The sequence below is a fragment of the Mytilus edulis genome, chromosome 4 (genome assembly GCF_963676685.1).
Source record: "Mytilus edulis chromosome 4, xbMytEdul2.2, whole genome shotgun sequence".
In the NCBI taxonomy this organism is placed as follows: domain Eukaryota; kingdom Metazoa; phylum Mollusca; class Bivalvia; order Mytilida; family Mytilidae; genus Mytilus; species Mytilus edulis.
The window spans coordinates 25,460,004-25,592,706 of NC_092347.1; the positions used below are offsets into that span (position 1 = coordinate 25,460,004).

At 31.6% G+C, this 132,703-nt stretch overlaps 4 protein-coding genes across 9 annotated transcripts; 3 read left to right on the forward strand and 1 right to left on the reverse strand.

Moving 5' to 3' along the window:
• The first annotated feature begins 435 nt into the window (after positions 1-435).
• LOC139519291 (uncharacterized) lies at positions 436-69,277 on the forward strand. 4 transcript variants are annotated; one of them, XM_071311260.1, is made up of 4 exons: positions 436-620; positions 29,812-29,875; positions 64,745-64,797; positions 65,415-69,277. In XM_071311260.1, exon 4 carries the CDS (start codon positions 65,442-65,444, stop codon positions 66,735-66,737), a length of 1,296 nt encoding a protein of 431 aa, XP_071167361.1. In that variant the 5' UTR covers positions 436-620; positions 29,812-29,875; positions 64,745-64,797; positions 65,415-65,441; the 3' UTR covers positions 66,738-69,277. The 4 variants fall into 4 exon arrangements, with proteins under 4 accessions (XP_071167361.1, XP_071167360.1, XP_071167362.1 ...); XM_071311259.1 differs by lacking the exon at positions 436-620 and adding an exon at positions 29,470-29,600; XM_071311261.1 differs by lacking the exons at positions 436-620; positions 29,812-29,875 and adding an exon at positions 64,307-64,595.
• LOC139521306 (toll-like receptor 4) lies at positions 5,831-6,280 on the forward strand. Its single transcript, XM_071314784.1, has one exon. The coding sequence runs from the start codon at positions 5,831-5,833 to the stop codon at positions 6,278-6,280; it is 450 nt and encodes a 149-aa protein (XP_071170885.1).
• Positions 12,352-13,179, forward strand: LOC139521307 (toll-like receptor 4). The gene has a single exon (XM_071314785.1). The coding sequence runs from the start codon at positions 12,352-12,354 to the stop codon at positions 13,177-13,179; it is 828 nt and encodes a 275-aa protein (XP_071170886.1).
• A 32,825-nt stretch (positions 69,278-102,102) lies between the features above and the next one.
• LOC139519293 (uncharacterized) lies at positions 102,103-127,581 on the reverse strand. 3 transcript variants are annotated; one of them, XM_071311264.1, is made up of 3 exons: positions 127,468-127,578; positions 104,951-105,035; positions 102,103-103,568 (listed from the first exon to the last, which is right to left on the reverse strand). In XM_071311264.1, exon 3 carries the CDS (start codon positions 103,480-103,482, stop codon positions 102,193-102,195), a length of 1,290 nt encoding a protein of 429 aa, XP_071167365.1. In that variant the 5' UTR covers positions 103,483-103,568; positions 104,951-105,035; positions 127,468-127,578; the 3' UTR covers positions 102,103-102,192. The 3 variants fall into 3 exon arrangements, with proteins under 3 accessions (XP_071167365.1, XP_071167364.1, XP_071167366.1); XM_071311263.1 differs by lacking the exon at positions 104,951-105,035 and having other exon boundaries at positions 127,468-127,581; XM_071311265.1 differs by lacking the exons at positions 104,951-105,035; positions 127,468-127,578 and adding an exon at positions 112,741-112,872.
• Positions 127,582-132,703: the final 5,122 nt, after the last annotated feature.

Consider the following 132,703-nt stretch of genomic DNA (forward strand, 5'->3'; position numbering starts at 1 on the left):
TAACCATGATAATTATCATTTTTGTTAGAAGTTCGTGATTTTGAAAAATAAAATGTTATACAGAATTTTAAAACACTATATGCATATGAACAATAGAAGAAAACGAAAAATTATTGTCAAAATTCTGCATTTGCATTTAACTGTCTTTATCATTGACAAAATTGAATATTTTCATGAGGTAATATGATTTGCAAAAGGGTGTTTAGGTCAAATTAGATTTAAAGTGGGAAAACCAATGATCGTCGAAACTATTATGTTCTTTTTGATCCACGGAAATGAAAATTTCCATGCCTTTTTAGTATCATAACACTTAAAACACAAGTGCAAGTCAACAATTTCCGATTTTAAAATAATAGGTCAATGAATTATGCAAAAAAACATATTTAAAAAAGATGTTCATCAGACCGAAATTCCCGTACCAGTAAAACAAGGAAGTTTACATAAAATTCTGGATATAAAAGCGGGACTTTCCTAATATTTGGGGATTTATATTTACGATACCTTGGCAACTGTTACGATATGATAGTTACATAGCAGCTTTCCCTGAAAAAGGAGCATAAAGATTGAAACGGTCAACATAGACACCTTTGGAAGCCGGCAATGATATCTGTATGCAGTTAGTAAGTTTAAGCTTTGTAAATTAATTAGTTTTAACGGGAAAGATTTATATTTGGGAGGTCAAGAGCTGAAAATCCCATGCTACTTGATTGTTGGTTGCTCAACTTCCAAGTGGCAAATATTTTATTCATGTCCAGGACGATAATAAATTAACAATACATACAGTACGGAGAAAGAAAGGCTAATAATCTAGATTGCCATTTGAAAATTAGTGTAAATTGATATATAGCAACGGCCATCTGTACAAACCACTCAAAGAGTTGCTGCAAAGGTTCCTCAACGTGTAAAGACGTGGCACTTTGTTTACAGGAGGCATCGGCATTAACGAGGCTGCACATGTATACATCCCGCACAACCGAACGGACGCCCAACTTTGGCAAGGGTTTTCCTTTCTGTCGGAAGAGACAAAAGAGTTACCATTTTTCTATTTCCGAGTCACCCTTAGGGTTTACTAAGATAAATCAAGCAGAATTATACACATATGAGAAAAATTGAGTGCATATATTGTTTCAGTACTGCTTATTTATTTTTTTATTCATTTCCAGTCAAATTAACCTCGTTTATGTTCAACTTATTGAATGTTGAAAACTGGGATGTTAGCTAATAGTTAATCCTCTGGAAGGAGAGATAACTATGTGTTATATTTTTGAAATGATTTTTTTCTATTTTCTATGAATTTGTGCTTGAATATAGTGTAATTTAGTGTTATCATTTTTCGAATATTAAATATCAATAAATATTTTCTTTATATTCAAACCTAAAATACTCAATTCAACCAATAAATACCATTTTTTTTTATATCGAACTGACCAGTCTAAAAACTTTTCTAAATTTCTGTGCTATTTTGGTTTCTTGTGGAGAGTTGTCTCATTGACAATCATCCCGCATCTTCTTTTTTATAAGCATTGAAATTTGTGAGAATCTAATGCGAAATTTTTTTTTTTAAATGCCAGAAAATTACGAGTGATTTTTGAACAGATATATCATGTTAAGGAGTAGTATTTGCGAAAAATACCAGTCGAGAGAATGTTAAATTTCGCGAGCCGTAAGGCGAGGGAAATTCATTCTCAAGACTGGTATTTTTCGCAAATACCTCTCAAAAACATGCTATATCTGTTTAATTACACCGAATGTTAACGTTCAAAAACGCATTGGTGATCGTGACGTTACAAGCGTCCAGTCGGATAGAGTATTTTTTGGCAAATACCACGACAGAGAGGGTAAAAAAGGCATATCCTCTTTGCATATACCCCGGCGGCGTTAAAAATGAACGATATTCATTTGATAATAGTAAATTGGTGAAAAATAGACTAGGTATCAACCAATCAAAACCCAGGATTCTTAAATAAGGTGTAATTAAGTTATCAATCTACGATAAGAATGATGAATTAAAGAAATCAGAAGTTTGTAAATAAACTCATCATAGATACCAGGACTAAATTTTGTATATACGCCAGACGCACGTTTCGTCTACAAAAGACTCACCAGTGACGCTCGAATCCAAAAAAGTTAAAAAGGCCAAATAAAGAACGAAGCTGAAGAGCATTGAGGACCAAAATTCCTAAACGTTTTGCCAAATACAGCTACGGTAATCTATGCATATACAATAGAGGCAGAAGATACCAATTGGATACTCAAACAAAATGACCAAAAGACAAAACACAATCATCAAAAGACAACATAGACAACTGGAGATATAGCAACACAAACCCCACTTAAATCCAGGATGATCTCGGGTGATATGAAGGGTAGGCACTTTGAAAGAAAGAACCAATGCTGCTTCTTATAGCAACAATTTTAAGAACTTTAAAACAAAATGAAGATTTCTTAACAAAGTACCTTACAGGTTTCCTTTTAACTAGGATTTCCCAAATAAATCACACGGTTATTTTTATTTTTTGTTTTTAAAGGTAATACGATAATTCATTATCTTTAGTCTTTAGTTATAAAACAAACCACAAATGTATTGTCCTTTCCAAAAGTTTATTTTCTGGTTGGTTTTCTTTTTACATTTAGTTATGCCTGTTATACCTTTTGTAAACAATATTGTGTTTTTTAATACATTTGTTGTCAACTACAGAATGTTATCTGTAGTGATCTGAACCGAAATAGTATTTTACTCGTGTTTTAAACATTTGAATTTTTATTTTAAGATGAAATAGCATAGCCATAAACTCTTAATTTTCAACTTTTTTTGTAATTTATTTTTATTTCATCTGAAAACACACCAAGTATTGTGATACATAATTATATAGTTAATTCATAATACATGTATTGATATTAAATTTTCAACTGTTTATAAACTTTTTTTTTGCACGAGCGTCAGTAATAGGGAAACAAATTAATTCAATATCAAAACAACTGACAATGATATTTAGTTCGTCCAATGAACAGATTTTAAATTTTTCAAGGTTACAATGTAATGTGTTTTATTCTAAACTTTTAGATTTTTTTATTGTTTGCTTTTAAACATTTAAAAAAATACACTTTCTTCTAATCTAAACATTTTTTTTCTCACTTTTTCCTTTTGCATTGACATTATAAATTTAAATGGTTAATAAGTTAAAACCCACCAGACATGAAGATTTTACAAAAACCATAAACACGACAGCATTTTTGTTATCTCTTCCAATGGCATTGTGTGTGTGATTGCACCATTCGTTGCATTTACACTCAATTTCTCTGTTCATGTTTTCAAATATGTCTTGCGCGGAATTCTTTGTAAAAAAGTATTCGAATGCCTGTTAATTTAATCGAAATTGACTTTAAATTTCACATGATTAAGGGCACACGCTACAGTTTCAGGGGAGGTACTGACTTTTCTAAAATTAAACACAAATAAAATACTCTGGGTAAACAAATGTTTCTTTTTTTTTTTGAAATATTACTTTCAAGAAGGAATCGTAACATTTCAATGTTGAAAAAAGTTAACTTGCAGCAACTCTGAATTATCTGTAATGGTGACCGTACCGAAACGTTTAATGGTAAAAGTTATAACCGAATATACAACCAAAGAGGTAGTTAAATTTATTATGACCAAACTGTATAGGCAGTTTTCGAAATAGAGAAATGATTCAAAGATTTCTATTTTTCTTTTAGAAACCTGTTGATGACAAGATGAAAGATGTCATCTCTGACTTTATTCTTAGTTATTGTATTTGGAGGTTTAGCCTATTCAAAGCCTTCGGTAAAAGATACATTCAGCACCAGCAAACACATTGCATCTCAATGCAAGATTATAAATAGTACAGAAAACAATGTTGAAGTTGACTGTACAGACAGAAACCTGACATACATCCCGATACTGTCGATGTTTGCGACTTCTTTAAATCTTTCAAATAATAACATAGAATCAATAACGGATGAAACAGTATTTCGGAACCTCTCATCGCTACATACGTTAGATTTATCGGACAATCCATTAGAACTACTGCCTCATAACAATATATTCGAGGAATTAACCAATCTTTCGAAACTTTACATACGGAACACATACTTATATAAACAGAAAGATCTTGTGTTAGATATACTGTTACAAGGATTAAACAATTTGAAACATTTGAGTTTGACATTCATGTTAGAACCAAGTAATCTAAAAGCTACTCCGAAGTCATGCTCACATAAATTCAACAGTCAGCCGTTTGGTAATATTGACCGTTTACATTCAATTGAATCGTTAGAAATAGATTCTGCCTTGTTGAAATTTGAAACAAATGCGTCTATAATATATCAAACTAAATCCCTCCGTGTGATAAATGGCTTTGTATGCTATTACAACATGTTCGCGAAGGAACAGTTCGACTATATGCCTTTCATTGAACACATTTTCATTGAAAGTCCGTTTTTCATTGATGAAATCAGTGACGATTTTATATCAGCACAGAATGGTTTAACTGAACTTGTTATTGATGGACCGGACTTAACTTCTACAAATGCTGTAGATTTGATACAAAATGTAACTACTTCGGTTTCAAGATCATACAATTTAACAAGTCTAATGCTTAATGATGTATATAACCACAAGAAACTGGAGGTAAAACGCTTCTATAGTATATATAATTTGGTCAGCTTGACTTCATTGGAGATGTTAGGTCTGGTGGGAAATGGTCTTTGCTTTAAAGGTAAAAATTCCGGGGATAGATTTCCACAGTCTTTGAAACATTTGGTCATTCAAGAAAATTGTATGACTAGTTATGGAATAAATAATCATATTCTAAAAGTTAATTTGCAGTTAGAAACTGTAGACGCTAGTAGTCAAAACAATTGTGTACTAAAAAAGAAGAAAAAGAGGAAAACCCAATTGCATGCAAATAGAGTTAATGAAACTGATAGAGTATATAGTTTACAAAAGCTGATCTTAACTAGATCCATTGATGAACTGAATTTTGGTAATGAACAGGACTTTTTTCCGAATCTTACCTACCTAGATTTGTCTATTAATAACAAAGTCCCAAACAATACAATTCCCAATTTCTTTTGTTCAAGACGACACAATCTAAGGTTTCTGAATCTGTCTAACAGTCATATCACGAGAATAGAGAAAATGGCGTTCGTCAACTGCAGTAATTTAGAAGTATTAGATCTATCACTTAACCTACTTGGGTGCATTGACTGTCATATATGCGACAAACTCGTGAATCTTGTATCACTAAAAGCATTAAATTTGAGTAGCAACCATATAAAATGTTCAAATCTTCACATGTTAAACTCAATGATAAAGATTGAACGTATAGATATGAGCAATAATGTATTGCAAAGTTGGGATATCTCAATTCTAAATGCAAAAAATCTTACTCATATAAATTTGTCAAGAAACCGAATACAGACACTTTCAAAGGCAAACATGGAGGAGCTCGACACAATTGTCATGTCAAATTCAATTGAAATAGATCTGTCTGAAAACACGTTGCTTTGCACGTGCGAAACAAAAGATTTTCTCCAATGGATGGTGATAACGCGAGTATTAATTCTAAGAAGAGACGAGTATTTTTGTACATTCAGCAATGGTAGTGTCACTTCATTAAATAACCTGAAATTCATTGTGGAAAGCTTGAAATCGCAGTGTGTACCATCAAAGACTGCCTTAATTGTAGGTATGAATGTACTAGGTTTATGCTTTCTTACATCAATGGTGCTAGTTTATAAATTCCGTTGGCGAATCCAACATTGGTACTATAAAAGACGTTTTATTCTAACACTCAATTATGTTGAAATGGTTCAAATGTTTACATATGATGTTTTCATTTCCTATTCTTCGGATGATTTTGAAATAGCCAGAAATGAGACGATCGAAGAGTTGGAATCAAGACGAGACATTAAAGCTTGTATTCATGAAAGAGACTTTCAACCCGGTGAATATATAGCTGAAAATATTTCAAGAGCGATTCATAGTAGCAAGAAAATTATCCTCTTTATATCAAAGAATTTCCTTGGGAGTGAATGGTGCGCGTACGAACTAGATATTGCTTTGATGGAAGAAATGCATAGTGGGCGAAGAGTTATCATGGTTATCATGGTTGAGGATGTTCCTAATGCGAATCTTCCACGTGCACTTCGACACATTGTTGATACCTATACGTACTTGGAGTATCCTAAAAATAGAACAGAATATGACATAAACGCCTTTTGGAACAAGTGTGCAGAGTTTATTCAAGAAAATTGATTTTTTTTATACGTAAAAGATTGCATATCACATGAATTTTCCACAAAAAGAAACAAAATATATCAATTTGTGATCTTTAAAATTTCAAAGCATATGAATTCAAAGAAATCGAATTCAATCGATCGAATTGCCATTCTCAAATACTGAAAGTAAACTATTTTTAAATTTTAAAATTTTTATTGGGAATTTCCTTATTAAGCATTGAGTTTGCCATAATTACAATGTATATCAATAACTACTTCTGAACTATCAATATTATACGTACTTAAAGTATCCTAAAAATAGAACAGCATATGCCATAAACGCGTTTTGGAACAAATGTGCAGAATTTATTCAAGTAAATTGATTAATTTATACGTAAAAGATCGGCCTATCACCTGAGTGTTTTCCAAAAAGAAAAAAATATATCAATTTCTGTTCTATAAAATCTCAAAGCATATGAAATCTAAGACATCGAATGCAATAGATCGAATTGACATTCTAAAATACTGAAGAGCGACTGACTAAGAAAAGTCAACTAATTTTTCCCAAATGTTTATTGGGAATTTCCTTATGAAGCATTGAGTTTGATATACTTACAATGTATATCAACAACTATTTCTGAACTATCAACAATAACAACATTTAATTTAAGTCAATTTTATTTTATACTATCTCTTTCAGGAGACAACTGTACCCTCCCTTTTTATTTTCATCTGAGTCGTTTTTGTGATTTCCTTAAGGATTGTTTTAATTCTAAGAATTTTTGTCGTGTCATTTAGTCATCTGGTGCAGGAAAATTAGTACCGTTAATGTTATTACTACCACTGGGTCGATGCCTCTGCTGGTGGACTGTTAGTCCCCGAGGGTATCACCAGCCCAGTAGCCAGTACTTCGGTACTGGCATGAAAATACGTTTTTTTGTTTTTGTTTTATTAAACTTTGCTGTTACAAAATGTTAGAAATTATTATAAAATAAGGAATGCATCACCCTCATGCAAAGCTCTGATTCCTTTCACGGATTTGGCTATACTTTTTGGACCTTTTGGATTATAGCTCTTCATCTTTTATATAAGCTTTGGATTTCAAATATTTTGGACACGAGCAACACTGAAGAGACATGTATTGTCGAAATGCGCATCTGGTGCAGGAAAATTAGTACCGCTAATGTTATTACTACCACTGGGTCGATGCCTCTGCTGGTGGACTGTTAGTCCCCGAGGGTATCACCAGCCCAGTAGCCAGTACATCGGTACTGGCATGAAAATACGTTTTTTTTTTGTTTTATTAAACTTTGCTGTTACAAAATGTTAGAAATTATTATAAAATAAGGAATGCATCTCCCTCATGCAAAGCTCTGATTCCTTTCACGGATTTGGCTATACTTTTTGGACCTTTTGGATTATAGCTCTTCATCTTTTATATAAGCTTTGGATTTCAAATATTTTGGCCACGAGCAACACTGAAGAGACATGTATTGTCGAAATGCGCATCTGGTGCAGGAAAATTAGTACCGTTAATGTTATTAGTAAATAATTTGACTTTTTCTGTATCTACAAAACAGGTATGCATAAGAAACAACTATAAAGGGTTTGCATTTGTCCCCAAAAGACCAAGATCAGTGTTTACCCTTCTGAAACATTTAGTTTACCACTATGTGGATTTTGTATTGCTCATTCTTTACTTATTTGGGTGTGTTTTTCTTTTCGACTATGTTTTAAATTGGCAACTATAATTCGTCTAACGAGTTACTTTATTAAGTCTGTAATTTCTGTTTTCGTAGTAACTGATGGATTGCTAACTTCGTATTTCAACATGTTATCATAAATATTTATAGGAAAACATAGATTTTATTAAGATCATAAAGAGGCTACGCTGTCATTTTAATCCATTGATCATTTATGAAAATCATAGATGAGATTTCTAAAACTTTCAAAGTTAACTTTCCCATAAGTGTAAAGAAAATAAAACTACTAATTTTGGCATTGCATAAGGTCATGTGGTTTTCAGACCGTTTATAACGTCTTTACACTAGATCATTTAAAATGGAATGATTGATACTTTAGGTTTTGATAACAAGATTTATGTATTAATTGTAATTGGTTTTGAACTGGCTTTCAGTAACTGAGAGTACTCTTATGATGCATTTTAGTGTCAACCATTTCAATTGCAACTGATATTTACAATCTGTTCTTGTGTTGTGCTATAACACCACTTTCCCAGGTTAGGGGAGGTATGAGTACTAACAAATATGTTGAACCCCGCCACATTCTTTATGTACCTATCCCAAGCCAGGAACTCTTATTTCAGTGGTTTTCGTTTGTTCATGTTTGTAATATTTGTTTTTGTTATAAAATAGGCCATTTTTTTCTCAATTGAATTATTTCATATTTTTCATGTCGGAGCATTTAAAAGCCTCCTTCACGGTATGGGGTTTTCTCATTGCTAGACATTACAATTTTCTATAAATGATGATATTCACTTCATTTCAACTTTTGTAAATAGTTGTCTCATTGTTACTGAACAGATAATATAGACACAATATATTATACGACTGTGGTTTCAAAATTAATACTAATCAATATAGTTAACGACGAGCAATTTTTTGTCAATTTTGTCATAAATAGTTTTTAAGCTCTTTTGTTCTCGCATTGTAAGTTTTTTATACTGAAAATGCGGAAGTATAATTTGAAAAAACCGATTGTATTCCTCTACATGTGTCATATATTTTACTAAATTGTTAAACTCTAACCTAAATATGGACTTGTAACTTTGACCAGATTTTCGTTCTATTATGTAAATTTATCATTATATACTAGAGATGTATAAAACCAATTGGATAATTTTAGCTTCATATTGATAATTATCTGTGGTATGTGACTTTTTCGTAAGAATACTATTTAGCATATTTTAGTCTTAAACATTGTGGTTTTGAAATGTACTGCAGACAATCTTATCAAATTCATATTGTAAATATTTTTATATATTCGACAGTTCCCTTTACGATGAACTTCTGAAGCAAATGATATACATTTCTAGATTAACATAGGGATATTGTAAAATTGAAACATGTATTTGATATGCAGAATATTGATAGGTATTTTATTATAATTGATTGTCATGGTGTTGGCTTATGATATTATATGTATACAATTTGTACATACAATATTCAAATGGTATTTTTTGCAAAAGTAATATAACACCAATGAATAACAAATTCAGTGCAATATTTAAAAACATCATATGTTTTAAGTGTTTGATTTGTTTGCATGTAATCCAATGTGTTCATATGAGCTTATTGAGGCATTCAAGTGTGATTTAAAGAATATAATAATATTTACCAACTCAATAAGGATTAATAAACTTACAATTGAAAGTTTTAGTATGAGCAGCACGATGGGTGACACATGTGGAACAGTATCTGCTTACCTTACGGGAGTGCCTGAGATCACCCCTAGTTTTTAGTTTGGTTTATGTTGCTTATACCTTTGTTTTGTTTGTTGTGACTTGTGTGCTATTTCTTGTTTGTCTTTTCTTTTTTAGCCATGGTGTCGTCAGTTTATTTTTTATCTATGAGTTTGAATTTCTCTCTGGTATCTTTCGTCCCTCTTTTAGTCATCTTTCGGCAAATGATGTGCAACTGTGCTGTTTTTCTGATTTTTATAGAATTTTGTATCCAGTTAGATCTTGTTAAGTTGCAATTGGGTAAATTTAGGACCAAACATAAGACATATTATCTTAGGAGACTTTCGATAACCTGCACAGGTGTCCTATGATGATATTTATGCTTTCGATAACCTCATTAACCTCATTAAGGTCCGAGAGGTGTTATAGTACCTCCCAAGACTAGTCCTAGTACCAAGAGAGCTCCATTGACACAGATCTAGTTCAATAAATGGTTAGTTTGTAGGTAAACTTCAAAAAGACAAAATGAACGCAAATAGTGCTACACATCTCTGAAACTTATAAACTATCTCATTGATACATATCCTGTATCTCTTTTTATTCAAGGTTATGCAAATCTGAACCTAATTATCATACATATTATAAGACTTTAAAATGTTTATATAGTAAATAAAGTCCTGCAGTCGTGAAGATAAATGCAGGATTGTAAGAAGAACTTTTGTATTGTCCTTGTAGTATGAACAACAAGGACTTGACTGTGGATCTTATTTAGTGGTTTTGGTAAAAAGTCTGATAAGTTTAATGTCTTGAAACCAACAATTAGGTCCTTAGATTTCACTAGGTTTCAATAATAAGAGTGATACACTTAGTCAAGTCCCATAAGATATTTATTTGATAAAAAAAAATACGAGAAAAAAAAGTTTAGATGAACCATTAATTGTTTAATCAACTGGCACTTTTTACTTTTAGACATATTTTCAGAAGCGAAAAACAAATTGAGAAACGATGTTATTCTACATTCTTATCTTAAACCTGGAACTAGCAGTTGGATTTACTGTATTATCTTCAGATGCTTTTGTCGAGAAGAGCAATAACACAGAACATTTTAGAACTGAATGCAAAGTAATAGACACGAGAAAAGAAGTGTTTGTTGACTGTTCAGGCAGAAACTTAACTTATATTCCATCCTTTCCTAAGTTTACAACATCTTTGGATCTTTCAAATAATGCTATCGTGGAAATTTTGAATTCGTCGGTCTTCAATGGAATGTCATTATTGCAAAGAATAGATTTGTCAGACAATCCCTTAGAAGAAATAGCCGTTCAAATTTTCAGTGGACTGCAAAATCTTACCGAACTTATCATTCGAAATTCAATGCTTCATAAACAAGATAGATCTCTGATAATGGACGATTTAATTGCAGATTTAGGAAAACTAAGATATTTCAGTTTTACATTCAAGTTGCCAATTTCTATAAGTTTCACCCCGGTTATTTGTGAACTTCTTTATCGTACTCAGCCATTTGGTAAAATAAACAAACTTCATTCAGTTGAAAAACTAGAAATTGATTCAGCCTTGTTGAAATTTGAAACTAATGCAGCTTCAACGGTCATTTTCAATACCACATCACTTCACGTTATAAATGGATTTGTATGCTTCTACGATGTACTCAACAAAAAAATGTTTGACTATTTTCCTTTTCTCAAAGAACTTATCATACAATGTCCATTTTTTGTGAAATTCATTAACGACGATTTTGTATCTGCTCAGTCTCTTTTGCTTGAATTTTCTATTTATGGAGCAAATTTACCACACCCATTAGGAGTTGATATGATATACAATGTAACAAAGTCTGTTTCTAAAGCAAACGATCTGTCGAGTTTAACGATTAACGGTATCTCAAATCACAATCGACAGAAATTCGTCTGTGGTTACCACTTCTATGATCTCACAGCTTTGCATTCATTAACAACTTTAAATCTTGAGGCAAATTCTCTTTTTTTGCAATATCCTCACATGCTTCCGTGCGACAAATTCCCGTCTTCACTTACATATATGAATATTGACGACAATTGCATAGACTCTATCAATATAAATATAAATATTCTTCAATATAACAAGCAATTAGAAATTATATCCGCCAAAAGACAAAACAATTGTGCTTTTGTACGTATACCTGTCAGAGAAGCACACAATCCACGCAATATTTCTGAAGAAAAACGAGTGTTTAGTTTAAAAGTGATAGTTTTAACAAATTCAATAGACAAACTAGATTTTGGCGAGGAAAATGACTTCTACCCGAATCTAACTTATGTAGATTTATCTCTGAACAGCAATACGATGAATAATGTAATACCTAGATTCTTTTGTTCCCGCCGTCCCCATCTAAGATTTCTAAATATTTCTTATAGTAGAATATCTTACATAGAGAAATCATCTTTTTCGAACTGCAGTCATCTAGAATTGTTAGATCTATCAAAAAACAGTATCGGAAACGTTGGTTGTGACTTATCTGATAGGTTTATTCCGCTTATTTCGTTGACAGATTTCATTCTAAAAAGAAATAGCATTAAGTGTATTAAACAAGACTTACTCAACAGACTGTCAATATTTCCATCCAGCACACAAAAGATCTTCAGTTTTTAAACTTTTCACACAATCGAATACAAAAATTATCGGAAAATAACATGCACGACTTGGATGCAGTTACGTCGTCAAGGGAAATTAAAATAGATCTTAGTGGGAATTTAATGTTATGTACATGTGAAACGCTTCATTTTTTGCAATGGATGACAAAAACAAATGTAATCTTACTGAATGTTGATAACTACAAATGCTCCTATGGAAATGGAAGTGTTACAACCTTACACCAGCTGTCATTTATTGTAAAACATTTACAGTTACAATGTAGTTCAGAAACGGTTCTGATTGCAAGCGTCAGTGTATTAATTGTTTGTAGCTTGACAGTTATTGGATTGGCAATGTTATATCGGTACCGATGGAGAATTCGATACTGGTACTATAAACGAAAATTCAAAGCAGCATATACGACGACGGATCAAGGATATGAACAAATGTTTGAGTATGATGTGTTTATCTCATACTCGTCTGACGATTATGAAATAGCTAGGCATAGAACAATGGAAGAGCTAGAATCAAAACGAGGGTTAAGAGCCTGCATCCATGAAAGAGATTTTCAACCAGGAGAATACATTGCACAAAATATTTCAAGAGCGATTAATAGTAGCAGGAGAACTATTCTTTTTGTTTCAAATAATTTCCTAGGAAGTGAATGGTGTCAGTTTGAGTTGAATATTGCCTTAATGGAAGAAATGAATAGTGAACGAAAGGTTGTCATGGCGGTTATGATAGACGATATCCCGAACAAATCTTTGCCAGTTGACCTACGGCATATTATTCATGCTTACACTTACTTGGAATACCCTAAACATACGACAGATTCAAATTTAAACGTGTTCTGGAATAAGTGTGCAGACTTCATCAAGGAAGGATGATTTTGTTTCCATCTTAAATTGGTTACTGTTCTATAAGTTCTGACAACACTTGGATTGGACCATAAATTAGCTTATGATACTGCCTTTTAATAAAAATCATCTTAATATTCTTACGATTTAGTTCATCCGTCGTGCCGACCGAGTTTGTCGACTGATTCAAAAGTCGATTAGCGAATAGCAAATTTCCTTTATTCTGATCATGGTTTTTCCATAAAAGTTAAAAACAAAAATAAAAATAATTTGTAAACGCCGTGAGTTTAAAGAAATATCCTTTATTCTGGTTTAAATGATAAATTCAAAATCGACACAGTTTTCTTTTATTTATACGTTCTCACTATTTATAAAGGTAATTTTTTTGACGTTCAGGATGTAATTAGGTGGGGTTCAGGAATTTGTGTCTGATGATCGGACTCCTTAGTTTTTTCCCTGCGATACAAGGTAAATATTTTGCCCCATAACACCCACGTATCTTTTCATTTAAGACTTAATAACTCATAAAAGGTCATTTAAAAAAATTAAAGCAGATTCTAGATTCCTTTTCTTTGATTTGCAACCAAAGTAATATCCATGCAAATATAAGGTTAAAGTCTTTTCCCGTCATCCTTTTAAAATCAATTACAATGCATTTCAAAAAGGAACTACATAACCCATCAATATTTTTAGCTTATTTTGTAACTTAGCTTATGCTCTTCTGACTTAAAGGGGCACTTGCTACGAGATATGAAAAAAAAAAGATTATAATTTTGTTTGGTTCAATCATAATGATTAATAAAAAAAAATTATGAAATAATTAAAAACAATTGTTCAGAGAACAGTTGAAGGTCTTTCCACTAAAAACAATGTATTTTAATATGAAAATTGTAAAATTAAGTTTAAAATGTCATTTCAATCGTCAAATAATAGCTCATTGTACGCTGATTCCAAAAATATATGGTTTCTATACAATATTTTTAAAATAAGGAAATAATTTGTTACTTCCGGTTTGAAAAATGTTACTTCCGATAATATTTGAATATTTACTTGACACTAATTCCAACTTTCTGGTTCTACAGTGAAACCTGGGTAAACCGAACCCTGATAAAACCGAATTTCAGTTTAAACCGAACAATTTTCAAAGTCCCACAAAATTTGCCTATCAATTAATGTTAACCTAACCTGAAAAAAACGAACCCTGTCAACACCGAATTCCGAACGCTTTTTGAAGGCTTGTTAGTAAATTTGTATCTAAAAATTACCTGTCAAAATCGATCAAAACAATAAAATGTAATTAATTATTTGTATGATTTAATTAAACAAACACAGGATGGCAGAGTATCCCCGAAGGTATTTGAGGTTTAATGAGCTTGTGAGTTGTTATTACAAACTAATTAGCATGTCTGTGTCCATGTATAAAGTGATCTTTTTGTAAAGAAACGTTAAACTGGTCAGCTACCCCCATCGCCGATATTGACAAGAAAGGAACTTTCCCTTAGATCAATTAAATGCACCTTTCTCAAATAATTACGGCCACAAAATCGAAACTGCCATTCTGTAGCTAAACTGTTTAATTAAATAATAGTTTTAAAGCCTTTCACCAGATTAAGGAGTGCAACACAACAAGGTCAATGGATTTCGATTGCTGGATTCCCTTTAGAGGCCCTATCTATTTGATCCGAATGCTCCCGAAGACTTCCGTTAGCTATTTAGCAACGATAAAGTCCGAGAATAAACTGGACCCCTGCTGCTGTTTCACTGTAACCGTGTGCCGAAGTATCAATCAGCGGGTGACCAGTTTAGTCCGAGAACTCGTGTGTACAATGACGTTCCCGATTCAACTACGGAATCGTTATTTGACAGTGACAGTGTGTATCTGAATTGGTCAGTGAATTAACGGAGAAAATAATTATAAAAAGCAAAATCGCTCCACGTAGGACATCTCCCAACGACGAGCGTGATTGACGGAGTGGCGTTTGATTTATAAACGAAAATGTAGCAAAACGTCTTTCTTTTATCTTTTTTTATTTTTACATTTACATCTAAATCAACACAAAAATAAACTGTCGTCTGTTGTGTCACCTATTATTCCTGCCAAAATTATTTTGGTGTCGACTTCCGTCTACCTCTACAATCCGAACACCTGTGAAAACCGAACAAAACGCAAAGTCCCGTGGGTGTTCGGTTTGGACAGGTTTCACTGTATATACTTTATATTAATAAAGTAAAAAAATAGCTACTTCCGGTTTACACAAGGTCACTTCCGGTTGTTTTTTTCAAGGTTAAATGGTTTGATACCTTTTTCAAAAGTCTCATGGCTTTATCATGTATACATATGAGGTAAAAGCAAAGGTCAAAATCTAAAACGTCAAATTAAGCTATGACCTTGAGATCAATTTCAAGGTCATAAACCAAGGACCTCGATTCAAAAGACCATAGGTCTTAATTATATTTGGTTAATGAGTTATATCACCATACGCATACTTTTAAATACAAGAGGGGGGAAAACTCCCTTTTACGTTCAACGTACCCTTTCAGTCAAAATTAACATATAACACCATGTATCAATTAACAATCTAGTAAAAATAATTTGTTGATATCTTATACGGTTTTTTGGAATAAGTGAAAATAAGCCAAATTCAAAAATAAGAATATGACCTTGACCTTTGACCTTGACCTAATTTTCATTTTTTTGGACCAAGGACCTAAAATCAAAAGATCCTAGGTCTCTATCACTTATGGTTTACAAGATAGAAAAGCATATCACTTATATCAAATGTATAAGGGGAAATAACTCTCATATGAAGCGTTCATATTGTTTCCTTCAAAAAAGGACAAATGCTGCGAAGGATGAAACGAGCAATTATATAAAATAAATTTGTCGTAATCTCTTACGGTTGCGAAGGAGTAGTGGACACAAGGAAAACAGTGTTTGTGAAGATAACTCCTACAAAGAAAAGTATTCGCTTACGCAGGGTAAATTTAAAAAGCGCATAAACTGTTCGATATCATATACCAAATATCTAAGCGACATATTGCGAAACAAATATTTATCGCAAGAAAAAAATTAGACGGATGAAAAAAAAAAAAAAAATAATCAGAAGAAAAACAATAGGTTTTTCCACAGAAAAGTGGAAAGACCTAATAATTCGTTTTCAGCAGGTAATTGGGTTCAATTTTGTCAAAATAAGCAATTAAATATCGTTTGAAAGCCTTATTTATGTAAACTTAGGGGCCAGCTGAAGGACGCCTCCGGGTGCCGGAATTTTTCGCTACATTGAAGACCTGTTGGTGACCCTCTGCTGTTGTTTTTTTTATTTGGTCAAGTTGTTGTTTCTTTGACACATTCCCCATTTCCATTCTCAATTTTATTATTCAATTCAAACCATTAGCAGGTGATTGGTAACGCATCAGAAGTCGTGTTCAGTCATTTAAAGGAAATAATGTCAACATTGAAAGCGAAACAAAGGTGAATCACTTTGTTGATTGATTTGATCATACCAAAAAAAAAATCATTCTTATAAAGGTAAAAGCGTTAATTATCTTTTTTTTTTAAAACCTATAACATGAAATCAAACAGACCATTACAAATCTCAATTACACGAGGGTTGCAATATATTTATATTTATGTTTATGTGTATATCGGGTTATGTGATCGTCGGTAGTATTCGGAGGACATCTCGATTGTTAATTAAATGGCGTCTGCACTAAAATACACATGAAAATCTAAATATATATTATCAAGTACATGCTTTGTTAATTGTTCATTTCAGACTTTTTATCTTTTGTGTGTTTTTGGGATCGTGAAAGATAAAGCAGACTTTAAACTATACGAATTATTCGCAATACTCATTTATGAAAACGTCAAATGGTCGAAATCATCAGTCCACTGATAACAGGCGTTATTGCCATTCAAAGTTATAACTTACTCAATGCTGTGTTTTGGTAAAAACTAAAGTATAAAGAAAAAGACTTACTTTAAACAGACTTAGAAAGAAGGGATATAGTTACGATACTGTTGTCAGGTCATTAAAGATTGCATATTTTGGCTTTAATATTGAATCACTTATAGGGTCTTTGCATCGGAACTAAACACATTTATATTTTTTTTTTAAACAGTTATTGGCATGACACGGGCTATGTTCTTCTCATATATTTTATGATAGTATGATACTAAACCCCTAACGGGAGGGATTGTGCCTGATATTCATATGATGAAGACATAATCTTTCAATCAGTTTAATTGAGGTCTGGAGCTGGCATGTCAGCTAACTGCTAGTAGTCTGTTGTTATTTATGTATTATTGTCATTTTATTTATTTTCTTTTGTTAAATCTTTTGACATCGGACTCGGACTTCTCTTGAACTGAATTTTAATGTGCGTATTGTTATGCGTTTACTTTTCTACATTGGCTAGAGGTATAGGGGGAGGGTTGAAATCTCATAAACATGTTTAACCCTCCGAAATTTTGCGCCTGTCCCAAGTCAGGAGCCTCTGGCCTTTGTTAGTCTTGTATGATTTTTAATTTTAGTTTCTTGTGTATAATTCGGAGTTTAGTATGACGTCCATTATCACTGTACTAGTATACATATTTTTAGGGGCCAGCTGAAGGACACCTACGGGTGCGGGAATTCTCGCTACATTGAAGACCCATTGGTGGCCTTCGGCTGTTGTCTGTTCTATGGTCGGGTTGTTGTCGCTTTGACACATTCCCCATTTCCTTTCTCAATTTTATTAAAATAGCAAAAGTGACCAGCGAGACAAGATATGAAAATAAGTAAAATAGCAGAAATCATCATTTTTTCAATTATGTTTGTTTACCAAACCTAGTTTTTCACAAAATATCTTTAATCTTATCTCTGAATCATAAATGTTAATGTGTTTTTTCATGTGTGCATATAACCTTGAAACTTTAATGGATAGACCCTTATTAATTTAAATAAGATTAATAATGGTCTTCTTTACATTAAGAAAATTCTTGTTGCATTGCAACAATTTTGTGCACACATAGGGGAGCAATACAGGTTCATTTAAGCTTCTAGTTTGACTTTAGCGCCATTCCTTATTGGTAAGTTTTTTTTTTAAATATATTCAAACTATAATATGTTTCATCATTGAGTCGTTGTGATTTCAAATATCGAGTTTCTAGAAAGTAAGATATTTCCACTTTAGCATTGTTTGCTTTGCAGGCAACATTTTTTTTGCAATTCTGTTGCTCAGTCTTTAGTTTTCTATGTTTTGTTTTGTGTACTATTGTTTGTCTTTTCGTCTTTTTCTTTTTTTAAGCCATGACATTGTCATTTTATTTTCGACTTATAAGTTTGAATGTCCGTCTGTTATCTTTCGCTTCTCTTTTGCACCAATGCAACAATCTTCGATGATGAAGGAACAGGGAACAAGTTAACGTGATTAATACATTTTTAGGAATATGACCTAAATAATTACACGTAGATATATTTGAAACGATTGCTGTATAAGTGTAGGAAGATAACTCTGCAGGTGACAAGATAAGCATTTAAGGTAACAACTACATTTATTGTGATCTAAATAACTGAATGGGATCAAAGTTATTGTCGTTGTTCGTGTTTTTTTTATTCTTTGCTTTTCATTTGTTATTGCGACAATGGAACCGGCGAACGAGTGTCAATATTGGAAGATCTGCTTACTAGGCAAACCAGACAGATAGATGAATTGACAAACCATGTTGCAACTAAAAGTGAAACAATTTCAAAACTCCAAGGTTACATCGAAAAATAAATAGAAGAACTACGGCAAACGAAAGGGATACATCAATCTTAAAGTCATTACTGAAACGAACGTCTATGAAACCATCCTTTACAGAAGATATTGACAGTCATATAATACATAACAACTTTGAGGATACTCAGGCAGGGAAAAACGAAATTGTTATTGATACATCTGGAAATACAGGTACTGGTTTAATAGATACCATATTTCAGTGATAAAGGTTAAGCTATTTTGACAATATAATGTATCAGGCATTGAGAAGGCTTCTGTTGTTCCGTTGTTTTCCTCCTATAGTTGATGTGTTCCCTCGGTTGTAGGTGTCAGACTACCAATTATCCCTCCAATTCAGCCCTACTCTGACACAAAATAGTGCTTTTGATGTCATTGTTTACTTTAACTAACCAACAAAGCAGAAATGAGCCAACATTCACTTGTCTATGAGTTTGCAATAAACATTCAGGCTTAATACGTTACAGTCTACTAAGATTTCCAGAAAACCAGGGGTTATTTTTGGAGTAGTTATCTTCCCAAAGCAATTCTTTCCTAGAAGATTTTAAACATGGGTTGAAAATTGGCATGTAGAAAGGTGATACATATACTATTCAGGATATACTTGGTTTCTATGAAGTTAAACTTAAGGTAAAATATTCAGATAGCTGTAAAAATTGCAACGTTTGGTTGAACAGATAGGGATATTTAATTGGTGGTCTGACACCATTAATATGTAACCCGGATTTGTTTTTTCTTAATCGAATTAAGACTTTTGATCAGCGGTATACTCCTGTTGCCTTTATTGTTCAATAATTAGCGCTATGATGTTTCTCCGTGTACATGTCGTCGTTATTATTTGTGGCATTCACTTCGTTACACAAATTATACTTGGCAAAATCAGCCTCCGTTGACAAGACAAATATGATATCTGCTCCTTGGTAATTTTTTTGTCTCTTTGACACATTCCCCGCTTCAATTCTAAGTTTTATTTGTTTAAGTTCTGTAGTTTCTATCATCGTCCGACAGTCAAAAATGAAATGATGTGGTGTGGTTGCCAATGAAACAACAACCCATTAAGATAAAAGGACAAACATTCAAACAATAACAGATCGCGGTTAGCCTTTAGCCTATCGAATAGTAAGCTATAAAAAATAATAAATAAATCCTTCAGATATAAGCCAAAGTTTATCAAAATAGCAGCTAAAACAAGACCAATATCCGATCTGGATCTGTGATGCTGCATTAAATTGATTGAGGTACAACGTATGCTGAAACATAACTTATCATTGTCTTTCATTAAACCAAATAAAAAATTTGACGATAAACTTTCCTTATTTAAAGAGTGTTGTAAAACTCCAACTATCGGAAAACAGGGCATGGTTCTACTGTAGATGATAGAATGGATTTCCCGCTCCAACTGAAGATATTAAGCAACAGAACAAATATAAAATCATTCCTTTCCATAGATACAAAGAAAAGCTTGACAAAACTTTTCCTACCACAAAAAAAGTATTTTGAAATCGGAGCGGGCTGCACGGCATATGTTAGAATTAATTTCGCGCTACAACTCAACATTATGAAGATGCAGATCAATACAAAATCATTTCAATTTTTTAAGAAAATATTAACGAAAGTTTTACTTGAACAATGAGTGTTGTAAATTACAAACTATCGACAAAAAGGAAGTGGTCGCACTGCGGATGTTTAATTTTTTTTTTATAATTCTTTATTTGGTATTTCTTCATCTCATACAATATCTATATGCATTTTTTTTTATAAAGAAGAATACAATACAAGTTTATTCATTTTGACCTGTCAGTGTCAGTGCTTATAAACATCCCCCTCCCTATACCAAATAAACCCCCCCAAAAAAAACAAAAAAACAAAAAACAAAAAACTAAACTAAAAACAAACAAAAAAAAGAACAATACAAAAACAAAAGGTACAAAAAACAAACAAACAAAAAATAAATAAAATAAAATAAATATAAAAAATCATTGACTTATATTCATAAATGATTTAATTGGTATTAAACGATTATAATTATTATTTATGCAATCTAATTATTCTATTCATACATGTACTCATATCGTAATATATATAGTGGCATACTCTAACAATATCTGGAAATCACATAACAAAAACCAACCAGTATTTCAACTCCTATTATCATAACATAGTAACACATATTTAATTCTTCCATACATACATATATATAATATCTATATGATGCACACTAACCACTGTCCAATTGTGATGTGCATCAAGTTGTGTCACACATTTATTTTCAGTTAAGTATGAGTTATCTTTCTTGTATCATAAAATTAGTTGTTGAAATGGTTCCCATTTTTTTTCTATTTTTTCACCTATTGCAGGAGAACTGTGAAAAGTGGAAGATAGTTTTTCAACAATGTAATAATTTTTCAATTTCTTTAGTGCAATCTTAACACAAGGTAACAGTGAGTTCAATCTACAAGAATAAATATAGTACTTCATGAGAACAGTGAAAAAATTTCCTGAGATATCTATAATATCTAATCCCAAGAGAATGTTTTGTTTTGATATCAGAAGCTCATAATTGCAATTTGAATGTAGTGTATCAACTAGTTGAAACCAAAAGTTTTTGACAATGTAACATTCCCAAAAAATATGTTCTATTGTTTCTTTTGTCTCATTGCAAAAACTGCATAGTTGTGTTTCTTTAAGTTTACACTTATATAGCAGATTATTTGTGCTTAAAGTTCTTTGCAGAATTTTGTATTGAAAAATGATCATTTAATTACTCAAAGAACACTTGAAAGAAAAGATCCCAGTGAGCTATTTCCATATGCAAAATTTCTTTCCATTTATTTTGTGATTTTGTGGGGTTTTTATGATAAGTAGCCAAAAATAATTTATAAAAATATGGGCATGATTTCTGATTTGTTTTCAAAAAGTCTAAATTATCGCAAGTAATGTTGATTTTCCTTTCACAGTTTTTGATCTGGTCCTTCCAACTACTTGGGATCATATGATATATACCATAGAATTGAAGAAAATTTGTATCGATATCATATGTTTCTTTAAATTGATTAAAAGAATGAAATTCATTGTTCTCATTCAGTAAATCATTGACAAAAAATATTCCTGCCTCACACCATTTTTTATAAAAAATAGTTTTATTATCAATTTTTAAAAGTTTATTAAACCAAATAGGTTGGCCCATTAAATCATTATGGTCACGGGAAGCATTCCTCAGTTTAGCCCAATTTAGAAGGATGTCCTTCCAAAATCTATTAAAATATATTGAAATTTGTTCAATACTATCCTTATTCATCATCCATATTTTATCTGCCCCATATTTTCTATACTTATCATTAAAAAGAACTTTCCAAGGAGAAAGATTGAAAGGGTCTAATAATTTATAGATCCATGTCATTTTTAATGAATAACAGAAGGATTCAATATGAGGCATCTTAAGTCCTCCAGTATCATATGATCCAATTAGTACATTTCTTTTGATTTTATCTGGTTTGCCATTCCATAGAAACTTAAAAAAAATATTTTCAATTTTCTTAAAATTTTCAAAAGAGGGATTTGGCAATATTGTTAATGACTGAATGAGAATTGGCAATGCTAAAGACTTTATGACTGTTATTTTTCCTAGGTATGTAAGATCTTGGTAAATCCAAGTATTTAATAATGAGTTTATCTTTTCAATTTTCTCTCGGATGTTTAAATTGCTTTCACGATATAACAGAAGTTTTTAAGCTACAGATCAGTTTAAAATCATTCCCTACCATATGAATCAAAATAAGTTTGACTAAAGTGGGTTTTTTCAATTGGAAGAAGCGTTATGAATGTTAAGACTATCGGCAGACGGAAATCATGGAATCTAGTGGCTACCAGATATGTTTCCACCTTTAGCGACACAGTTGAAAAAAGTCCTATCTAGTCCTTTGCTGACTATTCATTGAATTTTACCCTTTTTAATGGCAAATGTTCTTAGTGACCTTTGAGGTGAATTGTTTATTGGAAAAAAAATTAAAATTAAAATTGAAAGTGTTAAAAAAGTAAAACATTATAGTGTGGAGCTTTCCGATGATCATATAACGTGATAACAAACAATTCGGAATTTGATATTTACGTTCTCAAAAGTGATTAGATAATGTTTCGATAGTTTAAAACAAAGAAATAAAAAAATGGATTGTCAAATTTTTTATCTGGTTATTTAAAGGAATTATAAGTCGGTTACTATAAAAACGTACATTTCAGTTTCAAAATAATCTATTATATTACATTCATGTTCGTAATATTTATATAGTTTCAGATGGTTATAGTGAGAAGATGGTAAAAGTGGTCAGGGAATCTGATAGCAGTGTTCCATTCGATCCTCAAATGTCTAAATAATTTATCCAAAGTAAGCATCACTTGTTGGTGTCACTAAATAGGTAACGCATACAAACAGCATACTGGTGTCCCTGTTGTCACCGACAACGGCGTTCAAAACAACCTTGGTTTAAGTGATGATGTTATCTTAGTAAAATGCAAACACATGTGTTGGTCGACGTATACAACAAATACTAGTAGTTCATACTAATCACTGTGAGCAACACTACACAAACACGATTCATACTATTAACTATCTTGCAATCAGACGGGTTTGTTACTCCGAATGGTTTATTAAATGTAAAAATGTCCACATTAGAATTTATTTCAAGTAAGCATCTCACGTTGGTATTGATACAAAATAAAAAAAATATTATGAATATATACAAGATTTTTTTGCACGATTCCACAACGCTGTTTCGTTTCAATTAATATACTGATTGTAGTATACGTTTATTTAAAGAAACATTAGATTTTTTTATCTTTTTGTGGACTGGTAGTTTATATTTTTGGTTCATCTCTCGTATCGTGAATTTCTGCCATTCATAACATTAAGGTTTTGAAGCAAAGACATAGTAAAACTCCGGCAATGTCCCTGAGCCACTTTCAGTATTGAAGTGGTTGAACAATTTTTTTTAATGTAATCTTCGTTAGAAAAAGGTAGATATGAAGGCCCTTAGATTTGAATCCTCAGTTTTGAGTAATATGGTTTTATGCTTTATTCCTAGTCAAACAAGACAGCATTGTGCCTAGTTTCTTACTGAAAAAAAAAACAACAACCAAAAATAACTTCCGTATGCATAGTTTACTACGATGCATTTATTACTACGTTAAGACCTAATGATTCTATTAACTTTCTTCTGTAACAAATTTTCTTGTATGAAGGGGGCAAGCTGCTGATGACTTAGATTTTTTAAACTTTCAATTTCAATAAATGTGAGTGATCGATAATATAAAAGTATGTTCAACTTGAACAGACTATGTTGAAATTAAATTTACATTTCAGGAAAGCAAGTAAAGAGAATACTTGACCAGTCACCAGTAGCGTTTTATGCTTATTTGACAACTTCAGTGACAAGCCTTGGAAGACACCACACAATTATATTCGACCATGTGGTCACAAATGTTGGCAATGGGTATAACAAGCATGCAGGTGATTTTATAGTTCCAGTTTCCGGTGTGTATGCCATGTCTGTTACAATCACCAGTGCGTATCGATCATGTATCTTAACGGAACTTGTTGTAAATGGAAATCCTGTTATTCCTTCAACGGTTTGTAGCAGATCAATTGACTTAGATCTATCGTCTACAAACACCGTTGTTCTTTCACTGTCACAAGGAGATACATGCTTCGTAAGAACCCATAAAGACTATGATTCATCAGGGACACTTTTATCTGAAAACTATAACAGGTCGTCATTTTCAGGCTGGAAAATATCAGAATAATTGGTCAATAAAGTTCAGTATCAAATTGTATTTTGATGTTGCTCAATATTTTTATGTATGTGAGGCTAGTTTTCCTTTCTTGTTTCATGGTACTTTGTAAGATTTTTCATTTTCAAATCCTTTCAAAATTATTTGTTAAATATAAGGAAGTTTATAAAAGCTAACAGTATTATTTAGAATAAATTATTTCTAAAAGAACCCCGAAAAGCCTGTCTTTTTCCCTATACCAAAAAGGATATTAAAACTCATCAGTCGAAAATGAACTGACAACGCCATTGCAAAAAATGAAAAAAAGATAACTAGACAAACTACAGTATACAAAACTAAAAATAGGATTGAACAGAGGTGCCTCAGAAGAGTAAGTAGATCTTGCTCCACATGTGGAACCAGTCGTGTTGCTTATATAAGTACAAACCCGGTGATAAGTCTAATTCGGGGGAAAGAGTGCAGGATTGTGGTAACGAGGATTGGAACATATCCGTCGTTATCTGCAAAATAAATATTCCGTACTGGTCAATCAACTTTTTTCCAAAGAAGATTTCATTTTCAACTCTTGAAACTCGTGGTCTAATAACTTTCTTGTGAGCAGCAATCCTCTATCAAGAAATCATGATCGACAACACAAGCCTTGGACTATCGTTACAACTGGGAGATATGTATTTAATGGCTAATATGCAGGCGCTACATAAAAATTGAAAATTCGCAATTTGAAAGCTGAAATCATTTCTTCTGACGTAACATTTTGTTCTCAGTCGACCCTCATTGTCAATTTCTAGTCAAGATATGAGACAGTCTTTTCATTATTTGTTGCATCCTTTATTTTACGTTCGATTGCATAGATGCGTTCAAAATAGTCACCGAACTTTGAATTATTTTATCTACTAGTATCTATCGGAAGTTAAGTTCAAGACTAATGACAGTCTCTTATCATTCTTCACAAGAAGCACATGTATGAAGTCAGCCTCATATGAATATATGAAAATGTAAAAATTCAAAAAATATATACAACACGGAGTAAAAAAAATTAGACGACCCTTTCAATCGGTTTCAGTGTGTGTTTTACTTTTGAAAACTTACAATTACGGTACATTGTAAATTGAAGAACCATGAAGTAATTTCAATATTATAAATCTGGCAAAGAAATCAAACATTTGCTATCAAAATTTAGTCCGACAATCACAATAAATCGTGCAAAAACAAACAAACACTTAGAATTGAATATGCTTTTGGAATTATCACTTGATAATTTGTAAGTGACATACGGATAATACCAAAGGAATGGTCATTCTCATACAAGCGGATATGAAATAAAAATCCTGTTAAAAAAATAATTGACTATCATTTAGTTTTGAAACAATGTGAACACATGCTTAAAATGCAAAATGTTTTTTTTTTAAATGTATGAGTAATTAAAAATAACAATGATTAAGCGTATAATTGAAATAATTGAAAAACCTTAAAGAAAAACTTCGTTATAACAGAATACACTTGAGTTATATAAGTAAAAATATTATAGACGACGAGATAATAATCTAGATGTGTAACAATATCTTTACATTATAGAAAAAAATAAATAACAAAAATATCGAACTCCGTGAAAATTCAAAACGGAAAGTCCGTAATCAAATGTTAAAATCAAAAGCTTTAACACATCAAACGAATGGATAAAACAACTGTCATATTCCTGACTTGGTACAGACTTTTTTGTTTTTAATTTTCATTTTGTATTGAAATCTGTACATTTGATAGTAAAGGACTTGGTACAGACATGTAGTAGATACATCATCATAAGCAAATTATCTTCCTTAATCAAATGTCTGTAGGAGAAGTGTTCACTTTAAGTGATTAATGAACATCTGAACACTAAAACTGTAACTTATCTGTTAGAATCAACTTTTGTGATGATAATGTCCTTTATCAGTCAGAGTGATAGCGATAAAAATAAAAAGTAAATATAAATAATCCGAACTCAGAAGAAAATTCATAACGGAAAGTCACTAATCAAACGACAAAATTATATATCAGAACACATCAGACGAAGGGTAACCAACTGTTATATTCTTGACTTGGTACAGGCATTTTATTATGTAGAAAATAGTATTAAACCTGGTTTTTAGATAGGTAAACCTTTCAATTTTATGATTGTTGCATATAATCCATTATATAAGCAATTGTTTGGTCGAATTTCAAAGACGTACGAAGCGATTTCGGTGAATATAGATGACTAGTGCATGCTTGGATGTTTATTGTTGATGACATTCTACCAACTCTTGAGTCTAAGAAGATTAATAAATCACTTTGTTCCTGTGATAAATGTGAATTTGGGGTATTTTTGTGACTTTTGGTTTATATAAATTCTCCCAGTGTTGATTATTTTACAACGATTGCAAAGTTTAAACACTTTTGTATACAACGGGAGATAACACAGATAATTTTGTTGATCACCTTAAAATGTCATGAATAAGTCAAGAAAAGAAGTACGGCAGCTTATTTCATCCTTTTTTTTATAATTATTTGATCGGGGCGCGTATAGTATCGTTTAGGTTTATTTTCGAGTCATATAAATAAAATCGGCATAGATACAAAATAACAAATGTGTACGCCAAACACGCGTTTCGTCCAATTTAAAGAGCAAAGAGCACTCCTTTTTGAATTTTGGTCCTCAGTGCTCTTCAACTTCGTACTTTATTTGGCCTTTTTAACTTTTTGAATTCGAGCGTCACTCATGAGTCTTTTGTAGACGAAACGCGCGTCTGGCGTATATACAAAATTTAGTCCTGGTATCTATGATGAGTTTATTTACAATCACTTGGTCGATGCCACTGCTGGTGGAGATTTATTTCCCCGATGGAATCACCAGCCCAGTAGTCAGCCCTTTTTGTGCTGACATGAATTATCATTGATATGTTTATATTTATAAATTAACTATTTACAAAATTTACAATTTTTGAAATACTAAGGCTTTTCTACCTCAGGCATAGATTACCTTAGCTGGATTTGGCAAAACGTTTTGGAATTTTGGTCCTCAATGCTCTTCAACTTCGTACTTTATTTGGCCTTTTTACCTTTTTGGATTCGAGCGTCACTGATGAGTCTTTTGTAGACGAAACGCGCGTCTGGCGTATATACAAAATTTAGTCCTGGTATCTATGATGAGTTTATTCCTAATTCCGCAAGGTTTCGCCAAAAAAAATAAAAAGATTATGTTATCTTCTCCTGGGGTAGAAATTCTTAAGTTTTTCGAAAAAAAATCGGAGTTTTATAAATGGGCGTTTCTTTATTATAATTCAAGCAATATTTTTGAAATCTCATATGCCTGTACTCATATGGTAGTAAATAGGATGACAAGATCCTTGTTTTAAGTTTGGAAATTATACGATATAAAGTATACATTTTGACAAGTATGAAAGAACTGTCTCAACTTTTAAATTGTATTCCCGTACTACTTTAACATCCCTAAAATATAATAGGAATGCCTATGCCCCTTGCTCATATGCATCTTTTGGATTCGAGCGTCACTGATGAGTCTTTTGTAGACGAAACGCGCATCTGGCGTATATACTAAATTTAGTCCTGGTATCTATGATAAGTTTATTGTAAAGGTTAGATATTTTGGAATTATGAAATTGATGAATAGGTCATTCAACAGACATTAGGATTTTTTTTTCAGTATATTTTTGTAGTCAGTTAGGTTCTTGAGAAATACAATTTGTGTCTTCATAAAACCTAATGATATATGCATAACGTACAAATACAGAAACTATAATTTTGAGATTTAAAACATTCAATTCAACCTTTAGATTTTTGAAAACCCACACTGGAATCACTACACCATATTTTTTTTAAAATTAAGATATATCATAGTTCATGTTATCTACCCCTTTGCTAGTCCAAAAAACAAATTCTTATTTCCAAAATGAAAAACAAAATAATAACTATTTACGATCGCATAAAACACGAACAGAAAATAGGGTAATAGTATTCACGAATCGACAGTGACTCTTAGATACATGTTTTCTTCTCACAAAAATATATCATTTAAAGGTCAAATTTGAGCTGTCAAACACAGGTATTAATTGCGAAACTTTTCCACTTAATGTAATTTATAAACTTTTAGTCGTATGTCGATGTGCTCAGCGTGACATTTTGTTGAAATTGCTTTCGTCGCTTTAAAATATATAATCAACCAGACTTAGCGCTCAAAAGCATATATAAGATACCAAGGAAAAGTCACTGAGATAACCCACGAAAATCTTCAATTATTTATCCTTAACTTATATCAACACAATCAATTCAATTACCAAAAATGATTGAAAATTAAAGTCATCACAGTTTGAAAGCCGAATTGAGATCAATCTTAAAATTCAATATTACCTGAATTACAGGTTTTCGATTTTCTTACCCCTATATATAAAGAAGCAATTTCGACTTTTTCTTACATCCAACATATTAGCGATTAGAATATAAATTTTAATGTACATTTTGACAAAAAAGTCAATCAGTGAGACTTAATTTGAGTGAGAAAATGCAATTTTGACACCTCAGAGCCTTTATGGAGGTATGTAATTATACAGTGTATTGTAATTTATTTTCTTCGTGTGACTTATGACTACGACAACTAGTTGTTGAAATTTAACAACTTAAAAAGTGTATAGAAACTTTGTAAAATAAATGATCCCAGGGTTACGTTGCTGTGCTCCATTTAAGTAGCAACTGATCAAGATAAACAAATACATCATATAGTATCATCATTCAGATTATGAATATATTTTATAACGGTCGTAAAAGCATACATGGAACTATATAAACCATTACGAATTGACGACAAAAGACTTTAAATGTGCAACAAAAGTTTTAAGTAAATAATTGATACCTATCTTCTAACTTCAGAAGAGGTAACACAAATACTTATTGTTTCCTGATTGACAAAAAAGTATTTCATTACATACTTGAATTGGGTTTGCTGGATCTTTAAAAGACACTTTTTAGAAGTTATTTCAAACAAGAACCCAATAGATCATTATTATATAAGTAATACTGTGTCTTTTATTTACGTATGGATAATGATGCATCATGTTTTTACTACTTTTTTACCATATGTTGTAGAACTCTGATGAGAAGATAACGTAAACTTATTTCAACATAACAAGAAATCAGTCAAGATGGAAAGGTAGGCTTATTTAATATAGAGTTTGTGTCTTACTGTAGAAAAATGGTTATATATGATGAAACAGTTGATGTTACTGATAATAAATTAATAAGTAAATGAATGAAAAAAGTAAATGGGCATTCTTAATAATTATAACATAGGTTTCTTGTGATAAGCAAATTACGAATAAAAAGATTTTTCAGAAAGGATTACTAGTAATGATTTTTCTATTTTTCACGTTTTATCTGATTTGTTGAATTATTGCATAACATTCTTCAATAAATAGGCAGAAAACACCAGGCGGACAATAACAAAATCTTACCTCAAGGATGACTAGGTTATTCAACCACCAAAGACAAAAACGACGAGAAGAAAAACAATCTAAAATAGACTACAAATTATTTATTAGGAGCGAACCAACTTAATTTTAAATACGTATGGGATAAAAAAAATTAATAAACATTTCGTGTATTTGTAATAAAAGTAAAATTTCAAAATATCAAAACTCCGAGGAAATCCGAAAACGTTTGCCTTCCTCTTTCTCTTGGAAACACATTATACGCGAGCAATCAATTCACAGTGAGCTTTCAGTGTTTTTATATGATACACAGATGCTGATAGTGTTAATTGTTGCATGAGTTTTTCTACTGAAGGAACTTATAAAATTGGGACTAGTTTGAGTTTTGTGTAATATTGATTTACTGTATTCGGGTTGGCATGTAATTATTTGATTTACTTGGGACACCTGCCTGGGTTTATTGTTTATTTTCAATTTCTGTTCAAATGTGTGATAGTTGTTTCTAGCTTATTTTTTTTAAATGTTAAGGTTAAAATAGTAAATAAGAATATGTCAAACATGAATGGTTGTCTGTTGTTTTATGAAACCAATTTTAAATTGTAAAGCTTTATTGTGCTGATTTCATGTTATACATAGACGGTATTCGCATTGTACTCATTCACTTTAAAACGAAGAAAGCAAATACAGTATCTATTAGTTTTAAATCTTCAAGCGTTTGATGTACAATAATGGACCTTTCTCACATGTTAATGTAATTTTTGATAACTGCCATTCGTACAATAAGTAATACAGACAGCCTTTCAGTTCTCTCTGGTTTTTGTTAGTTTTTTATAAACCCATTCATATTGTATAGAAACTCTAAATATTCTGTATATACATATAAATCAATGCCGTTGCTTCTACCAAATTAGGCTAAAATTAGTTTTATGCTTATTGTCTACAAATTGAAATAAAAAAAAAGCTCACAGGGTCTCGTTTTTTTACAACAATTCTTTTCAGTAAGGAAACTAGTTCCTGTCGACAATTGTGCAGATAAACAACCAGTATATATCGCGATGATTTTAAATAAAATGATGCAATAAGATGAAATTGGCATTATTTAAGAGATCAAAACATATTTTGATCAAACCTTTCAACAATCCATTGCCAACCCGTATTACTGTTTTATTTTTTTGTTTGTTTTGTATCTTCGATTTTTGTATGGCTGTTTTATCGTCTGTTTCACTTCATTCAAAGAAAATGGCTGCTCTTATCCATTACAATTTTGTATTTGTTCATTTCCAAAGGCTTATTGCATGTAAAAGCTACCAGTTAGACCTGATTTGTAATTGTAAACTTGACAATCTGATACATATTTGGTCATTGATTGATGGAGAGTTTAGATAATGAACAGGTGTTTGAATACCCGGTAATACAAAACACAATTTATTTTACCCACAAGCACAGATTGAACGTGCCGCATTTGGCTACAAGTTATCGAAATTTTCAGGTTTAAATGATCGTCAACTCCGTTTTTTGTTGAAACTTCCAACTACATTTTGTATTTTGATTCGAGCACCATTGATGAGTCTTGTATAGCCAAAACTGAAACGCGCGTCTGGTGTACCAAATTATAAGCATGTGTCTTTTGTAAGTTTCAAAAGCCGCTTTCTACGTCAGTAAAATATCATGTAGCTCCGTTTCAATTCGCGGAAGGCAGGTGGAATGCAAGGAGCGAAATATAAAACTTATGCAGTTATATAAATAGGAATTTACCAATATTAAAACCCCGGAGATCATTTCTTGAATATAAATATCAAATAACAGGAACAGAGGGAATTTCATAAACGCCAAATGAGTAAGAACCATCGGTATGCCATCTTTTGCTATGCATGCATCACCAACCATGCAAATCAATACCCCTTCAAAATTTAAGACAGGGAAAATAAAAGTCCTGACACAATCAATTGAAAATTGACTGCTTAAGCGATGATAGACTATAGACGCAATGATATACTATGGTCATTTGTCAGGTAAACCCACTAAATCAAACCTTTCGGCAAACAGTTCGCTGCTCGCAATGGAATCAACTAAAACCCGTTGCTGATACTGATTATTCGCAAGAATGCATTGAAGAATTACGATAGTAAAATGTAAAATAACAAAAATACCAAACTCCTGAGAAAAATTCAAAACTGAAAGTCCTTTATCGAATGATAAAATTAAAAGCTAGAACACATTAAACGAATAGAAAACAACTGTATTATTCCTCACTGGGTACAGGCATTGCATTATGTACAAGATTAAATATTTAATCTAGTTTTATAGCTAACTAAATCGTATGACGGTTGTATAAAATTTCATCATATTGGAAATGATTGGGGACTTAAATTTATATTTTCATCAAACATTAGTTTCGTTTTTTTTTTTAATTTGTCTTTGAATATTTGAAACAATTATTTGGTTTTTATTTAAATCTTACGAATTTAGTATTTAGATGGTAAGGATATAGAAAGAAAATCTGTATATTTCAGCACATTTTAAAATGTCTTTAATGAATTCAATTTAGATTTAAAGGCTTTATTGTGGGGACTTCAATAGCCATACTTTATTTTTGTAAGACTTATGTTATTTTATTATTTTCACATCTTTAAAGCATTTGTAGACAGTATTGAAGGTATTTACAAATTTAAACTATTTTTATTAACTGTCATTCATACAATGAACAGCATGTACAAATATCTTTCATTCGTTGACAGTTAGTTATACAGTAGATTGATAATAAACAAATGTAAATATTAGTTATAATATATCCAAGTAAACATAATATTGTATATATACTGTTATGAAACGAATTTGAAATTATCTTTTAATTTATATAGAAAAAAAGGAAAACAAGACCAAAGTATCAAAAACAAATTTTTGGGATTTTAAAATTATTTTAACATTTCCTTTAATAGAAATTTAATGTATACCGTGGTAATGTAAGTAAAAGCAAAGCATTATTGTAATTTAATTTGGCATATGCGAATGATAGTATATAAGAGGCAAAATCTCCAACAAAGCAATTAAACACATCCAATGCAATTTAATTAAAAATTTCTAAAATTATTTTGAAACAAAGTGGTAAGAAATGGAAATTGAAAAGCTAAATATCAGAGTTAGATTATCCTTAATAAGGGACAAAGAACACTTTCCGACATATATGATCCGAGAGGATAAGCATATAATTTTAAATAAATGTTAAATCTTTTCAAATTAAACTTAAAAGTTTCGGCTATTCACAAGTTCTTAATTTATAATTTGTTAATTGTTCATCATTGAATATAAAACGCAAATCTTCTTGCGTTGTTATGGCACATATCATTTCGCAATCTTAACTGAAATATACTTTTTCGACTTTTAGGAGATTAGTACCGATTAACAGTTTACGTATAAGTATTGTAAGATATCAGATGCAAGTAACAATAGGAAGCTTTTTGGGAAGTGGGCAGCGAACGAGATCATAAAGGCATCATTATGTATTATACAGCTAACATTGTCGATAAAAAACAAATCTGATAATAGATTTATCTGATTATATTCATGTAATTTTCATCACATGATAACTATTTTCCTTTACTGAACCAGCAAACCCGAAAGCAATTGAAAGGTAAGGATCAAACTTGAAAACGTCAGGTCAAACATTATGACGTCGGTGATGACTCCGGGTTAAGTATATTTGTCGTCACATTATCTTAATTTCGAAACTTTATGAAGAACGAAGCAGATTTGTCCAGGTACAAGGAAGATAATTATATTATTTAACTTTTCTTTCGTATAGAAATTTGAGTGTATAATATCGATAATCGTGGGAATTTAATTTTGTTTTGTGATGACATCAAATATGTAATTTGACTTGATCTTTCAATATCTTACGAAGAGTTATTCGCATGGCTGATCATATGCACAAATTATATAAAAATAAAAAAACACTTTTCTAAATGATATGTAATTCGATATCAGTTGGTGGGACTTCTTTTAATTGGAATACAGATTTAGATTCAGCCTAAAGTTTGTAACTATTAAAATCAAAGCCCATTACATACCTTCATATTGAACTTACGTCGGTAATACAGTTTTTGACAAATTGCTTGCTTTATGCCATTTTTCTTGAGTTTTGATTAATAAAATAATATACAAAGTATGTTTCTGACAAATTCTGATCAATTCACTTAGTTTTATGACACAACTGCATTGCAGTAAAAATCATGTGCCCATCAGATTACCGACAATGTCAAAAAGCCGCCGATAATTAAACAAGTAAAATATCACACTGGATATGATATCATTTAGTTTAAATATATTTATTTATAGATGATTGAGAAACAAGTAATTGCAACTTATATTAAACCCTTTCCACTTTGCGGACGAAGTGCTGCTTTGTAGCGGCATTAGCCTACTCTTTTTCGAAATCTACAACGGTGTCTTTTACGTGCAAGAGATACTGCTCTCTTTTAACACGAGTCAGTCATGTATCGTCCCCTTCCGACGGACTATCATCGTTTTTCCAAACCATACTCGCAAATGCTGTCAAGGGAGAGTTGAAAATTCAGTCCATGAAATTTTCTCCCCAGAGCGGCGATCGAACCATGATCCTTTGTGTTAGTAGTCTAATGCACTAACCACTACACCACGGCTCTCCGTTTAAACATTAATTGCAACCTGATATTTTGTTTTAGAAAACAAGATCTTCAAAATTAATTCAAAAGGACATGAACAGTTTTAACCATTAATTTGTAATATCGATAGACTAATATTGTAAAGGCTGTACGATGACTTATGATGGCTAGGTACATCCTCATCCTTTGTCTCTGATGCCCATATCTTTTTATCTTTATACCGTTGGAAAGTTTGGTGCTCTATTAAAACAACTTTTGAGTTCTGCTCTCCTTTTCCTTTTGCCATTTACATTTTTTTCTTTCTAACTTTAAATTGCCCTGCATGTACCGAATACAATCAGTCCAGAAAATCACAAATTAGAACCAGGGTCCTACAGTATACCTATCAATGCAGTAAACATTAAGTTATCTTAGACATTTAAATATGAGAACCTTAAGTAGTAAACAAGTGATAGATTCAAAAAGCATATATTCGATGCACAATTAAAATTTGTAACCTTATTGCAATATATTGAACAATTACTCTAAGATGCCTGATTATTGTGTAATCATATGACCTAAGATTCAGCAGAGGGAGGTAACGTTGCAAGAACTTATTTATAATGGACTTTCCATTGAGAATCTTCCTTTAAGTTCGGTATTTTTGTTGTTTTCTTTTTTTTCAATTTATATTTTATTGAAATAAAATTTATTTGTTAAACTAGTTTACTTCATATTCCTTTATATTTTTTTTAATATCTCTACGTTTAACGTTTCTTTCGGAAAATGTTCAATATTGAATTATTCAATAGGTTTTTATTTAAGTGTCTATTAACCTTCAGTTTTTTGAACTGTGTTGACAAAAGTTCTGTATACATTTAAAATACTCCAATCATGAATCAAATCGTAAGAACTGTTGCACTTGTATACATTAAATAAAGTAGATATAAGTATATGCATATCGAGTTGAATGACATAGTTTTTACGTGTAGGTGGTCGGAAATACCATAGAATTTTTAAAATAAAGAATACTTTTGTATATACTATCAAAGTAATACTAAAGGACAAAAACACTTGCATATGGTAAATGGAATCATAATAGTAAGTAAATGCATACATAGCACTTAATTTATATACTTAAAAGAAGTGTATCTATACATTATACATTTCCCCTTCTCCCAAATGTTACCTACCGAATGAGACTATTAACGGGTTTGTGCTAACATAAGGAACACGACGGATGTCACATGTGGAGAAGAATCTGCTTACCCTCCGGAGCACCTGAGATCATCCAAGTTTTGGTGGGGGAATTTTCCTGTTGCTACGTCTTTAATATTCTTTGTGTATTTTGCTTGTTTTTCTGTCTGTCTGTCTGTCTGTTTGTTTGTTTTCCTTTTTAGTTTTCGACTTGTTCCTCTGGTATCTTTCGCCTCTCTTTTTCAAATATTTCTTCTTTGATATATCATCATTTTTATACACATGAAAATATTGCCTTTATTGAATTTAACAATACCTTTCGGAATTTTAAGTCTTTAGTCAGCCTGTCGATGTTATTTCAACATACAAATGGTGTGCACATTTCGCGTAAGCTCATATAAACATTATCGCCCGCATGTTTTTATAATCTGTTATTGCCGTTTACACGTTCACGAAGCGGGGAAAAGTATTGAATACATCTATATGGCAATAAGTGAGAAGGCTTGCTAAGATACCTTTTGGCTCGTTGAATTTCAAAATCAAAAAGTATTATTAATCTACCTTTTAACAGTACAATGTTACACCTTGAAAACACTTTAATTTACCGATCTCGATTTGATTTTGTATCAACCATTTCACAGCACTCAATATGTAGCTTAGGTTTAGAGGACGTATGTGCCAAAGTGTTTGAAAGGAGTGGTTCAATAACTAGTACTTTTATGACTCTATTTTGTAAGTCATACGTCAATACGTGTTCACAATTCTACTTTTTGCAGCAATGCTTAAAATATTGTTTGTTGTTGAGCCACTTACTATTATGATTTTGTAATAAAAGACTAACAGCGAAATTAGCTTTCTTTAAATATTCATGAATATTTAAAACAATTATCGTAGGATGTAAACTTAAACTTGAGAAATAAAGAAATTTAAAAATAATTTGTAACAATTGTATACATTTCACATTTTTGGGAAGACGGTCTTTTCTATTAACCTACAGTTAAATCTAAAATTTACGTTGAACGAAATACTGAATGACAGCTGGTTCGTAATAGGAAGATTGAATGTGCAATTGTAATGTAATAGTTTAATGCACACTTAATGATGGAGATGTATTATAACTTTTTGCACTGCGAGGATTGACAAGTAAGAAAACTTGTATAATGGGCCCAATTAAATTCTTTACGGTCCATAAAACGTAAAGGATAGGTCCCACTCACTGTCTTACGACATTTCCATATAGTTAAAGACCACTGTGTATCTTTGGATGATAATGCTATACAAAACAAACTTCAAATGGCATAAAACTAGGTGCGTCGATAGTGTATAATGCATCTTCAGTCATGCGAATTCTGAAGCAATCACTAGCAATTCTACCAAGACACGACACGTGCACTGGTTTACATTATAAAACTAGATTTGACTAGTTTTTAAAATGGAGGTGGTCGGAAATCCCATTTTTTTCAAAATCACATGACGTATTTTCAAGCTTTCATAAATGTTAATCATATTTAGAATTTTTTTCAAAGCTATGACCATAGAATTTCGTTTTTATCTATATTATATGGGAGGGTTGAGATCTCATAAACCGCATTTTTGCGCCTGTCCCAAGTCAGGAGCTTCTGGCCTTTGTTAGTCTTGTATTATTTTTATTTTAATTTCTTGTGTACAATTTGGAGTTTATTATGGCGTTCATTATCACTGAACTAGTGTATATAATTGTTTATGAGGTGAAGGACGCCTCCGGATGCGGGAATTTCTCGCTGCATTGAAGACCTGTTGATGACCTTCTGTTGTTGTCTGTTCTATGGTCGGGTTGTTGTCTCTTTGACACATTCAGCATTTCCATTCTCAATTTTATAGTATATATTCATATGTAAACTTTAATGTCAAGGGTAATTCGTTGTTGTGTATGGAGATGCAGTATGCCGAACTGTGCAGTATGTTTAGCAAAATATTTTTTGTTATCCTTTTTAACAATCATTGCATATCAATCTTCAAGTTTAAATATTTTAAATTCTTTTAGACCGAACACTTAAATACTTTAATGGATAAATGCTTGAATTGATGATTAACATAGAAACATTCACCCCCTCCTCAATAATTAAAGGGAAATAAAAAAAAACAAATTAATTACCCTAGATCTTCAAAATTTTTCTATGAAAACCTGATGAAGTCGTTTCTTACAAGTGTTGCTTATACGAAACCGCCTCAACAGTATGTCTCAAACTGAAATGCAGTTGTCTATAGCCATGTTTAAATTTTTGTTGTGTTTTATATAATTTAATACAAAAGACATATTTCCTGATTGTTTTAATGTATAATGAAGTGACAGAATCGAGTCTTGCAAGTTAAATTATTTGAAAAATGTAAAAGAAATTAAAGAGAGCACGATAGCCTGCAAAAGAAGTATTTGAAATATAAATAATTCAATAATTGCTTGAAATTTCATAATGCAGAAAAATATTTGTGGTTGCTACCGTATAATCTTTAACATTTATATTTAGGTCTTATGCTGCTAATTATTAATTTCTATACTATTTAAACTTCTGTAAACGTGTTACAATTTGAAAACGAAACGTGCATTTACGTCAACTAAATGTAATCATTAAATTATATATTCTTTGAGATCTAATCAATTGTGATAATCTTTGAAGTGTCAAGACTGTTCTAGATAACAAAAATACTTTGATCATACATGTTCTTCAACTTCGTACATTATTTGGCCTTTTTAACTTTTTGGATTTGAGCGTCACTGATGAGTCTTTTGTAGACGAAACGCGCGTCTGGCGTAAATACAAAATGATGAGTTTACTGTGGATTCATAATTATTCGTTGAATACCAATTTTCGTTGGTTTCGTGGGTACAAGTGAACCACGAATTCAAATGTTCAACGAATAACATATTTTCAATAGGCTTCGTATACAGAGATTGGCAAAACCACGAAATTAAGTATCCACGAATATGCAAGTTTTTAGCAATCCACGAAAATAAATACCAACGATAATAAATGAATCCACAGTATTTGTTCCTGTCTCATTAGCGTATACCCTACATTTCTGTATACCAATTTAGATCTATTATAACGAAATGCATAATATCTAATGATTTGAATGTACTCAATCATTACATATTTAGTAATTTTCATTAATATTATCAAAGGAAACATGCAACTATATATATTTTTTTTTTATCTAAATAATAGTTATAGAACCTTCAAAATTATACCAAACATTTCTTTCCCTTCATATTTGTCCTACATTTATCAATTGAATGTTTTCATAAATATGTGCCGCTCACAAGCTGAAATTCTACATTTGATTAAAAAGTTTATTTCTACAAATGATATCTTCAATCTGTTTAGACTTTATCAGTTTTCATATACTTTTATGCATTAACACTATCAAAATGTATATCATTCCCAATCCCATTAATGTTTAACAACGAAGTTTTGCAAAATCTGACCAATGTAAAAAAAAAACAGCATCAAAGGCTTATAACTTATAACGTCAGACACGCGTTTCGTCTACATAATCTGAAAATAAGGCAGAAAAAAACAGTTGAGATTCGATTTATTTTTAACAATTTCTAAAGAGAAGGTCCACAGGAAAGTACTACAGAGATAATATTTTAGTATCCAAATACGCATTTCATCTACAAATATTTTAAGAATCATTTGTGTCAAATTAAAAAAGTTAAAAGGTCAAAGCAATGACAAAGTATACCAGTTCATTCGTTCCCAAATTACATAACAGGTTTATAAACATAAAAAAAAATGGGGGAATTGTTTTTTAAACCAACTGTCGACATCCGTATGCAAACCAATCGTATCCCTCGTCTAGCCAATGTGTGCGAGTGTTTGTTCGATGAAGTCTTATTAAACAAGAGCTCCTGAATTACAAAAGCAATAACTTGCAAAAGACTTCAACATAACGATTCGCCATAAAGACAGTGTCTTCTCACTGAAATGTTTCAGATAAAGTGCTTGCCTTAATTTTTACTTCCATCAAGAAATTGACAGCGAGGGTCGGTTGAGAACTAAAGTCGGCAACCTGTGGCCTTTTTGGTCTTGTATGGGTTTTTTTAAATTAATAAGTAGTCCGTTCGTATTGTATATTGTTAATCTATTGGTCATAAAAGTAGCTTAAATTGAAATGATCGAGAAATATGTTTTTGTTGATAATAAATAGAGTTTTGTTTTTCATCATTGTTTTACGCACCCCTGTTCCATATTGTTAATTCCCATTGAGAACAGAAAACTCTAAGAACTTTCATATAAATTATATATAACTTACTCAAGGCTTTGTGGTATGAAGTGACACGTGGAAGGAAAATTGTTTCCGATTTAGTTGTTTCTATGTTTAAAAGCACCTTTATAACCTTTGCCTATAATACGTGTGATGTTTGTAAAAAAAATAGTGGTTAAAATCCTTAATTGTCATTACATATAAAAAAGATTTAAACTGATATTAGTTGGAGATATAGATTTACAAAATAAACTTATATCGGCGATGACATTCTTTTCTAGTACGCTGATATAGTAATATGACTAAGGCATGCGATTTGTACTTTATAAAAAAACAAATGATCAGTTCACGGTAACTTTTACACAACCAAACCAGGGTTCAATTATAAAATGTGATTGTTTTAATGGTAGTTCGACAACCAGATTACGCAATCACCTTTTTATTATTGATCTGTTAAGTTAGTCCAGTACTCCAATAAAAATCAATAATAAAACAAAACCAACGACTTTATTATCCCTATGGATACATATATAAAAACTATACAATTTTCATGCCAAACAACACATGTGTACTAGTACAAATTAAATAAGATCACAGATAAACCTGCAGTCTATTATTATATAAAAAAGATTATGTATGCTAATTTTCATTCATTCTTTATTCGAAAATATTTTTTACTTAAGCCCTGTCTCAATTAGCTCACCTGTATTTACTTTTCGATGTAAAGGTATTTAAGAAATCTTTTGTTTAGGGGCAGGGGTTGAATCCATTTCTCTAGATGGAATTTGCAAAATATAATAGCATATTGTTAGTAACTTAACATCCAGAGGCGAATGTTGCATGCATTTGCGAGGAATAAATCAACTAATTGATCGAAAAAGTAGTAAGTAAGAAAGTTTAAGATTATAACACAATGCTGACTGCTGTATTGCTATTTTTGACATTTTTACCTATTATGTCTGTTTGGTTTTTCCACACACCGTTGTCAATATAATGGAAGTTGGTGCAACTGTCATACAAGTGCGGGTTTAGCTAGCTATAAGAACTGGTTAAGTCCACTATTTTCTACATAAGAAAATGTCGGTTTCCAGTTAGGAATATGACATTTGTTATCCATTCGTTTGATGAGTTTGAGCTTTTGAATTTGACAGTCGATCAGGGACTTTCTGTTCTGAGTTTTCCTCGAAGTTCAGTATATTTGTGATTTTACTTTTTTCTAACAAAACTAGTTTAATACCTCTATATGTTAAGGAGTTGTCCCAGGTCGTTAATCACATCAATGTTTTTCTTCTTCATGAATGTTTACAAAATGAAAATGCTGACTGATATATAGAACTTATTTTATTCCAAACGTATCAAGATCGGGGATAATGTTGATCAAAAACAGTTATAAAACCAAACAGGTACAAAGTTGAAGAGCATTGAGGACCCAAAATTCCAAAAACTTGCCAAATACGGCTGATGTAATATATTCTTTGGATAAGAAAATCCTTAGTTTTTCGAAAAATTCAATGTTTTGTAAACAGGAAATTTATAAAAATGACCATATAATTGAAATTCATGTCAACACCGAAGTGCTGACTACTGGGCTGGTGATACCCTCGGGGACGAAACGTCTACAAGCAGTGGCATCGACCCAGTGGTTGAAATAGTTATCAAAGGTACCATGATTATTATTTAATACGCCAGACGCGCGTTTCGTCTACAAAACTTGTCATTATAAATGATGACCGTATGTTTTAGTCTCGGTTAATGTCTTCTTTTTGGCAATCCTACTTGCATTTCTCTTTATTCGTAGATAAAAACTGAAACATCGAATAAATCACGTATCTAGACAGCATTGATTTACACAGATATGTCAAATAGGTCGTTGTCTTTTTCTGGAGTTCAGTATCCATTTAATGCTTTAAAAAAGAGTCATTCATGTATCTTATCTCATCAATAGAAGATTTGTTGTTATTACTAGATACTCATTTATTTGGTCAGTGTAATTATACTAAAGTTTTTTTTTTTTTTTTGTAAATAAAACATTTTACCCCGAATCAATTGACACAGTGTGGTTTTATTTTTCATATATCTTTCAAATATTTTATACTGAACAGAGAAATAAACACAATTATTTCCATAAAATGGACTTTGATATTTTTTATGAATGTTAAATGCGTTTTAACAGTGAGTGAAGTTAACTCGATATTACCGATTTATGTAAATCGTTCCAAAATCAACGACATAAAATATCTTCATATGAACAATAGATAAAGAAAGATATTTGGCAAAAATGGATGACTTTGCATGAGTGTAAATCCAGAAAAGCACTTTGGACCGGCACCAAATTTAGACATCTTTATTTGCTTGCACTAGATAGATACCGCTGATGAAGACTGTGTGTCAACGATGGTAGTGCGGCGGGATTAATTCCCTAGAAAATATGGTAGATCCTTGTCAGCCGTAAGCGGTTGAGCTAAAGAAGTACTTCTATAGCTCAGTCGGTAAACGCGCTGCCTTGTAACACAGAGGTTCCGGATTCGAGTCTCGGTGTAGACAAGCAATATTGTAATGAAATTCATTGAAGGCCATACATTGACCTATAATGGTTTACTTTTATAAACTGTTATTTGGATGGAGAGTTTTCTCATTGGCACTCATACCACATCTTCCTATATCTATCTCCGGTTACAGTTCCATCAACTCAACAGTCAGTGCTTCGGTATTGACATTATCTTTAACTATCAAACTTGCTTGTCTAAATTTATCCGTTTATAACTTAAAACTCCCAGCCCTCATGTTAAGTTGACCTTTGGATGGATTTGAAACTTTAAAACAAAATTGAACCAACAAATTAGTCGGTGATCTAAGATCAAGAAATTTAAATCTGTAAACATTTCTTTCTCAATTAAACAAAAGTTCCATAAGTATTAAATCTGTATTCACTTTATGATCAATATTTTAATAGTCATTTAGGCCAGGTTAAATTTAAGTGATTTGAACGAGATTATCCCTTTACGGTTACCATGAAAATTATATCTAGGAAACAATGAAGTTGACAACTTTGTGATGTCTTTGTTTTTCTTCGGAGTTCAATATTATCCGTACGCTTAAAATTCATCCACATTTTATCTTTTCAATCTTTGTCTATATTATATCTAAATACCAGTCACTATGAAATAGTTGTTGTTGTTTACAAGTTGAACTTTTCATTCTGATTTATCTACATGTAAAAATAGTGTTTATCTCGATTCTAATTCTTAACCGAGTTTCGGTCTTCAACAAATATTGAAAAGTACAGTGAATTCGCCTGTTCATTATGCGATGGTGTACTTTTAAATCTTCACTTTTATAGCTGCATTTATGTGACTAGATTACAGCTTTGAAATGGTGTAAACAAAAAACAAAGACCGACCATAATCATAGTGTGTAGCTTGTTTCAAGTCATATGAAACAAGTTGCTGGTAATTGTAATGTCCTCTGTGCACGTTTTTATGACATTTAATACGAATCCATACTGTATTATCGAAAACAATTAAGTCATTCGTTAATTTATGATCGAATACTTTGACTGTTGAAAAAACTTTCGGATATTGAAGTTGGCTTTTACTTTCGTCGTTGTTTTTCGCCGAACATTTAACGATATATGTCGTGTTTTAAAATACTGCTGCACACGGAAACGTTATCGGCGAAGTAAGGGAAGACAATATTTCAATACCAATATATTTTCTGAAGATTTTGAAAAATTAAGGCATGTTTATCGTTAAAAGAAAATATAATATGTACACATTCTTATGATGAAAATTATTGATTGAGTTATATAAAACATATCTATCTTTATTGTTAGATTTGAAGGATCATATGACTATGATTACATGTTCATTCGTTTGCAAATTTTATGAATAACTCTTTTTTAAATCCAATTTCCTGTTTCATAGACATTTCTCGGTAGTAATTTGTGATTTCCGTGTGAATCTTTTATAAATTTACATCGTTCCAATGTATGCTTTGTAAAGAAAATGATACAGAAACACTTTAACAGACAATACAGATACTGACCTAATTTTTCATCCGACATCTTGGGATGACCGTGAATACAGTTACGGTCATCAGCTTTACCCCAGTGATTATGGCACATAAACAATTTGCAAGCTTTACTGATCGAGAAATACTTTTCGACTTGTATAAGATTAGTACCGATATCATCAGCTCAGTAGTCAGTATTTCGGTACTGACATGATTTAACAAACTACTAAAAGTGTCCGTTTATAAATTTTGAAATTATTGAGAAAAAAAGGTTTCAACCCCCTGAGGCAAAGTTGGCTTGAGATGAATTTGGCTATTTATTTTAGGTATTTTGGACATATAGCTCTTCAACGGTTTCGGTACTTATACATCTTCGGATTTCAAATGCTTGGCTTTGAGCGTTCCTGATGAAGGTAAATCCAGAAAAGCGCTACGGACGCAAGAAATTAATAAACGATGAAGGTAAATCCAGAAAAGCGCTACGGACGCAAGAAATTAATAAACGTGTTGTTTTCAAAATTGTAACAGTTCATATGCATATTGATATTGTAAAATATCAGATACAGACAACAATAGGGAGCTTTTTGGGGAGTGGACAGCGAGCGAGTTCATAAATGCATCATTATGTATTATACAGCTAACATTGTACAATATGATGAAAATCTGATATTAGATTTATTTGATTATATTCATGTGATTTTCATCACATAAAAACTGTTTTTTTTATTGAACCATCAAACCCGACATCAATTGAAAAGTAAGGGTCAAACTTGTCAACGTCAGGTCAAACATTATGACGTCGGTGATAACTCCGGTCAAGTTTATTTAACGTCACAATGTTGTGATAAGCAATTTTGTTACGAGCTGTGCAGATTTATTTAGATACAAAGAAGATGATATTATTTAATTTTTCTTTCGTATAGAAATTTAAGAGTACACAACAAGAATACCTGTAATCGTGGAAATCTAATTCTGCTTTGTGATGACATCAAATATGATATTTGCCTTGATCTTACAATATATTAGGAAGAGTTATTCGCATGAACGATCATATGCTCGAATTATGTAAAACTTACAAAACTTTTCTGAATGATATGTAATTACAGATATCAGTTGCTGGGACTTCTTTTAATTGAAATACAGATTTATAATTAGCCTAAAGCTAGTGATTATTTAAAAGCATAGGCCATGACATACCTTTATAATGAACTTAAGTCGATAATACAGCTTGAGACAAACTGCTTGCTTTATGCTTTTTTTCTAACTGCTTGCTTTATGCTAAATTTTTAAAATTGTTTGTATAAACATTGAACGACAAAAATATGTGACGTATAAAATTTTCTGACGTCAGACACGCGAATCGATGAATGTGTTTGTAGAATGATGTTTTTGTGTTCTGTTAAATTGTTCCTTTTAAAATTGTTACACGATGATGACTGTTGTACCCTTATTTGACTATTTTATTTATTATGTCTGTTTAGTTCACGCATCATTGTAAATATAACGGAATTTTATGAGACTGTCAACAAAGTGAGAGGGTTAGCGCTATAAAAATAGGTTTAATCCACCATTTTCTACATTTGAAAATGCCTGTACCAAGTCCGGAATATGACAGTTCTTGTCCATTCGTTATTGATGGGCTTAGTCATTTAAGTATAAATTAATCAAATATTACATGTTTCTGACAAACTCTGATCAAGAAACTTTTAATTTCATGATACTACTGTATTCCACTAAAAAGCATGTGCCCATCAGCTTACCAACAATGTCACAAAGCCACTAATGACACAATTCACATTTTGTTTCTTTCTAGCACAATACAAAGATTTTTCATCCCAAATCAGACAACTTTAAACTGATGTAATTCCAGTCATCCTTCTTTATATTTTATAAATGAGGTACCAAAAGAAAGAAGAAAGATTAATCTTTCAAATTGTGATAATTTCATTATGACATAATTATTATATAATTAATTATTATGTAGTTAGTTGCTATATTGTGATGTCTACACTTGAATGAATTTAGCTTCTTTGTTCTTCATAGCATCCCAAAATATTTTATAGATTCTTGTACAACACAGCTTGACCTCCAAAACTGTGTCTCAGATTTCCAAAAACATCAATAGAACAAATTTGATACCCCATTGAATTTAGTGGTCTCTTATGAATTGATGTTGCAAACTTCATTGAAGATTTATGAGAGAATGAAATACAATAGGAAAAATCTGAGACACAGTTTTGGAGGTCAAACTGTGTTGTGCAAGAATCTATAAAATATTTCGGGATGCTATGAATAACAAAGAAGCTAAATTCATTCAAGTGTAGACATCACAATATAGCAACTAATTACATAATAATTAATTATATAATAATTATGTCATAATGAAATTATCACAATTTGAAAGATTAATCTTTCTTCTTTCTTTTGGTACCTCATTTATAAAATATAAAGAAGGATGACTGGAATTACATCAGTTTAAAGTTGTCTGATTGGGGATGAAAAATCTTTGTATTGTGCTACCATAAATGCCCTGCATGAACCTAATAAAATCAGTCCGAAAACAATCACAAAATGCAACCAAATGACGACAGTTTATATGTCAATGAAGTAAACAATTAGTTATCTTAGACATTTAGATATGAATACCTTAAGTAGCAAACAAGTGATAGCTCTAAAAAGCATATATTCAATGCACCATTAAAATTTGTAACCTTATTCCAACATATCTATACTATTAAACGAGAAGACCTCATTTTGGGTGTCGCTTCTCTTCTTTCCACAACAAATTAATCAACACGCCTCTGTGTCCTATAGGTACAGTGCATAGTCGCATTTTTCATCCATTCATATGATTATTCAGATTGAGTTATTTTGGGATAAAATCGAGAAAAAGGGCATCCGGATATTGTCCCGTCATTGGACAAAATTTTAAGTCAGATTGCACTTCCGGTTTGCGTTTTTCTGTATACTTTGAACATACATATACTACGAATAAAGTGTATTTTCAGAACTCTATCTGCTATCACTTTCAAGTTTACTATCCACGGTGGTCACAGAGTTTATTAAATAGAGAGGGTCTGTATACTATATCAATGACCACCATGGATATATTAGAAAACTTAGAATTGAAAGTAAATACACTTTATTTATATAGTGAATGTTCATAATATACAGATAAGCGCTAAAATTATTCATGTGCACTTTTGATACCTTTTCTGAAATTCTCCAGTCATTAAATCTTTTACAAAATTCATTGATTACAAAAAAAAGAAGATGTGGTATGACTGCCATGTTGACAACTCTCCGGGCCACAAGAGACCAAAATGACACAGAAATTAACAACTATAGGTCATCGTACGGCCTTCAACAACGAGCAAAGACCATACCGCATACTCAGCTTTAAAAGGCACCGAAATGAAAATGTAAAACAATTCAAACGAGAAAACTAGCGGCCTTATTTATGTACAAAAAATGAACGAAAAACAAATGTGTAACGCATAAACAAACGACAACCACTGAAGTACAGGCTCCTTACTTAAATGTTCATTTATGTACAAAAAATGAACGAAAAACAAATATGTAACGCATAAACAAACGACAACCACTGAAGTACAGGCTCCTTACTTAAATGTTCATAACATACTAAATGTATATTCATATTGAAATTGGTAGAAAACCACACATTTGGGAATTTTGAAAATAAAGGAGGAGGGATTAAAAAAAACATTTTCCTGTCCCCAATAACCTATGATTTATGATAATTTTGCTGAAATTCTCCAGTCATTCAATATTTCACAAAATTCTTCCAACAACACTTTACATACTTTAAACTACGCTCTGAATGCCCGCGATTTCGCGGGTGTGTTCTAGTATACTTAATAATTACACTAAGAAGCCTGACTAATGTGTAATCATTGACTCTGAGAATCTGCAAAGAAGGTTACGTTGCAAGAACTTATTGATAAGGAACTTTCCGTTGAAAATCTTCCTTAAAGTTTGGTATTTTTGTTGTTTTCCTTTTTTCAATTTATACTTCATTTAAATAACATTTGACTGTTAAATTAATTTACTTTATATTCCTATATAATAACGTGTTTTTGATTGTCTCTACGTTTAACGTTTCTTCGCGAAAATGTACAAAATTGTATTATATATAGGTTTTTATTTAAGTTACTATCAACCTTCAGTTTTATAAACTATGTTGTCAAAAGTTCTCTATATATTTAAAATACTCTAATCGCTGATTATATAATATGAATCAAATCATTAGAACTGTTCCACTTGTATACAATAAATAAAGTAGACATAACTTTATACATATTGAGTTGAATGACATAGTTTTTACGTGTAGGTGGTCGGAAATACCATAGAATTTTTAAAATAATGAAACCTTTTGTATATACTATTAAAGTAATATTGAAGGACTAAAGCACTTTTATATGCTAAACAGTATCAAAATAGTCATTAAATGCATACATAGCACTTTATTTATGTATTTAAAAGTAGTATACCTTGTGGATACATTATTATTCGTTGAATACCAATTTTTGTGGATTTCGTGGGTACAGGTGAACCACGAATTCAAATGTTCAACGAATAACATATTCTAAATAGGCTTTGGAATTTCTCGCTACATTGAAGACCTGTTGGTGACCTTCTGCTGTTGTCTTTTCTATAGTCTGGTTGTTGTCTCTTTGACACATTCCCCATTTCCATTCTCAATTTTATTTCTATACATAGATTGTCAAAACCACGAAATCAAATATCAACAAATATTCAAGTATTCGTCAATCCACGAAAATTGATACCCAAGAAAATAAATTAATCCACAGTATCTATTAATAAACATTTCCCATTTTCACAAATGTAATTCACCGAATTAGACGTATTACCGGGTGTGTGCTATCGTGAACAACACGACGGGTTTCACATGTGGAGAAGAATCTGCTTACTCTCCGGAGCACCTGAGATAACCACAGTTTTTTGTGGGGTTCCTGTTGCTTCATATTTCTTATTCTTTGTTGTGTTTTGTGCACTGTTGTTTGTCTTATTGTCTTTTTTTTAGCCATGGCGTAGTCAGTTTTTTTTCTACTAGTATATTTCGTCAATCTTTTTTTTAAATGTGTCTTAATTTATGGATCATCTTTTTTAGAGTTATAACCCAAGGCATAGATGACTTTTATTGTATTTGGCAATTATTTTCGGAATTTTTGTTCTAAAATCATCCTTTCATCCTTTGAAGTTTTTATACTCCATACAACATACATTATCGCCCAGATGTTTTTATCATTTTAACTGTCGTTACACATTTTAACGGAGTGGGTTGTAGGCGTTCAGTGCATCTATATGGCAATAACTGAGAAGCCCTTTTGGACCCTGGAATTCAAAAATTAAAAAGTATTATTAATCTGCCGTATAACATCCTTCAGATGATAACAAGACTTTAGTCTGTCGAACATCAATATATATGAACAGTACTAATCTACAGTTTGGAGTTTATCTTTTATAATGGTATAAGAGCTTAAAATGTCTTTAAATAAGGATGGTGAAATTTGGACCATGCGCGAAATGGTTATTTTATGTCAAATTCGTATATTTCAACATATCTATTACACAAAAGTGACATCGCAAGAATTCTTGCTGCACTAAAATTTGAAATGAAAGCAACTGGGTTTGGATAACTTTACTATTTTTCAAAAAGTTCGAGGGCCAAATGTTGGCACACGGGAAACTTATGTTGAAAATTATAATTCTATGTTAACATGTTAAGCTGGAAAAGATTTTATATCATCAATTTAACACTACTGGGATTTAGAAAGGGTCTGTGAAAAAATGGTTGGCAGGAGTGGTTCAATCACTTTCATGACTCTATCTTGTAAGACATACATGTGGACAACTCTACTTTTTGTGCTCACATCAGCAAAGAGTCTGTTGAGACACTTACTATTATGAATTTTGTTATAAGAGACTAACAACGATATTAGCTTTCTTTATAAGTTTCTGAATACTAGTATTAGCGTAGGATTGTGGAATAAAGAAATTATAGAACAGTTGGTACAATTGTATTCAAATCAGAATCATATGAAGACAGTCTGTTTATTTGGCTATAATCAATGCTATAGTCCAATGAACATTTTGATGATTGATATATATTACAATAACTTCTTGCGCTGAGATGATTGACAAGTAACAAAATTTGTGTAATTGGACAGAAAAGATTCGTTACTACCCACAAACAAAGTAAGCGATAGGGTCCTCTCACTGCCTTACGAAAATACCTTTTTTCATAGTTAATGACCTCTGTGTGACTTTTGGTGGTAATACTTTACCAGACAAACTTCAAATAGGATTATACTAGGTGTGTCGATAGTGTATAATGCATCTCCCGTCATGCGATTCCAATGTAATCACTAGCAATAATATCAAGAGACAAGTGCACTGGTATACATCATAAAATATGATTTGAATAGTTTTAATAATGGAGGTGGTCGGAAATCCCAGGTTTTTTTATCCAAATCACAAGACGTGTTTTCAGGCTTTCATAAATATTAATTATATTTTGAAATTTCAAAGCATTATCCTTACATTTTTATTTATATTATATACATAGTATATATACACTTTATATCTAAACTTTATTGCGCGTCTTGCACGAATACATAATTTCAATCCTGGTATATATGATGAGTTTAATGACATTGTCATTTGTATTTTTTTTGTGTGAAGATGCAGTCTGAATAATTAAAGGAAAATAAAAACCCAAATAAAATAGATGTTTTAATTAACTCTGAATGCCCCATGAAGTCGTTCCTTCCAAATATTTTTTTTTTTAAACAATGTGTGTTGATTGCCACAGTATATTATTATATGAAACCTCCTCAACAGTATGTCTCATCCTGAAATGCAGTTCAAGCCAGTTGTCTATGTTTGAATTTGGTTGTGTTATATATCATTTAATACATAAGACATATTTCCCGATTGTTTTAATGTATAATAAAGTAAAAGAATCGAGTCTTGGAGTTAAATTATTTGAAAAATGTAAAAGAAATAAAAGTAACCATGATAGCATGCAAAAGCAGTATTTGAAATATAAATAAAATTCAATAATTGCTTTACATTTCATAATGCAAAAAAATATTTGTGGTTGCTAGCGCATAATCATTAACATTTAGGTCCAAGTCTTGTAATTACTAACCTCTATATTATTTAAACTTCTATAAACGTGTTACAATTTGAAAAAGAAACGTGCACTTACGTTAATTAAATGCAATCATTAATATATTCTTGGAGATCTAATCAACTGGAATAATCTTTGATGTGTCAAGACTGTTAGATAATAAAAATACTTTGATCATACATTTTGTTAAGTTGATATCTCATTGGCGTATACCCTACATTTTTGTATATGAATTTAGATCTGAACCTAAGGCAGAAAAAAACATTTCAAATTTGATTGATTTTTTACTATTTCTGAAGAGAAGGTTCACAAAAAATGACTGCAGGGATAATATTTTAGTACTCCGAACCCGCATTTTGTCCACAACTATTTTAAGAATCATTTGTGACGCTTAAATTAAAACAGTTGAAAGGTAAAGCCAATGACAAAGTATACCAGTTCATTCGTTTGCAAATTACATAACAGGTTAGTAACATAAAACGTTTGGTGGAAGTGTTTTAAAACCAACTGTCAACATCTTTATGGAAACCAATCGTATCAGTCTTATAGCCACTGTGTGCGTTTTTTTGTTTTTGTTCGAGGGTGTCTTAAACAAGAGCTCATGAATAAGAAGAGCAAGAAATTAGCAAAAGTCTTGAACATAACGTTTCGCCATAAAGACAATATCTTCTCATGTAATAATTCAATGTTAAAGATAAAGTGTTGATCTGCTACATTTTTTTTACTTCTAACAAGACATTGACAGTACGGGTAAATCGACAACTAAATTTCCCCCCTTTGGAACTTTTTATTTTTCATTAACAGAACATTCATATAGAAACCTGCATATTGACGTATATTTATAATTCAGTAGACCGTATTCAAAGGAACCATTGAACTATATTGCAGTGATTTCTTCCAAACTGTTACCTTCACCACCAACGTCTAATCGGTTTATGGGTAGGGATTATCTGTATCACCGATGACCATACATTTCATCAAGTCAGTAACATATGGCCTTTGTTGGTCTTGTTCATTTTTTTTTATCGTTAATCTACTTGTCATAAAAATTAGCCTAAATTAAAATTAGCGGCAAATAGGGTTTTTGTTAATAATATAACAAGTCTTTTTCATCATTGTTAATTGCACCTCTGTTTAAGGACAGAAAACTCTAAAAGCTTTCATATACATCATATATAACTTACCCAAGGCTTTGTGGTATGAAGTGACACGTGGCACGAACGTTGTTTCCAATTTAGATGTTTCTATGTTTGAAAGCACCTTTATAACCTTTGCTAATAATACGTGTGATATGAGATAAAAAAATAGTGGTTAGAATCCTTAATTGTTATTACATATTAAAAAGATTTCAACTGATATTAGTTTGAGATATAGATCAACCAATAAACCCTTATATCGGCGATGACATTTTTTCTAGTACGCTGGTTATATAACTGAGGCATGCGATTTTTGCTTTATGAAAAAACCAATAACCAGTTCACGGTAAACTTTTAAACAACCAAACGTGAATTCAATTATAAAATATGATTGTTTTCAAGGGGTACTAGCTACGAGATATATGAAAAATATAAAATATGATTTTTTGGTTCAATCAGTAATGAAAGTGAAAAAGTGAAATAATATGTTGCATTTAGCAGCCAGTATATATGTTTTAATTTTGTCAAAATAAGCTAAGAAACATTGATGATGACTTATTAACTTGCAACTGAATAATTAGACCTCATGGAATCCGTATTCATGTGAACTTCAATTTAAACGCTTAGCTAGAGATGGATAGCGCATGCATTGTGCGTGTTCAATTAAGGATAATAATGTCAACATTGAAAGTGAAACAAAGGTTAATCCTTTGATTGACTGTTTCGATTCACAAACAAAATCATTGTTATACAGGTAAAAACGATAATTTATATATATTTCTTATCTTAAATAAGAAATTAAACAGACATGGAAAAAACCAAATGAACGAGTCTGATATCTATTTATGTCTATATTTTTATTTATATCGCTTATATGGCAGTCGGAGGTATTTGGAGATCAACTCGATAATAAATTAGATGGCGTCTAGACTAAAATGCACACAAAAAAGCTTCATATTTTCGATCCCATGTCCGGTATATTGTTTATTTTAGACTTTTTTTTTATAATTTTGATAAATGTTTTACATTGTTATAAATCTAATATTAGAATTTGAGTCAAATCGGTGAACATCAATTTGACATCTAACGCCACTTTGAACGCCACTTTTAAGCGTCACTTTTGGGCTATGTCGTGGCGGCCAGTTTTTATCGCTGGAGGAAGACGGAGTAGAGTGCCCGGAGAAAACCACCAACTTTCTACACTATGAATGTTTACAAAATGAAAATGCTGACTGACTAATAGAATTTATTTAAATCCAAACGTATGAACATTCGTCTAAACAGTTGAAATATTGGTCTAAACATGCCATTATAAATGATGTCCTTATGTTTTAGTCTCGGTTAATGTCTTCCTTTTGACGATCCTACTTGCATTTCTCTTTATTCGTAGATAAAAAAAACTAAAACATAGAACAAATCTCGTATCTAGACGACATCGATTTACACGGAAATATCAAAAAGGTCGTTGTCATTTCGGGAGTTCAGTATCCATTTAATGCTTAAAAAGGGTCATCGATTTATCTTATCTTATCAATATGAATTTTGTTGTTATTACTAGAAACAGTCAACTTTTTATACTTAAGCTGTTTTGGTAAATAGAAAATTTTACCACGAATCAATTGACACAATATGGTTTTATTTTTCCTATATCGTTCAACTATTTTATATTTAACAGAAACATAAACAAAATTATTTTCATAAAGTGGACTTTGATATTTTTTATAACAGTTAAATACTTTATAAATGTTAGTGAAGTTAACTTTGTAAGTATTGACATTACCCATTGATTTTAATCTTTCCAAAATCAACGACATAAAAAATCTTAATATCAACAATAGTTTGTTAAAAATTGGAAATTTGGCAAATGTTACAACTTCGCATGGGTGTAAATCCAGAAAAGCATTTTGAACCGGCACCAAATTTAGACATTTTTTTTTTACTTGCACTAGATAGATACCGCTGCTTAAGGACTGTATGTCTACGATGGTATTGTGACGGGATTGCTTCTATCTTCTGGCCCTCATTTTAAGTTGACCGTTTATGGATTTGAGACTTTAAGACAACATTGGGCCAATACATTTGTGGGTGATCTAAGATCAATCAGTTTAAATCCACAAACATTTCTTTCTCAATTAAACAAAAGTTCCATAAGTATTAAATCCATATTCACTTTATGATTAATATTTTGATAGCCATTTCGGCCAGGTTAACTTTAAGTGATTTGAACGAGGTTACCCCTATACGGTTACCATGAAAATTCTATCGGAGAAACAATGATTGACATCTTTATGATGTTTTTGTTTTTAGACGGAGATCAATATTCTCATTATGCTACCAAAAATCCATTTATATTTAATCTTTTCAATCTTTGTCTATATTATATCTTAATACCTGTCACTATAGAATTGTTGTTGTTTACAAGCTGAACTTTTCATTAAGATGAAAATAGTGTTTATCTCCATTCTAATTCCTAGCAGAGTTTCGGTCTGGAAGAAAAGTACTACTAATTCGTCTATCATACATTATGCGGTGGTGTACTTTTACCGCTTCATGTTTGTTATTGGATAACAGCATTGATATGGCGTAAAGAGAAAAAATGACCGACCATCATCATATTCTGTAGCTAGTTTAAAGCCGTATGTAACAAGTTACTGGTAATTGTACTGTCCTCGGTGAACGGTTTTATTCTTTTGTAGACGGAACGCGAGTCTGACGCAAAAACAAAATTTCAATCCTGGATCCTGGTATCTATGATGAGTATATTTACAACCTCTGGGTCGATGCCACTGCTGGTGGAGTTTTTATCCCCCCCCCCCCCCCCCCCCCGAGGTTATCACAAGTGCAGTAGTCAGCACTTCTGTGTTGACATGAATTATCATGATTAGTGATAATTATGAATTAACTGTTTTCAAAATAAATTTATTTTTGAAATTCTAATAAAAGCTTTTCTTCCTCAGAAATAGATTACATTAACTGTACTAGTCAAGGCTTTTATGAATTTTTGGTGCTCAATGCTCTCCAACTTCTTATTTTATTGGCCCTTTTTAACTTTCTTTTTTTTTAATTCGAGCGTCAATGATGAGTCTTTTGTAGACGAAACATGCGTCTTGTGTAAATAAAAAAATCAATACTGGTATTCATGATGAGTACATTTATGACATTTATAACCGTGATCCATAGTGTATGATCGACAACAATTTAGTCATTTAGTGATTGATGATCGAAAGCTTTGACTATTAAAACTTTCGGGTATAGATGCCGAAGTTAACTTTTTCATTCGTTGTTATTTTTCGTTTGCGATCGCCGAATATCTAACTTTAGATGTGTGTTTTTAAATACCGTTGCTCACGGAAAAGATATCGGCGAAGTACGGGATGACAATATTTCAATAGCTGTACATTTCCCGAAGATTTTCATAAAATAAAGGTTTATCGTTAATAGAAAGTATAATTATGCAAAAAGTAAAATCACAAAAATACTGAACTTAGAGGAAGATCAATTGGGAAAGTCCATAATCACATGGCAAAATCAAATAACAAAACGCATCAAAAACGAATGGACAAAAACTGTCATATTCCTGACTTGGTACAGGCATTTTCAAATGTAGAAAATGGTGGATTAAACCTGGTTCTATAGCGCTAACCCTCTCACTTTAACATATCTTGTGACGAAAATTTTCCATTGAGTTATATAAAGCATATCCATTTTACTGTTAGATTAGAAGGATCGTATGACCACGATGACATGTTCATTCGTTTGCAAATTTTATGAATGCATATTTGGAGCAAATTAAAACTTGTGTATTTTAAAAGTACATGATAAAATGTTTTGCTTTTATTTATTTGTAATGTTTAAGAGTTTAGATGCAAATAGACATCTTCTTTATATCTTGCACTGGATAGATACTGCTGATATACTGTATATCACCGATGGTATCATCAGCTTAAAAGTCAGTGCTTCGGTACTAACATGATTTTTTAACATATCTGTACCTTTCTAAATTCTCTTCGAAAATCATGGGGAATGTAAGGTGTCAACTCCCTAATCTAAAGTTGACCTTTGATAGATTTGAGACTTTAAGACAACATTGAACCAATACATCTGTCGGTGATCTAAGATCAAGCAATTTAAATCTGTAAACATTTCTTTCTCAATTTAACAAAAGTTCTATGAGTATTAAATCTGTATTCACTTTATGATCAATATTTTAATAATCATTTAGGCCAGGAAAACTTTAAGTGATTTGAACGTAATTATCCCTATACGGTTATCACAAATTGTATCGCGGAATCAATGAAATTGACAGCCATGTGATGTCTTTGTTTTTTTTCGAAGTTTAATATTCTGCTCATGCTTAAATTCCTTCATGTTTTATCTTTTCAATCTTTGTCTATGAATCTTCATACCTGCACTGTCACTATAAAATTGTTGATGTTTACAAGTTGAACTTTTCATTTAGATTTATTTACATGTGAAGCTAGTGTTTATCTTGATTCTAATTCTTAACCGATTTTCGGTCTGGAGGTACACGCGATATAGGAAAGTACAATGAATTCCTCTATACATTATGCTATGGTGTCCTTTATTGCTGCATGTATGCTACTGATTTACAGCGTTGCGATGGTGTAAAGAGAAAAAATGGCCGACCATCATATTGTGTAGCTGGTTTAAAGTTACTGGTAATTGAAATATCCTCCGTGAACGGCTTTTTGACATTTATATCGAATCCATAATGTATTATCGACAACAATTAAGTCATTCGGTGAATGATGTTCGAGAACTTTGACTGTTAAAACTTTCGGGTATTGATGCCGAAGTTGACCTTTTCATTCGTCGTTGTTTCTCATTTGCTATCGCCGAATATATAACGTTGTCTAAGTACGGGAAGACAATATTTTAATAACAGAAAGTTGATGGAACGGGGTTATGTCGAAGACTGTCTCGTCCCTTTTCTTTAAAATAAATTACCCGGTACATCGGAAGATATCCAGACATTGTTGATAAATATGCCTTATTAACTTCACAATAATACTCGATGGTCTAGGTTCTAGTTACTGACGTTGTTTACCATCTTTATTACGTGTAATAGTGGTATATTATTTGTCTGTGTATATTATTAACATTAACTGTTGGGTCATTTTGGGTGATGTCCATATGACGTGGCTCGGTACTAAAACATCCCGTCATTGTCATATTGTGCTATGGAACATTTTTGTGTTCTTTTATTTTGTTTCGTACTTTGTTTATATTATTTTCTGTTTTTCTTTGTCGACATATTTGTCAAACAAGTGAGAGTTTTACTAGCTATAAAACAAAGTTTAATCAACAATTTTCTATATCAGTAAATGCCTGTACCGAGTCAGGAATATAAAAGTTGTAATCCATTCGTTTTTTGAGCTTTAGATTTTGCCATTGGATTATGTACCTTCCGTTTTGAGTTTTCCTCGGAGTTCGGTATTGTTTCTTGTTACTTTTTATGAAAATGAATTACCGATTGTTAATGACGTATATGTCTAATATTGGCCCTCATACCACATCTTCTTATATATAATAACAACGATATGAAAATCGATACATCATATATGCTACTATCAAATGAACGCCTTTCAAGAAATAACAACGAAAAAAGCATTCAGAATACCCAATTGTCAGGTTTCTGCCCCAAGTCCTAAATCTTTCAAGGCTCAGCTCAATCAGTAAATTAAATGACATGTTTTATTTGCACCTGTATACTATGAACATGATGACATGTTCTTTCGTTTGAAAATTATGAATAAAACTTTACAGTAAATGAAAACTTATGTACTTTAAAAGTACATGCTTTCATTTATTTGTAGTGTACAAGTGTTTCTTATTAATTCATATAATAGTAAACCCTTTTTATTTGATTACTGATTATGAAACTGGATTATGCAGTGTAAGTATTTACTAACGGGTGTTTCTTAAATAATTCAAAGTACTTGTTAAAAGTTGTTTAAATAATACTGCTTTTCAACCAAATGAATTTAATTGACACAAAAAGAAATCTTGCGCAAGTGTTAATCTTTAATTGAATATTTCACCCTAGGCAATAAAAATGCAAATAATTTGTCCGCTGTGTGGCCAGATAAAGTGCCATATTTACCATAACGTAAAAACGAATTAAAATACATCCCATTTCAGTGCCATCTTCACTATTGTTCAAATGAACGTTTTGTTTTGGAAAATATTTTGGTATTGAAAGTAAAGTCGACAAAAAGAAATCTTGCGCAAGTGTTAATCTTTAGTTGAATATTTCACCCTAGGCAATAAAAATGTAAATAATTTGTCCGCTGTGTGGCCAGATAAAGTGCCATATTTACCATAACGTATAACGAATTAAAATACATCCAATTTCAGTGACATCTTCACTATTGTTCAAATGAACGTTTTGTTTTGGAAAATATTTTGGTATTGAAAGTTAAGTCGACAAAAGAACAGAAATCAGTGTACGTACGGTATGTTATTTTCATAGAGAGTTCGAAGTTGAAAAAAACACATATACATCGTAAAAATGTTCAAATCTAATGTTTACCACTTAACGAATGTATGAAGAGACAAATAAACGGATCATCATATGCCATAACAGAGCCTGCAACATCGCATATACAGGGGACAAAAGGGGGGATTGAGACAGAAAAAAACCCAGAAGAGAAACGAATAGTAATAAAACTGACTAAGCTCAAAACTATTGGACTTAAAGTAAATTTAAGACAAGGACTCCAACGAGGACACCAAGACAGACATAATATGTTATGACGAAAAGTGACAGCGAATAAAACTACTAATGTGGATTGTAAGACATCTCATAAATACATCTTTCAGTTTGTCTGGAAGAGTTATCTCCCGTCAAGCAGAGAATAAAACATAGGTATACTATTCTTTCGAAAAGTACTTATATTTATTATTTGTAGTTGTAACTGAGCTGTTAAAAGAGACAAACATGACCCTATCACGTCATAGAATATTTTAACAGACGATCGTAAATTAAACAAAATACTTTTTTTTTACATTATTATGTAGCACTTATGCACTGCGCTCCCCTGAAGCACAAGACTTGTTGGCTGTCTTGAAGAATTCTTGACAACCGTGCATACTATTTGACAGGTTTATAGCAAGTAAATAAAATATATGATCTCACAAAGTTAAAGGGTGCCTTCGCATGGGTTGGAAAATCCACCTTAATATAAAAGACCTTTGACTTAATTCACTTTCATGTAATGATTTATGGACTTCGTGTTTCTATGTGAATTCAAAGTTAACCGATTGAAATCGGTTCGAACTTATATTAATCGTTTCGTACGACAAAAATAAAGAAACCATCATAATGTATAAGAGAGAGATTTATTTGCCATATCGAAATGTATTGTATAGTTAGCTTTTTGAAATCATAATTAAAAAAAAAATCGTCCGAAGTTCACGGGAGTTCTTTGTTGCAGATGTAAACAACTAGAAGTATTGTATTGTGATACTTTGTGAATTTTTATATAGAAAGGCATTCATAACGAATCAACTAAATTGTTAAAATGCGGAATAGAAAATAATTATAGATGTCAAAAATTAAATTAATTGAATACACTAAAATTGATATTTTGGTAACGAAAACATATCTTTCTGTTAACAACGGAATAGTTGAACAATTTCTGTAAATCAAAATGTGTTTTACGCATAATACATAAATATGCTCTTCTCTTTCACTATCTATTAGTTTATGTAATTAACAATAAATCCTACTATCAATTATAATATTTAAACATATTGAAGACTGCATGTAAAATTCTACATGCTTCAGGTTATTTTTGTCTTGGGGTTGCTTTAACGCCACTCAGAGTCCTTTTTAATTATTCCTTGGAAGGTTTTATCACAAGCTCTCAGGTTACTTAAAGAACAAATTGTACTCAGAATTTTTAGTTATGCAAGTTTCAATCGACAGATATTTATTGTCTACAGTTAGATGTCTCTTGCACCATATATATATGAATTCGAAGTTTTATACGACACAGAACCAGCAATTTTATTCTAGATATGAGTGTTTGAAACCTAGACCTTTTGTGTATTTTTGTATTTAACGTGTTCGGGGAATCATGTATACCACACCATATTTATATAGAATTCACTATAAGTTGTCATTTTCTTAAAATGATAATTTTCTTATGTTCACATAGGATAATCTGTTGTCCGAGAATTTCGAGAACATCCGAGAATTTCATATCTATGCCTGCATATATTCTACGCGATACTTAAATAAAGGCAACAGTAGTATACCGTTGTTCGAAACTCATAAATCGATACAGAAAAAACTGTTTTTATAACTTTTGCTTTCAACTCACTGCAGCTCAGTAGTATTTTGCTGTTTATTTTAGTTTCTTCGTTCGTTTTGTTTGACAAATAAATAAAGCCTTCTCTGAGGTACATTAGAAGTTCATGTTTATAGATATCATGTACTTTAATGGAGAAGTAAACAGAATAATATATTTCCTAGTAACCTATAATAACAACACATCAAGTTAATATTCTCCAAACAAAGAAAGTGTATATTTCCTGGCAACCTATATAGTTATAAACTCTTTGACACCATTGATCTGCACTATTCATATTGTTTACATTATAAAACTGGACAAATAAAAGTCACATTTTATGTGACTGTACTAACTGCACTGTCTGTTATGTTTGTAGTCGGTAAACTTTGACCATTCCTTACAAAGTGGACTTGGATTTCTGTTATATCATTGTATTGTAATACTTTTGAAATGTGTCTGCAGAAAATCACTCACTGTTTACCATCATCCTACCAACGATTGTTGATGAAAATTTCTGATGCGGTAAATCAACAAAAAATAAGACATGTCTAAATATTATTAAGACGCAAACTATTTTCTTGAATTGAATCAATCAGTTAAAAAAAATGGGATTCTTTGAGAATCTAGAAAAATCAAAAAGAGCAGAATGATATCACTGCAGACGTCTTGATATTCTGGATAGGAAACACTTTATAGATTGCATCTGTTATTATCAAATTAAAATAAAATTGAAAATGGAAATGAGGAATGTGTTAAAGAGACAACAACCCGACCAAAGAGCAGAAATACATGCGTATAAAACAATATTGTACAAATATTTGTAAACATTGGAATACACTGCGGAATTTCTTGTGTATTTGAAATATTTTATAGTAAAATAAATTCCATTTTTAAGTCTGTTAAGACCTTCGATCATTACAAACAAACAGTATACTAGTAGTTATATATATAGTTTTTGGTAATGCATTCCAAGCTGATTAAGAGTCAACATGACGTTATGTAATAGATGAAGGATTGTGTACCCATTTGTCATTATTTCCGGTACATTAAAAGACCATTCCATTTTTTGACCTGATCAATAATTATAAAATCACCAAATGAAAACATGTTGATACTATAAATTAACTCTCATACACTCAAAGTATTAAATTCCTTATAGAAATTAAATATAATTTCTTTTGTATAAGTGGAGATTAGGCGAGACATAATCTACTGATTTATAAACTATTTATCTGTTTTATATCTGATTTGGTCAGTTGACAATGATATTAAATAAAGATTCATCGAGTCAGATGTCTTGTTCTTATATTATAAAAAAATATTGTTTTATTTTCTGAATTTCATATATACCCAGTATATGTTGTTGAATAAGCAATAATGGATTAAAACATAATCATATGTTGCAGTCGCAATGTCGGGGTCGTTATATTTGATTGAATTTGGATTATTCTTTAAAAAATTGGTATTATAATGTTTTGCTGGTTCACAGGATCTGAAATAAAAGTGGAAAATATGTAAAATGTCTGCTGCATCGTATAAATCAGAACAATTGATGAAGATGATAAATTCCAATTACGCATAGCGATGTTTTTTGCAATGATCACATCTATGTTAAAATGTTCATGCTCATTCTTGAAAGTGAATTGTTTTATTCTCTATAAATAGTTTCGTTCAACTCCGGAACCTATTTGATTGTTCTTGTTCTTATTTGTTTTTATGTGTTGTTATTTGTTTTATCGTTCTCTGACAGTTAAAATCTATTCCAGTTCTTTTATCGTCTTTATTTGTCTTTGTTTTGTCGTTAGGTTGATGTTTCATTTACGTGAAAGGTCAGTTGTCATCCTGCCTTCTTTAAGAATATGATTTATCATAATTCTTTTGAAAAAAAACATGAAATAAAATGGCCATAAAAAAATATACATTGATTTCCTTTACAATTTAATGTCAAGTGCTGGATTTCATACCCTTTCTTCCTATATAGATATAAGAAGATGTGCTATGAGTGCCAATGAGACAACCTTCTATCCAAGTCATTATCTGTAAAAGTAATCATACATATATACATGTCATACATGTATAATATCTACAGTAATAGTTTTCTGTTGTTCATCTTTTGGTTATGACTATCATATCCTTTCTTACCATATACATGTATAATATCTGCAGTATCAGTTTTCTGTCGTTCATCTTTGGGTGATGAATATATTGGTCAGTCAGTTTTGCAGCGCATGATATCCATTGTCTTCAACACTAAACAGATTACCGACTTAATATGTTTACTACACGAAGTGATTACTTTCTCTCTCTACATAAATATTTACAACTTAACATGATCTATAAAGTCTTTAATGAACAAATAAAGGTTTAATATATTTAATAACGACAGCAAAACAATTCAATATTGGTAGATAAGGAGAATATTGACCGCGGACAGGGTGTCCTTTCTCTCTTTATATTTTAAGGTAAGGATGGTCTTTAAATAGACAGCAGATAGGCAGAAAGCCATTTTTATATTAAATTAGATGTTTATCTCCTTAAAATGGACGTAGGTGTAAAGCTATATAAGGATTCCTTGATAAACATTTAAACCTATCATTCTAGATAATCTATATTTGAGGTAAGATGTTTCATCACATTCAATATCATGTATGCTATTCACTTGACTTAAATATTAGGTTAGGCACTATTCAAATTTGCAAACAAACGGAGGCGTTTAACAGACGGCTTCTTTTTAAACGTAACTTTTCTTTCTGTCGGGCAAAGAATAAAAATATAAGCATCAATATATGTATGACCATGATGTTTTCAATGCTGCATATATACTCTGCCATAACGCCGCTGATGGTGGACTTTATAGTATAAAGACATTATTCTGTGGATACGTCTGGTTGTTGAATTTTTATCAAAGGATTTATTTTATTATATTAAAAGTCAGTGCTTCGATTGCATATAATGGTCTTCAACTTGCATTTTTAATCGAAGATAGTTTTATTTTGGCCTTAAAGTTACGTTGAAATGTTCAATTAAATTTTAAAGAAACAAACTCTATAGAGGCGGTAAAATTTCTATAAATCTGTTAGATTGGTCTTTATATATCCTGTTATCATGAATTATACATAAAGTATAGTTACTAATGTTTAACCTTTTACCCATACCGTACAATTCGTCTTACCATTCACTAGTCCCAGACATACACATTAAATATTATAATAGATGATTGATATCATATGGATTGGTCAATCTTAAATCAAACTAAGAGTTTTTTTTTTAATTCGTTGTCCATTACAAATCTTTTAAAATGGACATTACTTCATGCCATATCTCTATTTTCAATTAATTTATCTATATCTAAGTATGACAGGCCATTAATGATTCTCTGAAGTGTTTGTTTGAGGTCCCAGTGATCCACGGCCTTCATATATGATTCAACTTAAGAGAAATCTTAAAGCATGCCGACATACAAAAAGACTTTTGTTATTTTTACTAATGATCTTTTGACGTCATTAGAGTCATTTGAAAATTTAAATTCTTTCGATTGAAGGTGGGATTTAAAAGTTGCGTGTTGGACACCCATTCAGTTTCCGCGTTACTTAAATAAACATATAAACATCCGATTCCAATTGGTATACCGCTTCCGATCATGTATATATATATAAATATAAAGCAATTTTGTCATGATCAGTTTAAATTTATTGAATTGCAGAGGAATACTTATTTCATATATTTAAAGTAAACTTAATGTAAGTAGGGTAATAACATCTCTTGCAATTTCTTCTATATTTTGTACAAAGATTTGTTTTTATCACAGCATCAAGGAATTCTTGCAATTTTTTTAATACATCATTGTAAATATGCTTTTTATTGAACTGTTGATTCCATTTCATTGCAGATTGCATTTCTACACAGAGTTACCAACTTTGCTGTTCAAAAATTATTTAAAAGGTAAGTTAGAAAGTTATATTTAATATTGAAATAGAAATAATGAAAAAAATCGGTATTTTTAATCTTTTATATAACAGTAGGCTGTTTTGTCAAGAAGGTAATATAAAACAGGTAAAATTAAACGAACAACTTTATCCATTTGCTTACGTTTTTGCACGTCATGCAAACATCACACGTATTGATGATACGGTGGAAATTTTATTTAATTAAGAGTATATGATAATCTTGAAGATTTGGAAACCTTAAATTAGTACAAAACTCTGTGTGCGGTATTTAACTTTCAGATAGGATAAAAATCGTTACGATGACAAGAATATTTTCCAATATAGGACACAGCTGGAAAGAGAACGAACATGTCTTAGGAGTAAAATGCTGATAATGTAAACACGACCCTTATGGTCATAGAATTTTATTTGATGACAAACTGATTATGTCGGTATAAAGGGATCAAATTTTCCAATAACGTCTTAAAGTTATCTTATGTGAGTTAAAGAGAAAGGGATATACCATAAAGGTAGATTTCATTATGATAGAAATACAAAGCAGATGAGTACATACAATTTATTTTACATTTTCATAGTAAAATAATTTAATCTATTAATATGATATACTTTCAGTTAACGTCATTACCTCCAAGTGGAAACATGCAACCAAAGATTCCACTCATTCTGTCACGGCCACACGTGTGGTCTCATAATACAAATTATGTTGGTGCAGTCGGCCTACACAGTGAAAATAGCTCAGCTGCACGTGCTCGAACACTCAGTATAGATAAACGTTTGAATAAAGTCATATCTGTGCTAAAAGACATGGAAAGGAAGGATATACGAAAGATTGAAAAATCTAAACGTGACATAGAGAAATCTATGTTAGTATACACTGAAAAAATGAAACAAATAAATGCTTCTAAGCGACAAATTGCTAAATCCCCCGAACAATCAGATTCCAATAGTAGTCATTCGACATCGACTCTTGCCTCACCTGGCAGTTCTCCCGGAAGTGATAAATATTCACCTAGAACACGGAATGTGTCTCCGGTTAAGAGTCGCAGAGTGTCTCTTCCTAAAATTGGACTTAGTACACCAAGAAACATTAATAAGAGAAGACTGTCTAGTGTTTCCGACAGTGAAGCATTGCCTAATTCATTAAGTCAAAACAGATCACGATTATTGCAAGAAACCTCATCACGGTCGTTAACTTTTAGTGAAAATAAAGAATCTGATAAACCGAAGAATAAAACAGAAGATTGTGAAGATAACCATATCGAAATAAGTCCGTTTCCATTTGAATCTTTTGATTACGGTAACTTGAAATATGGCACTGATGAAAAACCTACTATTTCGCAAAGGGATCGGCTACACAGAAAAAGAATTAACTACAGACAATTTCAAGATGAAAAAGAGTTTGAACGTCAACGTATACTTATGAAGAAAAAACAATTACCTGAGAGTGATCCTTTTGACCACAGGAAAGATATTTTACGTCAGCAGGCGGAAAATAAACGCGCTGCACTGCTTTTAGAGAAAGCAAGACAAGAAGCAGTCAAAAATAAGAAAGATGTGTGTAATTCTTTCTGTTACTCTTTTGCAATGGAAGAACTTATGAAAAAGTCTGATCCATTGGCATACATTGCTTCAGAAAAAGACTTCATATCTAAAGTAGAAGTTGATAAAAATGGTACAATTAAACAAACACTCGGTCCTGCTGTGTTGACAATCATTGGTGTTGATGAATTAAAAAATTATCAGGGAATGAGAATAAAATGGTCTGCAAAATACCGATCACATAATATAGAAGAAAATGAACAGTCTGGAGATAGTTTTCTTCCACCAATAACAGTTGGAGGACAACAATATAATTTATCACGCGAGACCACGCGGGAGCATGAAAATCTCCATATTCATAGACTAGATACTCAGTCAACCATATCAGTAAGTTAAATGGTTGATGGTGTTTTATCTGTAATGTAAATTGTTGGTTGGTTTCTAAATGTAATGAGGTTAGATACGGACAAAACAGTAATGCATGCTCTGAACTACGCAAAATAAGCATTGGGTTGCTGTCTCATTGATATGTAATCTAGATCTCCTTTATTCAAGATAATAAGTATCGAGAGAAGGTTCGGTTACAAAACGTTGTCGGTTCCAAAAAATTAACTTGCCATTATATGCTTTAAAAATGTTGGAATACGTGAAGCACAAAATATTGGGTCACTTGTTCACACTTACAGCAGTTCACATAAGGACACTGTTTGACATGCATCTAACCTCAATGATGTATATTTGGTGGAGTTGATAGTTTTGAAGAATTCAGGGATATACTAACATTTAAACTTAGTGTTGGTGCTGGTTAAAGTATTGCTTGAATAGTTATAATTCTGCAATTCAATTTTACAAAATTCCTATAAACCAATTATACTTGTGTTTGTATACGGGTTACATCTGATAGTTTATATTTAAAAAAATTAAGAACAAAATATTTCAGTTCATGTTATTCAAAATGTAAATAAGGAAAATATATACTGGTATTTTAACTGTTAGGGGTCCTTGTTTATTTTCACAAAAGTTTGGTTTTCAAGGGGCTGATATTTCAATCTTTTAGTACATTTCGAAAAAGAATTGAGCCATCAGAAAATTCAAACGGAGATAACAACACATATAACTTTTAGTTTCTTTTCTACCTTTTTGGTTTCGATTCGAATGAAAAGATATTGAATTTAAAAATGTCAATAAATGTAATTTTTTTTTATAATGATGATTTGTATCTCGCTTTGTTATTCATTTCATTTTCGACTGAAATGAGTAATATTTTACGATTATATAAGATTTGAATCGCACAATTGTACTTACTGCCTTGTAAATCTCGTTGACCGAGATTTGTATTTACATTTTAAGTCTTTTTGTTGTATTTCACTACAAGGTGGGTATAATAGCTATATAATTGTAGTCTGTTCGTTTTGACAGAAGTATTCATATGCGAGCAATGATTGAACAAAGGTTACATGATCTTACATGTAATATTTTTACGTTAATTTTCACAAATATCAGTTTCTCAGTTGTCGGATAATTCAATGTCTTAGTTCAGAAGACTACCAGACAAACTTTACGTTGATTATAGCACACAATATCTTTTTCCTTTTTGGTTTCGATTCGAATAAAAAGATATTATATGCAAATATGCCAATAGCTGTGATTATACTTTTATTACGATTTGTATCTCAATTTGTTATTCATTTCCTTTTTTCGACTGAAATGAGTAAAATTTTGCGATTGTAAAAGAATGAAATTGTATAATTTTAGTGTTTGCCTTGTAAATTTCGTTGACAGAGATGGTTATTTATATTTTTTTGTCTTTTCGTTATATTTTACTACAAGGTGTGTGTTTACTAGAAATAGGATTGTAGTCTATTTGACAGAAATATTGATTTAACTAATCTTATTTTAAAGTTACATGTACCATTCATATATTTATTTTCACACAGATACCGTTTTCAGTTGTCTTATATTTAAATCTTTTAGTTAATTTCGAAGAAGAACATGAAAGATTTCAATTTGACCATCCGACAAATTTTACGTTGGTCACACAATGTCTTTTCCTTTTTTTTGGTTTCGATTCGAAAGAAAAGATAAATTCATTTTTTTTGGAAAGATGTGAATTAATTAAAGTGATTTATTAAACAAAATAATAATATCGCCTTGCTATTTATTGCAGTTTCGTTGCTTGTGTATTTGGATGAAATTTGAAATATTGTTTTGATTAAATAAGAATTAATTCGTCAAGCACGGGTTAATGCCTTATAAATATTGTTTTGATCAAATAAGAATTAATTCGTCAAGCACGGGTTAATGCCTTATAAATATTGTTTAAGAAGATGTAAATTTATTTCCATATATTTGATCACAAGGCGTAATTAATATAATATAAGTGGCTTTTTTCTTTGATAGAATTATTCAAATGCTAGTTGTGATTGAACCAAGGTCATTTTCAATTATATATAAACCATTTATAAGTATGTGTTTTATGTTTTATTTCACAACGTAAACTAGTTGAGATGCTATCAGTAACTTTGATATGGTGTGTAAATACAATTAAGGAAATTGAAATTAATTTAAAATAACAGTTAACTTTAATGGCATGAAAAAGGAAATTCAATTTCACTTGATACTTTTAACTTTTAAAACCGTTTCTTATTAAATTTAATTACTGTATCACCTTTGACCAATCTATATTTAACTTAATTTGCAAATAAATATGATAGTCTACATTGTACAAAATTTACTTTTTAAACGATTTGTATTTGAAATCAGTTATTTAGATTAAAAACTTATCTTCAATTCACTAACATTTAATTTCAGAAAAAGAAACAAAATAGGCGGCGAAAACTCAAGGCTGCTATGTCTTCCAAAGGATAGTTTAACTGTGATATATGATTATGTATTGAATCTCATAATTGTCAATAAATATAAAGTATACAATTACATATTTGCTTCTTTCTTTTTGTCTCAACAATTTTGAGAGAAAGTTGTTGCACATGACGCACCATCACTTTTTGTTATTCTCCATGTCCACTTCTCTTGGTCGTATTTCATCCGAATTTCTCCACGTCTTTCTTTGAACGGATGTCTCTTGGACTCACTTTATTCCTGCTTTTCTTTGTCTCACTCCATTCGGACTCCATGCCATATTGATTGCATTCAAACTCTCATGTCTGTTTGTTCTAAGAAACCTTTACCTGATGCTGACCCGCGACTCAAATGTTTTCCCCGATAGACCTTTTTATTTTATTTAGTTTTTAGCATGCTTTAGTATGATAATTCATAATTAGTACATATATAATTGCATATCTTTTCGTATGTCTTTATGGTACCAAAAGGCAAAATTCATGTTTATGAAAGCGTCGTTATTCATTTATTTTGCAGTGTTTCATAACTTTAAATGTTTTGCAAGTACCTTTGTCCCATTGTATGCTTACAAGGAGACAGAAGATACCTATAGGATATTCAAACTCATATGTCTAATAAAAATATCAATGCCAAGATAAAAAACCTAAAAACGACGGAAAAACAGACAACAGTTCACTAAACACAATATTTAAACTAAGCATGAGGAACACACACTTAATCAAAAACCAGGGATGTTCCGGAAGGGTATGAAGATCCTGCTCTACATGTTGCACTGGTCTTGCTGCTCATGTAAGTACGAACCAGATGATAGGTCTAATCTGTAGGTCAAAGGCCAAAAAAACAGGACGGGATTGTGGTTAAAACAAATAGAACATATCTGTCTTTATCTGTGAAGCAGATCTTTCATAACGGTATTCAAATGATAAAGCTAGCTTCTTTTCACTCTTACGATCGTGCCTGTTTTGAGTCAGCATCATATGAATACATGAACAAGTCGACAGTTTGTTCCCATAGACATGTTGATTGTCTGTTGAAAACCTCGTCCTCCAAATGTTTCTAATAACTGCAAGAGAGTATTGAAACGATGATCCCCAATCTACAAAGCATCGAGAAAATACTACGGGCTTTAGTTGACTCCTTAATAATAATGAACACTAATTCAGTGAAATGGCCGCCACACTGAGCTCAGAATCATGACTGAACAACAATTTAAAATAAAAACACACAAGACTAACAACGACTGTAGGTTCCTGACTTGTGACAGGCACAAAACAGGCAAGGGGTTAAACATGTATTCATCATATGAAAATCAACAACAATCTTTCCCCTTAGGGGATTAGTGTCATGATATTACAAATAATACGAGAAGAACATGACGCATATCATGACATCACTTTATTACTTTCTTAAAATTGTGGTATTCTATACATTTATTTGTTTTATAGTGATTAAGATTATATCACAATGTGGACTGCTGTTCCCCAATTGTTGAAAATTTTATCTATTGTTTTTATTCACACATCGCTGTCATTTTAATTCTATGCGATTGTCATACAAGAAAGACGTATCGCTAGCTATACAACCTGGTTTAACCCACCATTTTCTATGTAAGAGAATGTATGTATCAAGTTAGGAATATGACAGTTGTAATTCATTCGTTTGATGAGTTTGTGCGACTGACTTTGCCATTTGATTAGTGACTTTCAGTTTTGAAATTTCCTCGTGCGGTATTTTGGTGATTTTACTTTAGAATATGACTATCCAGGCAACTGTTCTGTTATATACTTGATATACTTGATATCCTTGTTGTTCAATCTGCAATGTGACTTGATCTTGTTTTGCCATCGTTCTATATATTGGGTAATTTCTATGCTATCCCAATTTTTGTTTTGGAATTTTCTTATTTTATAAGGTGTTTCGATAGAAAAGAATACATCAAAACAAATTCAAACAATGAAATACAACACATTACAGAAAGAAACCGAGGTAAGAAATCATGACCAGCACTGAGGCATGGTGATAGCGCATTACAAACTTCTTGGTGAGTAAGTCGAGAAAAATTAAATAGGGGCGAACATTAGATGATTTCACCAATATAAAACTTGGTAATACACGAACAGCACGAACATTTATAGAACCATCAATGAATGCCATGACAAAATTTATTTGATAAATAGAATATAATGAATTAAAGTATGGTGATGCGTCTTTCCTAGTTTGTGATTTATCACCAGATGTGTACTAACATGACCAACACAATGTGTGCCACTTGTAGAGCATGATCTGTTAACCATTCTTGAGCACATGCAATCACCCCCGGTTTTTGGTGGTGTTCTTGCTGCTCAGTATTCATTTTTCTATGTTGTGTTTTGTATACTATTGTTTGTTTTTTGTTCATTTTTTTTGCCATGTCATTGTCAATTTATTTTCGAGCCCATTTGCTATAGTTTGCCCCTCTTGAATAACCATGCGGAACCGACGAGTGTGACACGTGCAACAGTAAAAGTTTATCTCTCCGTGGCAGTTAACATGAGACGTCTCGTATGGCGATTTGTTTTGCTCTTGGAAAAGTGTAGTCCATTATCTATTGGCATATTGTAGTAATAATAGTACTGTCATAGAGTTCTATTTTTACTCTTGGCGTTGGTAGATCTTTTTACTGCTGGAATGTTGTAGCCTTTTTACTGTAGGCATGTTGTAGTCTTTTTACTGTAGGCATGTTGAAGTCTTATTGCTATTGACACGTGGTGGTATTTTTACTGCTGCCATGGTGTAGTTTGTTTTACTCTTGACTTGGTGTAATCTTTCACGTTTCGTTATATTGCAAGTCTTCGGTTTTTAGGCATGATCATTTTAGCGCGTTTCCTTATTGTTCGCTAGCTTGATTCATCTTATTGTTCGCTGGCTTATTGTTCGCTAGCTTGAGTCTGGTTAATAGTGTTACGGGTTTCTATTACCTCCTTGCTATATTCAATTCCATCAGTATCAAGTCTACGAGTAATAATATTGAAATGAGACACTTTATATTCCAGCAGCACCTGCATACAGGGTATATATCTCCCAATTGATACGCTATTCCCGTGCTTGCGTTTCCTATCATGATTTTCTTGATAGAGGGTTACTGCTCACAAGGAAGCTATTAAACCAAGAGTTCCAAATGGTGAAGTTGAAATCATCCCTTCGTAAATTTTACGGACGCCATCACGAGTTGGTTGACCGTTATGGAATAACCGTTTCACAAATGATATCAGATATGTTCCTTACGTCGTAACTACAATCCCCTTCCCTTTCATGAATGTGACCTACCGAATTAAGACTATTTACCGACTTTGTAATCACATAAGCAACACGACAAGTGCCACATGTGGAGCAGGATCTGCTTAACCTTCCGGAGCACCTGAGATCACCCCTAGTTTTTGATGGGGTTCGTGTTGTTTATTCTTTAGTTTTCTATGTTGTGTCATGTGTACTATTGTTTTTCTGTTTGTCTTTTTCATTTTTAGCCATGGCGTTGTCAGTTTGTTTTAGATTTATGAGTTTGACTGTCCCTTTGGTATCTTTCGTCCCTCTTTTATAACTTCATAAAATGCGATTGAACACAACAGTTTTCTTGCCATAAATAATCAAGGGACTAAAAGTGGACCAGTAAATCCCGGGGACAAGACTTCAACCGGAGTGTTCATGTTGCTCACAAAAGATACAGAAGATACATAGTTACGTCGAAAAAGATTGGCGAAGACATGGCAAAAACAAACAAAAAACATCAATAAAAAAAGCAAGTTCCCACAAAAATACACAGAAAACTCAATAGTAGTTGAAATTATCCGTACCCAAAACTGGGGGTGATATCAGGTGCTCTGGTAGGATAAGCATATCCTTCTACACTAGTGACTTCCGTTAATTTATAGTTTATAGTTAAGTATTTAGTGGACTATAATCATTGGTTAGATAAATGCGTCAGTAGTATACCACTCTTCAGAAAAAGTCATTAATCGATTGAGTGAAAACAAATTTTAGTTACAAACTAGAAACGATTGAAACGTATCAACTATAAGAGGGATACAACGGAACAAAAGAAACACTGAACTGCAACAAAAACGGACGCCAATATACATAGAAACAGACTATTTGATAACAAATACCATATTCCTGTCTTGTCTGTCTTGGTACAGGAAATTTTAAGAAAAAATGGTCGATCGAACCTGTGTTTACGGCTTTTCATATTTGCATCTTTTTTCTTTTGTTCATTGTGTTGGCCGACTTTTTTCAACTTTTAGTTTTTAGTTACGTCACTTCTATTCTCTCTTTTTATGAAAGATTGAAAAGCATCATACTTTAGATATTGTTGAAAGTGTTTCACTTTTATTCATTTCTCCCGCTTTTTATTTGATCAAATTTCAATAATGCACCGTCTCTGTTTCAATTGTAAACAAAGAAACCATAACATCAAGTTTTCATCTTTTACCAAACCACGATGCCACACATAATATACTAGTTTTAAAGGCTATTGACATTTTTTATTTACTTTTAAAACTTTTTAACTTAGCTATTTGGATCATAGAACAAAAGCAAATATTTCCTAACTGAACAGCAAAATATGTACTGATAGAACCCATTGTGCATAAATAAAATAAAATAATGTTACTAATATAGGTAGACATAATTGCCTATGTTGAAACATACTGTTGGTGCGAACGTGACAAAATAATCGCACGTCTAAAATATCCACAGAAATGATATGCTGCTCATAGTCATTATCCGTATTAATATTTTCATATATTATTCGTCTGTATTGAGTTGTCAGAGTGTGGTTGTTAAATATTGTATAAGTAATAGTATATCTATATAGGGATCACCAAAATGAAGCAAATTAAGAGAAATTAAAGTTAATTTTAATGATTAACAAATGAAATTACATAGAAAATTGACACTATCAGTATGACCATCTTTGACCTCGCTTAAGATACCAACAGGTTCAATGGTAATTCTACACACTACTTTAACTTCTTAACCATATCTTGTTAAGGATTGTTATTTCATTAATGCAACAAATGAATAACTCACTGGATTTAAGAAAAAACATCATCGATATCTACCCATATCATCAATTACATACACAGGTTCGTATCAATTAGTAAAGAAATCTGACGTTTACACCTAGATCGTACATAGCACTTTTGTAAGGCAATAACTGTGATGAACTAATACGGATAAGCACATATCTTACACGGGAAGGCAATAGAAATCCATAAGAACAGACACCAAAATATATATTTTGCAATCAATTCTGTTCTTTGGCAGTTCAGAAGTTTAAATGAGTAATGCATTTCTAAATACTTTATAAGATGAAGTGTATTGTAATAAGTTACAGTAGATTTCTAAAAACACAATGAGTTTGTCAAAATACAAAATTAAAGTGTCGTCGTTTGAATGATAAATTCAAATATTTTCTGCTGAATTGTATTTCTCATCAGAAGTACATGGTAACCAGTAATCTTATTATTTAAAAAAAAATAAAAATAAAGATAAAACACAAATCTTCAACCCATGTTACAGGCTTATATAAACCAACTCAGTTTCTATATTAGGAAACAAATCAGCAGTCAAAGCTTATCAGATCTAAATATACCATAGAACCATGGAAACATAACAAATATAGCTGAGAGAATATACAAAAACCAAAGAAAGATCAGATAATGTTGTCCTTCGAATTAAAATAAATCCCTCTAAATTAGTAAACATTGATCCATTGATAAAACGAATCCTTAAAATGACTGTCTCATTCCAATGAAGATTATGGATATTTTGGAGTTAGATATTTCACAACGCTTCATTTAATTTTAAATCAAGTCTACTTTGTCCATAAACAATGATAAAATTAAATAACCTTCAAAAAAGGGTGTAGCCGTCCCTATTTTAACATATCCATTCATAAAAATGTATTCATCAATGTCAATATTGTATGAAAGTTTCAAATGATTGGAATTTGGTGTTTTGTTCATTGCTCAAATAATTTGTCTGTGTCCCTTTTACGCTTCCGTATGTTACATGGTCATGAGACGAGACAATTATTAAAAGATATTTTTTAATGAATGTTTGACCTTTAATCGATGTTAAAAACCTTTTGGTTTCAACATCCAAAACACCATACATGACGTTTTCCCTGATTTCACAGTTAGAGTTCTGAGTCAAAGAATGTAGTTTAATACTTATCATGTATGTAATTCAAACTGTTAAAACGTCTCCCTTTATATTAAAAAAACACTACAAACCATCGATTTAAAAACTGTTAAATTTAAGATATTTTTAGCCTTGACGTTTTTAACAGACACATTTTACAATTAAAATAAAAAAAAGATTATAGTCTTCAATGTTTATACTTTTTGTAATTAAAACCATTTGAGATATTTTGCCTAATAAGTTTATTTTAAAATTAGTAATCAGTAATCAGTATAAGTCAAATAATTATAAGTATGACAGGTTTTCGTCTTGTGTTTTTTTTTATTGTGTTTCATATCCCCCTTTTGTTAATTCAAAAAGAAAGAACCGGATATGGGTAGGAGCTTTGATTAATGAGAACAATAGTTTGATTGGTATATCCATTAAAAATATAATGCTATCATATTACCCGCACATCATACAGAATTGTCGAGTATAATGTCATTGCGACATCATAAATTTGCAATTTTATGAATACTGTATCCCAAACGACCTTTTCAGAAACAGTAGTTTGTCTGTTCATCCTTCTATTTCTTACAATTTTATCAGACCTCCTCATATGCCTTCGAAATTTTCTTTAAATTTTATCTTAAATCCAACCCATCTGTACTCTTTTTTTCAGTAAATGAACATGATTGTGTATGTGATTAAATTGATGGATTATCAATTATTAATCGATCTAAAATCAATAGGGTTATAAAAAACAGATAGTTCGACTTTGCTTCTAACCTGACATGTCAATAAATTGTGATAAATCATGCTTTCAATTTGAACTGTGAACTAAGAATATACTATAATGTTTTCTTGAGCCTGTCAGTCCAAAGTCGGTTACATTCTTGTTTACTTTGCCTTGTAAACATATTTTCATATGGAAACCTTCAAACTGTTTTAAATACTTTGGGTTAAAATAATTGTAAATATAGGTAACAGTTTACCGATATTCAAGTATGTTACAATGTAAACAATGTCATTTGTAATAAGCAGTATGATAGAAAATATGATAAATAGTTACAAACAGAACTCAGAGAATAGCAACGACAGATGAATCGAAAAATGTATTGTAAAAACCTTGAATGGTAACCATAGTCTTTTCAATGCCCATTTTCTTGTCAGATTTACATAAGCATAAACTTCTTAAAGGGAACTGTGTCTGCGAAAAATAACCCGAAATTGTGACCTTAAATAAAGGCGACTGTAGTATACCGCTGTTCAAAAGTCATTGCAGGAAGATAATATGAGTCTTGATCAAGTTTATTCTCCTTTCGTTGTATTTTCTTTGGAAATTCTCTCAGTTGAAACAAGCTTTTTAAAAGTCACCTTTATTGTGCACATTTTTATAATTATATTGATACGTTGCTTCTTTTCGAGGAAAATCATTTTTTTTTTTTAAATCATCAACAAATTAGAAATGAAAATCCGAAAAAGTAAAAGACAATTAAGCAATTTACTACACTAAAAAGAACCAACAGGATATCAGTCAGCAAGACAGATAACTGAAAAACAAACATTGACCAAAACGCAACCCACCAAAAACTGGGTTTTTTCTCATAAGTATCAAATGAAGCTGGAAATAACACCAATTGTGTTTCTCCTGTCTAGATTCGTCAATGAAATATATCTGGTGATACGTCACACAATAGAAAATTGGTCAATATATCATTCCTAAGAATACTAACTCATCCATGATTACGAATTCATCAATCAAGTTTGTATATAAATTAATCTACTCTCTTATATAATCGAACATATATTTTTGAAATAGTTACAACTTTGTTCTCCAAAAAGAATAGAGAAGACCATTACATTACGATCCAACAAATACATTGAATAAAAAAACAATATGATATACAACAAAGGATACTACAGCAATGCAACATGATTCACTTTAAAGCAAACTATGAGTAAAGTTGATGCTGAGGAAGGAAAATTAGTGCTTGCTCAATAAGTGGAACCTAGCGTGTTGTCAAAGACAAGTTACAATCTAGTAATAATACATTGTATTTGATGATATTATCTAGAGGGAGAAGTGGACAATCATAAATTTTTAGCTTCGATAATTCAAACATAAACGTGGTCATTTACGAAACATATTTTCAACAATGATCTATCAAATAATTAAGGAGTCCATATCATAAATATACCAAATATATGACTTTAACTATATAATGAAGAATCCTACTTTCAAAAGTCCACTCCTGACCAACACTGTCAGCGTATAGATGTAGAAACACATGTGGACACGGGAAAAATTCCGTTTTCATTTACATCAGATTTATCAGTAGATTAAGCAGTTAGGTTCTTACTTAAAGATAAATTAAAAAACAAAATCTGACATATATACCCAATTTTATATTGAAACAGATTTAAGCTACAATTAATGGGTCGAACTATGTTTTTCAAAACTTGACACCAAACATTAAAATGAGCGTGTAGATGGAAAAACAACGCCATGCCAATTAAGGAGAAATGATCACAAATTCCTTTTGTGACGAACTTAACCCTGACTAGCTAAATAGAGGCAGCCGTAGTATACTGCTTTTCGAAATTCATAAATCGATATTGAGAAAAAAGTCCCGGTTTCAAACTAAAACTGAGGGAAACACAACAAAAAGGAGAGGAGAACAACGACACAACAGAAACACAACACTAAAATGCAACACACACAGAAACGAACTATAATATAACAATGACCATTTTCCTGACTTGGTACAGGACATTTTAAGAATGGTGGATTGAACCTGGTTTTGCGGATAGCCAAACCGCTCACTTTATGGCAATATTAAATATAACCCTAAAATGACACCATTACATGACGGGAATACAGTACAAATAAATTCAAGAACATTCAGGACAGAAAATTAGTCAAATAAACAATACAATATAGTACATTTCGACAACGAAACAACAGAAACACTGAGGTGAACAAAAAAACAAACGACAATGCAACACATACAGAAACAAACTATTCAACAACAATTGCAATTTTCCTTACTTGGTACAGGACATGCTTTTAGAAGAAAAAAAATGGTGGATTGAAACTGGTTTTGTGGCTATATCTATTATATTTTGATAATAATTTTTAGTAAATGTGTTTTGTCATCAGAATCCGGGAACATGTCAGAATTACATTTTTAAAAACAATACTCAAATGATGACGGTCCATATACATTAAACTCAAACAAAATCGAACAGGTAAATAAAGGCAACTGAAGTATACCTCTGTTAAAACGATTGAGAGAAACAAATCTGGGTAACAAACTAAAACAGCGAGAAACGCATCAACTATAAGAGGAAAACAACGAACTAACAGAACACAGAAGTGCAACAAAAAACAAACAGCTTACACATTTAATTTCAGGGCATTTTTATACATAGTATTTCTTTCGTATGGATAAGATTTCTTATCTTATAATAAAACAAATAATGAAAGTAAAAAAAATTACCTGCCTATCTTATGAATAATTTAGATTTAAATTTGCTTGAACGTGTTCAGTGTCAGGTCAAAGCGAGACAATCATGAATAAAATGAGGATAAATAATGAGCAATGTTTTTAATGTGATATTCATACAGTATCGTAATATTATCACAATTATTAACTAATATCGTAAACAATACTGATGACGTACTCTTGTTTCTTAAATATATTTTTCTGAAAATGTATTAGCAAAAACAGCTGATTAGTTTGTTTAGTATTCTAAAGTCTTAAATTAATTCAAATTTTAAAACTACCGCATTCACTCAATATATGCACAATTGGACAATTCAAAATGTATCTTCAGTGATTATATAGGCCAAAATGTGTTAAAGTGAAAAATATCATACAAACGGTGAAGAAGACAAAAACAAATCCCACCCCTAAAAAAAGAAATCAGAGCTATGAACGAGGGGTACATATTTATTTGATTCAGTTTTGTAAGATCTAGTACAAAATCATGAATCCAATCTTTATGTTTTACAGTAATATATTTTTTTTGACATTTCTGCACTTAACACTTCTATTCCCAATTCTTAATTAAAAGATCAATTACATCGTCTCAGCAAACAGTGTCTTTTTTTATTGCATAACTGGAAAACGAAGATCAAAACATCTTTCTTTAGGTAATGTAAAATCTAAATGTATAAAGAACTGCACTGAATCCAAAAACACGTACACTGAGGAAGATATCATCAATATGCTGGATTTGTTTTTACTGGCAACATGTTTATCCAGCCGGTATTCCAATAAAATTGAGAATGGAAATGGGGAATGTGTCAAAGAGACAACAACCCGACCAAATAAAAAACAACAGCAGAGGGTCACCAACAGGTCTTCAATGTAGCGAGAAATTCCCGCACCCGGAGGCGTCATTCAGCTGGCCCCTAAACAAATATATACTAGTCCAGTGATAATGAACGCCATACTAATTTCCAAGTTGTACACAAGAAACTAAAATTAAAATAATACAAGACTAACAAAGGCCAGAGGCTCCTGACTTGGGACAGGCGCAAAAATGCGGCGGGGTTAAACATGTTTGTGAGATCTCAGCCCTCCCCCTATACCTCTAACCAATGTAGAAAAGTAAACGCATAACAATACGCACATTAAAATTCAGTTCAAGAGAAGTCCGAGTCTGATGTCAGAAGATGTAACCAAAGAAAATAAACAAAATGACAATAATACATAAATAACAACAGACTACTAGCAGTTAACTGACATGCCAGCTCCAGACTTCAATTAAACTGACTGAAAGATTATGATTTCATCATATGAACATCAGGCACAATCCTTCCCGTTAGGGGTTTAGTATCATACCATCATAACATATATGAGAAGAACATAACCCGTGTCATGCCAACAACTGTTTTTAAAATAAATGTGTTTAGTTCCGATGCAAAGACCTTATCAGTGACTCAATATTAACGCCAAAATATGCAATCTTTAATGACTTGACAACAGTATCGTAATTATATCCCTTCTTAATAAGTCTATTCAAAGGTTTTGTAAGTTTCTGAGGTGAATACTGACACCTTTGTGCTTTATAAAGAATGTATACAAGTTCTGCACTAATACTGGTCAATTTCTTTTTTTTTTAAATATATGAAGCAAAATTCAATAAAAAAAAATGTAAAGAAACATACTGCAAAGTTGTTCAATTTATCATTCAGATATAGTGATGTCTTGTAACTCAATTGGCCACATTTAAGTGGGTGTTTGCATCTCATATTTTCCATCATTATATCTAGATTTTATTTCGACATTGACACAGATAGACACCAGTACCTATGACACACTCGATAGTTTCATGCGATTTCTCGAGTATTTGTTTGTTAACATGAATTGCCTTCGATGAATGAGAGAGAATGCTGCTGCCTAATTTTATTATAGCAAATACCAATAATAAAACATCTGTATTATATTCCTGTCAGCACTGTAGTACTGAACTGTCATGCTTTTGATACATTCGTGCGCTAACAGTGCCCCCAACTGCAATTCATCGACCGGGATGAGGAGGGGGAGGAAGGCAGACATAAATGGCGATCGATTCCTTGTTTTCAAAGACTTTCTAAGTTTTATCACTGCAAATCGAGCGTAGACTAAACACTCGTCTGGCATGTACAATTTAATCCTAGTATCTATGATGAGTTTATTTACAATAGTAACGAAGTACTAAGCAACCGTGCTAGTGATACCTCCTGGCTAACAGTATACCAACAGATTGATCCACCAAGAGTGTAGCAATAGAATGGAGAAACGTCTTCGTTTAATAACAGCAAATTTCAACAAAATGTATACCCGTATTTAGAATAACTAGGATTGAAATGTTAAATTTTTAATTCGCTTAATTTTCTATGATGCATGCAGTTAAGATCACTTTTTTAATAATGTAATCCATTGTTATTAGAGAATGTTCCAAACAAATATTAGATTCCACGAATGGAGTTCAACCTGGATACTTACTGTCTTTATCGATCGATCATGCAGCATTTACATTAAATTAAGTAATGGTTGAAAAGATAAGTTGACTATTACAAATACAGCTTTTCAAAGTTGTATGTGTTCGTATATGCAAGAGTCAAATCTTTTTTCAGTCCCAAAAGTGTGTCATTTCCTCAAATCAATGCCCTTTTCGTGAAGTTATGAAATTCATATAGGTGATACTTTTAACATGTGGCGTCAATTTTCTAAATATCTGCCCTTTGATTTCACCTCAAGTCTTTTTGACCATTTAGTCATCTAAAGCCGAATTTGATTATTCGATGAAGATTCAAAAGGTATAGGAAGAGTATCAAATCTCTTTAAAAAAATTTAGTGCAGTGTTTTGTAGGTTTGTGTTTTACCATCATTGTTTTTTTTTTCTTCAAAAGATATGTTTGTTTTGTCTTTTTGGTGTCTCACGTTTTTTTATTACTTCGTTTACCATACAAAGACCTACTTATATTTTTATAATGTCTTATAGTTTTATACGCTTTGACAGGGCGACTTATGTCTCACCACTGGGTCGATGCCACTGCTGGTGGACGTTTCGTCCCCGAGGGTATCACCAGCCCAGTAGTCAGCACTGCAGTGTTGACATGAATATTAATTATATGGTAATTTTTATAAATTTCCTGTTACAAAACTTTGAATTTTTCGAAAACCTAAGGATTTTCTTATTCCAGGAATAGATTACCTTAGCCGTATTTGGCACAACGTTTTAGAATTTTGGGGTCCTCATTGCTCTTTAATTTTGTACTGGTTTGGCTTTATAACTATTTTGATCTGAGCGTCACTGATGAGTCTTATGTAGACGAAACGCGCGTCTGTCTTATTAAATTATAGTCCTGGTACCTTTGATAACTATCTAACCATTAACCATTATAAATAATATAATAGCCCAATGACTCAGTTGGTCAAAACATGACCAAGTAAAACAGTTAGAACTGTTGGTGAAAAGAACTTCGAATTTGAATAGAAAGAACATAGATGTGTGTTTTCTATGACGCATATTGAAGTGTTTCGATTTTACTTACGTGAATCTACTTTTATCTAAAGTATATATTTTTTGAATCCATGTTTTTGGAGATGAATTTTATAATGTGAATGGCTGTTATTATTGATTACCTTATTGACAGTTTGCTTTGTCTGTGTTGTTTCTAATTGATCTTTTGCAATTCGATATAATAATTTACTTTATGCATTGCGTATTTAATGCATGTTTAATTACATAGCTACATGAACTTAACTCAAGTATGTAGTCAGTATGCCAGTGTGTTGAAACTATCTATCTATCAGCGGATCAAGTACTTGTATCCTTTGAAATGCATTGTACTTTCTTTTGTATTGTATTGTATTCTTTTACTAGTAACAGTGGCTTTTTGTTGTCTGTAATGTCGATATTATTGACAAAAATTTACGTCATGGTTTTTATTTGTCATTTGATTTTTCCCTTTGATTAGGGACTTTCCGATTGAATTTTCCTCGGAGTTCAGTATTTTTGTGATTTGACTTTTTTCATGTTTAAAGGTTCAAATAAATGTTTATTGTGCATAAAAAATGAAAGGAAAGGTAGAACAACTAATACACCACATATAAATAATAGGTATCGAGTTATAAAATAGTTATCAAAGGTACCAGACTTATAATAAAAGATATGCATATGTTCCACAATTATAGACGTTTACACCTCGAGTCAAGCTATAGTAACTCGTCACGATTCTAGACAAGACGTATGCGATATGTTACAAACCTGCTCGTGCATTTTTCATTGTTATTCAACACAAAATAATTATCTAAGATACCTGGGACGATCTCATTTCACAAAGGATTTCTTTTGTCTACTTATTGTACCTCGAACTTATTTACCCGGTGTAGGTCTTTAATTATAGGTTAGACAATACTTGGTCATGTTTTATGAAGATTTAAGCCCAAGGCGAAGCCGAGGGCTTAAATCTTCATATAGCATGACCAAGTATTGTCTGACCAATTTAGAACATATTCACACTTTCGAGTGACCTAACAAAACTATTCTTTCCCATTGTCATATTCAAACCTAAACAAGAGTTCACTTTTTATAATTAACTAAATATAAAACATAGGTAAAGATCATTTCAATGGATGAAATGAAATAGCACTGACATAGTTTGTGAAGGATAAATTGTTTTTCTTCTGCTTCAGGTAAAATTTAATTCTTATATATCTTTAGATTTTTTTATTCTAAAAAGCAACACAATGTAATATAAATCCCCTTTTTGAAATTTGATTTTTTTTTAAATATTAAACTCTCTGTATGAATATTTGAATTCAGACCATTCAACATTAAATGCTTACTTTTTATTGATAAATTTAAAAGTATTGTGTTTCTCCGAAAACAATCCTTTGCTTTATATATCAGCAGTCTGGCATTGTGTTTTTTTGAAAGAAAGGGAAAATAATTCCCTCAAATGTAAGGTATATAAATTAAATAAATGTAATTTTATCCTTACCAATTTTTTGTTTGTGTATTCTATATATGTGTACCATTAGAAAATGCATGAAATTTTGCAAAATTCAAAATGTTTTATTTTAATCTTTACTCTTCCATCTTTAATCAGCAGGCTATTTTCCCAAGGAAAATGCCTTAGGGGATTGTACACTTTGTTAGTGCAGCTATTAAGAGTTCACTTTCATAATTAACTGACAATGAAAAGTCATTCATGTAAAGCATTTCATAGTGCATGGAAAACCATGTACTATGAAAATTAGAGGGCAAAAAACTGACTTTTCATTGGACGAGAAAGGGTGAGTATGTTCTAAGTTGAGGTTGAATTTACTTAAAGTTAATCGGGCCTGACTAATTAGACACGCCCTCTTAAAATCAGGGGGTCCGAAATAGGAAAATAAAATCAATATTCAGGACGATAACATGTAAATATAAGTTTTTTACTAGACTGACCCGCTGAGTCGGGTTTTTTTTTATCGTGTAAGTTCACAAGATATATAATTTAGTTCGTAGGAAGAAAAGTCACCCGACCCGGATACATTTCCGACTCTGAGCCGGTCAGTCTGTGCTCTTACTCTATGGTGCTACGTGTTTATCGTTGAAATAGAATACCAATTTAATTAACGTATTTGTTTGACCCGTTAGGAATTCGAACAAATGACCTCCCCCTCTCGAGGCGAACACCCCACACGAGACCAACCAGGAGAGCGGTAGTGATCGGTAGTACAGAATATTATACCAAAAACTGAAGCACAATAGACAATACAGATTCACAGAATTCTCACAGTTACTAAAGCGAGCTAAAAGTATCTAACCTAAATTGTATGCGTGAAATGATATTGTAAACTACACGTAAACATCGATGATCGACTTCAGGGTAGATTTTATGGATTAACGCTCTCGGCAAATTAAAAAGTCTTGCACCTATTATTTGAGTGGTCCGAATGTGGCCAGCTGTTGTAAGTCTAAATTTCTGTCCTTATTCAATATAATTATCCTCATTTTCCAGTGGTGTTTTAAAGTTTCACGTCCAACCTCACTGTCGATCTCCTATTGCACGACCTACCTATTGTATTTAAAATGTATGTGTTATAGTCATTTTAAACATGCATGAAATATTTGCTACTGGACATAAAGCAAACAGCAATCAATCAACTGAATTTATTTCTCTGTACTAGTACTTAGCACACAAATACAAGATCTTGTAAAATGCTGTAATGTACAATTTCTATTTAAATTTTTATGTTTTTTTGGTGTTTTTTTTTCTCTTCAATATAGTACATGATAACTGACTCTTACTAAAAAGTTTTATATATATTTTTTTCTATGGTTATTATCTACTGTTTTAATACGATTTATAACATATGATTTTTTTATCAGGCAACTGAAGGATAAAACTAAGAACGATAAAAGGTTTTTTTCAGATGTTTTTGCTTCTTTAGACATGAAAAAGGAATAACGGACGACTAAATTAAAGAGTTCGTTTTCATATAATACATTGAACTTGCGAATATATCTCCCTAACACGTTTTGATCGGGCCAGTGAAACCTAGTTTAAAACAGTTTTATTCATTGAAGTTTGCATGCATAGTTTTTATTTAAAAGTAAACAAATAAGGAAAGATCTATTAATTAATTGGACTGAATAGACAAAACTAATTATTTTGCATTCGCATGTAAAGTAATGTAGGAAAATTACCGAATCGGAAACTTAATGAACATTTACAGGATGAATACTGTGAAAGACCTTATGCATTTATGTCTAAAAGTTCTAAAACAAGCTTTTCTAAGGTCTGATCTTTACGAATCTATTTCATGACTACTGACAGATAAAAAAACGTCAAGTATATATAACATGAAGTTGTTGGGCAGTATATTTATTGGTCAGTTATAAATGAGGTCTGTATGGGATTTTGAATGCCTCATTGATTAAATAAGAAATCGTTATTTTGAAAAGTTTGATAAAAAATATAAATTTAGCCCCTAATTTTGTAAAACTATCATTTGTTGATTCATATTTTAATGATAAAACAAATTATGATAAATACAACACATTAATTGTATATATATCAGTCTGCGTACTGTTTAACTATCATATAAGTTTAACATATTTAGACTCGTCCAATTCAGGGGAATTATGTTTCTGCAAGGACTTTTTATGTACTTTTCTTATATTTTTTACGTTTTGTAAGTCAGTAAAAGTTCAAAGATTAAGTTAATATTGACATTAAAAGACTTCCTCACAAAAAGGGCTGTTCAAATCCCCTCACCCTTCGGGCTCGGGGATCTGAACACCCTTTTTTGTTCGGAGGTCTTTTAATATTAATATTAACTTATCATTGAACTTTAACTATTACTAACTAGAAGTGATGAAACAAATCTACTCATATCTCTCACGGTTTCTTTAATTTATTGACCACAAAATATCGAGAAAAGTTTAAGTTATTCCGCTTTGAATAGTATATTATTTGTTTTGGGATTTTCCAGTTAGATAAATGGTAGTAGGTTTATTTTTCTCTCGATATTGCATTTATATACAAAGTCTTTTGAAAAGGATTTCTAGTATATGTCTTCAGGTTCAAGGGGTTGTTGATTATTCTTCATAACGTTATTAGGAATTACTGTTTCTAAAATTTCTAAATAGTGCACGTTGAGTGATCTCTCAATTGTACGTCGGATGCTGTAATTATATCTTAAAAAATACAAATAAGTAAGAAATACAACAGTATTTACACGATCTTGTACGTCTCTTTTTGTTGTTCTAAAATAAGTGGCAGACTGTTTCATTTGATTGAAAAGAATGGTGGGGATAAATATCAACAAGAGAGTGGCCAAAATGACACAAATACGTATTTAACAATATAAGGATATCGACGTAAACTTGCGCAAGAATATAACAGTTGTTATTAATTCGTTTATTGTGTTTGGGCATTTGACTTTGTCATTTGATTACGGATTTTCCGTTTTAAATTTTCCTCGGAGTTCGGTATTTTTGTTATTTTAATCTTTGCTTCGGTTTATACTTGAGTGTTCCTATATTAAGAAAAGCGCTTTGGACGCATAAAATTTTAAAGTGTTATATCTATGTAATACATGCACAGCTCTGGGTCGATGTCTCTGCTAATGGACTATCAACCCCAGATGGTCCGTCTTTCAGTACTGGCATGATATAAAAAAAAACATTTTTAAATTGTCCGTTTATAAATTATGAATTTAAAAAGAAAATATAGTTTAAAAAATCTCAGGCAATATCTAACTTTGATGAATTAGGTTATATCTTTAGATCCTATATATTGCAATGCTTAGCTTTCAAATATTTGGCTTTTCTCGTTGCTGATCAAGTTTTTTTGGAATTTTGGAATTTTTGGTACTCAATGCTCTTCAACTTTGTACTTGTTTGGCTTTAGAACTATTTTTATCTGCGTGTCAAAGATGAGTCTTATGTAGACGAAACGCGCGTCTAATGTATTAAATTATAATCCTGGACCTTTGATAACTTTTTACAGAAATGCGCTTCGGACGCACGCAATTTATGACTGTTGTTTTAATTTTTATTTCAAAAAATCTTGTTCATTTTACACAATTGACAACACTTATTCAGGACATGAAAAGTTAATTCATTACATTATAACTCTAACAAAAGAGAACACATTTTTTTTTTAAATTAATGGATACTTGATATAAAGAGCATGTTCAAACCGTTAAAAAGAAAGTTAACCCTGGATGTGTGTTTAAGGCGTGTTTCAATTTTTAGTGACGTGTGTATGTATGTTGTGAGGTTTTTTTTTATCGTGTTTTGTTTTGTTGAAAATCCACGTCCCTCCTCCTTATTTGTACTCCGTTGCTCGGATGTCATTATAACTGTAGAGGGTGGTTGTTTCAATGGTAAACGTACAACACCTCCTTATTTTTATATTAAAATAAAATAAAGGCGTTAAAAAGATATTATGTAATGATGATATAACGGGTCATGATATGATCTCAATACCATGTACTTGATTTTTTGCATTTAAACTCTTAATCTTAAAACTACCAGGCGCGGTTAGAAACAATTTTAAGCTAATTACTTGGTTTAAACGACAATGAGTCCCATTACAATTAAAATTCGGCAATTAAGTAATTTTCTTGAAAGCCGTATCACTATACAATCTATCTAAGATTGATAGTTTGCTGTGTGAACCATAGAAATCCTTTCACCTGTTATGTGATAAGTATTGGAGTTAAAGAGCCGTGATATTGATCAGGAAATACACCGTCTTAAAAACGAAATTTTGAGATAGGAACATAGCCAAAATATATATAATTGAAATGATGATTTGATATGTTGATCCTTATTTTGTTTGAATAGTAATTTTTCAATGATTCACGTAATTCCACGATGACAGCATGGTTTAAAGGTCCACTTTTTCTTTAAATTTTACCACGATTATATATTGACACTGACTTTATCATTTGGTTCAAAATCGAAAAAACGAGTATGACATTGACAATAAGGTCAACGAAGAATTCATAGGCACAAACATTATTGAATATATGTGAAAATCAACAGTCAAGTATGCTAAAAATATGTTTGCCCGATTTTAAATATGTTTGTTTTTCTTTTTTGTAAAATGTTAACCGTGTGAAAAAATCAAACAAAAGTATATTGTTATTACAAAAGTAAAACCAAAAAGTAAAACATTCGGAGAAAGTAAAATGGCAATCATACATTAAAACAGTTTTCCTTAAATTTACTAATGACACACTTTAAAAACTTTATTTTGATGAATTTTGGTTTTGATTTGGAGTTTGTATGGTTTTTTTTAATTTTTATTCAAATCTAAAAATGATATGATTGTTACAACCTCATACCGGAAACACATGTAGACGACATCACATGGTTTTTTTTAATTTTTATTCAAATCTAAAAATGATATGATTGTTACAACCTCATACCGGAAACACATGTAGACGACATCACATGCAAAAATCAAGAGAATTTTAAAAAAGACTTTTCTGAGGAAATAAATACACGGAAATTGGTGCTACCTTGTCAAAAACATTTTTGAATGACTAAGGAGCTGAAATGAATTTGTGAGAGAACATAATCTATATAGAGGAAGGTAAAGTTAATGGATATTGCCTACTTCTTTTTTTTCTTCCTTAGAAGTTCCTGTATGAAGTCAGCCTCATAAAAATATAGGAACAAGTCGGCAAGAAGAGGGGTAAAATTGTTTCCCATGGGAATGGCGATAGTTTGTTGAGAAACATGACCTCCAAACGTTACAAAAACGTTGTCAATTAAGAAGTCAAGCATCTTGATAATGTCAGTTTCAGAGATTCTTTTGCTTGAATGGGAGTGATGTTTTACAAAGAAGGATTCATCCCTCAAGAAGACAAGATACTTGTATCTTCGTTGGTCAATCTTTTATATATAACAATGCAATACCAACTCCTTCAATTTGTCTTTCAGTTTTAGTTTACTCGTGAAAGTGTAGAAAAGTAAAATCTTTTATACTATTGCAAGATAAAAGAGTCTTAGATGTTATATACTCTAAAAGATCTTTCGAATACTGTAGTATCCACGTGAATCTAAACACTGCAATTCCAATAATGATTTAGTAGAAATACCGACATATGTAGATAATACTATTAATTACAAAATTACTAATACAAGTCTAATATTCTAGTTATTGTCATAAAACACATCTAATAGCATAATTACAAACCTAATCTCGATTCATATCCAAATTTTAAAAATTTACATGTGACGTCACTTTTTTTTGGCGTTGATACTTTTGTGTGACACATATTTCGTAATTCTATAATGCTGTTTGTGTGTACTGTCCTAAATCATTTTAGAAATTTGTTGTTATTCTGTGGTTATCATGTCGAAATGTACTATTATATTTTTTTTTTTTTTTATCTATTTCTCCCTTTTAAGTGTTTTTGTATTTAGTTGTACTGTATTGCTGTGGACCATGTTATGTTGTCATTTTGGTGGTATATTTAATGTTGTCATTAAGCACGAGGTTTGGCTAGCCACAAAACTAGTTTCAACCCACCATTTTTTTCTTAAAATGTCCTGTACAAGTCATGAATATGGCAGTTGTTATCTAATAGTTCGTTTCTATGTATGTTGCATTTTCGTTTGGTTTTGTTGCACTTAAGTGTTTCTGCTGTTTCGTAGTTTTCCTCTTGTAGTTGATGTGTTTACCTCAGTTTTAGTTTGTAACCCGGATTTGTTTTCGCTTAATTGATTTATGACTATTGAATAGCGGTATACTACTATTGCCTTTATTTATATCTGACAACTAAAAGGTTTATGATTGATTTTCATATGATGAAGACATCATCTTTAGAAAAGTTTGGAGTTGGTATGACAGTAACTGCTATATATGTCTTTTGTTAATTAATGTTCAGCATTGCCATTTTTGTTTGTTCTGTAACCTGATTTAACATCGGAGTCTGACTTTTTCAAACTGGGTTTTAATGGGGTTTTTTTTTTATTATTCCAGATTTGATTATAGGGTAAAGGTTGAAACTAACCGTGTTTATCCCCGCAGCATTTTGTACCATTTCAAAGTCAGAAACCTATAATCTTTGTTAGTTTTGTGTGTGTGTGTGTGTGTGTGTGTTTTTTTTTTTTTTTTTTTTTATTTGTTTATTTCGGTGTTTTGTGTGGCGTCCTCAACTTTAAAACAAAATTGTCTAAGTTTGCAAAAACAAAAAATAATGGAAAAAAATATAACGCTGCATGAGCAAATGCAGTATGTAGTTAAACTTAATATATTAAGTGAAACTAGTTACAAAGTAATTTCAGTAACGTTTTCTTTTTGTTTTTTGTTTGTTTTTTTTTGGCAAAATAAAAAAAAGTACAGTTTTGGTTATATATGTTTTACTTCTATTGTATTATTAAATTTTTACAATCACCTTGTCTGAACAGCACAATAACCTAATATATTAATGAGAATGCATTGAGGAATTCTTATTACCACTTTGGGCTCATCAAAATCTAGTTTACCACTAATGGAAGTTTTATGTCATGACGTTTTCAATTGTTTTGTTTTTGTTTCTACATAAAAGAATACAAACTGCAAACTATTCCTTTTTATTAAGACCCATCTGAGATATATTAAAACCCTCAGTCACAAAATATGTACATTGTTTTATTGTGCAACTGTTTCAATATTCTAGACAAGGGGTTATTAAACAAACATTATCTGAAATTTGATACATTCTTCATGATTGATCAGTATAACAAATGACTCTGTGAGTACGTATTTGTAATTTGATACCTACATCGTTTTTAAGTAAGTATTTTCTAAATTACCTGCATGTATGTATGTATAGTTTAATTCCTATATATGATTCATATGAGTGGGAAATAAATAAAAAATATAGTAACAACAATAGTGTACAAAAAGCTTGTGAAACTTAAAATTAGAGGCAAAAGTGATTTATCTATATCAAAAGATAAGTATCTTAAGTAGATCATTGTAAAAAAAACAAAAAAACAATAAGAATCACAAGAACCCATTATTAATGCCGGGTAGTAATCCAAGCGGTAATGCAAGTTATCTGAAGCCATTGATGCTGAATCAAAAACACAACAGTGGTTTTTTTTTGGAATAAATAAAGCCCAGTGACGATTTTTGATGACAAAACAGAAAAAGAAAAAAAAACATACAAACAAACAAAACCATTGATATCTTGTGGTTTTTTTATGACCTTCAATAATTTATATAAATGTCGATACAATATGTCAATCTATAAATCAAGAGTTTATTCATTCCTCCTTAGCATATCCTGTAAGTTCATACAAGTAAGAGGTTTAGCGCTATCAAAATAAGGTTCAATCCACCATTTTCTACATTTGAAAATGCCTGTTTTCCCATCCCTGTACCCTTATAATTGGGTTTGACATTGGTGATATTTCTACTTCTCTAATGGTAAATTTAAATATTGGTTTTCTCTCGTACTGGTGTAGAACATTTGTTTAAGATTCTCATTTATATATGTATGAAGGGGTACCTGAGATATATATATCAATTTGATTGCAACTAAAGATCACACACCACAAAGTATTGAAACACAGCAAGATGATAAAATAAAGTTCTCAACAAAAGACAAGCTAGTAACCTTCATGTCTTGACAAGTTGTGAACAAATTAATAGACAACCAGAGATATGCCATCAACACAAAAATCTTTATAGCAATATTGTGTTTTTTTTAGTATTTCAACAGCTACTTAGGTATTAACAAGTCACTACAGAACTTATGCATGTGCAAATGAATAGGAACTTTATTCTTGTCTGTATCTTTATTTAATTTCCATACTTACATAGTGGTATAATTATCTAATATATATATTTACGGGTGTCTCTGTATGTTTTATTGTCTATTTAGCATTTTTTTTTTTTCTGTTTCTATTTCTTTCTCGTTTTCATTTGTTGTCATTTTTTTATTTATTGAAATTATTTTTAGGGAAAGTTTAGGTTGACACATTATTTACACAAATGCTTGAAAGTCTTTTTTAGAAGTGTACAAACGATATTTTGTGACAATCTATTTTATAATGAGGCAATTTAAATATTCAAACACGTACAACTTTAGGTGTGAGGTTTCATATCAGTAAGGTTTTGAGCTTACTTCCAGTAACTGAGGGCATTTTTTGTGCCTTCATCACGGTGTAATTTATTGACTATTTTAAGTTTTTGTTATCTATAATACCAAAAAAGAAAAGTACGTGCTTAAATTCCCAGCGTTTATCTGGTCGTTATATTATTTTCTGTTTTATCTTAATCATTTTGTTGCCAGACTTTTGATGGCATACGATATTTGCTCATTGTTGAATACCATATGCCTGTCTGTATGTTTTTGTCTCCTTGTTCTGTGTTTGAGTTTTAGAATTTTTCTCATATAAAATCATGCCACATCTTCCTATTATCAGACTGAATCTATTGACTGTATTCTGCTTTACGTGAATCATGGAATTGGAAATGGGCTATTAATTCTTCGCGGTTAATTCTATGCGACAATGGTTGTTAAATTCTTACTATGCTTAATATTCATCACGTAACTGTTACAAATTGTGATTGGATTTTTATATCAATTAGTAGGTTCATATTTAGAGGTTTTATTTAAAATTGGCACTGTTTAATGCTGTTATTATCATAGAATTTACAGGAAGTTTCCATCATTAAAAGTTTTCTTTTCTATAATTGTTAAGGTGAAAAATGAAAGAATAATGCATTGACGTATAAAGCGTGACTTAATTTAATGAGAAAGTAATGTGTATCAAAAAGTATTACCTGTAAAAAAAATCGCATTGCAAAGCTCTATAATGTATCATACTGATTTCAGGAAAACTGACACACGTTACACTGTTATTTTTTTTTTATCTTTTCGATCCTGGAGAGTTCCTTCAACTTACTGTTAAAGTGTTGGAGTTGATGGCATATCTTTATAATGTCAAAACTTCTTTACATTCCGTACAGTTTATTGCTTTACATATTGAAAAATATCCGTTATTTGTTGAAGATTGTGTTAAACTCGATTACTCGGGAAACATGCGTAAGAAAAGGCAGACACTTGCCGAACCGAACCAAACCGATAGCAGACATACATTCAACTTAACTGTGCGCACATCCTTGTCGTGCTCTTTTGATTTTTTCATCAGTTGGTGTTCATTCAGACACTTGTCAAAGACAACATTATTTAAGAAGCGAAATCATATAATTTCACATTCAGATATATTGATGACACCGTTCTGATAAAATGGTTCCACAATTACGGGTTCTATATCTATGAAAGTACGCATCATCGAGAAAATCACAAGTAGCCCTATACTAAGTACTCCTTTTCGGAAAGATAAAGAAAAATCTCTGAATAAGGGGACTAGGTACTGCAAGTTCAGCATGCAGTGATGTACTAGTAAATAAAAGGAGTTTATTTGATAGTACCGTACCACACGATACCAGCGTAAACGTATGCAAAAACATTACCATCTGCACCATAAAAAAGTCATCAAAATCTTGATCGCCCTCTGGGAGCATGATGATCTTCTTTCACAAATCCGCTTTTACTTGAGACCGATTTTTTTACTGCCTGCAAATTTTCTAAAATGTTGGGGAGATTATACACTTCACAAGGAATGTATAGATGCATTTTCTGAAAAATAAAGACTGATTAGTAACATTTGTGATGTAACTCTTTTTCGTCATCTTAAACCAATAAGATCGGAACCTTTACATGATGAAAAAGGGGAAATCCTTCCTACTGCATTTACTGATAAAGAAATTGATGCCTTCAACATCAGGACATTCTTCGTCATAATGAAGTCACATCTTAAATTACAATATATTTTCAAAATCAGTATGTTCCAATTGTAATATACAGTAACATCTTAAATTACAATATATTTTCAAAATCAGTATGTTCCAACTGAAATATACAGTAACATCTTATATTACAATATATTTTCAAAATCAGTATGTTCCAATTGTAATATACAGTAACACCAAAGCATTGCACCTAAAGTATTTATTCACGAAAGGTATCTTATGGTCCTAAGTTTAGGGAACATCAACACTTCATTTAGAATCATTACTTCAATATAATTTTGGATTCTTTTGAGGAATTGGTCAAATCATGGGCTAATCGAGAACAATTTGAAATGGACACATTGACAGAATGGGTCAAAACAATCAGGTCCGCAAAAATATGCTGTTGTTCCTGCGGACAAAGCTTCAAATAATACTGTGTGTGTATACAAATTGTACTACCATGAGAGTCTTGTAAACGAATAACGGAGCACTCATGTAATCCCTCATACAAAATCCTATCATTTGACAAAGATGAGATTTTGGCTCATCATAGTTCTTCGTGGCTTTATGGAACATTTCATTACACTGCGAATGTAAGGACTAACCTTGTTTGTATTGGATATTTAAGCTTCACAAAATTCCACTCAAAGATCGGTACGTTGCCAGCTCATCTACATGTCTAAAGGAATTGTCCATTAGATACAGATACAATTAAGTCGGCCTCATATCTTGACTTACATCTAGAAATTGACAATGAGGGTCGGTTGAAAACAAAACTTTACGACAAAAGAGATGATTTCAGCTTTCCAATTGTGAACTTTCCATTTCTAAGTAGCAACATTCCAGTAGCACCTGCATACGGGGTTTATATCTCCCAATTGATACGATATTCCCGTGCTTTCATTTCCTATCATGATTTTCTTGATAGAGGGTTGCTGCTTACAAGGGAGCTATTAAACCAAGAGTTCCAATTGGTGAAGTTGAAATCATCCCTTCGTAAATTTTACGGACGCCATCACGAGTTGGTTGACCGTTATGGAATAACCGTTTCACAAATGATATCGGATATGTTCTATTCGTCGTAACTACAATCCCCTTCCCGTTCATGAATGTGACCTAACGAATTAGACTATTTACCGGATTTGTTATTACTAAGCAACACGACGGGTGCCCCATGTCGCGTAGGATCTGCTTACCCTTCCGTAGCACCTGCGATCACCCCCAGTTTTTGGTGGGGTTCGTGTTGCTTATTCTTTAGATTTCTATGTTTTGTCGTGTGTACTATTGTTTGTCTGTTTGTCTTTTTCATTTTTAACCATGGAGTTGTCAGTTTATTTTCGATTTGTGAGTTTGACTGTCCCTCTGGTATCTTTCGTCCCTCTTTCAGATAGACATAAATTCTGGCCATAGCAAAAAAGGGTCTTTAGAAATACTGCTGTGGTGATTTTGTATCATAGGTTCAACAGTTCACCTTAGTGACAGTTCGGCCGAAGCCCTATTTTCAAACTTTGGCAAAAATTAAACAATCGTATTATTGGCCTGAGTTACAAAACGACGTCAAGACTTATATAAGCGGATGTGTCAAATATGGACTGTGCAAAGTGTAAAAGTCTACAAAAGCCCCAAAAGGCTACAATGGCTTTAGGAGAAGCTAATAGGCAAATGGAAAGGAAAGCATGTAGCCTGGTTATTTGCCCAACACAGAAGTAGGCAACAAATATATATTGGTAGTTTCTGACTATTATCGAAGTATACAGAATCTTTTGCCATTTCAAATATAGAAGCTAGAACTGTGGCTAGAACTAAGCTTATAGTTACATAAGTCATTGTAAGATTTAGTGTTTCTCATTGGATACACTCAGATCAAGGCAGACAATTTGAAAGTTTGTTATTTCAAGAGATTTTGCGTATTCTGAATACTAAGAAAATACGTAAAACTCCATATCATTCGAAATTTTGGGGTATGTTGGAAAGTTTAATAAGACTCTTGCAATAATGTTAAGTTCATTTGTGGAACAGAAGCAAAGGAACTTGGATGACTACATTCCTTTTGTCATGATGGCATATAGGGCATCAGAACACGAGACAACTGAACAACCGCCGAATAGTCTTATATTAGGTAGAGAACTATCAACTATTTTAGATATCATATATGAAATGCCACCATCCGTTAAAGAACATCCCTGCATAAAAAAGTGGGCTTGGGAGCTTACGGAGAAAACTCTCACAGTTTTGTCAGAGGTCAAATTAAAGGAAAGATATAGAGACAAAAACACTATCACGACCTCAAATGATCATACCAACATTTCAGAAAAGATGACGAGGTGTACGTTTAGTTCCCAGTAAAGAAACCTGGAGTGTCTTCAAAACTGATTAATTTCTGAAAATGTCCTATCAAAATCCTTGACTTATATGGTGACCTCACATATTAAGTTGACTCCTGTGGACAAAGAGGGAAACCACAAGTTGTACCTATCGATAGACTTCAGAAAAAGATCCAACGGGCATTAAATACAGAATCAAATAATAATATAGTCCCTTGCACACTGAAACAATAGTGTTTAAAATGGCCCTATAAAGACTCCTTATTTGTAAGACATTACTATTTTAATACTAATACTAGTTAAAACTAGTCAAAGTTGTCTGATGAAGAAACACAAAAAAGGAGTCCTGAATGGTGCCGAACAAGGCAAAAACCAATTTGGATGGATGATAATGTTGTTGAAAAGGTATTGTACATTTTATAAATGACAATATTTCTATTGTTTTGTAGATAAATAAAGGCAACAGTAGTATAACGCTATTCGAAATTCATAAATCGATTGAGAAAAATACAAATCCGGGTTTCAAACAAAAACTGAGGGAAACACATCAAATATAAGAGAACTACGACACAACAGAAAGACGATAGGTGTAGAAACTGGGAGATACCAAACCAACACCGCTGATGTCATAGGAATGGGAATGTGTTTTCAGTAGATCTTCATTCAATAAGAAAGAACATAGAGATAACCATTAAGCTATGTTTGCAGGGTCAATGCTATTTTATAAATATGAGGGTTGTTTCTACAATACTGATAAAGGAAACAAATCTCCAGAGACATGCAAAAAACAAACATGTAGATACAAAACAGAAAGAAGACAAAAGTAAAGAGTTAGTTGACACTTCTGATAATAATGAGTCGGAAGAATGGGAAAGACAGGACCCAGGTGACGTTATCAAAACAGCTTCGGGGACAGATTCAAAAGAATATGAACAAAGAAAGACTGAAAAAGATGACACCAAAGTTACTCCAGGGAAAGAAAGCTCAGAAAGTAAGACAACTATTTCTTATGATTCGACCAAAGCAACATAAAAAAAGAGGAAATGATAACATCGGGAAAGTTATTTGCCGTAATGATTGCACTTCAGCTGGTACAACAGTTCAAATAGGCAGAACCATACGACAAAAGACTTTACTTTTAAGTTTTGGAATTCCAAAGACAACACGTCCTTCTTGCTTAAAAAGCGAAAGTCTTCTGTTTCGTTTGGTGTATAAACAGACCCTTTATTCTACACAAAGACAATTAACCGTGAAGGCTCAAAACAAATAAAGATAACTGAGTTAACGATTTTATGTGTATGTATTAAAGTAGTTGTATAGTGCTTAAATATCTAGTTAATTTTATTTTAGTCATGCGGGATGCATGTAATTTTATGGGATAATTTTGTATCAGAGATTCAATAGTTTACCTTAGTGACAGTTCGGCAGAAGCCCCAAAAAAGTGTCCCAAAGGAAACTATAATTCAAGTTATAAGGCACTTTGGAAGAACTCCCCTCCTTCAAAAATAATACTACTACGGTTGGAATAAATAAACAGGAGCGATTCCTTGCTCAATGTCGATAGTCATTAGTTTAAGAAGACGAAGACCTGAAATTTCGGTACGTCGATATTTGAGATCGTTGTCTCTAACAACTAAGACACTATTTCAGTAAGTGAAATAAAGAACAGATTGCTGCCTGTTGGGAACACTAACTTGTACAAGTTAGAGATGACAAGTTGTGCCGTATTGGACAAGTGTGTATACTTTCAGGGTATATATTTGTATCACGACACAAGTTGTAGCGTATTGGACAAAGCTATTAACTTGTAGGTACATAATTGTACCGAGAGGACAAGTTTCTTCCTGACCTAGGACATATTTTTTAAACTACAAAGTGCCAGTTGCATATATTTGAAGTAGAATAGCTAAAGGTATATATTAAAAAGAAGATGTGGTATGATTGCCAATTAGACAACTGTCCACATGAGACCAAAATGACACAGAAATAAACAACTATAAGTCAACGTACAGTCTTCAACAATGAGCAAAGTCCAAACCGCACAGTCAGCAATAAAAAAGTTGACGTGGCCGGGTACTTGTACATCCCAACAATAAAAAGACACTAGGAACAGATCTGAGAGTATTCGCAGTTGTCTGACAGCTAGTCCAAAGCCACTAACAACTAATAAAAAAATCATGCATCTAAGACTAAATTATCAATCCGTACACATCCAACATCCAATGGATTTAGTGTAAAGACGTCATAAACATGACTAAAACAAAGGTAGTTCATTAGAAAATGCAAAACGTATGTGTTCATATATAAATTGTAGTTCATTGGTGTCATTTTAAGTTTACTAGTATTTTGTAAAAAAAAATTAGAACATTTAAGATCCAGTATCAAACTGGTAACGAACCTATTCTAAAATAGAAATATACATGCCATGTGTACACGTCACACTGTGAAACTGTTTAATGGCGTACTAGTATTAACCATATGTGGATTCTAAAAAAACTCAAAAGAACTTCTAAATAATTTGAAATCTCGATCTCTCTCCAAATTAATTAATCCTATGAATACTTTAAACTTCAACTCTTTATACCGCCAATTCCCATTTGAAACTGAAAAATCGTCTTATAGAAATAATTCAAAATGATTTACAATGTAAACAAAACATGTTAGTACCAGAATCTACGACAAACGAGACTATTCTAATTTTGAAATTATAAATTTTCCTTTACCTTAGCAGCAATATACCAACTTCACCTGAATATTTGATCAACATTTCCGAAGTTTTTCGGTATTTAAGAGATGAAATTTTCATTAATACGACAGTGGCATTGAATTCCATTAAAACAATGTGTGAGCAAAACAAACTGATATAATAGGTCAAAATGTCAAATATAAGGGTACAGCAGTCAACATTGCAATATAATCACTATCAAAACAAATCACTGTTTTAACAAAGAATCACAAAATGGCATATAGTCAAAGTACATCAACAAAAATGAAGGACAAAAAATTCAAGATTGACCATAGCACAATAGCGGGATGTATAAGTACCGAGCCACGTCATAAGTATAGTATAAAAAAGGACAATGACAAACAAATGGAACTTTAACACGTGATTATAAAGATAAACAACGTCAATACATAGAATATATTTTCTAGACTATCATGAAGTGAAGTTGATACGGAATATTTATCAATAAGGTCTTCGTATCTTCCAATGAACCATTTTTGAAACAGTACAAGCTGTTCTTTGACACAACCTAGGCTCATCAACCTCTGCTCATACACTGATGACGTTTTATTATGACTGAGTAGCAGCTGCAAGTAATTGAATATCGATTGAATTGGGTAATAAAATATAACCCGACCCGACCATATATAGAACATACAACAGCGTGTGGTTTTTTTTTAAACTTTTTTTTTTAATAAAAGTGGATGTTTGGCATGACAACCAAATCATGTTTAATTTGTTGATCTTACTAATTGGACTTTTTTAAATTCTATTTAACCTGATATTTTGATTTCTAAGCAAGTTTAGAGAAAAAACTTTGAACGTTGCAATTTGAAACGAAAACAAGTCCATAATAAGAGATGTGCATAAGTTGATTGATAGTAGATTATTAACACCCAGTGATATATAACTATTCCATGCTTAGTAAAGGTATATATAAAAAAGAAGATGTGGTATGATTGCCAATTAGACAACTGTCCACATGAGACCAAAATGACACAGAAATAAACAACTATAAGTCAGCGTACAGTGTTCAACAATGAGCAAAGTCCAAACCGCACAGTCAGCAGTAAAAAAGTGGACGTGGCCGGGTACTTGTACATCCCAACAACAAAAAGACACTAGGAACAGATCTGAGAGTACTCGCAGTTATCTGACAGCTAGTTCAAAGCCACTAACAACTTATAAAAAAATCATGCATCTAAGACTAAATTATCAATCCGTATACATCCAACATCCAATGGATTTAGTGTAAAGACGTCATAAACATGACTAAAACAAAGGTAGTTCATTAGAAAACGTAATACGTATGTGTTCATATATAAATTGTAGTTCATTGGTGTCATTTTAAGTTTACTAGTATTTTGTAAAAAAAAAATAGAACATTTAAGATCCAGTCTCAAACTGGTAACGAACCTATTCTAAAATAGAAATATACATGCCATGTGTACACGTCACACTGTGAAACTGTCAATGGCGTACTAGTATTAACCATATGTGGATTCTAAAAAAACTCAAAAGAACTTCTTAATAATTTGAAATCTCTCTCCGAATTAATTAATCCATTGAAAACTTTAAACTTCAACTCTTTATACCATCAATTCCCATTTGAAACTGAAAAATCGTCTAATAGAAATAATTCAAAATGATTTACAATGTAAACAAAACATGTTAGTACCAGAATCTACGACAAACGAGACTATTCTAATTTTGAAATTATAAATTTTCCTTTACCTTAGCAGCAATATATCAACTTTACCTGAATATTTGATAAACATTTCCGAAGTTTTCGGTATTTAAGAGCTGAAATTTTCATTAATACGACAGTGGCATTGAATTCCATTAAAACAATGTGTGAGCAAAACAATCTGATATAATAGGTAAAAATGTCAAAAATAAGGGTACAGCAGTCAACATTGTAATATAATCACTATCAAAACAAATCACTGTTTTAACAAAGAATCACAAAATGGCATATAGTCAAAGTACATCGACAAAAATGAAGGACAAAGAATTCAAGATTGACCATAGCACAATAGCGGGATGTATAAGTACCGAGCCACGTCATAAGTATAGTATAAAAAAGGACAATGACAAACAAATGGAACTTTAACACGTGATTATAAAGATAAACAACGTCAATACATAGAATATATTTTCTAGACTATCATGAAGTGAAGTTGATACGGAATATTTATCAATAAGGTCTTCGTATCTTCCAATGAACCATTTTTGAAACAGTACAAGCTGTTCTTTGACATAAGCTAGGCTCATCAACCTCTGCTCATGTACACTGATGACGTTTTATTATGACTGAGTAGCAGCTGCAAGTAATTGAATATCGATTGAATTGGGTAATAAAATATAACCCGACCCGACCATAGAACAGACAACATTGTGTGTTTTTTTTTAAACTTTTTTTTTAATAAAAGTGGATGTTTGTCATGACAACCAAATCATGTTTATAATTTGTTGATCTTACTAATTGGACTTTTGTAAATTCTATTTAACCTGATATTTTGATTTCTAAGCAAGTTTAGAGAAAAAAACTTTGAACGTTGCAATTTGAAACGAAAACAAGTCCATAATAAGAGATGTGCATAAGTTGATTGATAGTAGATTATTAACACCCAGTGATATATAACTATTCCATGCTTAGTTCGGTGAGAGACAAGGCTCCGTGTTTAAGGCCGTACTTTGACCTGTAATTGAGAACTTCTTTTATACATTGTGACTTGGATGGAGAATTGTCTCATTGGCACACGTACCACATCTTCTTGGCCTTCTTATTTATATTATGACGAAGGTACACACAAGAAATATCCAAATTACAAACATAATATGTGAAATAGTCCAGCAATACAGCGACACTAAAATTAAATAAACTAGTGATTGTTCAACAAATATTATTAAACGAAATATGTAAGAATTTTGAAAAGACGTAAGACCGTAATGCTACAAAATAACAATAATATTGCACTATTTTCTGTCTGGAATATCTCGCAGGAATATTAATTTCTTAAACTTCTTCTGTGCTTTTAATTTATTAGAATTTGCGTTTAAATCCAGATCATCGATATCTATTATACGTTTTTCATTTGTTATTAAACTATCTGACTTCCACAATGGACCGGGTCGGTTAATTTCTATCTTTCGATGATTTAGTCTTGAAATTTTCCTCCTAGCAGAAAATCCACTGTCACTAATGTTTTCATTTTCCGGAATTGAAACTAAATTTGAGTCAAGGTTAACAACATTTCTAGGAGACATTTTCGGTGGCGGGGAAACTATAGACCTTTCAGGTGTTGCAGAATTTCGATGTGACGAGACGTCGTTTTCAGGAATAGCACCTAAATCAGGCTGTCGTATTTTCATACGCTTAGCACGGTTAGGACGTATTTTGAGAGGAACTACTGGTGATTTTCTACCACTCTCATCTGGGTTATTAATCGGCACTTCTTTCACAATTTTATCAAGCGGTATTATTTCACTTTGTTCGTGTACAGATTCAGTTTGTATAGTTTGTGATTTTTGAACTGATTCTTTAGAATCTATAGGCGGTAACATAGAAAACGAATTCACATTTCCTTCATTTTTGGATTTGGCAGGCATTTCATTCAGTCGAGAATGAGCAGCCGGGGGACGCTTGTTATTTTCGTGGGCTTTCTTTGTTAAAATATCCTTTTCCATTTTAAGAAATTGTAATGTTTCCTTTTTGGTCCCTCGATTTCGTAAACTGTAATCGACGAAATCATATAAATCTGATGCACTAACGAAACTAATCTTGACACGGTGTGAGCGGCCATTTAATCTCTCCGATAGAGAAGGAAGTGGTATACGTGTCGATACACGTGATGCTGACTTTGGACGTTTCAATAATCGTTCTCTCTCTTGTTTTACCAGACTGCTTTTACCGATGAGTTCGTCTAATGATGCTGGGCGTCTTGGAATGTTACGTTGAATCGGAAACTTGGGAATATGTTTTGCTCTGACAACCAGGGGTATATTATCTTCATTGTCGCTTTCGTCGCCATCAAATTTGTTCCGTGAATTAGAAATATTTCGTACGCGCTCTGTATATGCAAGCATTGATTCACGTAGCGCCTTTTCCCTGTTTGTCGATTTAGAAGTTTTTAAATTAAATTCCTTTTCATAATTAAAAAGTCGTTTCTGATAATCTTGCTTTATACGAGAAAAACGAGGATTTAAGTGTGGACTTAATCCTGCTGAAAGCTTTCCTGGTGACGCTGGATCAGGTGATGATGACATGTCTTTATGTATTTCCCTGCATCTTTCTGGTGAATAATTGATGACACACGACTCCGCACAACAATCTCTCAGATATCAGTTTGTCTCTACAAATACAGAATGTATACACTGAATTAGTTGCAGAAAATGTGAAGTGACAGGTTTCTTTCTAACACAAACAATTCCACTATCAAAATAAAGTAACATGTGCTTTAATATATACTGTTACGGTGATATTTTTTTTTCACAAGTTTTTGTTTAAAAAATGATATATAACAGATTAATAAAGCGTTTCAGACGCATGAAAAGTGTTCTTTTTCCTTTCGACTACTTACAAGGCAAAATAACAAAGTGGTTGTCGTAGGTTGCTGACTGTCATATTTGTTTTTCGTTAATTTATCGTTGTATCAAATCAGGCCGTATTCTTTTTTCGTTTGAAATTGTTTCACATGTTGTCATGTCTGCAACCTTTTAATGCTGACTATATGGTATTGGTTGCTCATTATTGAAGGTCGCACGGTGCTTTTTAAAATCCGCTCTATTTGGACTCCGGTGGAGGGTCGTCTCGTTGGCAATCCTATCGTATCTCCTTATCTTAAGAAGTGTAATAACTATATTATTAAAACTTGCTCCTACAACAGTCCAACCCCTGTTTTAATCATTCTTTGACTTGTGCTTCTAGTGTGTCCCCTCTCATGCTCATATTCCACTTAATCGCATTATTTTCTGGCCTTTTGAATTCAGCTTGCGGATAAATTTTATGTACAAAATGTAGTAAAAATTAAAACCATCACTTTACCAAACTTATCAAAAATAATAGATCGGTAAAGCAACATGAATAATGGAGAATAAACAGCAACCCAATACCAATTAAATAGAAAGAAAACATAAAGGTTACAAGAATATTGCACTGAGTTCGTAAAAACCGTTATTAATAAGCTAGTAAGAGACAAGAAACATGACGAGAAGTGCGATTAACTAGCTGCACAGTCTAGTCATTTCGAAATAGTCAATAAAAAGATTCAATAAGATCTAAAATATTTTAAAACATTTTTTTTATAATAAAATTTTTAACTGAAGTTTATGAGATCTTCTGACTTCATCCTCTCGCGAATACCATTTTGATTTCAACTTTGGTAAAATTATCTCCTTCGTCCTATTGAATTTAATACTTATAGTAGCTTATATGTAGACTCTGTATATAAAATTGGTTGAAGAAATCCAACATTTATTGTTTATATTTAAAAATATCTTTTATGTGACTTGAATAAAAAATGTAAATAAATAATTCAATATTTCAGAATACAATGACAAAGTCAAAATTATCAATAATCAAAATTGATACCTCGGCAGGAGTCCAGTTATTTAAATATAAATTGCACGGATGCATAAAAATTTTTAATGAATAAACTTAAATGGATAAAACGTGGATAGCTTTTAACAAGAGGGTAGGTCAATAAAGGGCCACGAGACATTTCAACAAGTTTACCTTATCGATGCTCCCGAATACTTGAAGTTAAATTGATTTTAGTGATATTTAGAATTCAATGGTGGACGTCATTTTAAATCAGCACCTGAAAGATATATTTGATACGTATACAGTTATTTGATGAATTTATGAATTGTAATGGTTGATCTAAGTTCATCAATAAAACATTAATTGATGTCTGATATTTATTAGATGTATCGTACTTTAATGTCTTACATTTTGATTTGTTATTTTTTAAACATTTTAAGCCGATTTGGTAGTTACAAATAATACAAAAATGACAAATGTTAAAAACATTAATAGAATGCACCTTCAGTGCAACTAACAACCAATTCGATAAATAGATAAATAAAACGGTTTCAAACCCATGTTTCTTGACGAAAAAAAATGTATACCAATAACTATACCGTTATTTATTAAACAAGTAATTAAATATTTTTCAATCGATTCAGTGACTTTATATTATTGACATGCATGTTAACAGTTCAATTGTGTCATTTGATTCATCAAGACTCTGATATATTGACTTCTTATAGTCTTATATGTCCCGACATAGCAAAATGACTGTATTGTACTACAGAGAAAACATGTCTTACAAAATCATTATTAGTTAAATTTGCATTTATCAAAATTTACCAGTCACATCTAACGAAACAACTGAAAACCGCAAGTCAGTAGCCAGAAAAAACTCTCTAATTAATATACGAAAAATGATGGAATCGATCACGAGGCTTACTGGCCCTCCTCTTTACTCTAAAACGGAGCGGTCTACGCTTGTTACTTTATTGAAATGTAGTAATGAATGTGGAAGTCAGTACAAAGAACTGTTTTTACACTACTCGGAAATTCAGCACAGTAGTACAATTGGATAAGCTTGGAATTGACTTCTACAGATGGACTTTAATGGATCTTCAATCTGTCGATTACTGTATCTTGGAATTGCAGAAGGTCATTTTTTCTGTGACTGTTTATTACGTCTTTGCACTAAATCCAACGGAAGTTAGACGAGTACTAATTGATAACTCAGTCTTAGATACATAAGTTTTTTATTAGTTGTTATTAACTTTGAACTAGCTGTCAGTAACTGCGAGTACTCTCAGATCTGTACTTAATATTGTCTTTTTATTGTTGGGATGTATAAGTACCTGGCCACGCTCACTCAATGGTTTAGTTATATGTATTTCTATCCATCTGATGAGTCAAGCCTTGTACAACTGATTTTCATAATTCGTACTTATGTTGTACTGTTACACCACTGTCCAAGGTAAGGGGAAGGGTGGGGTCCCGCTCACATGTATACCGCCACATTCTGTATCTATCTGCCTGTCCCAAGTCATTCGCCTGTTATTTAGTTTTTGTCGTTAACTATGTTGATGTGTTACGTATTTCGTTCATATTTTTTGTACATTAATGAGGCCGTTAGTTTTTTCGTTTTAATTGTTTTACATTTATGATTTCGGGACCTTTTATAGCTGACTATGCGCTATGGGCTTTGTTCATTGTTGAAGGCCATACGGTGACCTATAGCTGTTAATTTCTGTGTCAGTTGGTCTCGTGTGGAGAGTTTTCTTATTGACAATCATACCACATCTTCTCTTTTATATTGTACGTGTCTTGCAGTATTTATGTCGTTGATTACTATCTTAGTCTGCGGTTAATTAATGGCATAGGAAGATCACTGTTATACATAAGGAGATGAGGTATGATCGTCAACGATACAGCAATGCAACAGAGATAAAAGGACAAAAATGTTAAGAAGTATTGGGTGCTTCAACAATGAGAAAACACCACACCATATAGTAGACTTAAGGTGCCGGAATGGCAAAATGTGAAACAAGTATGGGTGCTTCAACAATGAGAAAACACCATACCATATAGTAGACTAAAGGTGTCGGCATGGCAAAATGTGAAACAAGTATGGGTGCTTCAACAATGAGAAAACACCATACCATATAGTAGACTAAAGGTGCCGGCATGGCAAAATGTGAAACAAGTATGGGTGCTTCAACAATGAGAAAACACCATACCATATAGTAGACTTAAGGTGCCGGCATGGCAAAATGTGAAACAAGTATGGGTGCTTCAACAATGAGAAAACACCATACCATATAGTAGACTAAAGGTGTCGGCATGGCAAAATGTGAAACAAGTATGGGTGCTTCAACAATGAGAAAACACCATACCATATAGTAGACTAAAGGTGCCGGCATGGCAAAATGTGAAACAAGTATGGGTGCTTCAACAATGAGAAAACACCATACCATATAGTAGACTTAAGGTGCCGGCATGGCAAAATGTGAAACAAGTATGGGTGCTTCAACAATGAGAAAACACCATACCATATAGTAGACTAAAGGTGCCGGCATGGAAAATGTGAAACAAGTATGGGTGCTTCAACAATGAGAAAACACCATACCATATAGTAGACTAAAGGTGCCGGCATGGCAAAATGTAAAACAAGTATGGGTGCTTCAACAATGAGAAAACACCATACCATATAGTAGACTAAAGGTGCCGGCATGGCAAAATGTAAAACAAGTATGGGTGCTTCAACAATGAGAAAACACCACACCATATAGTAGACTTAAGGTGCCGGCATGGCAAAATGTAAAACAAGTATGGGTGCTTCAACAATGAGAAAACACCACACCATATAGTAGACTAAAGGTGCCGGCATGGCAAAATGTAAAACAAGTATGGGTGCTTCAACAATGAGAAAACACCACACCATATAGTAGACTAAAGGTGCCGGCATGGCAAAATGTAAAACAAGTATGGGTGCTTCAACAATGAGAAAACACCACACCATATAGTAGACTAAAGGTGCCGGCATGGCAAAATGTAAAACAAGTATGGGTGCTTCAACAATGAGAAAACACCACACCATATAGTAGACTTAAGGTGCCGGCATGGCAAAATGTGAAACAAGTATGGGTGCTTCAACAATGAGAAAACACCACACCATATAGTAGACTAAAGGTGTCGGCATGGCAAAATGTAAAACAAGTATGGGTGCTTCAACAATGAGAAAACACCACACCATATAGTAGACTAAAGGTGTCGGCATGACAAAATGTAAAACAAGTATGGGTGCTTCAACAATGAGAAAACACCACACCATATAGTAGACTAAAGGTGTCGGCATGACAAAATGTAAAACAAGTATGGGTGCTTCAACAATGAGAAAACACCACACCATATAGTAGACTAAAGGTGTCGGCATGACAAAATGTAAAACAAGTATGGGTGCTTCAACAATGAGAAAACACCACACCATATAGTAGACTTAAGGTGCCGGCATGGCAAAATGTGAAACAATTCATAAAAACATATCTATTTGTCGTAGTCGTTCAGGGGCGGATCCAGCCATTTTAAAAAGGGAGGGGGTTCCTAACCCAGGACAAAGGGGGGGGGGGGGGGGGTTCCAACTACATGTCCCCATTCAAATGCATTGATCGTCCAAAAAAAGGGGGGTTCCAACCCCCGGAACCCCCCCCCCCCTGGATCCGCGCCTGTCGTTATTCCGTCCTTTTTTCCCCCAGTCTCATCACCGAATGCTTACTGTCACTTAATGTTTATTATCAATATCAGTATTGCGGAATATGTTTTATATGTAAACAATTTTACCATGAAGACGATTTCAGATTAAAAGAAATTACTTGGCATATTATGGTTTATATAGAACGTTATGTTTTATACATTTGTATCAGAAGACGCATTGCCAATGTTGACAATGTAATTCAACAAACTATTTTGATAAAAATCTGTCACTACAATACACCAAGTCAAATTAGAAATCTATAACAAAAATATTCTGTAGATGATATCAACTCTAATTTCAATTACAGTATTTATATTTTGACAATGCTTAGCTCAACAATGGTTTCATATAGGATAATGTTGGCCATTTTTTACTTAAGTAAGTGATTAAATATTATATTTTAAAACTCCATTTGTAATGTAAATAACAATATATGGTCCATTTGTACATTTACAATAAAAGACTTCCACCCTGTATAATTAGCTTTCAACTGACAATCAATTCAATACTTCAAGAGTATAGTATACAAGTCTAAGTAACGAAATGTGCATCAAGTATTCTTACATTTAGAATTTGCCTTTTGTAACACCTGACGATAAAAGTCAATTAATTTAAGGTGACACATATTGTAAAGTAAATATTTATATATTGGTTTAGCCTTTATTTTGTTAAGAAAATCGTGTGCCTTTTCTTTTACTTGAAAGAGCTATTTACCTGATAGAATCAATAAAGAAATCAAACCTGAAGTAGTACCTACTTTACTTATCACAAAAACCATTTCGTCACCAATAGGATTTTAAGATATATGTATACGTTGAAATTAGAGATAAAAAAAGGAAGAAAGAACGATAATTTATACAATGTTCGAATGAGCATTACCATTTCTTCGTCACAAAAAAAAACTTTAAAAGTTTTTAATCATTCTCGACAATGTAAGCTATATGATATAAAGTTTAGAAATGTTGTACATAGGTTTGTATCAAGTAAATACTAGACCAAATTGAATATTTTATTTCTTCCTCTGGGAATAAAAGTAATTTTAGATCTTTTTACTGGTGACTACTTGGTCTTGGTGTTACTTGACTGGAATCCGTTGAACACAAGATTGTTGTAGTCTTATATTTATTTCAGGGAAACTCACTGTCAGATATTCGGATGATATTTGTTTAACCCTTATCTGTCAAAAATATTAAGGAAACAAATGATTGGAGAATAGGAGATATATCGTAGATTTATTTCCTAGGCGTCGATATGCTTTAAAGTATTTGAATGTTTGTCAATGAATCTAAATCAAATACAACAAAGATGTAAACCTAATATGGAAATTAGATTCTATAAAAACAAAGTTTAGATCTAACCGTAACATAAGCATTCACAAATCAATAGCTAGAAAGCAGTTAAAACACATATTTACACACCATTAATCGATGCCAATTTCAAAAGCAAAAGCCAATACAGGAATACAATTAAACTTTAATGACTTATAAATATTATATCTGCTAGAAAGTATTATTGACACAGATATCACTGCACGACAGTTTTCACTTCTCTGGAAAAAGCAGATTTTGTGTGGAGTACATTGAGGACTTCTGAATTTGCTGGCAAATACCGCCAAATGTTGTCTGTCTGTGTATGGAAGGGTATTAGCGCCATTTTAATGTTAAGGATGTTCGATCCTCTCGTTTTTTTACTTTTTGTCAGATATTCAGAATCCTCTAGTTTTATCAATGCAGTACCAATAGACATTTTGATTGCTAACGCGATTTTTCCTTTTTCAAAATTTATAGTTACTTATAGTCTAAAAAGCCATTTTTGAAAATCTTATGACAGTCTTTTAAAAGCCAAGTACACAATGTATTTTAAAACAGAAGAGCAAACATCCTTGATTGCTGCTATAAACTAAGTCCTTGAACTTAATATTAAAAGTCAGTTTCACTCCAATGTGATTTCCAACAAAGAAATGTAAAGATCTTGATTATGGGAAAAAAGATATTGTCTCAGTGTATTTGTAGTATCTGTGACTGACTTTTGTTCTACTGACAAAAAAATGTGTTTCACTTTCAGTCAATCAATTGCTAATGTAACGTTGACCTTCAACTTAGGGGCTTCAAAATGAAAATGGAAGATTTCATCTAATCGATCATTACTTAACAAATAAAATTTGATAAAAGTTCAACATATAATTCAAAAGACAACATAAAGAAACCAAAATTTGCCAAAATTTCATTCTAACATTAACTCCAGTGGCTTTGAATTTTAACCTTTTCACCAAAACGAAAATTTAGTCTATGATTAAAGCTTACATGACCTTGACTTGATAATTGTATGTACTGGTATTTTATAGTTGTTATGTAACGGTTTATTTCTTCCTCTGTGATATTTTATCCTGAGGATAATTTGTCCGGGTAATTTTTTTCCAGGCATGGTATTTCACAGGTTGATTTTTTCCAGAGGAGTGAAAATCTATCTGTGTTATGCGGATAGTATGTCCCGATATATATTAGCCGTACTATATTTCACAGAACCGTGTGAAATAGAGTCCCATTAACTACAATGTAAGTTACTCACAATCAATATATACCTGACTATAATTATGAAATGTTTCACAAAGGTAGACCAAATTTGCATAATTTATCAAAGGGAGGTAATTATGAGCAATTTATATTTTAAATATATTAATATAATATATTTCTGAATCTATTTTATAGTGAAATTTTTCCTTGAATCATATTTTTTTATATATTCATTTATATAAAAAGATGACTTACAACTTGATTTAATAAGACAGATAACATTTCACAGGTAAAAACTATCCAGCTGTTAAACATGCTTTTGTTCCAATATATTGTTATGCTATGATTTATCTGATTTCCATATATTCAACAACTACATCTCTGTCCCCAGACAAAACTATTTATATAGTTAAAAATATCATCATAATCGAATTCTTCTATTACTGTTAACAGTAGTAATGCAACTATATCTCTACCTTACTTTTAAATTTATATGTGTACTGAGATCTGAAAACAACTCACTTTTACATGTATTTCACTAACCTTATTTAATCATGATATTATTTTCACAATTACGATCTTTGAAATTACTTCTGGTTTTCTTCCCTATGTTTCATGATAATTTTCTTTTTAAAAGGATGATATTGACTTGAATATTTCAGAAATTTTTTTCAAGGATAATTTGTGAAATTATTTCCCATTATAATACATTTTTTTTTAACAATTTCGCTTTATTTCAAATACACTATTATTATTTCATAGTATTTTTAAAGGATAAGTTTTTTCTAATAACTATTCAATAAGTTAACTACCCAGATAGAATTTCACGGCAAAGGAAAAAATATCCCAGGGAATTATTTTCCTCCGGATAAAAAAATAACAACAACTACTGTGACATTTTTTCCTCCGGATCAAATTTCACCCGGATATAATTTTGCTTTACAGTTACAGGCGGACAACGTTCTTTAACTCCAAAAATGTAAACAATCTTGGTTTTGTTTTTTAACACAGGCAATACAGTACACTTTTTTTTTTATTAAATGTAAAGATGTATATACCTCCACTCATTTTGATTCTTTAAACAGTTCTTTAGCTCAGTAAATTAACATATAAATCAGCTTATTTTGCCTGTAGAAAAATGAAAACGGATCTATTCAATTATTATAAAGGTGTACAATTCTGTTAGTATATAAAGTAAGACTTCAGTCATGAATACACCAACAAATTAGATGAACGGTTACATTATAAAACTGGTTACATAACAAAATTTGTGAAATCCTAAATATCATGTAATCCCTGCGACCATAACAGTTTCGGGAATTAACTTCATAAATGCTCTAGTTGTAACTAGTGTTGGAACTTTGAATACGTATAGAAAAAATATTTAGTGATATAAAACAGTTATTTTCAATGACGTCTTCTCATGTTGAGTACATACACTGCTTTCAAAAAAGTTCTTTTCAAAGACGTCTCATTATTTTTGGTATTTCCACCGTTTTAAACGTGTTTATGGTACATCGAACGAGTGACTGTTTTGGAAATAATTGACCAAAAAACAGATGGGTTAACTCAGTGCTACAAGTATCGGAGATCAATATTGACCTTGTGCTATCCAAAGTATTCATGGTTAACAGCTAAATAGCTAAATTGCACCCTAAAAGACTTGAAAAAAAGCCTTTAAAAAACGGAAGAAAAAAAATGATTTACTTTTACCCTTGATGATAAAATGTTCCTACCTTATTGATGATAGTATCTCCGGTTTTTAGGATTATTTGGTTTCAACTGAACAAACCAACAATATTAATTTGAACTGCACAATCAACCGTTACTTCTTAAAAATACAACTTTATAGTAACGTAGAAGTATTAAACAAATAAATATCCACCATTTATTTTGAAATAATCATTTTGACCATCTATGAGAGATGGCGTTTCGACCGGTACATTCTTTATCGTTTGTCGATCCGGAACGAAATTAATGTATAGATTTCAATTAACAATTAGTGTTCGATTACAACTCAAAGATTTTAATCTGTGAAATTCATGAAATCTTGATGTATTTAGATAAATATTATTATATAGAAGGAATTAATAATCATCGATTTAAACCTTGATACAGACAATCTCTATTTGTTGCATAGAGATTTCATTTCAAATTACAATAACGTTGACGCGTAAAATAAACTAGACGAATTCATATTTCATGCGGTAATAGTAATCCCATAGAAAGAATATGGCACAAAGCCAGTGTGTGTTTATTACATATAGCAGAGTAGGAATTAGTTTTAGTCAAATGCACATTTAAAATATGCATCTTTCCACATCATTTACGTACGATTTTCGGATTTCCTAAGCACTTTTACTGCCCGTCTTTATATTGTTCCGTACAATTCTTGGATACATTTATTTCAATACATACTCAAATTACTTGGTGCTTGACAAGTCGTATACCTCAATTTCAATACAACAAAGCAAAAAAAATAAAAATCTTGTGCCATAAAAGAATAAAACGTCTGCTGATATATGACGCTCCCTACAGACAAATTGACAAAACTGACATGTTGCTTATTCGAATAGCAAGCGATCTGTTTAAGTTGAACAAGCAAGTGATAAAGATTTATCTAGTATTGGTTTACTGAAACATTATGATCATATACCGGTTTGTACTAAGTATTGGTTGACTAAACATATGACATTATTGGTTGGCTCAACATATGACATTATTGGTTGGCTCAACATATGACCTTTTTGGTTGACTAATATTTGACATTATTGGTTGACTTAATATATAACTTGGTCTACCTGACATAATCCTGACAGTATTGGCTGACCAAACATATATGACAATATTGATTTTGTTAAACATATGACAGTATTAGATGGCCAAACCTATGCATATCGCTTCTTCTATTTGGTTTATTTAAAATATGATCACATGTTTACTTTGTGTTTGTTGACCATGCACATGGTCACATTTTTATTTACATGTAATGTGTGCCAGCAGATAGGTTACCAACACATACATATAAATAAACTCAGTGGTGTTTGCCGGAAAATTTAATGTAAGCTTATTTCGATTTGGTTTATCAAATAGATTGTCGTAAAAGACAGTTAAAAATGAATAAATTTGAAGTTGTTTTATACTAATCAAAAATAAACTAATAAGCATGTTTCGGGATAAACTTGTGGGCATGCTTCGCGATAAAGTGATGATATAAAAAAGAAGATGTGGTTATATTGCCAATGAGACAACTACCCACAAAAGACCAAATTGACACAGACATTAACAACTATAGGTCACCTTACGGCCTTCAACAATGAGCAAAGTCCATATCGCATAGTCAGCTATAAAAGGCCCCGATAAGACAATGTAGAACAATTCAAACGAGGAAACTAACGGCCTTATTTATGTAGAAAAAGAACGAAAAACATATTGTTACACATAAACAAACGACAACCACTGAATTACAGGCTCCTGACTTGGGACAGGCACATACATAAATAATGTGGCGAGGTTAAACATGTTAGCGGGATCCCAACCCTCCCCCTAACCTGGGACAGTGGTATAACAGTACAACATAAGAACGAACTATAAAAATCAATTGAAAATGGCTTAACTCATCAGATAGACAAATATACAAGTGGACGTGGCCCGGTACTTATACATCCCGACACAAAAAGACAATGAACAGATCTGAGAGTACTCGCAGTTATCTGACAGCTAGTTCAAAGCCACTATTAACAACTAATAAAAAATCATGGAACTAAGACTAAACTATCAATCCGTACACATCCAACATGAACATGTTTCGTGAAAAAGTCGGAGCATGTTTAGTGCAAAATTGATAAGCATGTTTCGTGATAAACTGACGAGCATGTTTCGCGTTATTTAATTTTTAGAGCTTGTTCAAGAAGATTGAAGTTTGTTTTTGCAGAAAAGCAAACGCAACGAACAATCGTCTGTTTCTAAGGGGCAAATGCACCAATGAACAACTCGTAAATAATCAATCTACATAATATCAACCAAGAATGCTCATCTCAATAAACTCATCATAGATACCAGGACTAAATTTAGTATATACGCCAGACGCGCGTTTCGTCTACAAAAGTCTCATCAGTGACGCTCGAATCCAAAAAAGTTTAAAAGGCCAAATAAAGTACGAAGTTGAAGAGCATTGAGAACCAAATTTCCTAAAAGTTTTGCCAAACACATCTATCTAATACAGATAAACAATATTATTCCTGTCTGTCCTTGACAAACAAGATGATATCTTTCAGTTAAATCTTTCATTTATCATATTTGGCAATGGTATTGAAAATGGATACAGGGCTTAATTGACATCTAACCTCAGTAAATAAAAAATGAACAGGTTGATTTGATTGTGTTTAACTTCAATTGGAATGATTACGTGCATATCTGACATCAGTAAGCGAACAGATCAATGAAATGAACATTAATTCGGCTTTATATTAGACCAACACAATTAAAAGATGTGGTATGATTACCAATGAGACAACTCTCCACAAGAGACCAAATAACACAGAAATTAACAACTGTAAGTTACCTTACGACCTTCAACAATGAACAAATAGATATAGGAAGATGTGGTGTGAGTGCCAATGAGACAACTCTCCATCCAAATAACAATTTATATAGCCCATATCTAGTGCCATCCTTTTTAGACTACACCATTGCTTTCTTTCAATATCACTATATATGATATATCCTGCCTTTAAAATGCATTTCTCCCTGCGTTTATGAATGCACAATAAACATCCATACAGAAATTTATTTTAAATAACTTTGAGACAGATGTTAGATGTCATTGCCAATGAGACAACTGTCAACAAGAGACCAAATTAACACAGAAAATAACAACTATTATAGGTCACCGTACGGCCTTCAACAATGAACAAAACCAATTTCGCATAGTCATCTATAAAAGCCTCCGAAATGACAAATGTAAAACAATTAAATACAACAAGAAAACTACATATAATGGCCTGATTCATGTCAAAATAGTGAACGAAAAACAAATATGTTACACATCAACAAACAACAACCACTGAATTACATGATCATGACGAAGAAGTAAGCTTGATTTCCATATATATATGATATGGATAATACGACTTTAATTAATACCTCTTGTAATTCAAATTTAGCTACATACAACAATTGTTTTAGTAAAACTACCCTGTGCCAAAAGTTTTTTAATAGAACAAATTCACCAGCATAATGCTTGTAAAAATTTGGCGGCTTTATGCCGGAGATGTAAATTTTTACAAAATTGTCAAGTCAGATTAAACAAAAATGACTTGCATGCATTAAATTCAGTAATCAGAACTTGCCAACGTCATCTAGTGAATCATCATTACTAACAAGGAAATCGTGTTAATATTTCCTGAAATTAGCATTACAAATAACAAAATCGAGATAATTCAAATGAATGCAAACGTCAACACATTTATTCCATATATATCTTTATGTATTGCCATGGAGAAACATAGATAATACGAAACCCAATAATCACAGACTTAAGCTACCATTACAATGTGATATTGTGACACAAGAATTAAGATAAAAGTTGGTTGGGCTCTAGATTAATTTTGATTTGCTTACGTCACAAAAGTATGTATGTAATATATTGTCAGATGCTTTCTGATTCCATCTCAAAGTTTTTAAAAATAAATTTCTTTATAGATGTTTATTATACATTCATAAATGCGGGGAGAAGTGCATTAGAGAGGCAGGATTTATCATACATGTATATAGAGATATTGAAAAAGCAATGGTGTAGTCTGGAAAGAATAACTTTAGACATAATTTCGGTGTTAATTTTTAAAGAGATATTTTAGAATTCGACAATACTTTGCATTTTGTTAAAAAAAAAAGCACAGCATTGATAAAGAACTCATAGAAGGGACTCTAGATCTTTTTCACTATTGGCTGTTGTCAATCGGATTTTTGATGATTGTTGGCCGGACAATTATTAATTTCAATCTTGTGGAAAAACACAACTGAGAACATTACACGAGTTTTCCCGATGTTTATATTATAGACAAGACATGACAAAACAAGAAGTGTCTTGTTTATATTTTATTTGATAGTGTAGGATAAGCTTAGGATACTCGCTTTCTCTTATGTAAGTCTTAGGTTCTATAGGGCAACATTTGGTGCAGAATAAACTCTCTCTCTCTCTCTCTCTCTCTCTCTCTCTCTCTCTCTCTCTCTCTCTCTCTGACATTAATTCTTGTCTATATGAAAGCACTGGTGCATGATTAGCATATTCTCTCTGATATATGACCGGGTCTCTAGAAGAACATTTGCTGCAGGAAAACCTTAATCTTTCTGCTATGAATCGTGATTCTATTCGAGTTAATTAAACTTCATGTTTTCAATTATATGCACCCAGAGTATTAGTTTTTGCATGTTCTTCATGATTAACTTTGTTCATGTCTGTTCTAAGTTGTTAGATGTCTGACAATGCCTAACACTGTGACATAAGTTTGTTTGTATGCTCGTGTACTTCAAATGTGTTTTTTTTTCCAATTCCCAGATTCACACAGAGGTACGAAGAAGAATTATCAAATATTACATGTTACGTACTTATATGTCTTATATAGTTTGAAAAGCTTTTAAAAGATTTGTGTAAAGTTGTGTTATTTTATGGTTTTATTCCTTTTGATAGTTAAAGTGGCAAACGTCTTTAATTGAATATCTTTTTATGTCATGAAAGTATAGTGTGAAGATTGATTGATTGTCAATATGTGGCCTTGGAAATATAGTGTTAATATATAATACAGTATAGGTATTATTTAGATAATCAATGTCACTATACCAACAGTAGATGTAGTATACAAGTAGGTTTTGAAAAAGGTAGATTTTTTTGTGAAAGAAAAAAACCCATGCAGTAAACCAACAAAATGACAAAGAAAACAGGTCAACATATGGTCTTCAACAACAGACGAGTGCCTATTCAATAAGTTAGATATAGGGCAAAAATGGATTGTTATAAACCGTGATTTATAGAGAGGCGATAACAATGGCAATGAAGTAAAAAAGAAACCAGGAATGAGCAAAACAAATACAAACGTCAATCAGAACAATTCAAAGTTAGACGCAACCACGGTTTATGATTGAAACGGAATCAATGCAAGAAAATTATATGTCTAATTCGAAACATAAATCGAAGGAAGACAATACCAGGATCAATTAGAAACTGTTAAAAATAAAAGAAGGTCAATATCACTGTTAATAAAACAAATTCAATCATTGACCCATACCATGACAAATCGAGAAAAGACAATGCTTTGGCTAATCACAAACTGTTAATTGGAAAAGACAATACAAATGATAATAAAGGGAAGATAATACCAGATAGAATAAGAAGATGTGGTCAAATTGCTAATAAGACATCTCTCTAACTGAGACCAAATGACATAGAAGTTAACAACTATAGATCACTGTACTACCTTCAACAATAAGCAAAACCCATACTGCATAATTAGCCATAAAAATGCCCCAAATGACAAATGTAAAACAATTCAAACGAGAAAATTCACGACCTGATTTATATAAAAACAATGAACGAAATACAAATATGATATACAACATGGTACATGTATAGGAACGTACAAAATGTGACGGGGTTGAACAATTTACCGATCGCCCAACCATCCCCAAGAGTGGGTCAGCTTACCAGGCTAAAGCTAGCAGCCACTCGCTAGCAGCCAGTCGGATATGTCTATGAACCCAAAAATTGCATACGATTCAAACGTACTCAAAATGTTTTTCTTATGTAACAGTACAACATATAAAAAAAACTATAAAAATCAGTTGATAAGGACTTAATTGGTTTTAGTTATTAAAATGAAGCAACACAAACGAAACTTTATTCAATATTCACGTGATTATTCTTATATTTGAAAATGAACGTAGAGTTAACAACAGTTAAACGACATTGCCCAGAGGTACTGTGCACAATATTGGTGATATGTGCCAGTTACATAATTCAATGTATTATCTTAACATCTAGTGAAAGGATGTATCATTTTATTTTCTAATGTTTCAGTAAATAACAATTTAGGCCAAGATAAATCTATTTTGTTAAGTTAAACGTCAATTTACAAAAACCCAAGTCTTACGACTCCACAGTATGTATAAAATGGGATGTACAGTGTTCTTATGGTTTACACATGAGAAACTAATATTTCTGACCAAAAAAGAGTGTTCAGTTATTATAATTCGAACGGTTATAAAAAAAACAAGCTTATAATTTTGTGTGTCAGACTCGCTTTTTTTCTTCCAAAGATCATCAGCTAGTGACGCTCAAAACAAAATAGTAAAAAAGTATAAAATTTAGTACGTAGTCGTAGAGCAATATTTGACCATTCAATTACAACTTCCATTGCTTCCATAAGGCAATTTTTCTTTGTACTGTCTGATATTTGATTATATGTATCTTATTAAATCCATGACTTCATCGAATAGTATTTAAAAAGAAATTTTTACTAAACATACATTGAACATAGTGTATATATTAGAATCAAATTTTAAAGATATTTCTTGAGATGTATAACATCTCAAATATTAATTCATTTGGTTATAGCTACATTGAAAAGCATCAATTTCATAGCGAAAATCCACGTGTAAAATGTATGGTTATCTTCTAAAATAATTATGTACAATATTCATCTATTTACTAAGATTTTTTAGTCTTAAAAGATTATGTGAAATTGAGTGCATTCACTAAAAAAATTGTATTTTTTATTTCATAAAGACTGACATGTGTTCTTCGTGAACTTCAAATACTCATTACTTGAGAGAACTGCTTGAAACTGGAGCATGACGAATGTACTAATAATTTATAAAATACAGAATAATAGATTTCAATATGTTAACAATGCAGAAAGAATATATAAACACGTCTAATCAAAAAGTTAAGTACGAGATTAAATTTGCAATGCTATTCAAAACTTAATAAAAGCATTATCTATTATAAATGTATAGAAAGTTTTATTTTCATTTACTAGGTATACACCCCGTTACTATTGTAATCTGAACCTTGTCTTTGTGTCAACACTCTTACTTCCTACAGGTTTAGTAGTTAAGCCTGAACTCTACTACTTCTCAATCAAATAAACTAAATTATTGAGCAATTGTACGAATATTTTGAAGTTGAGAAACATGTGTTGAACCCTAGGAAACAAGAAAACAAACAATAAAACAAAGAACAACAAGGCAATGTGTATGACAGCTACCATTAAAGATACTATATGATATATACTGTACTACATAATCCAGACCAATTAATTTAAATTAAAGGTATACTATGTAACCGAGACCTATTAATTTAAAGATAGTTATACTACACAATCCAGTCCAATTAAGGAACTATATAATCCAGACCAATTATTGTCTACATAAGAAACTATCAAGAATTGTAAATTTTAAAAGCTTCAAAATAACACATCATGGTAACTACATGCAAACCAACGATATAATTTACTAAACAGTTTAAGGACGCCTCCGGGTGCGGGAATTTCTCGCTACATTGAAGACCTCTTGGTGACCTTCTGCTGTTGTTTTTTTTCTATGGTCGGGTTGTTGTCTCTTTGGCACATTCCCCATTTCCATTCTCAATTTTATATGCTACAATAGCTTCAAATGTTAAGTGTCACAGACTACAAAACCAAAGTCCGAATGTAGACCAATATTTAAGCTGTACAAATCACCAAATGAAAAGTGCTAACTAATTCAAAACAACGTTCTTCTTTAGACAAAGGTTTTAGCTGCAAATATCAGAAAATGCCCAACGTTGCTGAATCCAAACCACCGTTCTAATGACGAACAGTCTGTAAAATTACGACTGAATTCACCCAACGTTCTTATTAAGACCAAGGGTCAAGCTGTACAAGACGCCACATCAACGCAAGTGCGACTAAATTCAAAGCAAAATTTCGATTGCAGGAAGACACTAGGATAGTTTTTGAGAAAGGAAGACCAATTCGCAATCTACCAACGAGTGTCAGGATTATTTGTGACATATCTCCCTAGAGATAAGGGAGTATAAGATGTAAGACACCTTTGAGTATGTCTTTGCATACAAATAGGAAATTGTCTCGTGTGTGACATAGAAGTTCAATTAAACAAATAAATTATACCCCAATGTATGAATCGATTACATCATATGGCTTTAAATATTTGATTTTCCCATTAGCCATTAATATGGGTTTAAGTATGTGTGTTATGCCAAATACAATATCAATTGACATTATCTAAAAACATATAAACAAATATGCATGATAACATAGAAATCGACCGTGATTGAGGTTTGATATATTGAACCGTTTATTAAATTATAGAAGGGACTTGGTTTATAACCCAATCATTTGTCCACCGATACACCCAATCATCCATCCTAATGCTAATAGGTACATATCCTTGTACGTTATTTCTTTATCATTTATCTCATAAGGAAGTAAAGCATAGCTTAATTTATCAATAGATCGAACAATAAACTTTGTGTTTATTTTCAGCAAATTACAAAAATAAGTATCCACTCAGTGTTTAGAGCCAAGAAGCTGTAAAAAACGACAACAGACACTTAGGTATTATATATATACATATGCGTTTTGTTTAAATATACTTTTTCTCTTTTTTTGGTCTTTTTGGAAAATGTTGTTTGTGCTGTTTTTAGACCCTTCTACAACGAAATTTGTTTTACATGCACACGTATAAAAATTTCGGTTTTTGTCCAACGCAATCATAAGTTTGAACGTAGTTTTCAATTTAGACTCGTTTATATTTTTTCGTTTGGGCTTGTATCATATTTTCTCTCCGGTTTATATGATCCGTTCATCCTATATTGACTCTTAAAATACAAGAGTCTATCTAAAAATGAGGGTACTTTTTATATGGCCTTCCAAATACCGTTTCGATCCCTAACATCACTGAAGAGACATTTATTGTCGAAATCCGGATCTGATGTACTAAAAAAATATTGACACCGTATGTTTGTGGCATAACATCGTGGCCACAAGTTAATTTATTTTTCTGTTTAGTATTAAATTTATATTAAGATCCATTTTGTTACATCTTGTGATCAATTTTATTTGGCAATCGCCAATGACAGTCAGCAGGGTTAAAGAACATCAGTTGTTCGACCTGTTAGTCAAATGCGTTTTGTTTAAATATACTTTTCACTTTTTTTTGTCTTTTTGGAAAATGTTGTTTGTGCTGTTTTTAGACCCTTCTACAACGAAATTTGTTTTACATGCACACGTATAAAAATTACGGTTTTTATCCAACGCAATCATAGGTTTGAACGTAGTTTTCAATTTAGACTCATTTATATATATATATACATATACATTAAATTTCTGTTTAGTATTAAATTTATATTAAGATCCATTTTGTTACATCTTGTGATCAATTTTATTTGGCAATCGCCAATGGCAGTCAGCAGGGTTAAAGAACATCAGTTGTTCGACCTGTTAGTCAAATGCGTTTTGTTTAAATATACTTTTTCTATTTTTTTGGTCTTTTGGAAAATTTTGTTTGTACTGTTTTTAGACCCTTCTACAACGAAATTTGTTTTACATGCACACGTATAAAAATTGCGGTTTTTATCCAACGCAATCATAGGTATGAACGTAGTTTTCAATTTAGACTCGTATATTATATATGTATATTTACGAAATCAAATGTAGTTGGAAAACATATATGAAAAAATCTATTCCAACAATGGCTTGATCAATGTTAGTAAAGATATCGATTGCTGTGTTCCAAACCCTTTAAGGTCTAGATAGGCCCAAATTCCTACTCCAATTTATGTGTGGACAAACAAACCAAAAAAATGGAACGAAAAGAGTGACCAAACCATGTTAAAAAACTTTGTTTTTTAAAAGGTAAAGGTTGAGATTTAGTGAAAATCTCAAAATTATCAATTAAACTGTTGTCAAACTATATGGCAAAGAAATGACTCCAAATGTACCGGGAATTGATAGCGTATTTTGGACATTCATGTTATAAATACTAAATCAAACACCCCAAAACCATGAACCAAACCAGGGAAACTTTTCTGTTATATTAGATATCTCTATCAATAATCCTTATCCATAGAAAATAATTAACCTGTTCTATAATTCAAAACATTTATCAAACAAGACCACTTGTAATGCATAAATGATCCATTTTATTAACCCTACGTTTTGTACATATATTCCAGATATTAATAAGGCAAATTAAATTCAAGGTCACCATCTGAGTAGTACGGAATGTCTATATATCTCACATCTTAACAAATTGTGGTCAATATATAGCATTGATCTACAATCAATGTATGACCTTGTCAATATATAATGTTTGTTTATCAATATATGAAAGATCAGTAAAGATCTACTAATAATTGGTGTAATTTAAATATTTCTTTATTAGTGTTAAATGTCAGTGTAAACTTCTTGTACAGAGGGTCAAGTGTCAACAATTTCAGCCAATGTTTTGTTAGTCGTTACTTTGCTTTATCTTTTTTTTAACCTTTTTTGCAAATGAAATTTCCTTAATTTCATACAACCAAGCTGGATTTCGAAAAGGTCACTCTACAACCGATAATTTATTCGTATTGCATGCCTTAATATCACTCTATCAATCTTTTGGAAAAAAACTATTTTGTACGTTTGTTGATTTTCGAAAGGCATTCGACACTGTATGGAGAAGTGGTCTGTGGAAAAAACTACAGAACAGTGGTATAAAAGGGAAAATATTTACTGTTATTTTTAATATGTATAACAATATTAAATCATGTGTAAAATACAACAACCAACAGTCAGAATATTTTCCCTGTCTAACTGGTGTAAGACAGGGGGAAAATCTATCTCCCTTTCTCTTTTCTATTTTTTTAAATGACTTAGAAAATTCTTTATTGATTTAGGTGGATGTCCCCTTGAGATAGTTAAAGAAAAATGTCAAAATGAGTTAAATTCAATTATGAAACTGTTTGCCATACTGTACGCTGATGATACCGTCATTCTGGCGGATTCAGCAGAAAGTATGCAAAATGCACTAAATATTTTTCAGAACTACTGTGAATTATGGAAACTTGAAGTTAATGTTACAAAAACAAAAAGTATGGTATTTAGTAAAGGCAAAGTGCGAAGGAAATTTGAATTTAAATTGCAAGGCAAAAATATAGAATTAGTGGATACCTACTCATATCTTGGGCTCATATTTAAATGTAATGGTACTTTCAATGAGGCGAAGAAAAAATTGGTTAATCAAGCACAAAAAGCATTATACAGCTTGTACAAAAGTATTAGAAATCAAGCCATCCCATTGGATTTACAGCTTAAAATGTTTGATGCCATGGTAGAGCCTATTCTTTTATATGGGTGTGAGATTTGGGGATACGAAAACCTGAAAATTTTAGAACAAATTCACTTAAATTTTTGTAAACGTATTCTAAGAGTAAGATCTTCAACGCCTAACTATATGGTATATGGAGAATTAGGCAGATTTCCATTAGAAATAAAAGTCAAAATAAGAATGACATCATTTTGGAGAAGGATAATGCATGGTGACAAATTAAGTAGTAATATGTATAGATTATTATTAAGTTTAATGCAAAATAGCGGTCAATCATTCAAATGGCTGAACTTTATAGAATCAATATTTAATGATACAGGACTAGGATATGTGTTTGTCAATCAAGATAGTGCTGACTACAAACATCTGATAAAACAGGTTTTACAAGACCAATATATACAAAAATGGCATCAAGATGTCCAATTATCTTTCCGAGGTGTATTTTATTCTAGTTATAAAAACTGTTTTGGATTTGAAAATTATTTAATAAAAATACCGGAAAATGCAAGAATCTGGATGACAAAATTAAGAACGTCTAATATAAAAATTCCCATTGAAACTGGGCGTTGGCACAATATTCCGGCGGAGGACAGAAAATGTCACATATGTAAAGAAAGTGTAGGAGACGAATTTCACTATCTTTTTATATGCAAGTCTCCTCAACTGGTTACTTTTAGAGAACAACATATCCCTAGTTATTATACGAAGCATCCAAGTAAACAGAAATTATCTGTAATGTTATCTTACTGTAATGTCAATTTATATAGACAGGTGGCAGCTTTTATTAAAAAGCTGAATAACCTATTGTGATATGTATATTAATTTGTCTTATTTTTTTTTATTTTTTTTTTATTGTCTTATTTTATTTTTTTTTAAATTATATTGTTTTTTATTTTATTTTTTATTAATGTTACCTTTGTATTATAAATCATGTTTACCATTGTATATATGTACCTCATGTTACACATTTATGTGTCTGAGCGTTGCTTTACAATAAAATCTTGAATCTTGAATCTTTATACTTAATTTTACAAAAATAAAAAAAAAGACAACATGATGGTTTTATTTAGATCAAGTTGGTTGTGTTTCTTGGGAAGTCTACAAATTAAACAGTACAGATTTCCTACTGATCTTTCTATAATAGGAAGTTAAACATTTTCTTTTACGCCAACAATTTTACATAAGGTATCTTTTAATTGACTTTCTCCTGGTCGAAACCACTATTTTAGTCCTATCATCACCATCACCATTTAAAGAGTCAGAACAAGGAGGTTATATTAACCTCCTTGGTCAGACTTAGTGATTTAGTGCTTCGGTTCCAAGAGAATGAAAATATTGCCCCAAAATGTCTGTCCTGAAAAGGTCCTTTTAATTTTTCTGAAGTTTTATAAGTGATCATTAAGCTTCTATTGTTTTATCAATCTTTAATAAAAACCGACTTTGTACAAGATCATAGTGAAGCCGAGTTACATCTGAAATTAGTAATAATTTTTTTAAGAAAATAATTCTCTTTTCATTCTCAACAATCATTTTTCTTATAATTTACAACCAAGCTAATCTAATGGTATGTTTACCGTAATACGTTTCAGTAAAACTAATGGAATAGTGTTATAACTTGTATTACTTATAGTTATGCAATAGTTAAAACATCATACGTTACGTTTACTTTGTTACAAAAACTTCAATCACTTTTATTTTCCAATTGCCGATTGATAGAATAAATTATTTCCATTGACAATCTAACTATTAAAGATTCTTTATATAAAGACAAGTGGGATCAAAAACGTTTTTAATATTAATTTTTAGGGAAAAACCCGAGCCCTTTTGATTTGGAATAGTGTTATCTTGTCGTTTTTAACCAACTGTTATTTGAGTTATGTGATCATTAGCGGTATCTTTTGCTAGTCGAGCTTTATTCATAACATGTCAATGGTAACAAAAAAAAGCTGGTATTATTGTTCATGGAAACAATGTAAATATTTCATTAAAGAAAAAACTTTATCCCTCTGTTTACTTTTCTCCATTTAATAGTTTTATTTATTTCTTTTTAATACTATCAATATTGACGTATAACATAAACTACCTATAGAACTAAGTTCGACATCAAATTGGAGTTTACAATAGTCTCTTTCAATACAATTATTTTTGTGTTGAATTACTAACATTTAATTATATCGCGCAAATGTTGATCTATGTTGGGTTCATGAAAACTTAATTAAATAACTCAATTTATGAAGACTAACTGCACTCTATAAAACGAATAATGTAAAATTGTATTTACATTGTATTACAAAAGCGCATAAACCATTCGTGATATTTAACAAACTTTTTATGATAATTTTATTACTTTTTGAAGGATTTTGTTTGTGTTGCTGATTCAAAAACTGACTTTGCGATCTCAGTATTATCATTACAGCCTGACTAGGTGTAAATCTTGTATAAACCAAATATCTGTTCAGTTAAAATCGTTCACAGTTTTTGAGTCAGGTGAATATTTAATATTGGTATTATACAATTTCTATTAAAATCTTTTGTAATGATGAATACGAAAGTAGAATCGTAAAACATCATATAATTTACTGTAAACAAGAGGCAACTATACCAACGACATAGGAACACCTAAAAAAGCTTTAAGATAAATATGATTGCAACCAAATGTATAATGCCTTACTCTGCGGTTTTATTTCATATAACTTTTAGAGTTACTGTTTAGATAAGCAACTTGTCTTTGTCATGGCTTTACTTTTGAATTTTCGAATATATCTATTGAATTATGACATACTTATAAACGCTGTCAAGAAAGTTTCCACAAGCTTTACTCGGCTTCTGATTGTATACAATTTCCGTTTTTAATGACAACACGAACACAGTAAAATAATTTGGTATCAATTTTTACATTTTGTAAGTTTCTGGACAATTTGTATTAAAAAAAACTTTTTAAAACAGATTTTTTCTCTGGTAATCTGGTAATTGAATTTGAATTTTTTTTTTGAATTACATGTTTTTAAGAGTCTGGGAGATCATTTCTGTATCTCGTATTTACAATAGAATATACAGGAAAGAGAAAATGAATATATATATACATATATGGGACATACCTGTGACAGACATGAGAAAATCCTATGCTATAACACACTGAAGTGATCAGTTGTATATATTGATTACTAACTTCTAGGTATATATATTTTATGACGGGTCTAGTTCCATTGATAAAGACATTTAAATCTATAATGACAATAATAACGTCATTTTAATCACCCCACAAAGGTCCCCACGGAATGAATACATACTAATTACGCAAACGGTGTCATAATGATTTTTAGGCCTTGACAGAATATTAAAACTGAAAATATAGTTTTAACATAGGTAATAGTTTTTGATGTTTTCTTCAGAAGATTTAATGTTAAATATACCATTCAAATGTAGTGACTAGATTTTAAATGAAAGTATGTTCGAATAAGTTTTAAATTGCACAGAATTACAGCAAAATGTTACGAATAAAAGTTAACTTCCTTCTTTATAAAATATAATGGCTTTTTCATTTTGGGCCACACAAACATTTGTATGGTAAAAAATACATAAAGTTTGTAAACCGTGCGTGATTCAATCAAGAACATATTGATATTTCGACTTTCTTTGAATTTGCAGACGACATTTGTCTAAACAAGCTATGTTTTAATGCATATATTCAGGTCTTTTAAATATTTATATTGTTTTATTATTCCAATTATGGGAGTTTTTTGTATTTCAATGCAGGTGGAGTAAAGAAAACTACTGGTATTTTACCATTTAGAAAATCCGAAATGGTATTCATCCTCTAACAGATATTTGGCTGCTTATTAATACTGGATGCACAACTGCATTGCATAGAGTAGAGATGGTGTGAATATGATCTGTTTTGCTATCAAAAGACGATTTTGACCGAAGATATTTAACACACAAACACACTCGACGGAGGACATTTTATCGCATTGATAGGATATTTTAGCAAAAACATATGATGTTTTAACGACAAGGTATACCCTATTTACACGAAGGATGTTTTAAACTATTTTAGTGAATGTGTACTCATCAATACACATTTTAGCAACAGAAATTAATCAGTAAAATAAACAAAAATAGAATCATGACAGCACAATTCAAAATATATCATGTCCATTAAAATGCAACACAAAAAGTATGAAAAATTAATTCAAATTTAATAACTAAGTCCGTTCTAGCCTTGAATACGTATCCTAGAGAACGAAAGTAATGGGCTCTTGATATACCACTGTACAAAACTGTTCATAAAGTTGCAATAGCAATTAGTCTTTTCTCATTTTCACGTCTGGACAAAGATATACATGTCTAGATCGAATGGCACATTCATCTTTACTTTTTTTTATGATATATGTCGTTATTTGCAATTTGGTGATAAAATGACTGGGTGAGAACTATAAAAATTGCGTATTACAATGGTCATGTAACGACTCTGAACCATTATTTGTTCGCTTTTAGATACATGGAACATCTTCCCAAAGCTTAGGTGGAAACTTATAATCTTCAGTGACAAATAGTATTTGATCAGATAATCGGCGAATTCGACACATCTCTGATCTCATGACACAAACTTTTCTACCAAGTAATCAGACACATCTTGATTTTTTTTTTATCTTTATTCTCAGATACATCTTGATCATCTAGAAATGCTATGCCGAATAAAGTGTCAATGCGCTCCATTGTTTACTAAATTAAGATGTAGAAAACCAGGGGTTATTTTAAATAGTACTTGACTTCCGAAAGACAGTTCTTTCTTAGAATAAATCTGCGCCTAAACATGCTACTAGTAAGTTTAAAGTCTGCGCTGAAATGTCTATTAATAGTTTTAAAATATTAGCTGAAATGTCATGCGCCCAACACACTTGATATACTACCGTCCGAATAAACGAAATAGAACACATTGATCCACTGAAAACAGTTTCCCGGGTATGGTTATCAGGAGGTGTAATACAATGCTGTAATGTAATTCAATATCGGGAAGCCGTAAAAAAAAAAAGAGTTATTGTACAGCCTCAAAGAAAGATCAACGAATCATTCTGTAGAGATGAGAAAACAAACGAAACTGTTCAAATTAATGTTTAATAAAACAAAAATATTGAAATCACAAGTTTTATATATAATATATAAGAAAACATATAGTTAAAAAGAGTTGAAACCCAAGAATTATTTGGTTATTCAATGTTTGTATCTAATATCTCATTGCTTGAGAGAGTGTAATGGTTTTCACAAAAGCTGCCCAGACCAGGGTATATTCAGACCAATACATGTAAGAGTATAACTGAAGGAACTGAGTGCTACGTACTTTACAAAATAAATCGACTCCTCCAGAGCTCACTGAAAAAATATCAGGTTCTACAGAAGAAAAAGCTTTAATTTTCAGTGTCTGTTTTTTTCTTTAAAATGTATGCAGAATTTGAAAATTAGTATTTCGTTTGTGTGTTCTCATCTTTCAATTCGGTAATCTCTATGTCTTCTTCGCGGACACTTACATATTTAGACTTTAATCATCTTCATGATAAAGAGAAATAATTCAGCCTTATAGTTACTAGGTTGATTAATCATGATTTACGATATATCTACACATATAAAATTTATTGGGAAAGAATTCTGAGTTACCTATATTACTTGTCATTTTAAAACAATCTACATGTATCCATTGTATCTATATGTTTCCCCGTGTTTGTTTCAGTTTGCTTTGAGCGGCGAAAACGTAGAAGTAATTTTATTTTATTGGTTTCTAAACTGTACACAACCATACTTTATTATACCATCACATTATTTGAATAAAACATTATGTAAGATGACATATAATTGTAAAATTACACAATACAACACGATACACCTTCACGGAATCCATAGTTTCGTGTTATCAGCCAAGCATACTGCCTCTTACACATTATCATATATGAATATCGTTTCGTATAGGTTCCTTTATTGATTATTTTCCCTGAAATATAAGTCTTGTTTATCTAAACATACGCTTGAAAAAGAAATCACCAGAAAAAGCAAAATGAAAGTCTTCATAGTACAAAGACTATATCTGATCGCTACTCCAAACACCCATATCTCCTATCTCAAATTCACAACCGAACATAATCGAAAATAATGTTCCATTATGGAAATTGCATCTCTGTGCAATAAAAACGGATATTTCTTTTGTTAGAAATAGCAAGTTAAAATACGCTAAGCTGGTCTATTGTATTTAAGATTATAAATGGCTGTGTTTACTATTTTACCTTTCATCATTACGACAAACGAAATTGTGTTACGTAAGTTTAATGTTTTTCCTTTCAATATCATGTCTGAAACTACCATATGTTAAGAGGAATTTGAAATATACCTTTTATCGAGGTAATTTCCTTAAGTGTTCTTTGTTTATGGCGTTTTCGAAAAGTTACTACAACTCTATTTGTACTATAAATTTTATAAGTTCATATATAACAGGTATTATAACCCCGTACTGCATTGTAGTTTCTTGCTGGTTGACAATGGATTATAACGTCATGTTTGATAGTTCTGTAATTTTGTCATTGTTGGGAATGAAACAGATAATATTTGATGACTGATACATGAATAGTTTACAGTGGATTCCAATATACTGAAATAGTATCATATGAAATTTAACTTCTGTTAAACAGCTGAAATGACTTTTTTGTAAAGACTAATAAAGGTAGTTTGGCTTCCCTTTAATGATCAGACTTATACAACCTGAATTCTTTAAAACATTTAATGTGAAATTTGTGTAGCAGGCCTGTAAACATATTGAAGGCTATGTCAAATATCAATGTTAATGTTTGTTACATTCAAAACTTTTTTGCATTATTGCTTCCTATTTTTGAATTGTTTGGTTTTTTTTTAATCTAAATGATACATGAGAAGATATTAGACAAAAATCAAAATATTTTCAAACGACTCTTGTGTAAAATAAGTTATGTGTACATTAGACCTTTTATTTCTTTCAGAAGAAGTTCAACTTGTTTTGTAATCTAGGCTTTCACTACATTTTGCAATGTTTTTGATTAGTTGAATTCTTTACTGCATTAATTTTGAGGTTTTCATCACCGACTTATCATTGAATCTGTATAGACCTGGTGTCACTAGTTCAGCATGATTCTATCTATCGGGAGCACACATGATAATTCCTGGTCTATGGAAAAGTTTTAGTTGTTCAGACTGTGGATTATTATTTGTGCTTTGTCTCATTTTCTTTTTTAAAATGGTATTTCCTGTTTTTTCTGACAATTGTGGTGTTTGATTGTCCTCTAAGTATCGTCTGCCCTTTTAAAAGATTAGTTGTTCTCTTTTGAAGATGCTAGTCCTTTTCATGGTTCATAGGGATTTGGTATCGAGCAAAGAATTATTATAATCTTTTGTTTCATTCATTCATAGGAACTTCATATTGTTTTTGGAGAGGGTACAATTTAATGCTTGATATATGATATACGCATGTACGTTGATATTATAAATAATACCATGTTGACCATAAGATTTATTTTGGTTACTTAAGTCGTTCGGGTGCGAAAGATAAAACAGGCGTGAAATATATCAGAGGGAAAGTCAAACTCGTAGATCGAAAACAAACTGACAACGCCTGGCTAAAAACGAAAAAAAAACAAACAGACTAATAATAGTTCACATACACAACATAGAAAACCAAAGACTAAGCAACGCGAACTCCACTAAAACTGGGGGTGATATATATTGCATCTTTTAATCTGAAATGTTTAAACTCGGTTCCTTTTGGTAAAAGTGGTGCTCGTCTTTAAGGTTCACATGCACTATTAACAATATTTTATATACATAATGATGTTGTTCTAGACTAGTTGTAAAAATAAAATACGCAATGCGAATGAAAGGAAACGAGGGTTATGTGTAAATGTTTAGTATAAAATAGTCTGTTTATACAGTCAACAGATTTCATCACAGGTCCTTATAACTCTACACAATACATTCAATTCCAAAGCAGTTACACAAAACATAAACCAAAAATAGCATGTAAAGAACAACAGTGACAAAAACGACAAATATTTATTCACACGACTGTGTTGGTATGTACCTCAGATATTGATAAATAATCGTTAATTGACATTGATGTGGAATGTTAAGGCTAAATCAATATAGAAAAGTGCTATTGATATATACATATAAAAAAAACTGAAAGAAAAACCATGAAGAACATTTATTTAAATTTTTGAAAGACAGGTTTCAAATACCCGGTCAGAATTCGGAATCAAGAACCTTAAAAACATGCCATGGCATTTTCAGTTTGTTTCTGACTTATGAGTTTAAAAATAC

Bases quoted from the DNA above. Each gene is read 5' to 3' on its own strand.
- LOC139521306 (XM_071314784.1), top strand. From the start codon at position 5,831: ATGGTTCAAATGTTTACATATGATGTTTTCATTTCCTATTCTTCGGAT.
- LOC139521307 (XM_071314785.1), top strand. From the start codon at position 12,352: ATGCACGACTTGGATGCAGTTACGTCGTCAAGGGAAATTAAAATAGAT.
- LOC139519291 (XM_071311260.1), top strand. From the start codon at position 65,442: ATGCAACCAAAGATTCCACTCATTCTGTCACGGCCACACGTGTGGTCT.
- LOC139519293 (XM_071311263.1), bottom strand. From the start codon at position 103,482: ATGTCATCATCACCTGATCCAGCGTCACCAGGAAAGCTTTCAGCAGGA.